This window comes from Lotus japonicus, chromosome 5 (assembly GCF_012489685.1).
Source record: "Lotus japonicus ecotype B-129 chromosome 5, LjGifu_v1.2".
Taxonomy (NCBI): Eukaryota; Viridiplantae; Streptophyta; class Magnoliopsida; order Fabales; family Fabaceae; genus Lotus; species Lotus japonicus.
This window is the reverse complement of record NC_080045.1, coordinates 6,667,998-6,805,370: the sequence shown is the minus strand read 5'-3', so window position 1 is coordinate 6,805,370 and position 137,373 is coordinate 6,667,998. Positions and strand designations below refer to the sequence as shown.

The following is a 137,373-nucleotide window of genomic DNA, read 5'->3' as shown; positions in this document are numbered from 1 at the left end:
ACAAAATTAATTTTCGAAGTTACTTTCAAAATAACATTCCTAATCACAGATTCATTCTCAACTTGAATTTTACCAAACTTAATTATAATAAGCTTCAACTTAGTTTTTCAAAAAAAAAAAACCTTAAACTACTTATACTGAACTTGAAAACAAATTTACCCTAATTAGTAATTACCTTCCAGATATAAAGGCCATGAACAATGTTGAATTGTCAAACCACCTAAATGATGTTAATTGAATTAGCAGGTAACAAATGTAGGGTCAAGCAATGGAAATTGAGTAAACCCACGAAAGACATTGCATTGCGTAAATAGTTAATTTACCCTAAAATATAAAATGATTACATAGAGAACTACAAGATAGAACTACTTTGAGGGCAGATACAAAGACTTGTCATCAATGTTTCAATTTTTTTTTATATTTTAAAGATTAAATAAATTTACTTTTTCGTTTAATGATTCAAATAGTAATACAAAGATTTCTCTGAGAATTTGTAAAAGGATAGTAGAATACCGCTCTAAAATATTTCATATCATCCTACAAGTATATCACATTCACAATTCAGAAAGCCAGATAACTATACTACAATAAACATCCTCTCTTCTCAACGCAAATGACAAAATCCAAATGGAAATACTGCTCCATCTGGTAACATGTATTCAAAGACGCAAAAGAAAAGGGCGAAATAGAAAGGAGAAAAGAAAGAAGATTGATTGTAGAACCTTGAACTCAAAGGAAAACATAAGAAAGAGCCGCATCAGTATGTACTTCACCTCTTGTAACACTATCACATGTTCTTGTGTGGTTATTTACTCCTATTTTAAAATCTTTTCTGAGATGAAAATAGATAAAAACAGCCTATCTATGAGAGCGAACATAGAGTCTTCACTAGTATTGAAGATTGCTACTGTGATCTAAAAAACTCACTTCATTCTGGGTTAGGTTGCGACATTACCGGCAGTTACTCCAAGCAGGTCATCGTCGTAGGAAACAGGTAGCCTTAATCTATCAAGAACAGAGATATGTTTCTCTTCAGTACCTGATGGTACAGGTTGATCTTGCGTTTGTGATGCACCAAAAGGATTGTCAGAAACATTTCCCTCATTCCCACCAACAAATGTAAAGGGCACCCCTTCAGAAGAATCCTCTTTTTTCTGAATGGGGTTCTGCTTAATGCCTGGCTGCCTGAATTGCTTCTGCAATATTATACGAGCAATGACAAAAGAACTAATTATTACAAAGCCAATAATATTGGTTCCTCATTAATTGATGACTGTTCATACTACTTGAGAGCAAGAGAACAAACTAACGCATCAAAAGCTGCACATACTATATTTGATGGCAAAAACTGCCCAGTATAGCCAGTAATCTTGGTTTTAGGGTGTGTTTAGCTGTCATTTTGAATAGGTGTAAATGAACGTTCAAACACTTCAAGATAAAAAGTGAACGTATCTCTGCTTATAGATCATTGAAAGTCCGTTCATTTTGTACGTAACTGCTATTCAAACAATCACTTATGCTCACCTCAAAACCATATTAGTAAAAAGTGAATTATCTTCACAATGTAGAGGCTTGTTTGTTCTACTAAGTTAATATGCCTATACAAGATTTACAAAAGGTTTCGCCATCATATGCAGTACATGAAGAACATCACGGGGTAGGTTATGTTTGGATACCCTTTGGCACCAGTCCAAACGGATGTCCCTCGAGGACGTTAGCAGTCACTCTGAGCCAAAAAGTGCACGACCTCTCTCTATGGATTAAGTACCTTGAGTTTAACTTGTATCCATACATACACTTCGATAACTTTTTTTTTTCTGTCCTTATATTTCACACGCATCTATTGAACAAATCTTCAGTTCCCCTGTAGACTGTAGTGTACTGAAGACATATTGCTTCCTTTCTCATAAAGGTTCAATTTTTTCATGGAACCAAGCATCATTGTTTCAATAAAAGGAGACACGAGCAACTAAAGATTTTTCCCTATTGGGGAGTGAGTGCAGTGAGTGAAAATGTGCTCTCAACCTTTGAAAGTACCGTTAATAGTAGTGATATGAGGGTTCTAGAACATTGAATTGCCTATACTTCAACCCCCCCCACCCCCCCCCCCACCCCCGTGCTTGCTTGTCACCTCTCACCTCATGCCACATAAGGATTCTGTTCTGTTAAGTTGCGACAAATATTCCCACTCTCCCTTTCCTTGTACAAATGACCAGATTCACAACCCACCCTCTTACCCAAAATCATTATAGAGGCTACAAATAACAATTTATTGTCCCTTTTTCAAGTCCTGGACATTATATGTATCCAGAAACAAGCTTCGTGTTATCATTGCATACACGGAACATAAATATAAAAACGAGTGTTTATTTAAGCAATAAAACTAAGGGTTGACCACACACCTCAAATTCTTTTGTTTTTTCCATAATCTCTTTGAAGGCATTTGGTTCTCGAGCTTTAATGATGCTCCACAATACGCCACCCCCTGTCCGGAATAGCTTACTGTCAAAAGTCTTCTGACCTCCACAAGCCTGTATTGCATCCACCTGTGACTTTCAAGCTTAATTATACAAGTTTATGATGTATCAAAATGGACAGACTAAAAAAGAACACCAAAAACAATTAAAAACAAAAACAAACGTCCATTCCTTATGAGATTCAAGTCACCAACAATGCATTTACACATAAAATAGAAACACCCACATCATCCACTGTGATTCATAAGAGTATTACATCATGCAAAATTCATTATAATATTCAAAATATGTCCATAGACTAAAATATTTAAAAACTTTAGCTCACAAGTCCTCACTGTTTGATCGTGAAAATGGAAAAATATCCTAGAGGGCTGCATAAACCAGGTAGGAAATGTCCAAAAACTAATGGCTTCATCAACTAAAAATCTAGATGCACAAACACAGATAAATACAACCTTTAGAGTGATTCTCCTACATTTATTAGGTTAATCCTGCTAAGCTAAATACTGGCTGTTCCAGTCATAGAGATTTGGCCCGATGATGGCTAACATGTTTAAACTAAAATCTTATCTTTGAGCCGTTAGTTGTTGCCTTAACTTCAAGCTACTCCGCTATATTTTAATTAGAAACTAGAACTTTTTAAAAAAAATATTACAATGTTATGGAACAATGGGCAAAGTGAAATACAGATAATCCTCAATAGTCAATATAATAATATGATGTATATTTAGAGTTACACAATTTGATTTGGACTTCGTTGGCCACTCAATTTAGGAGAGCAGAATGTAGAGAATTAGGCATCAATCTTCACAATTAAAGTGGTTCTTCAGCCAGGAACATCAAGGCTCAAGCAGAGGATTGAAAGGTGCAAACTAGCTTTTAATAAAAACCTGCACGGTTGGGTACATAATTGTACACAACAGAAATTATGAATGGTTGTATGATGCTCTAAGAAATGGATGAGCATAATATACTCTATGCTGGTCCAAATCAGGTAGAATCTGAGTTCTCATCTATCTTTACAAAAGGTGACTAAATTATAACTTCTCCCAATCAAAGCCACATACCGATTGAGAGATAGATAATATTAAAAGGACAGAAAAATACAAAAAGAACAATTTATCTCAAAAACATGCAATGCACATTACAAATATCCATAAAGTATCCATTGCAATAATAGGGATTTAGGTAGAGAAAAAGAAAAGGAGGAAACAAACACTAAATGCTTACATTGATATTGACATCAAGGATGGGATCTGTTACAATTACAATGAAATGTGATATGATGTGCTACAAAAGACAAAAACACCAACCTTTATTCATACTAACACTAGACTCACAATCCTAGTTAATAATGAGAATTTTTTTTTTATGAAAAATAAGGTGTACAGAAACCAATCCAGAGTATAACCTAAGATGTTTTAAATTACTCAAAATTACAATCAAGATTTTATAAGATATTTTCTCATAATCTTCCTCAAGCTAAAGCTTATTGAAAAAAATGTCTGGAAGGTTTGAACGAGGGTTGAGGAAACCATCCCAAGAGGTGTTGAAGTGTGAATCTAAGACAAACTAAAAAATGAACATAATTCTACCAACTGAGCTCGGTTTAGAGAACCATACCACAGGGTAATCATACCATACTCACACCATCAAATTCAACCATTCTGAGCAATAAAAACCTCCATTCGATCAAAAGAGCACAAAAGGCTTAGAATTATAAATAAGTCCAAGACAACAGACAACTATTTGGAAGTAAGACCAGATGCATAGGTAAAGGAAATAGCACATCAGACTATCATTGTCGCATCTGCAATTTAAAACGATGCTTTCAACATTAAAATCATCATTGCAGGGCATGATAGGGCTCAAATACCTCTTTGACGAGATCACTTAATGCAGAAACCCCAAGGCAACCTATAGCTGTGTATACCATGTATGTCTTTTTCTCTTTTAGACGCCGGCATGTATCTATCACAAACCTGAAAAGGGAACCTGAGTCACTACAAATTCATTCATGTATGTATTTATGTGGATTAGGAAAAACAAGTGAGCAGTGCTTCAATAGATGGTTACATGACAGGGAAGAAAGAAATGCAAAACCCTTAAATAATTAGCAACTCAATACCAGAATTACACTTTTTATTTTCAATTTTGCAATAGCATTTTCATACAAAGTAACATCCCTGGCAAATTTAACACATCACACTCAGCATTTGATGAATAATAACTAAACACAAATAAAAAATCTGTTAACAAGCAAAATGGTTAACCTTATTAGAGTATATAGGTGATATGAAAATATTGGTTATGCTTAGTGTGTGTGTGCCAGCTGGAATGCCAGCTGGACACAGTTGTTAATTCTGTTTTGAACAGCTGTCAATTCTGTTAGAGGAACAGCTGTCAATTCTGTTAGAGGTTGTTACCATTCAGTTAGAGTTAGCTTAGCTGTTAGTTTAGCTTGTAGAGCAAGCTTCTTCAATCCTATATAAGGATTCAATCCTCATTGTATCGGTTAACAATTCATAGTGAATATTTCATATGCAAATCTTTTTCTCTTTCTCTGGTTTTCCTATTATGGTATCAAGAGCCTAAGATCCATGGCTATGGATGCTTCATCTCCTTCCTTACCTTCTTCTTCTTCTTCTACAAACACTCTCTCTCAAGCGTTTTCTCACAAATGCCTTATCCACAAGCTGCTGGAATGCAATTTGCTCGTCCTTGGACTCCTCAGGGTAAGTTCTCAGCACCTTCTGCTCCATCACCTCAATTTCCTAGGCCACCACAGCAACAAGTCTCTACTGGAATGCTTCCTCAGGCCATGTTAGCTACTGTTCCTACACAGAATTCATCACAGATAGCTTGGTGCCCTGACTCTGGAGCCACTCACCATGTGACTAACAATCCAGGCATTTTTGTGGATCATATTCCATCACCAACACAGGATCAGCTTCTGGTGGGAAATGGTCAAGGACTGCCAATCCAGTCTATAGGTTCAGCCACTCTTCCTTCTTCTTTTAATCCTACAGCTAGTTTAATTCTTAAAAAGCTTCTTCTTGTGCCTTCTATAACTAAAAATCTTGTTAGTGTTAGTCGTTTTGCTCGTGATAATAATGTTTTCTTCACTTTTCATGCCAATCATTGTTGTGTTCGTCATCAGGACACTTATGAGCTTCTTCTCACTGGTGCTGTTGGAGATGATGGTCTATACTACTTTGATGGACCACTCACCAAAGCTAGCTCACAACCTGCTGTCAATGTTTCTTCTCTGTCCTCTTTACATTCTCAGTCTTTGTCAAGGTCTTCACAGGCTTGCTTAGCTTCCAAGTCTGCAGCAAATAAAGCAACTTCTGCTATTAGTTTGCATTCTGCTTCTGTTTCTCCTGTTGTTTCTAGTATAACTCAGTGCAATAATGATGTGCATTCTGTTCCTGTTTCATCTACTGTTTCTGGTTCAGCACATTGTAATAGTGGTAGTAGCATTTCTCTTTATGATTTGTGGCATTCAAGATTAGGTCATCCTCATCATGATGTACTTAAACATACTCTTTCTTTGTGTAATGTTTCTGTTCCAAATAATAAAAGTGTGTTTTCCTTTTGCAAGGCTTGTTGTCTGAGTAAACTTCATAGACTACCTTCTTCTCCTTCTACTGCAGTTTACAATACTCCTTTTGAACTTGTCTTTGCTGATTTGTGGGGACCAGCCTCTCTGGAATCCTCTTGTGGGTTTTTATATTTTCTAACATGTGTTGATGCATGTACTAGATATACTTGGATATTTCCCTTGAAGAGAAAATCAGACACTTGTGCTACTTTTATCAATTTTCAAGCTATGGTTGAGTTGCAGTTTGGTCACAAACTTAAGAGTGTCCAAACTGATGGGGGAGGGGAATTTAAACCCTTATCCTCTCATTTTCAGAAGTTGGGAATTATTCATAGACTTACCTGCCCACATACTCACCATCAAAATGGGAGTGTAGAGAGAAAACATAGGCATATAGTTGAAACTGGTTTAGCTTTGTTGTCTCATGCCTCAATGCCTTTGCATTTCTGGGATCATGCTTTTCTTGCTGCCACTTATCTCATAAATAGAATGTCTACAACAACTTTACAAGGTGCAAGTCCTTACTTCAAATTGTATGGTCAACATCCTGATTTTAAGAGTCTAAAGGTCTTTGGGTCAGCTTGCTTTCCTTTTCTTAGACCTTATAATTCTACTAAATTGTCTTTGCATTCCAAAGAGTGTGTGTTTATAGGGTACTCAATTAATCACAAAGGATACAAGTGTTTGGATCAATCTGGTAGAATTTATATCTCTAAAGATGTTCTTTTTCATGAACATCGCTTTCCCTATCCTAGTCTTTTTCCTGATGAGACTACTTCTTCTACCTCAGCTGAGTTTTTCCCTTTATCTACTATCCCTATAGTTTCACACACTACACCACCTGCATTGGCTAGTTCTGGCTTTTCCTCACCAGGTTCAGCTGATTCACCACAACTGCAGCAGCCTCCAAGTGTTACTGTTTCAGCAGATGTTCCTTCTTCATCAGTTTCTGCAGATACTTCCCCAGCATTATCTTCTGCTCATGATCAGCCAGCTGATACTCCTGTTTCAGTGGCTGTTGCAGCTCCTCCAGTGGCTGTTAACAGTCATCCTATGCAAACTAGAGCCAAATCAGGAATTGTCAAGCCAAGGTTACAACCCACTCTGTTACTTACTCACATGGAACCAACTTCTGTCAAGCAAGCTATGAAGGATGCTAAGTGGTATAAGGCAATGCAAGAAGAGTACACAGCTCTTATGAACAATGGTACATGGACTCTTGTTCCTCTACCAACTAACAGAACAGCGGTGGGGTGTAAGTGGATTTTCAGAATCAAAGAGAATCCTGATGGCTCTATCAACAAGTACAAAGCACGGCTGGTGGCTAAAGGCTATAGTCAAGTCCAAGGGTTTGATTATTCTGAGACCTTTTCCCCAGTAGTGAAGCCTATTACAGTGAGACTTATCCTTTCACTTGCTATTTCAAGAGGCTGGCCACTACAACAGCTGGATGTCAACAATGCTTTTCTTAATGGTGTGTTGGAAGAAGAGGTGTACATGGTACAACCTCCTGGTTTTGAGCACAAGGACAAGAATCTGGTCTGCAAGTTGCAAAAGGCCCTTTATGGCCTCAAACAAGCTCCAAGAGCTTGGTTTCATAGGCTGAAAGAGGTTCTCATCAAGTTTGGTTTCCAAGCCAGCAAGTGTGATCCCTCCTTATTCACCTACTATTCCTCACAAGGCTGCATTTACATGCTTGTTTATGTGGATGATATCATCATCACTGGGGCTTCTATGACTCTCATTCAACAACTTACAACTCAACTTCATTCTATTTTTGCTCTAAAACAGCTTGGTCAACTTGACTATTTTTTGGGTGTTCAAGTCACTCATTTGACTAGTGGAAGCTTGCTGCTGAATCAAACTAAGTATATTTCAGACCTTCTCACCAAAGTCAACATGCTTGATGCTGCAGCTATTTCCACTCCTATGCAATGTGGCGTCAAACTCTCCAAACATGAAGGTTCTGTTCTAAAGGATCCTACTGAGTATAGAAGTGTAGTTGGTGCACTTCAATATGCAACCATTACTCGCCCAGAAATCTCATTTGCAGTCAACAAGGTGTGCCAATTTCTGGCACAACCTCATGAGGAGCATTGGAAAGTTGTCAAAAGGATTCTAAGATACCTAAAGGGCACTCTTACTCATGGTGTACTTCTTCAACCATGTTCCATGACCAGGCCTCTCCCTTTGATTGCCTATTGTGATGCTGATTGGGGATCTGACCCTGATGATCGCAGGTCCACATCAGGCTCATGTGTTTTTCTTGGTTCCAATCTTATTTCTTGGACAGCTAAGAAGCAGACTCTGGTTGCAAGGTCAAGCACTGAGGCAGAGTATAGGAGTCTAGCAAATACTACTGCAGAACTGTTATGGGTGCAATCTTTACTCACAGAACTGAAAATTCCCTTTACTACTCCTACAGTTTATTGTGACAACATGAGCACAGTGTTGCTGACTCACAATCCTATTTTGCACACCAGAACTAAGCATATGGAAATGGATATATTTTTTGTAAGAGAGAAGGTTCAGGACAAGAGTCTCCTTGTTCAGCATGTGCCCTCTGAACATCAAAAAGCTGACATCTTCACCAAAGCTCTCTCCCCAACAAGGTTTCTACAGCTCAAGGACAAACTGAATGTAGTTGACAAGCTTCAGCTTTTGTCACCTCCTTCAGTTTGAGGGGGTGTATTAGAGTATATAGGTGATATGAAAATATTGGTTATGCTTAGTGTGTGTGTGCCAGCTGGAATGCCAGCTGGACACAGTTGTTAATTCTGTTTTGAACAGCTGTCAATTCTGTTAGAGGAACAGCTGTCAATTCTGTTAGAGGTTGTTACCATTCAGTTAGAGTTAGCTTAGCTGTTAGTTTAGCTTGTAGAGCAAGCTTCTTCAATCCTATATAAGGATTCAATCCTCATTGTATCGGTTAACAATTCATAGTGAATATTTCATATGCAAATCTTTTTCTCTTTCTCTGGTTTTCCTATTAAACCTGTTTATGTCAATGACATCAGACCCTGAACCTGAACCCTTCTTCTTCTTCTTCTTCTTCTTCTTCTTCTTCTTCTTCTTCTTCTTCTTCTTCCTGTTCTTCTTCTTGTTAGGTTTACGACCGAGTTTCGCATCGCGGGGTGTTGTTTTATCAGCTTCATGGTCCTGGAGCAATTCCCCTTGTTCAATGTCAATCATCTCAACATCATCATCTAAGTAATCCTCTTCGTAGATAGCATCTAGAATGTTATCTCCACTACTAGTCTCCATTTACCAATGTGCTGCTGCAGCAACTGGAAATTGATTCGGAAGTGAAACAAACAAAGCGTATACAAATAAGAGTGAAATCGAAAGGGGTTCGGAATCGTATGTTACCTGTGTTGTTAAAGAATCTGTCTAGGGGTGTGTTTGGCTCAGTTGTTTTAAATTACTTTGAAGTTAAAATTGACCTAAGCACACTTTTAAAAAGATCTAGGGTTAAAAACTATAACCGTCCCTGAACTTTGAGCGAGTTTTGAAAACCGTCCCTCGCCGGAAAATTATCTGAAAACCATCCTCATACTTTTAAAAACAAATTTGACCCGTCCCTCCGACAGCCTTAGGTCCGGCAATCGCTGACTTGACCGTCCACGTCAATTAATGAGACCCGACGTGGAATTTTTTTTATATAATCGTCCCTGTACTTTGAGTGAGTTTTGAAAACTGTCCCTCGCCGAAAAATTATCTGAAAACCATCCTCGGACGAAGAACACCGAGGCTGCGACGAAGAACTGGGAAGGAAGCTTGTGAGGTTTTTTCTCAATCCTTCTCGTTTAACCGTTGAAAGTTAGGGTTTTTGTTGTTGAGAGGGTGTTGAATACGAATTGCGAGCAGCATGTGTTGTTGTTGGTTTTGCGAGTTGTGTGTTGTTGTTGTTGGTTTCTATTTTGGAATTGAATCGGATTATTTCTACCTTGTATCTATTTTAGGGCTTCGTTTGTTCGAATTGACAGTGTGCGATTTGGGTTTAGTGATGCTTGAAACTTGAATTTTGCTTGAAATTATGCATGCTTGTTCATCACCATGTGTTGCTTGTTCATGACCTGTGTTGCTATGCATTTTGTAGGATGAGTTGAAATTATTTTCAATAGTCTGAGGATGGTTTGCAGATAATTTTTCGGCGAGGGACGGTTTTTAAAACTCGCTCAAAGTGCAGGGACGATTATATGTTTTAACCCAATTGACGTGGACATCCACGTAAGGAGCTGGCCGGACCTGAGGCGACCGGAGGGATGGGTTGAAATTATTTTCAATAGTCTGAGGATGGTTTTCAGATAATTTTCCGGCGAGGGACGATTTTCAAAACTCGCTCAAAGTACAGGGACGATTATAGATTTTAACCCAAAGATCTATAAAATTAATGACAACTAAAATTTACTAATAAAAAATTAATTTTTATAGAAAATGGAAATAAGTAGCTTTTTAGAAAGAGATTAACTTTTAATTTTAAAGAAACTTATCTTTTATATGCCTTACTAGTACTTTTTACCCGTGCGATGCACGGGGATATTCATTTTTGTTTATCGTGTAATATTTAAAAAAAAAGTGTTAATTTTACTATGTTTATTCAAATAATTATAAAAGACATTATCAAGTGTGAGTAAGTCTCATATAAAAAAATGATAATTTTGAGCTGTTTATAAGTAAGAAGATTCATACATTTTAAGATTTTGGGTGAAAGGTTTGGTGTTCTACACACTTGTATTTGCTCTTTAACCCCAATGTAATGATGTTGATTTGTAAAGATTAATATTAATAATGATTAATATATTCTATAAATTCAAACAAATAAATCATGTCATATGAAATTCCATAACTCATTATCTTAATTATAATAGTATTGTAATTAATAGGCTTAATAGTTTTTTTTGGTCCCTAACGTTTCACGATGGTCCCTCCAGGAATTTATTAGATAAATTCCATTTATTAGATAAATTCCTCAATCCCTCACTTATGACCATTGTTGCAGAATCGGTCTTCCGTCCAACTTTCCTTAATTTTTTAACGTTAGAAGCTTACGTGGACTACTTAAGTGATGTGGGAAGCTGGTTGGAGAGAGAAAGGTACCCAAAGGAAGCACATTAAGTCTAATTAATAATTTATTTTTAATTAATAATTGTTTAATTCAAAATTTAGTCTTAAATGCAAATTACCTCAGTAAACCTCCAAAATTCGGATTTTCCTGTGTGTCCATATTGAAACAGTAAGAGTTTGCATTTACAGATAGACACTTTCTATGCGTGGAATGCTAGAACCAAGATGAGAACTTCAAAAATCAAAGTGCAATACCGAAATATAGTATCCACACTCCAATGTGGATATTCTGAAGAACAAAGGCTCTATAGATTTAATTTAGGTGAGCTAATGACCTCCTAGTGACGTGTCTCAAGATGTTGAAGGAAGGCAGAACAAAGATACACTCCATTTTCTACTAAACCAATAGAGGGGAAAATGAAAAGTATTATACCATAAGCATCTAATTTTACATTATTACATAGCTACACGAAAATTATCATATTTTTTCGTACCCAATTTTATCATTTAATAATTTTTTAAAACATAAAAAATTGTGAAAAAAAGTTTTAATTTTTATTTTATTTTGACATTAACTGTTAGAAATTTTGTTATTAGTTAATCAATATAAAATTCTGTCAACCTTCTTTAATTACACTTTCCGTTTTTAAAATTTTAAATGGAGATAATGAACAATCAATCAGTTTCATGAATTTTAATTTTCCTAAAATAGCTAAAGGTTCATTAACTGTAAGTCTGCAATATACATCTAAGATACGTTAAGAGTTAAAAAAGGAAGTATTCTCAAAGAATTGAATTATAAGAGATTCAATGCTGAAGAAGTAGCATTTCAGAAATGTCTTTCTGTAAATTAAGACCTTATATCAAAGCTTAATGAGGACCCGTGATAGAACATAGGGATATAAACTCCAGGTATATCCTACATCATGATAGAGACTTGCAAGGTAAATTGAAATTCAATAATAATACCCCTTTAAGATATTTGATCAAAGCCTAAGATTGTTGCAAAATACAACCGAGTAACATTCAATGCTTATCCCCAACCAAACACAGTGCTTCTAACAATCATAATTTATCACATTTTCATATAAGAATATCTTTCTCAAATGATACCTCCACTATATATATACTGTTACACACACCTCAAGGAAATTTTGTTGAAGGTAAATATTTCAACTCCATATCAATAAGTATAACCATATAACTATCGTGTTACCCTCATGCCATCTTTTGAAACATAAATTTCCAATATTCAGGTGGTTATAGTTACTTTTTGCACAACTTAGTTCTCTAATAGGAAGATTTTTCATTCAACAATGCACATGAACTTGAAATATTTTAAATACCAATGTTCTTGAGAGCTGTTTGACCTTTTTTCTAAATTTTTGGAACAGTTCAGAATAAAATAAATATATAAAAAGAGAAATAATAATAGTGACAATAACAATGATGAAATCAGAAGGACGTATAGAGAATTTAGAAATGTGGGCAGTAAATCAACTATCAAATTGAGCTTAAAATACAATATAGCACTACAATCTACAAATGTGTTGAAAAGCAAGTAATTAATCAAACATACGTCCAAACTCCAAAGTTTCCAAATTCTGCGGGTGTTGTTTTGGGGAGGTGTTCCTTGTCTTTGGGTGTACTGTGGGTCTATCAAACTGAAGTAAAGGCCATTCATTATGCGCTGTCTTTTTCCAAAGAGTTAGATTTCTCACAGGTTCTTGTGGAAAGTGATTCTTCAATTGCTGTCGGTTGGGTAAACTGCAAAGTCAATAGACCTCTAGGCCTCCTTAATGATCTGAATGCTATTGATTGGTTATCAAAGGAAGTGGGGTGCATAGGTGTGTTTCATATTTTCAGAGAAGCTAATGGGGAGGCTGACGAACTTGCAAAATCGGGGTGTGATAGATCTGTTCCCCTTTGGGAAAATCTATCTTGAATTCTGGGTGTGTGCTGTCAAAACTGCTGTTATTTTCTCCTGCATACGAAGCTCCTGAGTGATTTGGTCCCTGGTCTTGCGGTTGCTTGTTGCCTGTCTTCTTGAGGTCCCTCGCATAAGGTTCTGTTGATCGACCTTGCTTGTGTGTTGTTTCTGGTTGAGGATTGGCTTTGCTTTACACTCCCCTGCTATGTCTTCCCCTGCTGTTTCTGTTATTATTTTGCTATCTAGTTGCTGTCTGTTTTATTCTTTCCTCTTCTTTTGGCCTTGGTAATTCTGCCCTTGGTGTGAATACCTTGTGTTGTTCTCCTGTATCTGGTTCATGAGCCATTTTCCCTCATGATTTCCTTTTAATATCAATAAAGTTGTTTTGCTTCCAAAAAAAAAAGTTTCCAAAATCTAACACATCACTCTTTTGTTCCTACTAACCAAGCTTGGGACCTCATTCTTCGGCAATAACCTCAGAACATGCTCACATCATTTCCTGCATCAGAATCTTCGGGCAACTACCCATCATCCACCTCTATTTAAAATCATAGATTCAGCTAAAAACGTGCTCCAATTTTCTTCCCCTTCAAGTTATCTTTTCACCAACCAAACACCTATAGAAGAATATATTTATGAAGTTGAGTGGGAAATATACAACTACTACATTTTGAAGAACATTTCCTGTGACGGTAAAAAATTTCAATAAGGGTTAATTAGTTGAAAAATTAAAATCATATTAAAATAAACACTTTCACATAAAAGGGCAAATTAATAAATCGAAAAATTTACCTTGATATGTCTTAAAAAAATAGCAAAAAACTGAACATCTAATGGCTAAACACACCGTAGACCTGTTGTGGCCTAAAACCATACCCATTAGGCCATTACCATCATTTTTTCCATTGACTACCTCATCTTGAAGACTATGGTCCATGTACATATAAGCCTTGAAAAGGATAGCACTGTCAACCAAAGCTGCAATAATGCCAATGAAAGCAGGAAGAAATTGATCTCACTTGTAGAGATGCGTTTCGCTTAGCTCTTGTGCAGGTTACCCATAAATTATGAAGAGCTGCATCTAAGGAGCTTCATCGTACTTGGTCAAAATGAAAAAGAACAACTACTGCTTAGCTCCTCACACAATTCAAAAATTAGACTCAAATCATATTTGAAGATTGAAGCAAGGAAGATATTAAACAAAATTCGTAACAGAAATATTGAGTCAATAATACCAATAAGAGCACCTGTATAAATCATTAATATCCCTAGATGAGGAGGAAAATTACAATACAAACTCCACATAAACAAAATCAATTTGACCACAAAAAAATCAACTCTGCATCCAAAAACTGAAAATTGGGAACAAAGGGGTAAGAAAGAGTCTGATAAGAATAAAACAGATGACAAATCCAACAACCAATTTTCTAATGAGGATATCCTTCTAAGGCCCAATCAATTGAAACATGGAAGCAAATGATACCCAATCTGTTCAAAAGTTGAAACTTGAAGGATTCATAACAAATTATTAAAGAACAAACAGAAGAGGGAAATCCAAATAAAGAATTTAAGATAATGAGTTCATATAAATTACTTGTAAGGAGTGAAATTGTAGGTAAAAAATCAACAGTGGTCTGTGAGCAACATAGATAGAAGAAACTGCACAAAAGAACCTCCTCCTGATCTTTCTTTTGTTGGTTCAGATCCTTTAAAAAATACATGAGAAGAGTAGATATGATGAATAGATTGAATAATGAGGAATAAGAGGGGGAAGATAGATGTTAAACCATAATTAAATTTCTAAAAAGATGTAGCAGCAAAGGATGAGTAAGAAATTATGGACAATGGAATTTTTTAAAAAAACTCACCGAAAACTGAACCACCACCCCTCGGAATCGAAGTCGTTAACCCACCACCGCTTAAAATTGAAGGCCTCAAAATTACAGATGTAATTGAGAACCATGGTGCCTGCTGGTGATGCTCCTCTCCTTCGTGTATGAATCCAAAATTGTCGCCTTTGCAAAGAAATTGGGCCTGCAGAGCAGCTTACAAATCCAGGGGAAATGCTTCTGGAACATCGATAGGGAGAGAGATGCCTGAATGCAAATTGTGAGGGGTTAAATCAATTAAATCTAACATAACGTCTCCAACCTCTAATTTTCTCTCAACAAAGTGTCACCTGAAACGGCTGGAACGCAAGATAGGAGAGAAAGCGTTACCACAAACGACTGAAACCCAAGAGTTGAAGAAATAGGAAATGATCGGACGGTTGTAATTTCATCTTTAAGAAATAATGTATCCTTTTACTAAAATGTCCATACTAAAAATTAGATTGTTGTGCATTAAGGTCTTGAATGACTGGTTTACCCTCCTAGCTGCAGAAACTTTGCTTTTATATATAGTATAGATAGATAGATAGATAGATAGATAGATAGATAGATAGATAGTTAGATAGATAGATTCCCAATCTATTCATGATTTTAGAATCTCCTCAATACTTTTTCTTTCAATATATAGTACTCCCTCCGTCCCTAATTATAAGCTAAAGTTGTAAAAATCACACTTATTAAGAAAGCCTTAATTGATGCATTGGTTTTCAAAAAAAATGTACAACTTTCTATGTTTACCCCTATTTATGATAACACTTTTTCATCATTGTACTACTAATGGTGGTGCTCCACTACCAATAAATGCAAGGGTGAATATGGAAAGAAATATTAACTTTTGCAAGGTTAGCTTATATTTAGTGACACAAAAAAAGTCTCAATGTTAGCTTATAATTAGGGACGGAGGGAGTATAATTTTATAATTCTTTTCGGTACAAAATTAATGAATAAGATAATTGCTAAATTATTTTAATTTCTATATTTTTGATATAATTTTTAATACATATAATACTAAATTTAAATTAAAAAAAACTCGTGCATTGCACAGACTACTTACTAGTGCTCCAATGCATTTTTTTCAAACATTTCAATGCACTAACTATTATTAGGACCCGAAATTTTCAAATCATCATTTTTAGAGGACCCTGAAAATGTTCTGAGTGATTGGTCTACTTGGAGAGGGGTGTCATGTGGAGTGAACGAAGCGGTGATCATACTCAATTTTTCGAATTCATCACTCGTTAGGCCAGTAGCACCTCATTCAGTTATTTATAAAACCTGCTCTACCTTAAATTCTCTTCAAAGAGCCTCGTGGGCCCCATAACCCCCATTCCTCATCCCCTCTCAAACATCTCTTCATTGGAATCTTTGATTCTCTTCTCCAGCCAACTCAAGGGTCACATTCCCTTTGGGTTAGGCTCATTGTTGAGTCTCTGAGTTTTTCTAATCGATGACAATGACCTCATCGGTGTAATTTATGTGTCACTTGAGAATATAGTTAACCTCACATGCCTTGGTTTAGCTTCATCCAGACTCACCGGTTCGATTCTTCCCCAACTTTGGCAATTCATTGAGTCAGTACAAGTTGGTAAGTCTGCTTCGGTATGAGATGGGGAGCTGCTCAAGCATGGTCACCTTCATTGTTGCAAACAACAAATTCAATGACTCAATCCATAGTGAATTGGGTCAGCTCAAGGAACTCCAAACTCTCAACCTTTCCAACAACAACCTAGAAGGGGAAATTCCAAGTCAACTCAATCAAATGAGTGAACTTATGAATTTATAGGGAACCAACTTGAGGGTCGGGTTCCATCATCACTAGCTCACATGGGTAAGCTTCAAACTCTTGACTTGTTTCTAAACGCGCTCAATGGAAGAATTACATAGGATTGAGCAACATGTTATTTGGGGAGATACCTTTAGAGGTTGATAATTGTTTAAGTTTGCAAGCGATTGATTTTTGTCGGAAATATTTCATTGGGGAGATTCCCATCACTATTGGGACACTGAAAGAGTTGAATTTCCGTCAAATTAGGCAGAATGACCTCGTAGATGAGATTTCATCCTCCCTTGGCAACTGTCATATTGTTAAAGACGTTTTAAAAAAAACTGAATATCAGATACCCAATTGAATTGAAGGGGGTCGTTAGCATAGAGGAAAATTATGCAGGGGTTGAATCATTATTGGAAATTGACTCAACAGAAGTTGTTCGAGTGATTGGAATATGGAGCATGGGTGGCATAGGGAAGACCACCCTGGCGTGTGCTTTGTATGCCAAGTTTTTTTTATCAATTTGGAGGTCATTGATTACATCCTCCCTTGGCAACTGTCATAAACTGACTATAGTGGACTTGACAAACAATTATCTCTTAGGGGAATTCCTTCAACATTTGAATCCTTCGAGTCTTGTTGTTCATTTGTGCTCTTTATTTGTAATTTTGTATCCTATCTATGTTTATGATATCACATTAAAAGTTGGGTAAAATGTCTTTCAACACAAACGAAAAGCATATATCCCTCCTTCTATTATCTATTTAATCAAATAAATGATAAAGAACTCACAAAATTCTTTTTCATACCAAATAATTTATAAATTATACTTTTTTCCTATCTTCTTTCACTGTTATCATCTTCTTTTTACCAACTTCTCTCTTTTAATTTTCTCTAATTAACTAAACAAAGTCTAAATCACCACCACCACACCTCACACACCCCTCGTTGAATTTCAATTGCTTCAAAAATTAACCAAGTTTCTTCAAATGACAAATATACTTGTTTTTAAGCATAAAAACCAAAAAATAAATGCTTACAATTTTGTTGCAACTAACTTAAATAAAATAAGATAGGAAACCAACAAAACTTAAATAGGATTCAAATATCTCCGGGAGAGCGTGAATTAAAAAAGGACTCACTATCAGTTTACATCAGAAGGAGGGACCCATGGAGAAATTTCGCCCAATGTATGTAACCCAAATAACAAGATATATTATCAATTATTCAATTTCCAACTCCATACGCCATCTATATACCACTCATACCATTATTTTTTTATTTTAAGATATTCTCATTACGATAACCATAAGACTAATCATTCGAGACTCTAATTTTAAAAAAAAGAAAAAATTCTCCGAGACTTTGTACGTCTATTAACAAATGTTTCACCATATGCACCGCCTATAAATTGCACCGTGAACTAGATATGTAAGAAGCTCAACTATCTATGAATTGTGGTGGGAGCTCACCTTCATTATTGATTGAGTGAGTCACTCACTATATCCATCTATTTAATCCTCTCCAACTTCCCTTCACCTGATTCACAGAATCACAATGGAATCTTCTCAATTTCCCTCCCTTCTCTTTTTCCTCCTCACCGCAGCCTTCCTCGCCGTCGCCGCCGCTGGCCGTGACCTCACCGGCGATCATCTCCGCCTTCCCTCCCAAGCAGAAAGATTCTTCCGTGAACCCGAGAACGATGACAACGTTCAAGGGACTAGGTGGGCCATCTTACTTGCCGGTTCCAGTGGCTACTGGAACTACAGGCATCAGGTACGTGTAATCTTTCATGGTTTCAAACTAGATTCTTACATGGAATTGAAAACATGCGTATGTTGCTGTTTGAGTGATTAAGCTTAATTGAATGAAAACTTTATTATTTGGTCATGTTAATAATAAAACTAACAAGTGTTTTTGTATAATAATTGTAACATGCTGTTTATTTAGTTACAAATTGTAACTAAATAAATGACATGTTTGAATCAACTCTGTTTTATCAGAATTAATTGCCACACTCCCCGTAGGATAACTCAAGTGGTAGGAGCTAGGGACATATGAGTTGGACAGGTACAATTTATTTTTCCGATGTACAAAAAAAAAAGAGAATTAATTGCCACACTCAAAAGCTATTCACATAAACTTCTCTAGAGAATTGAAGTATCACTATTCTATTCTATGCAATCTTAACATCCCTCACCCTAAATAAATCATATTTTGATCAGCACAGAAAAAAAATAATTCAATTTTAGTTTCTGTTGGTAAAACCATTTTCAGTGTCATCCTTGCCTAACATGGTTGTTAATTTTTATGATACTGAAATTTCCATGGAGTTACTGTAAAGTATAGAGACTAAATTGAAAACAATTGTCAATTATTGGAACCCAAAAGTTCAAGCAAGTCTGGTACCTAGCTTCCTATACATGAAAGAAACTCATGTTTAATATGGTCTGTCTATATACGCTGTACTTGTTTTCAATTTGGTTCCTACACCTCACATGCTACAGCTCTAACAGACATAACTAAATAACTTCAACCTGAGAGTACTATAACTGTCATAGACTGCAAGGACCAAACTGAAAAGAGTTGAATGTTTAGGGACGATTTTTTTGTTTAATGTATATATAGGAATGAATCGATGTTTATGTTATAGGGTGTCATTGATTGGGATCAATAACATATTTTAACCTTAATTTATTTACAATTTTCTATATGTATTTAGTTGTTTAGTTTTAATATGTTGTTTCCTCAGGCTGATGTTTGCCATGCCTATCAAATCCTGAGGCAAGGTGGCCTGAAAGAAGAAAATATTATTGTTTTCATGTATGATGACATTGCTTACAATGAAGAGAACCCTAGGCAGGGAGTCATCATTAACAAACCAGATGGGGGTGATGTTTATGAAGGAGTTCCAAAGGCAAGTTGTGTTAGTTTTCCGGCATCCCATATCCTATTGCTATTTCAAGTTTGATCGTCTCCTAATTATGAACTTTTTATTTTTTTATGGCAGGATTACACTGGAGCAGATGTTACTGCTAGCAACTTTTATGCTGCTTTACTTGGAAATAAGTCCGCTCTTACTGGCGGCAGTGGGAAGGTTGTGGATAGTGGCCCCAATGATCATATATTTGTATACTATACTGACCATGGAGGTCCAGGGGTGCTTGGTGAGTAGCCCTGAATTCTTCCAAAGAAACTTTATAATGAAAGACATGGACTGTGTAGGTTGTTTATGTGTTTCAGTTATGGTATAGACCTTGTTTGAGGTTACTACTGACAAATAAGCGTGTTTATTTTTGTTGTTTGGTTGATTGTGAGTTTATTTGGTAGATCATGTCTTAGAAGAATGAAACCTCTAAATATTTTAGCATTGCCTATGATCTCCTCAAAATGTAAACTGGGTTCTGCGGTGCTTGGTACTTTCAAGTTTCAACACAATAAACTGAAAATTTTGAACAGATAAACGATGTGTCTGAATGGAATGAAATATTTCAAAATTATTATTCGCTTGTTGGAACTTGGAGCACAGGAGTGGGTTCAAGAGAGTCCTGTTGGTCCTTTCTGTTTCTTATTTAGTCTTTTTGTAACACTAATATCTGCTCCTTTCTATTTCTTTTCTGGTCTTTTTTTGGGACTTGGGAGTGGATTTCAGGGATGCCTGCTGGTCCTTACTTATATGCAGAGGATCTGATTGAAGTCTTGAAGAAAAAGCATGCTTCCGGAACATATAAAAGCCTAGTAAGTTACTAGTTATTATGATTTTCTTGTTTATATGTTTCAATCCTTGTTTGGGATGTTTAACATGTTTGGATTTCATCATTTCTGGGCAAATAATTTTTTTTTTATAATTTTTTCAAATGCTCTCTCAACTTTTAGCTGTAAGTTGTTTTGAAAACAAGATAAGCTTATCCAAACAAACACTAAATCTTTGGGTGTATGTAACGGCGGTGCAGGTATTTTATCTGGAGGCATGTGAATCTGGGAGTATCTTTGAAGGTCTTCTTCCTGAAGATATCAATATCTATGCAACAACAGCTTCAAACGCAGAAGAAAGCAGTTGGGGAACCTATTGCCCTGGCGAGTACCCTAGTCCTCCCCCAGAATATACAACCTGCTTGGGTGATCTGTACAGTGTTGCTTGGATGGAAGATAGGTATGTGCATAATAAAGGAACATAATTATATCATAAATGAGTTTATTTAACGTGATGAAATACTTCTTATACCCATGCAATTACCATGAAGTAGTTAGTTCAATGCCTGTTTCTACTGCGTCTTGTGTGTATCTTCATGAGAGTTTTATATGCCTGTCTTTGTACTCTGAAACAATTTCTTATAATAAATTATTCTCAATTATTTTAATTTCCACTTGCAGCTTTTCTTAATTAGACCTGAAGGTTTTTTGAATAATTAGTTTTGTAAGATTTGTTTGTACTAATTTAAATCTTTCTTTACTTGTGAGCAGTGATATACACAACCTGCGAACAGAATCCTTGCACCAACAATATAAATTGGTAATAACTTGTTGCTAACTTGATTTTCTCTAAATCCACTGAGATTTTTTAGTCTGCTTTTGTTGAATTCTTGGTCTAACACCACGGGTAGAAAATGTGGTAAGAATTATGTGATTGATGCCTTCTTTACTCCTGTGCTTATAGGTTAAAGACAGGACTATCAGTGGAAGTGAATACTATGGCTCTCACGTGATGCAGTATGGTGATATAGGTCTTAGCAGCAATCATCTCTTCCTATATTTGGGAACAAATCCTTCTAATGATAATATTACTTTTGTCGACGAAAACTCCTTGAGGACACCTTCAAAAGCAGTCAACCAACGGGATGCTGATCTTGTCCATTTCTGGGATAAGGTATCCTATATGTGCGCAGTATTTTTCCTCTTAACTTATGAATTAGTTGCTTAATCATTTTTTCATCAATGATTTGACTTTCAAATTTTATACTTCTGGTATATACATTATTGGGATATATTTGTCATTGAGAGGCAAAATCTCATGACTGGATAGAAATTCAGTGGCAACCAGTGTGGATATGTTTAATGAGTATTTCTCTGCGGTAGGACTTTCACGCTGTTGTCGCTATCCTTGTTTTCTTCCCTTGAATTTTGGTGCTTAATGCTAAAACAACAAGAGAATAAGGGTGTTCTTATCGGATTACTTGTACTTCATGCTGTAGCTCTTCAAAATTTTCCTATATGTTTCATCTCTTGACTTCGTTGTCACTATTTATGCCAGTTCCGCAAATCTCCTGAGGGTTCTCGAAGGAAAAATGCAGCTCAGAAACAAGTTCTGGAAGCAATGTCTCACAGAATGCATGTAGACAACAGTGTGGAGCTTATTGGAAAGCTCTTGTTTGGCATTGAAAAGGGTCCAGAAGTGTTCAAATCTGTTAGACCTGCAGGATTGCCACTTGTTGATGACTGGGTCTGCCTGAAAAACATGGTACCGTTTCCCCTGTTTCAACTTCATCTCTTCTAATGCTGATATAGTGATTTTTCTTTTTTGATCATAATGTAGAATTTGATTCATTGTTTTTCTGCTTGAGCCTAGGGGCAACGATAGAGTTGTGCCTTTTGATTGCGTAAATATTCACAGTATGAGACAATAACAACGGAATTGGCATTTTCTTTTCTTATTACTGTAAAGCATTTTGCTTTTCACTTTGGTTCATGAGAAAATTTAGCACCTTGATCTATTTTGAATGCAGGTAAGGACTTTTGAGACACATTGTGGATCGCTGTCTCAATATGGGATGAAACACATGCGGTCTTTTGCGAACATCTGCAATGCAGGAATACAGAATGAGCAAATGACTGAGGCCTCCTCACAAGCTTGTGTCAGTGTTCCTGCTAATCCCTGGAGTTCTCTGCAAAGGGGTTTCAGTGCATAGTTCCTAAAATGCACACTTGTAAAGACCAAAGCACAATGCTGCTACATTATGTTTCATGGCTGTATATACATGTTTATCCTGTTCATCATTTCTCGTCCTGCCTCTGTAAATACAAATAGGACGCGCTGCATCTACGTTTGTGATCCAGTTATTTGGTTGTATCATAGCAAGAAAAGCAATTTCAAGGCATGGTGGCTTTGGCATACAGAAGGATAAAGGACCAATAGCTTTGGAATCTCCTGTGATTTTATTGAGGAGGCAATTGGCAGATATGGTCTTTACCTTGGCGCTTTGCAGCAGAATTGACAACCCTTTGTATAATTAATTTAGAAGAATTGTAATATGTGGTAGACTTATTGTTTAATATTTTAATATTGATGTTGAACTAGAACATCGTATTTGTTGCTGTATAATATTGGAACTGCATTACACTTTGGTGCATTTGCAACCGAATGATTATGATGGAGTATATCTATTTTATTTTATTACAAGTTGTGATTGAGGTCAAGATAAATTAAGATCAAGATTGCAGTTCAAGAAAGATGAATTTGTACAGAAAGCACCAATCTCCTCTGGTTTATGGCTCTAAATTTTTTATTTTTTTTTAAAGTGAACTCAGGATTACCAATCACAACGGAAGAAAATCAAAACTGAGGGTAAACTAAGGCTATTTACCTTGTACATCACTGGTAAGTGGCCTTGCAGATAATCAAAACTGAGATTTGTTGGATTGAAAAAAAAGATGACAAGATAAGGGAACATTTAATTTATTACACACAATATTTTATACTTTATTATTAGCCATTTACATAAACAGTAATAACAAAAGTCAAGCTTCCTTAATTTTCTCTGGTGCTTTACCTTATACATGGATCTGACACACACACAAACTCTACATTTTCTCCCTCTCCTTTTGTTCTTCAAAAAATCTTACTTGAGGCAAAGAAACTTAGACTCCTAAAATAGAAATGCAGAAATAAAGAAAATTCACCAAGAAATCACTAAATCACCAACCAAATTAGCTATCTGGTTGAACAAATAAGAAACAGTTTAATTTTGATTCACTCACACTGTAAAGTTTTTTTATACATTCAACCGATTAGATTGTTAGAGTTAGGAGGTCTAACTCAAGTAAAAAACTAACTCAAGAGTTGAGGTTTGCACTACTATTTATAAACACTTGATTGACACATCTCTAGCCAATGTGAGACTCTGACATAGATTTCTGTGTAAAACGAAATTACACTATTGGTACATGAAATTTTTTCTCAAATACTAATTCTAACACAGAATGAGATTAAGCGATAAAAATCGTAGTAAAAGCTCTAAATTTGAATATGAATTGAGAAGATGAATTAACAAGAGTGGATAACGAGATGAATTAACAGCTACAATTCAATGCACATGGAGAGATCCACATCTAGCAACACAAAAACCCTAGCGCCGAGAGGAAGACCCAATCGAAAGTGGGAGAGAAATGGAAAACAACCTTGAATCTCATATAGTTTGATTTGATAGTAATTATATTGAAAAATATATAATATAAGTTAAATGAATAAAAAGTACTACAGTTCAATATAATTTACGAACCCAATACTGATTAGTGATCGGTGAACGTTGGAGATATGTTAATTCTTAAATACAGAATATCTAGGTTTCAATGGCTTCAGTTTCTAATTCTGTTTCCTTTTCTTTTCTATCAAAGAATCAAATAAAAAGGAAAAAATGATCACTTTTGGAAAAATATCCTATTAAATTTATATAACATAAACAAACAAAAAAAAAACACCAAGACTACCAATCTTGCTTTCAAAAAACAAGAATGCCAACCTTCTTCCCATAAAAAAAATGGCTAATCTTCTTTTCCATTATTCCTCTTCTTCTTCCATGTGAAAGCTTTTTTTATCAACCCCATCAAGATTGTAGTCTTTTTGGGCAAGACCAAGCTGCGCTCGAAAGTATCCAAAGAAGCACCACACAGTTCAAACTCATTGAGCATTAAAGGGTAGAACTTCTCCGCCCACTTCCTATACGAGTCCGAAACAAAAATCCAATGGACCATAGGAAGAAGAGGAACATAGCCATAGGACCCGACGATCATGCGCCCGGTCGCGTACTCTATGAACGCACTGAGAATCACTTTCGCACGATCGCGGAAGTGGCCCTTGACCAAGGCTTCAAAGTTCTTTGGGGGTCTCTGAAGGTGGTACAAGGTGAGCTCACATATGCGAATGAATACACTCTCACCGTAGCCATGCCCGCCCGCGGGCAACTTAGTGAAAACGAGTGTTTGGATGGAGATCAAGAGCTGAAAACACGTGGACGTGGATGGGTTCCACTTCTCGCTATTCGTATTGAAAAAGGTAAAGCATAAGGGTATCGGGTAGGTGTTGAGGAGGGTCAGATGCACTGTGCCGTCCTTGTTTAGGTACTGGTTGAGTGGGAGCACTTTCGAGATGAAGTGGACCTTTGGTGGGCTATGAGGATAATCGGAGGGGAACGCGATGTCAAAGAAGAAGATGTTGTCTTGGTATGGCGTGTCAGCCGGGCCAATAATTGCCGCTCTCATAAGATCAATGCGCTGCTCGTAGACTCGAACATAGATAGATTCGGATAGATTTTGCTCCAAGATTTTCCACTCTTTCATGATACTCTTCTTCGTGTTGCCTGTGATGTTGCTTCCGGTGCTAAGATCGCGAAAGTGGTGATCTGAGTGGTCGGAAACCACATCGAATTGCCTGAACTCGTTCATATCTTCGATGGTGAACCTTTTGCTTTTATGTTTTACCTCTCGTGTCCAAAACTATTTCACCCTTACGTAGTATTTATAACTATCACTTTACTTTCATACACAAGCACGTTTATGCACACGACTTATCTAATTAATTTTCTACTTTTATCTTAATCTTTTCAATTTTAATCTTTACCAAATCAGATCACGTTAAAGTTTAAGTTTAGTTTGGATCCCTCACTATTAGCTTCTTAGATTTATCTTAATATTTTCAATTCGAATATTAACGAAATCTTATCACGTTTCAGTTTTTTCTTTTTCTTTTTAACGAAAGGAAATCTATTAGTGCTATGACGTTCTAGTTTTAATTTGTTCTTTCTTATTTATAGCTTCTTAGATTTAAATTCAAAATAAATATTTCTTAAACAATCACATCTTTTTCATATCTTTAAAAAAACGATTACATCACATGGCTTATCTTAATTTTCCACTTTTATCTTAATCTTTTCATATGGGTGAGTGGGGTAGCACACTTGGTTGAGCTAAGGGTAGAAATAGGTGTTGGAGATTGAGGTCCAGATTTCGAACCCTAAGGAGGAGCATATGTAATTTCTAACAACTAACCACTAACATTTGCTTATAAAAAAAAATCTTTTCATTTATCAATACGAATCTTAACCAAATCATGTTTATAGAAATCCATTTCAAAAAAAAAATGTTTTATAGAAATCTTATCACGTTTAAGATTAAGATTAGAGTTTAATTACTAATCTTATCACGTTTAAGATTAAGATTAGAGTTTAATTACTATACATTGACCGTGTAAAGTTTTTTTACACAGCTAACCAATTAGATTTTAAGGATATGAGAAAATCTGTTTTTTTATTTAATTTCATTAATTAACTTGACACATCCTTAAAATCAGATTGGTTGCCGGTGTAATTTTTTTTACACTGTGCATTATCCTTTTCTCTTAAGATTAAACGCTTGTTTAATTGTAGTTGTCATTTTTTATTTTCAAATTTGTTTTGTAAATTAATTTTTGAAAACTGTTTTTGGGAAGAGAATAAAGAGAAAAAAAAAACTTGTTTGATAATTCAATTTTGAAAATTGTATTTGAAATGAGAAAATAGAATATATTTTGGTAAAATCATTTTAAAGTTAATAAGATCCCGGAGACGAAAAAAGAAATTGACATTTTGAGGAAATTTAAATTGACCTGCTGTCCAAAAGTAAAAAAATTGTTCGTCTTGGAAAAATTAGGAGTAACAGTGTTTGAAGGTCATTGTTTCATTCAAAATATTAAATATCATTCTGAGTGATAAATTTAGATTACTGTTTTTTTTAAAAAATGAACCAAAAAATTATTGACATAGATTTTTATATTTTTATATTTGAACTATTTGAGATTATTAGTTTATTGGAAATTCAGATTGGAAATAGCTTTTGCTCTCAAATTCTTCTCGTTATGTAACCAAAAAAAAATTTCTTGTCGTTAAAGTAATGATGGGTTTTTTCTTGAATCTCATGTCCATCGGGCCTATTTCGGTAAGGATTCGGTTGGTTGAATAATTCGTAATAGCAACTGTATTTTTATAAATTAAGAATCAGATTATCAATAAATATTTTTGCAACTGAAAGTTTTAATACTTATAGTTTCGTATTATTAATTATAGTTAGAATTTTAATAACATCAATGTTTTTTCTAATTTATCAAACAAACACATCAAAAGAAACAAGCACTACTTTTTTTGGGGTCAATAACAAACACTGGTTTGAGTTAACTAAAATGCTTCTAATGGACCAGAATCGTGATAATTGGTTACATGATATGATGTAGTATCATAGTCTTAATGATTGATTGGTTTAGAGTTTGATTATTGCTGCCTCAATTTTTAATAAAAAAAAAAAAGCATATGGTAAGTGAGTCTGCATTATCCACGCTTCGAGCCCAAACAGATAAGTTCAAATGGGCTTTTGCGCGAGCGGATGTGCTAGGAATAGTAATATTAACCATTTATTTTGTCCATAAAAAACCATTTATGTGACACTTACCCAAAAGTTTAAACTTTTGAAATAATTGATGGTTTGATAATATAAAGTATACTACGCGTAAGGGTACAAGTACTAACATTACTACCAAGTGAGGGGATGTGTACAATGGTTTGGGAGAAATCAGGGCCAATTTTAAAAAGTTGACCTTGAAAATTAGGGGGGGGGGGGGGGGGGTGGTCAATTGGTCACTTTGAAGGGGGAACTGAATTGACTAGGGGAAGTCTTCTTTAAATTCCATGTTTAAGACTTTGTAGCAAGAGGCGGAAGGTTTGTTGTTGGATTCTAGGTTGATTCAACAAACTGAGAAGGTTGCAGGGGAGTTACCTGCTGAGTTGGCTTTCGTTTTGCAACAGTTTACAACACTCTTTGAACCGCCAGAAGCTTTACCTCTGTCTCGGAAGCAAGGTCATACCATTCCTCTTCAAAAGGGGCAGCATTACCAACATCTGACCTTATAGGTATGGTTAATGAAATTCTTGTAGCTGGAATTATTAAGCCCAATTTGAGCCCCTTTGCTAGCCCAATTATTTTAGTGAAAAAGAAGGATAGGAGCTGGAGGTATTGTGTGGACTATAGAGGTCTAAATATGGTCACCATACCTAATAAATTCCTAATTCCAGTGATAGATGAATTGGGGATGCTGAAATATTTTCTAAGTTGGAATTGCGGTCAATTTACCATCAAATTAGGATGAAGGATACTTACATTAAGAATACGACATTTAGAACTCGCGAGGGGTATTATTAGTTTATCGTAATGTCCTTTGGACTTACTAGTTACTAATGCGCCTTCTACTTTTCAATCCCTGATGAATTAGGTGTTGAAGCCCTTGTTGAGGGAGTACGTGTTAGTGTTTTTTTATGATATTTTAATCTACAGCAGAACCATGTGGAGGAACATGCCAAGTTTTAGACCTTTAGCAACAACATGATTTAAGAGTTAATGGGAAAAATTGTAAATATGGACATACCAAGTTAGAATACTTGGGCCACATTATTTCTGGAGGAACTGTGGCGGCTGATCCAAAGAAGTTGGAGGCCATGTGGCTATGGCCCAAACCTAAGGATGTGAAGGGTTGAGGGGATTTTTGGGATTGACCAGTTATTATCAACAGTTTGTTCATAATTGCAAAGTATATTAAAATAGTAATGAGTTTAATCAGAAGGAGGAGAAACACATACAATGAGTTAAAATTTAGCCTACCTTAACAAACTTGTTTTCTTCCAACTTGAAAATTAAACAAACTCCCCCACTGACACACTCTCCACTCTTCTGTTTTTTTCCCTGAAGAAACCAATTTCAACTTTATGAAATGCGTTCTGAACTACAACGGAAGATAATCAAAACTGAGAGTAAACTAAGGCTTACCTTGTTCATCACTGGTAAGTGGCCTTGCAGATAATCAAAACTGAGATTTGTTGGATTGAAAAAAAAGATGACAAGATAAGGGAACATTTAATTTATTACACACAATATTTTATACTTTATTATTAGCCATTTACATAAACAGTAATAACAAAAGTCAAGCTTCCTTAATTTTCTCTGGTGCTTTACCTTATACATGGATCTGACACACACACAAACTCTACATTTTCTCCCTCTCCTTTTGTTCTTCAAAAAATCTTACTTGAGGCAAAGAAACTTAGACTCCTAAAATAGAAATGCAGAAATAAAGAAAATTCACCAAGAAATCACTAAATCACCAACCAAATTAGCTATCTGGTTGAACAAATAAGAAAGAGTTTAATTTTGATTCACTCACACTGTAAAGTTTTTTTATACATTCAACCAATTAAATTGTTAGAGTTAGGAGGTCTAACTCAACTAAAAAACTAACTCAAGAGTTGAGGTTTGCATTACTATTTATAAACACTTGATTGACACATTTCTAGCCAATGTGAGACTCTGACATAGATTTCTGTGTAAAACGAAATTACACTATCGGTACATGAAATTTTTTCTCAAATACTAATTCTAACACAGAATGAGATTAAGCGATAAAAATCGTAATAAAAGCTTCAAATTGGAATATGAATCGAGAAGATGAATTAACAAGAGTGGATAACGAGATGAATTAACAGCTAAAATCCAATGCACATGGAGAGATCCACATCTAGAAACACAAAAACCCTAGCGCCGAGAGGAAGACCCAATCGAAAGTGGGAGAGAAATCGAAAACAACCTTGAATACAAATTGATAGTAATTACATTGAAAAATATATAATATAAGTTAAATGAATAAAAAGTACTGCAATTCAATACTCCCTCCGTTCCTGATCTTTTGTTGTTTAAGGTTATGCACATTGTAAGAATGCAATCATTGATATATTTGTTGACATAAACACCCCTATTTAATGTTGAGTTAAAGTGAAGAAAGTGAATTATAGTTATTGGTTAAGAAACTTGATATGATTTTGATTGGTGAAAATAAGAGGTGGTAGGTAAGAGATATATTATTAAATGAGTGTATACATGAAATAAATTAAAATAAAATGCATTGAGTTTGTAAAACAACAAAAGTTTTGAAATTTAGACCAAAAGTTAAAACAACAAAAGATCAGGAACGGAGGGAGTATAACTTACGAACCCAATACTGATTAGTGATCGGTGAACGTTAGAGATATGTTAATTCTTAAATACATAATATCTAGGTTTCAATGGCTTCAGTTTCTAATTATGTTTCCTTTTCTTTTCTATCAAAGAATCAAATTAAAAGGAAAAAAGGATCACTTTTGGAAAAATATTCTATTAAATTTATATAACATAAACAAACAAAAAAAAAAAACACCAAGACTACCAATCTTGCTTTCAAAAAACAAGAATACCAACCTTCTTCCCATAAAAAAAAAACGCTAATCTTCTTTATCATTATTCCTCTTCTTCTTCCATGTGAAAGCTTTTTTTATCAACCCCATCAAGATTGTAGTCCTTTTGGACAAGACCAAGCTGCGATCGAAAGTATCCAAAGAAGCACCACACAGTTCAAACTCATTGAGCATTAAAGGGTAGAACTTCTCTGCCCACTTCCTATACGAGTCCGAAACAAAAATCCAATGGACCATAGGAAGAAGAGGAACATAGCCATAGGACCCGACGATCATGCGCCCGGTCGCGTACTCTATGAACGCACTGAGAATCACTTTCGCACGATCGCGGAAGTGGCCCTTGACCAAGGCTTCAAAGTTCTTTGGGGGTCTCTGAAGGTGGGACAAGGTGAGCTCACATATGCGAATGAATACACTCTCACCGTAGCCATGCCCGCCCGCGGGCAACTTAGTGAAAACGAGTGTTTGGATGGAGATCAGGAGCTGAAAACACGTGGACGCGGATGGGTTCCACTTCTCGCTATTCGTATTGAAAAAGGTAAAGCATAAGGGTATCGGGTAGGTGTTGAGGAGGGTCAGATGCACTGTGCCGTCCTTGTTTAGGTACTGGTTGAGTGGGAGCACTTTCGAGATGAAGTGGACCATTGGTGGGCTATGAGGATAATCGGAGGGGAACGCGATGTCAAAGAAGAAGATGTTGTCTTGGTATGGCGTGTCAGCCGGGCCAATAATTGCCGCTCTCATAAGATCAATGCATTGCTCGTAGACTCGAACGTAGATAGATTCGGATAGATTTTGCTCCAAGATTTTCCACTCTTTCAATATACTCTTCTTCGTGTGGCCTGTGATGTTGCTTGCGGTGCTAAGATCGCGAAAGTGGTGATCTGAGTGGTCGGAAACCACATCGAATTGCCTGAACTCGTTCATATCTTCGATGGTGAACCTTTTGTTTTTATGTTTTACCTCTCGTATCCAAAGCTATTTCACCCTTACGTAGTATTTATAACTATCACTTTACTTTCATACACAAGCACGTTTATGCACACGACTTATTTAATTAATTTTCTACTTTTATCTTAATCTTTTCAATTTTAATCTTTACCAAGTCAGATCACGTTAAAGTTTAAGTTTAGTTTGGATCCCTCACTATTAGCTTCTTAGATTTATCTTAATATTTTCAATTCGAATATTAACGAAATCTTATCACGTTTCAGTTTTTTCTTTTTCTTTTTAACGAAAGGAAATCTATTAGTGCTATGACGTTCTAGTTTTAATTTGTTCTTTCTTATTTATAGCTTCTTAGATTTAAATTCAAAATAAATATTTCTTAAACAATCACATCTTTTTCATATCTTTAAAAAAACGATTACATCACATGGCTTATCTTAATTTTCCACTTTTAACTTAATCTTTTCATTTGGGTGGGTGGGGTAGCACACTTGGTTGAGCTAAGGGTAGAAATAGGTGTTGGAGATTGAGGTCCAGATTTCGAACCCTTAGGAGGAGCATATGTAATTTCTAACAACTAACCACTAACATTTGCTTATAAAAAAAAGGCTTAAATGCATTTGGTGCCCCTGATGTTCCAGGTTCGTGCAAATTGGTTGGAGAGGTTCGAGCCCGGACCTTATAGTGACAAAACACACATATTACCAATTGAGCTACATGCACAATTGTTATAATTGACAACATAATTTTATTTATTTCATATATCTTCCCTATATATCTTCCTCATCATTCATCTTCTTCCCTAACCCCAACGACCCAACCCAGATTGAACCTCCTTCCTCCGCAGCCTTACCAGCCACCGTCGCCGCACTGCAACCATGGTACGAGATCAATCCCTTATAGGCTCATCCATTTTTAGGGTTTTAGTATCGTGTTTGATATTGCAAGATCGATTTGATTGTAATGAAATGGTGTTGATTTTGTTTTCTGTAGTAGAAGAGAAAGGTTAGGGAGCCTAAGGAAGACAACGTGACTCTGGGTCCAGCTGTTAGGGATGGTGAACATGTCTTTGGCATTGCTCGCATCTTTGCTTCCTTCAATGACACTTTCATTGTTAGTTCATAAAGCTCTTGTTTTAGCTCTTTATCATAATTATCGTTTTCTGAAATATTGTTGTAATTTTGGGGTTTTGTATTTTTTGTGATTGCAGCATGTCACTGATTTGTCTGGCAGGGAAACCCTTGTCCGCATCACTGGTATGACTGTTTCCTTTCTTAATTATTGGTTGTGATTTAGTTTCCATCATTTTTCCCTTCTGCAATTTCAGTTGATTTCATATTTTGAATGTAAATTATGTTTTTTTTTGTTGCCCTGTAGCGTTTTTTCATAGCTATTATATCTTCATTGTTCAATGTTTGGCCATAAGAAATATCTAGCATACCTAAATGATTTTGTTTTGCATTATGTTTATAGTTATGACCATGAGTTTCTCAGCGGATGATAATTTTACTTGGCCACCATTTGTGCATCACTAAATGATTTTGTTTTGATTATGTTTATAGATATGGGTTTCTCTACTTGTGAAAATGTTACATAGTGTCTATTTGTTCTGTAAGATCAAGATTTGGTCATGTGGTACAACTCTATGTTTTGATGATAACAAGTATTTATTTGTGGATGAACAACTATGATACTCTAATGTTTGTCTTGAGTGTTTTGACAAACAGGTTCTGATTCTGACACCAGAAGATATATTCGTCAGAAGTTCTGAAGATCAGAGGATCTGAGGATCAGAGGATCTGAGGATCAGAGGATCTGAAGATCAGAGGATCTGAGGATCTGAGGATCAGAGGATCTGAGGATCAGAGGATCAGAAGATCAGAGGATCAGAAGATCTGAGGATCAGAAGATCTGAAGACCAGAAGCTCTGAGGAACCAGAGGCTCTGAAGGTCCAGAAGCTCTGAAGGTCCAGAAGCAGAAGTTACGAAGGTTAGAGGATCCAAGCATCCCTCTGACTCTGATCACCAAGCTTCACAAGTTCCAACACGAAGCATAACTCTGATCAGATGTCATTGGTTAAAGGCAAATGTCTCTATCAAGAAGTACAAGAGCAGTGTACTATTCTGACAAGCCTACCTACCAAGGTTCAGCCACAGCAGGTTCTGGAAGTTCCAGAAATGCCCTCCAACGGTCATATTCTCTCAACAGAAATATCCTTTGCACCTTGGACTATAAAAGGCTGAAGAAAAGAAGAAAGCTAAGAGAGAGAAACCCAGAGCTGCAATACAAGAAAAGATTCAAGCCTCTACTTTCTTCATCTGTTCTTATTTAGTTTACACTCAGCTTATTTAGAAGCAAACCTTTGTAAACACCAACCTCAAACAGTTGTTTGATTTTCCTTAAGGGACCGGGTAGGTCAGTATCCTTAAGAAGACTAAGAGAGTGAATCTTAGTGGTGATTCCTTTAGGAGATCAAGGTTGATCGGATCCTAGAGAAGACTAAGAGAGTGAATCTTAGTGTGAGCTAAGTCAGTGTATTGTTAGTCACTTGTATGTTTCAAGTGCAGTTGTAACAATTATCTGATTAGTGGATTGCCTTCATTCTAAGAAGGAAGAAATCACCTTAACGGGTGGACTGGATTAGCTTGAGGGATTTATCAAGTGAACCAGGATAAAATACTTGTGTGCTTCTCTCTTCTCTCTATATTTATCCGCTGCACCATCTATCTTAGAGAAACCGAAAAGATTTACTTTAAATCTTAAGGGGAAAGTTTTTATATTGAAAACGCTATTCAACCTCCCCCTTCTAGTCGTTTTTCACACCTTCAATTGGTATCAGAGCGCAAGTTCTGATTACCACACTTAACAGTGTTCAGTAGATCCGGGCCAGTGTGAAAAACTCATGGATTCCACCACTACTACAAGCAAATATCAATACAGTGCAAGACCACCTATCTTTGATGGTCAGAGATTTGATTTCTGGAAAGACAGAATCAAAAGCTTCTTTCTTGGCTTTGATCCTGATCTCTGGGACTTTGTTGTTGATGGCTACACCCCTCCTGTCGATGAACATGGTGTAAAGATCCCAAGGAAGAAGATGAGTGAAGATCAAAAGAAGGAGTTCAGAGATCATCACAGATCAAGAGCTATTCTGCAAAGTGCCATTTCATATGAAGAATATGAGAAAATTACTGATCGTGATTCCGCTAAGTGTATCATTGATTCCTTAAAGACGACACATGAAGGAAACAAAAAGGTGAAAGAGACAAAGGCGTTGTCTTTGATCAAGCAGTATGAATCCTTCCAAATGGAACCTGACGAATCCATTGAGGATATGTTTTCCAGATTCCAGTTGATTATTGCTTGAATAAGACCCCTCAACAAAAGCTACACCGCTGCTGATCATGTCATGAGGATCCTTAGAGGTCTTCCTGAAAGCTGGATGCCTTTGATAACTTCCTTGGAGCTAACTAGAAATGTTGAGCAGATGAGTTTGGAAGAACTCATAAGCATACTAAAGTGTCATGAACTAAAGCGTGCTGAACATCAGGATCAGAAGAAGAAGTCTATAGCCTGGAAATCCAAATCTGAAAAGGCTAAGGCTCTCCAAGCAGAAGCAGAAGAATCTGAAGAAGCATCAGAATATTCTGATGAAAATGAGCTGACTCTGATATCCAGAAAGCTCAACTGCATCTGGAAGCACATGCAGAGCAAATACAAAGGCTCATCAAAGGACAAAAAGTCAAAGAAGCATTTCAAACCAAAGAAAAGTCTGATGGTGACTTTTGATGAATCAGAGTCAGAGGATGTTGACTCTGATGGTGAAGTTCAAGGACTCATGGCTATTGTCAAAGACAAAGGAGCAGAGTCAAAGGATGTTGTTGACTCTGACTCAGCATCAGAAGGAGATCCTAACTCATACGATGAAAATGAGGTATTCGCTTCTTTCTCAACCTCTGAACTGAAACATGCTTTGTCTGATATCATGGATAAGTATAACTCTTTATTGTCTAAACATAAAAAGTTGAAAAAGGACTTATCTGCTGCTACTAAGACTCCTTCTGAACATGAGAAAATTATTTCTGATTTGAAAAATGATAATCATGCTTTGGTAAATTCTAACTCTGTGCTTAAGAACCAGATTGCTAAGTTAGAAGAAATAGTTGCTTGTGATGCCTCTGATTGTAGAAATGAATCTAAGTATGAAAAGTCTTTTCAAAGATTCCTGGCTAAAAGCGTAGACAGAAGCTTAATGGCTTCAATGATCTATGGCATAAGCAGAAATGAAATATATGACATTGGTCATTCTAAACCTTCTGAAGTTGCTCCATCATCTCTTAAGAAAGGAACTTTCTCAATGTCAAAATATCATGCTCAAATTCCTTTATATTATCCTGTTGAATGACCCAAAGTTGTCAGAACTTCTGGGCTAACTAACAAGAAAGGACCCAGAAAGTGGGTACCTAGGGATAAGATTATATATGTTGCAGATATCTTCAATAGGTCCATCGAAACTCCAACCATGGAACCTGGACAGTGGATGCAGGCAACACATGACGGGAGAAAGGCATATGTCCCAAGATCCAAAACTTGAACCTGAAGGTGAAGTTAATCTTGGAGGCATAAGTAGAGTAAGATTTGGTCAAGTCAAAGCTAGCTGAAAAAGCTTGTAGAGATGAGCATGACTGTTTCAGATAGAAACAAAGACTCAGAACTTGTCAAACCAGAAGCAACAACATCAGAAGATGCTACTACAACTTCTGACTTGCGTCATCAGAAGAAGAGTAGGTTCATAGCTTCTCATTCTGAAGCATCTGAAGATGGAATTTTTTCCAGAATGGAGATGTCACCAGAACCTCTGGACTTTGACACTTCTGCTCTCATAAGAAGATATACTAATCAGCAGCCAAGTATCCCTTGGTATTCCTTCTGAGGGGGAGTATTTCGTCTTATGCTCTTACTATTTTTTTTCCACCTTCATTCTTTTTGCTTATGACAAAAAGGGGGAGAACTTATAGTATCTTGACAACTCCTATATTATTTAGCTCAGAATCTAGATATTACTAACGTTGATATTAAGTATTAGATTCAGGGGGAGCTTAGCTCAGAATCAAGCACGAGTCTTGGATTCAGAAGGAGCAAGATAAACTATACACATCAGGATAAGTTTTAACTCTGATACCTTATACTCTGAGTGTATTCAGTTTATTTGTTTAGAGTTGTTCATCAAAATACATGGTTTTGTCATCATCAAAAAGGGGGAGATTGTAAGATCAAGATTTGGTCATGTGGTACAACTCTATGTTTTGATGATAACAAGTATTTATTTGTGGATGAACAACTATGATACTCTAATGTTTGTCTTGAGTGTTTTGACAAACAGGTTCTGATTCTGACACCAGAAGATATATTCGTCAGAAGTTCTGAAGATCAGAGGATCTGAGGATCAGAGGATCTGAGGATCAGAGGATCTGAGGATCAGAGGATCAGAAGATCAGAGGATCAGAAGATCTGAAGACCAGAAGCTCTGAGGGACCAGAGGCTCTGAAGGTCCAGAAGCTCTGAAGGTCCAGAAGCAGAAGTTACGAAGGTTAGAGGATCCAAGCATCCCTCTGACTCTGATCACCAAGCTTCACAAGTTCCAACACGAAGCATAACTCTGATCAGATGTCATTGGTTAAAGGCAAATGTCTCTATCAAGAAGTACAAGAGCAGTGTACTATTCTGACAAGCCTACCTACCAAGGTTCAGCCACAACAGGTTCTGGAAGTTCCAGAAATGCCCTCCAACAGTCATATTCTCTCAACAGAAATATCCTTTGCACCTTGGACTATAAAAGGCTGAAGAAAAAGAAGAAAGCTAAGAGAGAGAAACCCAGAGCTGCAATACAAGAAAAGATTCAAGCCTCTACTTTCTTCATCTGTTCTTATTTAGTTTACACTCAGCTTATTTAGAAGCAAACCTTTGTAAACACCAACCTCAAACAGTTGTTTGATTTTCCTTAAGGGACCGGGTAGGTCAGTATCCTTAAGAAGACTAAGAGAGTGAATCTTAGTGGTGATTCCTTTAGGAGATCAAGGTTGATCGGATCCTAGAGAAGACTAAGAGAGTGAATCTTAGTGTGAGCTAAGTCAGTGTATTGTTAGTCACTTGTATGTTTCAAGTGCAGTTGTAACAATTATCTGATTAGTGGATTGCCTTCATTCTAAGAAGGAAGAAATCACCTTAACGGGTGGACTGGATTAGCTTGAGGGATTTATCAAGTGAACCAGGATAAAATACTTGTGTGCTTCTCTCTTCTCTCTATCTTTATCCGCTGCACCATCTATCTTAGAGAAACCGAAAAGATTTACTTTAAATCTTAAGGGGAAAGTTTTTATATTGAAAACGCTATTCAACCCCCCCCCCCTTCTAGTCGTTTTTCACACCTTCATGTTCCTCACCTAGATTACTCTCTTGCTGTTAAAAGATTTAGTTGTGTCTTTTATTGGGTGGATGCAGCGGTGGCGTTCTCATGTCTCTGCTTTTGTAATTTCAGGTGGAATGAAGGTGAAAGCTGACAGAGATGAGTCATCTCCTTATGCAGCTATGCTTGCAGCCTAGGATGTTGCTACCCTGATTAGATTTCATGAACAGAACCTTAAGAATTTGATTATCTTCTGATGGCCATTTCTTCTTAGTTTTTTATAATGACATTGTTCTGGTTATGTCCTATGTTGTAACTGTAGTCAATAGGATTGGATGTTCCTTGATATGAAGCCATCAAGGACTCATGATTAATGTACTGATTCAAATTTTTTTTTGGAGCAGGAGTTGGGCATTACTGCCCTTCATATCAAGGACTCATGATTAATGTATTGGTTCAATCTGGGTTGGGTCGTAGGGGTTAGGGATTGGTAAGGGAAGAAGATGAATGATGAGGAAGATATATGGGGAAGATATATGAAATAAATAAAATTATGTTGTCAGCTATAACAATTGTCCATGTAGCTCACCTGGTAATATGTGTGTTTTGCCACTACAATAGATGGAGGGTATCATTTGCACGAACCTGAAACATCAGGGGCACCAAATGCATTTAAGCCTAAAAAGAAATCTTTTCATTTATCAATACGAATCTTAACCAAATCATGTTTATAGAAATCCATTTCAAAAAAAAAATGTTTTATAGAAATGTTATCACGTTTAAGATTAAGATTAGAGTTTAATTACTAATCTTATCACGTTTAAGATTAAGATTAGAGTTTAATTACTATACATTGACCGTGTAAAGTTTTTTTACACAGCTAACCAATCAGATTTTAAGGATATGAGAAAATCTATTTTTTTTATTTAATTTCATTAATTAACTTGACACATCCTTAAAATCTGATTGGTTGTCGGTGTAAATTTTTTTTACACTGTGCATCATCCTTTTCTCTTAAGATTAAACGCTTGTTTAATTCTCTTAAGGGTGACGTTATGCGGTTCTTTGAGAAGTTTCATAATAATGGAAGGATAGTGAAAGGGCTGAATTCTGCATTTATTGCGTTGATCCCGAAAGGTAATCATCAGGAGTCTATGCTTGACTATAGACCTATTAGCTTGATAGGGGGGCGTATAAACTTCTAGCAAAAGTGTTGGCAAACCGACTGAGGGTGGTCATGCCCGTAGTACTAACTCAAAATCAGTTTGCTTTTACAATGGGCAGACAAATTGTGGATTGCAGTTATATAGCAAATGAGGTTGTTGATAGTCTAAAGAGAAAGGAAGGAGGGGGTGTGTTGTTAAAGCTTGACTTTGCAAAAGCATATGATAATGTAGAATGGGACTTTCTGCTTGATATGATGAAAGATTTGGGTTTCGGTGACAAATGGAGGGCATGGATGCATAGTTGTGTTTCAACAGCAACTCTGGCTGTTTCAGTGAACGGGTCCCCAACAGATTTTTTTCAGATTCAAAAAGGATTGAGACAAGGGGATCCGCTATCTCGTATGCTGTTTAATCTGTGCGTAAATGGTATGTCTTGTATGCTAAATCAAGCTTTGGAAGGGAGTTTGCCTGCAGGTGTGGAGTTGGGTGATGGTTTGAGGTTAAATCACTTGCAGTTTGCTGATGATGCTTTACTGTTTTGTGAGGGGGATTTGAGACAGGTTAAGTGTCTAGCTTTGGTTCTGGAGGCTTTCTTATATGTGTTTGGTTTGAAGCTAAATTTTCGAAAGTCGGCTCTGATTAGTGTTAATGTGGACCATGAAATCGAGGAACAAGCAGCTAACTTACTTGGATTTAATAGAGAACTATTGCCTATTGTTTATTTGGGTTTACCTCTTGGTGGGAGTCCTTCAAAGATGGCTTTCTGGAGGCCAGTGTTAGAAAGGATGTCTTTGAAGTTAGGGAGTTGGAGCTCAAAATTTGTGTCGTTGAGTGGTAGAATAGTGTTGATCAAATATGTACTGAGTGTTATCCTCTTGTATTATATGTCTGTCTATAGGGCTCCAAAGGGTGTCATTAAAGAAATGGAAGTTTTGTTGAGGAGGTTCCTTTGGGGAGGGTCAGGGGGAGGAAGGAAAATTGCATGGATAGCGTGGGAGGATATGTGTAAAGTTGTTCAGTATGGGGGTATGGGTTTGGGCTTTCTGGAGTGGAAAAATAAAGCTCTGCTTTTAAAGTGGTTTTGGAGGTTTGGTAGAGAAAAAGAAGCCTTACGGAGAAAGGTCGTGTGTGTCAAGTTCTGTTTGCAAGAGAGATATGTGATGCCAAGGTTGGAAGGTGCAAGAGGCTCTTCGGGATCGTGTATTTCAAAGGGCTTATTGCTGCTATGGAGGGAACAAAGTGCGGTGGTTAGTTAGTTCTTTAATGGACTAGCTTGCAAGGTGGGCTGTGGGGAGAGCGTTCGTTTTTGGGACGACGTTTGGATTGGAGATATAACATTATAGGTTTTGTTTCCTCGGGTCTATGCGGTGGCTCAAAAGAAAGAGGATGCAGTGGCTGAATTGGGGAAGCGTATTGCAGGGGGTTGAGAATGGAATATCGAGTTCATGAGAAGTTTTTTTGACTGGGAAGTTGAGCAGCATAATGATTTCCAGCATTTCATTCAATTTGTGGTGTCGAATGATGAGCCCGATGTTTTGTTCTGGAAGGGAGGGTGATGCTATGGGAATGTTCTCGGTTAAGGGTCTATGTTATGTCCTGGAGAATAAGGGGTTCGATGAGGCAGGTTGGATGGTTCCACAACATATCAGAAAGATGGTGCCTGCGAAGGTAACAACTTTTATGTGGCAATTGCAGAAGAATAGAGTGGCAACGAAAGAAAATTTAATGGCACGAGGGATTAGTCTTCCAGATGCAGGTTCTTGCGGACTATGTGGACAGGAACTGGAGTCTGCTGCGCACTTGTTTATGCATTGTAAAATGGTCTGGCCAAGTTGGTGTGCAATTATGCAGCATGAGGGTGTGTGTTGGGTTGTGCCCCGAACGGTAAATGATATGTTGCTGCAATGGAAGGTGCTGTGAAACGTATCTGATTATGTTGTATGGGAAATGTTTCCTTATGCGCTGGTTTGGACGATTTAGCTGGAACGAAATGCAGTGGCTTTCAATAAAAAAGAGTTTTGTGTGCAGTATATGTGGGACTTACATATTGCAAGGGCCTCGTCTTGGGTGAAGGCATCTTGGAAGAGATGTCCTTATAGTGCAGTTCACTTTGCACAAGGACCACAGTTTGTTTATCTGCCTAAGCCGGTAAAAGCTCGAATTCAGCAGCAGTTGCTGCCACCGGCGGAGCCAATCCTAAAATTTAACGTCGATGGCTCTTCGCTAGGAACTCCAGGACGCAGTGGTGTCGGTGGGGTGTTGAGGAATCATCGTGGTATGGTGGTGGGTTATTTTGCTCTACATGTGGGGGATATGTGGGCTTATGAGGCGGAGGTACATGCTATTCATCAGGCTCTTTTGTTTCGCGAACAATTCAATTTTAGGACGCTGGTTATTGAAAGTGATTCCACCTTGCGGTGGGGTGGGTGACGAGTACAGGTCGAAGACCATAGAAATTGTTTCAAGTTTTGAGCAAAATAGATCACCTCATACTGCTGGTGAATTGCTTAACTGTGTCTCATGTGTTGAGGGAATGTAATGGGGTTGCTGATACACTAGCAAAGAGTGGTAGGGATGGAAGTATAGTGGCATGGCAAGTGTGTGATGAAGGGGCACCTTTTACTGTCACAGGAGGGCTATAGCTTTCTTTTTTAATAATCACGTGGCAGGTTGTTCATGATTCTTTTGTTCCTTTCTTTATAAGGCTGATGATGACAGTACCCAAATGGTTTGCAGGAGTAGCATTATGTTCTTGTTTTTGTTTTGACTGGTGTATTGATTTTGGGACATTACGCAGGAGAGGAAAGCTTGCTTCTTTTCATTTCAATTGTGCAAGTGGGAAACCATGGACTAGTGGCATTCGTTTGGTTTTTGCAAATGTTTATTTTGGAGGTGTAGTGGAAGAAAATACTCCAGATGCTTTTTGAAGGCTCTACAGGAAGGCTCAACTTGCAGTGATTGCAGAATTTGTTTTTTCATTTCCTAATCTACTGGTTTGGTTTTTTAGTCATAGATACTTCAATCTATTTATTTGATGTAATTCTGGGAAGGGGAAAGTTTTTGTAATGGGGAGAATTTGCCTCTTTGAGATTTGGGTACTCTTTTTCCTTCACTAGGGTTTTTCCCAATGGATTTTCCCTAGTAAGGTTTTGATGAGGCTCAATCAAAAAGTTCTTTTTGTGGCCAGGGTGTGGTGGTGCGGTATGTTTTGGATGCGGGTTTAAGACTTGTACTATTCTCTTTGGTGTGCTGTTTTGCAAGCACTTTTCTTAATATATCAGTTTCAGTTTTCAAAAAAAAAAATTTGTAGTTGTCATTTTTTATTTTCAAAATTGTTTTGTAAATTAATTTTTGAAAACTGTTTTTGGGAAGAGAATAAAGAGAGAAAAAAAACTTGTTTGATAATTCAATTTTGAAATTTGTATTTGAAATGAGAAAATAGAATATTTTTTGGTAAAATAATTTTAAAGTTAATAAGATCCCGGAGACGAAAAAAGAAATTGTGAGGAAATTTAAATTGAGTCCAGAAGTAAAAAAATTGTTCGTCTTGGAAAAATTAGGAGTAACAGTGTTTAAAGGTCATTGTTTCATTCAAAATATCATTAGGTTATCAAAAAAAAATTTAAAATATCATTCTGAGTGATACATTTAAATTACTGTTTTTTTTAACAAAATGAACCAAAAAATGATTGACATATAGATTTTTATATTTTTATATTTGAAGTATTTGAGATTAGTAGGATTATACCCGTGCGATGCACGGGCTCTAATTTTTTTTCTTAATAAAATAAATTTATGTGAAGGATGCACATTATATAATAAACATAATTAATGTGGTTGAAATTATATTTTGGTTACATCGAAAACATAAATCGCACCATTCCGGAATTGATCCATGAACCTCTTCACTCAACTCATATGTCCTCTAACTCTTACAACTTGAGCTATCAATTTGGGAAAATGCGGTTGGAATTGATAATTGAGAAACTTAACCATGTTAAATATTTCTATATTTCTATTCTAATATTTGTTAAAAGTAATTTTTTAGATTATTAATTGTTATATACAAATTTGGAAATTTGGAAATATAGTAATATTTAAAGTATATACAAACTCTATAATTTGTTGATTTCAATGAGTTTTTCTAATAATTATCATTACTTTTATATTATAACAAAATTACTTTTATTATAAGATACATCACAATTTCTGAAATTTTACAGGTTTTATAAGTATCCAAATCAAACAATATTATTAATGAACTTAAAATAATAAAATCTCATTTACATTTAATAATAGTTCCATTATTATTGGCAATGAGACTTCAAATGAGCTTGCATATATGCAAAGCAAATATTTGTAAGGCATATATTAGAAAAGCTTCTAAAACTCATGAAATATGCAGCTGCTACTAATTCTTATCTAAAGCTACTAATTCTTATCTAAAGCAATGTATAAAGATTATCTTTTTATAAAACTATTTGAGATTATTAGTTTATTGGAAATTCAGATTGGAAATAGCTTTTGCTCTCAAATTCTTCTCGTTATGTAACCAAAAAAAAAGTTTTTCTTCAAGCAAAAAAAAAATTCTTCTCGTTGAAGTAATGAAGGGTTTTTTTTTTTTTAAACAAAAAAAAATGATGGGTTTTTTCTTGAATCTCATGTCCATTGGGCTTATTTCGGAAGAAGCATATACGGAAATATCATGTCCATCCGGTGTTTGCATTTGTGTTCCGTTCGGATACAAACATGAAAACGAGTAAAAATAATATAAGAGAAAAAATACATGAGAAAAAAATATAAGCGGAAAATGATAGAATTTTAAAGTTGTATGATTAAAATCAATTAAATGTGCAAAAGAACAGAACTTAGCCCTGAAGAACAGAACCTCAGTAAGAGAGCATTTCTTTGTTATACTACCGTGTGCAAACCAAGTTCATCTAAGTTAACCAATAAATACCTACAGACATTGAAAAACTAGACTAGAGTTAGACAAATACTATGTTGAGAGTTCCTTCCGAAATACAGCAGTAGCAGTTTGAGTACTTCATTTCGTTTCCTCTTTCGATCCATCTAGCTTAAGCATATCTCTCATTCATTCACAACCCCTACATTAAAAAGAAATATTGAATGAGTGATTAACCCATTAGTTAATTCTTCAGCAACTGATATGTGAAAACTAGTTGTAAAATTCATACCTGAAAAACCGGTGACGTCACCGGTGTTTGCGGCATATCCCACTGAGATCGTTGGTCTGTTGTATCAAGGAAAGTAATAGGTCATTGAGCTTCTCGGCTAACATCTCAGTCTTTCATCTCCATCTCCTTAACCTTCATGAGCCCCTCATCCAATTCCATCCAAGATGAATTAGGTAAAGAGAGAGAGAGAGAGAGAGAGAGAGAGAGAGAGAGAGAGAGAGAGAGAGAGAGAGAGAGAGAGAGAGAGAGAGAGAGAGAGAGAGAGAGAGAGAGAGAGAGAGAGAGAGAGGGCCCCTCATCAATAAATATATTTGCAACTGAAAATTTTAATACTTATAGGTTCTTATTATTAATTATAGTTAGAATTTTAATAACATCAATGTTTTTCTAATTTACCAAACAAACACATCAAAAGAAACAAGTACGACTTGTTTTAGGTCAATAAACAAACACTAGTTTAAGTTAATTGTAGTATAGTAAATGTTTTTGTCGTATCCACATGGAATTGCTAATACAAGTGTTGTTTTCTAGTAAAATTACTCAAGCAATGGATTTTCAAAACATTTATGATTGTTTCGGTAGCCAAAACACATGCAAATTAAACAAAGCGAGAATAAAAATGATTGGATATCAAGATGAGAAAACTGTTGAACTTGGAGTTCACCATCTAACTACATAGTATCCAACGATCCTATATGAAAATTTATTCCTATCAAGGATTCATCTACACCATTTTTACCCTACTTCATTGATTCCTCACATGAGTGGATATCTATAACTTACTTTCCTAAACATTCATTCATCACATGTATAGAAAAGTTAAGTTATCTTTAAGCTTAGGTGTTTAAATGACTAACAAGCCAAATTCCATTCCTAGACAGTAGTAGGTTTATTTAGACGGTTAATCTTATGTCGGGCTCTAGATGTCGTAGTTTTTGCTCTTACGCCGAATCAAGCGATATATTCTAGGTGGGAAAACTAAAACATAACATTAAGAACAAGAGAGAACCACTGAATCATGTAATAGAAACAATATTCTCATATAGAAATTAAGAAGAATACATCATAGGTAAAGGCTACATCCAAATCCAACAAGAGAAACATAGAAATCCATGTTCATGGATTCCTTCAAGCTTACAAGAGAACAACTAAGATGACGGTGATGATCCGTGATGTCCGTGAACCGTGTCTAGCTCGTCGGAGGGTCAAGAATTCTTGTGCACAGCTTCCCTTTTCGTTCTCTTTGAAAAGCTCCAATTTGTCCAGAAAGTGGTGAGGTTATACTATATAAGCAGAAAATGTATTCTCAACTGTGTCCGAACAATAATGTTTATATCAATAGTGTCTAGGTTGTTTAAAAGTAAGGGTAATGTAGGAATACGAAAGTGTTAACTCTTCTAATTTCGTAAATTATCCAAACAATGGAGTGGTAAATTTGTTCCATTCCATTATATGATGTCCAAACAGTGGAAAAATATTTTTATTACATTCTGTTCCATTCCATTCCCTTCTGTTCCATTATATTCTATTCCATTTCGTTCAGCTAAGTTCCGTTAATCTAAACATACCATTAGTTCCTCCCACGTTTTTCTTTTTCCGATATTAGACATGAAGAGTACACATTAATTATATAACATAGCTCCAAACTATTTCCACAAAATTCCTTGACCCTAAGATATCCCTTACCTTGAAAAGAACTTGTTAAATTGAACACTCCTTTCTCTCAATTAGCTAAGATCCCTCTCGCCGAATTAGATGTTGGTTTCACTACTCTCGCACATCAACTTACAAAGCCTAATGTCTAAGTGATCCTTTTTTGACCCCATATCTAGTTTTTTCTTCACCACAAAATCCCTAATTGCCCGCCACTTTACCTTCCCCCCAGACCCCTAATGTTATTGAAGGAATTCAATCTATGAATATTATTAATAAATGTCAGAGTATAAATACAATAGTCCTAGGGTTACAAGTCAACTATGTCATAAATACATTAGCATAATTACAGGGAAATTATTGAACGAATATTCTATATTCTATCAGTTATAACTTAGCATCTCCATAGCTCATCCCTAAAATTGCCCCAATATCCTTATCAAGAAATTTCAAACGGTTTTAAAAACAATAAACCTAAAACAGATAAAGAACACCAGATACGAGGTTTGACCATTAAAGCTACGTCCATGAGCAAATTTAACCATGTTACACTATGATTGAAGTACAACCAAGATATCACAAAACAAATAATCACAAATTCATTGACAATGCAAAGTAATATACTCAACAACTTTAAAAGTAATCAAATTTAAGTACTAGATCACACTTTGAAGTTTAAAAGTAATATACACAACAACTTTGACTAGTGATTTTAGCATAGCTGAATATGTAATAAAATGCATCACTAAGTAACCACAATCAGAATTTGGCAGCAGATTATTGCTCACATCTTTCTCAATTCGGCTAGTTTGTCTTTGCCTCCACCTTTTTTCGATAAAGGCAATAAGCAATGATTTGGTGTGTGGAGTATTTGTTGAACAAGAGGAAATTGTCAATAATGCATAACAAGTGCTAAATCATATCAATGCAGGACAAGTTAACAAACACTTTGGGACGCAAATATGAATTTAAGGAGTAGCAAAGCACATACAATATTTAGAACGAGGAAGCTTCGTGAGAACTCAAGGTTTGAGGTTGCAAGCAGCTGCACATTGATTTCTAGAGCCTTGAGGATGAGGCTCACCCTGAAGAACTCAGATGGTATCCGTTTCGAAGTGGAAGACGCTGTCCTCCTAGAAATGAACTTGCTATGTAACCTTTTTTCATTCAATTTTCGTGTGAGTTCACATGTTCTTCTTGTTGTTGAGTTGCTTTCCCTTTTAAGGGAAAAGTAACGTTGACGTCTCCGCCTGGGTTTGGTACGTTGCCAATATTAGGTAACACACTAGCCCAGGTGATTTCGTATTGCGAGATGCATGCTCAGACACCACACATGGACCTCCGCGTTTCAGATGTTGATTTCGTTCAACACTTGGGGATGCCTTCTTTAATTAACCTGACTAAGGCAGCAGATTTCTTAGAGATACAGTCACTTATTGATGTTTGTTGTGATACCATCGCACATAGGATTCAACACTTGGACCCTTCGCAAGTTTTTGCTGCATTTAACGAGTTTTTTGAACGATCTATCCCATGGTGAACCTTGAGTTTTTTTCGAGATTGTTTTATTGGTGTTCATCGTTTAAGCGAGAAATTTCAATTCACTTAAGGCTTGAAGGTTGATTGAAATTACCGGAAGAACATCCATGACCCTCGTGAATTTGATTTTCAACAAAATCTGGTCTCTGAAGACAATTACAGGAGGTTTTTGAATGCTGTCATTTTCGGGAATATTTACTATGGAGTGATCAACAAAATTCGCAATCTTTGAGCATGACCTCCACATACTTCATTGGGAAGAGAAACTTAGGGTCTAGAAGGACAAAAAGAAACTTATGAAAATTCTCTTTTTCATGTCATGTGGTTGCTGCATCCATTCTCAATCAATCATGTATTATTTGCTTTTTGATGCATACTCATTCAAACAAATATCCCTTCTTCATGTACTTCATTAAATTTTGCTTCATGTACAATTGTGAGTTGAAACCATAATCTCTCATTTCATGCACATGCTTTTTGCAAATACGACATGGAGAATTATTGTTGCAATTTTTCAACTAGAGTAGTTTCTTCTACCTTCCTCTTGGTTGAAAGTTAAAATCTTTCTACCTTTTTCTGCTTGAAAAGCTTTGGAATGTTTTATGTATGACCTCTATGTTGTTGCTTTGTGTTGCTCGATTGTGCAAGATTTATCTTGGATTAAAAACCTAGCTTCATAGGCTGAGATGAAAATATGTTCACCCTTTTTTATGAGCTTCTAGTGAGTCCCTTGGTAAATCCAAAGTTCACTTAGTCAATTCCTTTGTTTCCTCTATTATTGCAACAACATGCTCAATTTTTTTGGCATGTTTCTCAATATTTTCTACTCATTATCTTTCATGTTTAGATTATCGAACTCTTCTAAATTCTTCTCAATATTTTCTACTCGTTACCTTCTCTTGTCCTCAAACTTTTTTAACGAACCCCTTGTTGAATACGCAGATAACCTTTTTCAATCTCTTTGCTTGTTTTGCGTATATTATTTATTTTGTGAAGCATTCCATGATGCAAGTTCTTCTTCACTTGTTGTATAGATAATTGTTATATTGTGGTCAGATTACTTCCAAAAGGTTTTATTAACTAGAAAAAAACTACATATTTATTATAGGAAAAAATACTCAATTTTCATCTACCAAGCATAATCCACATACCAAAGTCGATATGAAATTTCTTCATCACTAAAATTGTGAACCCTAATTTTGGTGGTTCTGCCCCAATTCACACCCTACGTACCCTAGTTATGCTTTTAGATATAAGCCTTTTAATGGACCCTAATTATGTCTTCCATGACTAGAGAATTAATAGACTCTTTGTCGTCTAGCTTGCGCTTTCTCCTGCTAGATCGTCGTGGAGTTTTCCTAGCACCATCCATGGACTCTCTTACACTATTCTCATATGGAAATTAAAGGATTTCCAGCGTTGGATTTGTTTAGACTAGTGCATTGTCATTTAAAGAAGCCATTACGAAGCATGATGATTGAAATTCCATCTCGAAACACATAAAATCCATCAATAGCCATCGCTACAATCTCACCAATGACGGAATTTTCATTCTCAATCATCTCATCAAGGAAAGAAGCTAGTGGGGAATTCAAAGAGTTGAGCGATGTGTGGGTCTCCAACCCTAATTCCCAAATTTTGTGAAGCCACTAACACTACTCTATTAATAGCCACCGCTCGTGTTATTTATTTGAAGTTATGCACAGCGTGAGGGTATGAACATAATTTCAATTGTAAATTTTAACAAAACTAAATAAGTAAGAATTTGTATATTACGTTTGGAAAATTGCTTAACAATATACGATTTGGTTCTTTTGCAATTCTATTTGCTTGAAAGTCATTTTGGGTTCTAGGTCTAGAGTTCGTTCAAACTGAAACCTAGCTTAGAACCATCAGCTTCAATGCAGATTGGTGAACAAGGAGAGCACAAAAAAGGTAACTGACAAAGAAATCGGTTCCACGCAACAAGCAGTATATCTTTTTTCTTTCTAGAATGATGTTAGAGTTAAGCCTCAGTTTACCAAGGAAGTAACAAATTACTAAATAAAATTGCTAAGTACATTAACGCACATGTGCACCAGTTTCGGAGTAGATGTAATATATAACTACATACGTAACCATGAAAACTACCCCAATAGAATTGAAGATCAGCACTAGCTTACTATCAGGGGGCGTATCCAGGATTTTCTTGTTAGGAGAGCGAAATATAAGACTAAAAAAATATTCATTGAATATTATATAAACTTTAGATGATAAAAGATGATTTAAATACAACTCTTCGTTGTTTTATACTACTAAATTTACCTATTATTGTATCAATATAAATTTTTTCAGCAATTTCTCTCTCGATCTATACAACTAATAAATTTCAGAGAAGATCATCTTCAATTTTGTTGCAAAGTCGAAGTCTTATCAACTTTCATTGCATAAAAAGATTGCTCTGTAGAGGGTGTTGAAAGAGAGAATGTCGATCTATTGTTGTTTTTCCAGTTTCAACTAACTTCTGGTAAAACTCGGATAAAATAGAAATATTTCCTAAATTAGGATCTCGGTAAATATCTGAATGATAATGTCTTAGTTTGAACGACAAATTTCTCTTTTCTAGCTCGGAAAAATCATCTGCATAAAACTTCTCAACAAGCTTACAAATTTTCTCATTGCCAAATGATTTAAAATTTTCCTTAGGATCTAAATCTGAACTAAGTATGAGAAGTTCTACAACCTCTACATTAAATCTTTTTTTTAATTCATATAGTTGCAAATCAATTGCAGAATAAAATACATATATCATGATGTTCCATATATCTCCATTTTATTTCTTATGAAGATCATTACCCATAAAATAATGGGTTTTCATATTAGGAACTTCAACTTGATGAGTATCACAAAATGTTATAACATCTTCTATATAAAAATACCTATAGTCGATGAACATTTCAAAATTCTTGGGGGGCGATGGCTCCTGCCTGCCCCCACCTAGATGCCCCTGCTATCAGGTCTAAAGACGCTCAATAAAACGTCTAATCCACAGTTGACTAGGGTATCCATGTAACTGTATGCTCCAACATTATCCTCGGTTAATTTCTTTTTTATGATTCGATACATAATAGGCATGCAACAACGAAAAAAGGTTTGAAGTAAACAATATCACTTACAATTATTAAAAAAAAATGAAAACATGACAGGGAGTATACAGTGACGAGATGAAGAGGCAAGCGGTCAAAACAAAACCTATGGATCCAACTATCATCTTTAACTTTTTTCTGCAGAATAAAACTAAGGAATTAAAAAGTGATATTCATCTTTCATACCCAAAATCACCATTTCCTCTCTATTGGTAGACAACATGATTGTCCTCTCTATTGCCACATGTTGTTGATTCCCTAACATGATCAGGAAGTGATATAGAACATCTCCATCAGTTAACCTGGAATTGTTGTACTTATAATTGTTATGTTGTGTTCAGATTTCTTCCATCAGGTTTTATTAACCAGAAAACACTACAGATTTATTATAGGAAAAAAGTACTCATATTTCAACTACCAAGCATAATCCACATACCAAATAATGGTTAGATTCCGATGCTAATGCTCACATAAATATGTCTAGACAGGATTGTTTGAGTTGCCAACTGCCAACTAATGTTGAAAGACAAATTTATGTGATAAGTTAGTAGAAATTAAAACAATTGATCTAGTTATTATTTGTTAGATATATTTTTATTGCACCATCTTTAGACCAAATTTAGTTTATGTTCAGAGAGAGACAAATTAAGTTACTCTTGTTCATTTAGTTTAGAAACAATAAAATTGTGGTCCACTTGTCATTTATGCAAGCATCCTTGCAAATAATTTTAACCTTCACTCATCAATTTACTTTGTCTTTCTTATAAATTTTGGAGAGTTTTCAATGCATTCATAAAAAATAAATGACAAGTGTTGCCTCAAATAATATCATCCACATGATAGATGTTCCATACTAGTATACTACTACTAGTTTCAATCTTGGTCAGCAGAGCCATTGAGACGTTGTGGTCAAGAACTAATTAACGAAGGAACATTGTGTTAGAATATAATAGAATATTAGAATAAAATAGATTTATTTACTAGTCCTAAAAATTTAGCATAGGACCTTTGTATATAAATACCCTGTTGTTTATCAATGAAAGGCACGGAATACAATTCATTAATGGTATCAGAAGCTAGTTCTGATCCTATAACCTAGCCTTTTTTTATGTTATTTTAATTATTGTTTTTTCCTTTCACCGCCGCCGCAACTTCTCTTGAACATGCTACCGTCGGGCCACACCTTCTCATGCACGTGTCGCCGTCGCCGCCCTCTACTTTAAGAGCGTCGTCGCCGCTGCTCTCACGTGCGCGACCCTCGACGTGATTGAGACTCCCGCCGCCGCACTCTACTCTTAGAGCGTCGCCGCTCGCTCTCACATGCGATCCTCGCCGTGATTGAGCTCCCTGCCGCCGCACTCTACTCTTAGAGCGTCGCCGCTTGAGCCGTCGTCGCCCTCTACTCTTATAGCGCCGCCGCTCGCTCTCACTTGCGATTCTCACCGTGATTGAGCCGCTCTCACGTGCGATCCTTGTCGTGATTGAGTCGCCGCCCTCTACTCTTAGAGTAGAGCGCCACCGCCGCCACCTTTTTTATTTATTTATTTTTAGTTTGTCCAAACCAAAATAAAAAACTCCTTCCCACCCTCAGGTCGCGCACCGCCATCACTTGCACAGCCGCCGCCGCCAGACCAAGCGCCCTCCCCCGCGCCGCGCACGCATCTCCGTTGCGTGCTTTCTCTCCCTCGACAGGTTCCGACCCGTTCTACACCAGCACTAGGGTCTGTCACGGTGTTTGGCCCGCGCCCAGCCCTGTGGTGAAATCGTGCTCCAAGCTTCACGATCCCTCTGTTTTCATTCCTCAGGCCGCGCCGCCGCACCACACCAGTGAAGGCAGGTCCAGATCGTAGCCTCCAGGTGCAGGCCCGCGTTAAGATCCGGGTCGTGGCCTAACACGGTTTGACCCGCGTTCCAACCCAGGCTTGGCCCATTTTTCGTTCAGTTCCAACGGCCCAGTTTTCCTCTGGTTCGTCCAGACCGTGAACCGGACCGAATAGGCCCGGTTCACCCAGGTAGCAATAAAAAAAACAGTTTTTTTTATTTACTTCTTTTTTCTTTCTAACTCATCCTATGGCCGATCACACTCCAATCCGGCTCTTCGACGCCAACGGTTGTTCCTTACGCCAACAATGGTTCCTCCTCCTCCTCAAGTCACCAAGAGTTTTCTTCGGCCGCTCTCGCGTTTGACGGGTATTCTATTTTCACGAACGATCTACCTCGAGTTCTTTTTGCTGATTTCCGCTCCAGTCTCAACACCGGTGAACCGCCAGCTTTGGCTGCAGGGGTGTGTTAGAATAGAATAGAATATTAGAATATATATTCTTGATTTATTATGATGCAATTACTCATGTAATCTAGTTTAGATTTATTTCCAATTAAACTTAGAACCTTTATATATAAATACTCAGTTGTTTATCAATGAAAGACACGGAATACAATTCCTTCACATTGAATGTATCCAAGAAAGGAATATTGAATTGAGGTTGTTTTTATAAATTGAAATTACTCAATGCATATATATGATATCTACAAAGGCAACTCCGAGAGCACACCACATGTTCTGTTGTGCAGCAATTGTCGAAGACAAATGGGGTCAATGAGTTTGGTGGAGCACGAGAGAGATTAGGTCATTGGGAATTGCCTCAAACTTCGTTGCTAGATTTATTGAGTTAAGGAATGAAATGGTCTTAATTATTGGTCCACATATTTGAGTGGCTGAAGTGAACAAGTGGAGGTGGTGCCAAAGATTGCGCACTGATTCTCTCCTCAAAGGTTCAAAGAGAAGTTATGGAGTCATTTTTAATAAAGAACCTGCTTTTACAAAAGTGACTGAGAGAAAGAATCACATGAAATGCTTGAACTATTAAAAATAATCACCACTTTCTCTCTTTTTTTTGTTGTACATGACAACAAAGTGATCGGCTTTTGAAATGGTGGTAAGCCAGGAGGGAGATTCGGTGAACTATTATTCTTTTGGTTAATATTAAGACAACGAAGCGTGCAATACAATTTTAGGAATAGATTCTAGGGTTAACTATTATATTAGTCCCTGTCTTTGTCTCGCCGTCTGAGGTAGGTCCCTCCCCGGAAAAAAATTTGTCTGAAGTCCTCTTGTTTGAAAAGTGGTTGGAGCAGGCCCTCGCCGGAGGGCGGAGCTCCGGCGAGTGCATGTGTGGCTTGGTGACTAGGATTAATGAACCCACGTGGCATTAAAAAATAAATAAAAAATAAAAATCAAATTACAACTCAGAATTTTAAACCTAATTAACCTATTTCTAATTAACCCTAACTTAATTAACCAAAAACTAATTTCCCCCCCAAACTTAACCCAATTCACACCAAATCAACCCTACCCCCAAATCAACCCAATCCCAATCTGAAGTAGCAGGGTTCTCCTTCATCGTAAGCCTTATCGTGTTCTTCCTCTGCCGTCTCCTGTTCTTCTTCATCGTCTTCCTCTTATCGTGTTCTCCTTCCTCTCTATCTTGTTCTTCTGGGTCGGCTTTGGTGCGGCTTCTTCTGGGTCTTGTCGTTTTCTCCTTTTCCTCTCCTATTTGGTGCGACTTCTTCTGGATCTTACATGGATAGTTCTTCTGGTTTCAAGGGTTCCACTGCTTCCTCCTCTCGTTCCAGGCAGAGGCCACGATCTGCAGGTGCAAGGGCTAACTGTCCTTGTGGTCTTCCTCTCATTATTTACACTGCTGGTACTCGAGTGAACTCAGAAAGGAGGTTTTTGAGATGCAGAAATTGGCATGTAAGTGTTGTATACTTTGATTTCAATCTTGGGTAACCGTTCTATTTGGATTTCAATTTTGGATAACCCTTCAATTTTTCTACACTTTCAGTTACCAGGCACATGTAATTTCTTTTTTTGGATTGATGATCCTGTTGATGAAAGACAACCCAGGCATGTAGAGGCTGATACTGACATTTCTGAGATTGACAATTCATCTAACTCTGTGCTTCCTGGACCTGATTTGAAGAAGAAGATGAAGAAGTTAAAGAAGAAGGTTGAAATTGAGACATTTCACAAGAATGTTGCACGGTTGATTGCTCTGATTTCTTGGATAGTCACAGTTCTGGTGTTTTTGTATGGCAAGAGTTTGAAGGGTTGAAGGGTTTCAAGGGTTTCAAGTTAATTCTGTTTTAGGGTGGTTGGTTTGTGTTAGGGAATGAATTTGGTTGTTTGTTCTAGGGGATGTATGTGGTTGTTTGTGGGATGAAATACTTGTTGTGTAGCATGAATTCAACTTAATGAAATGAAAGAAAAGTTGTTGTCTCTCATTTATGTCTCATTCCTACTTCCTTTACCATACACAGTTAACATTGAAAGAAAAATGATAGTATAAGGACTTAAACATGAAGTCAAACATGTAAGTAAAGATGCAAAACTTTAAACAGAAACAAGAGAAGGACTTTAACCTTGAATTTGAAGTGCAACATCAATACATAAGGAGGACTTAAACATGAACTTGTTGTTTGGACCATATAGTCACAGCAAACAAAACAACATAAACAACATAAAAGCCTGTTTTAATAACTAACAAAAGCAAGTGGCTATAGTTTTGTGGTCCACAAATCCCCACTCCCTAAATATTACAAAAAAATTGACCCTAGTGGCCATGTGGTGCATCTGCTGCTTTTGACAAAAAAAGATTCCCACTCCATTAAAGTTGTCCCTCATCCAAATCACAGTCAAGTTGAACCTCCAAGGGTGTTGTCCATCACAACACTGCACTGTGTTGGAACATTTCCTCCACCTTCTTCTTCTATTATTTCCATTTGATGTCCTGCATCTGCTACAGAACCTGCTGGATCTGAGCTGCCAGGTTCAGGATTTTCAACCATAGAACATGAAGTAGTCGCCCCTCCATTGTCATGAATTAGTGCAGCTATATATTTGCTTTTAATGCAGCCATCATCAAAAGATCTAGGAATTTCAGGTACCTTTTCTTTCTGAAAAAATCATAAGGAAAAGTTTGCTATAATTTGTGTTCACAAAGTGAAATTAAAGCTTATTGGTTGATTATGGGTTTAGGAAATACCTGTTTTCCATTATTGTGAGGGACTTGGACAGTAGCAGAAGTTGGTTCCCTTATCACAATCCCAGGTAGAGAAATTGGTTCATTGGGGGTTTTCTTTGGGTATTTCTTACAACTTGTCTTATAGTGACCATATTGCTTGCACACACTGCACCTCTTATTACCTTTTTTCTGTTTCAATACACAAGTTGCATTACATTCAAGAAATACAAAATTATGAACAAACAAAATTTAGTAGAGTTTAGTGTTAATACCTCTTTCTTATTCTGACCAGTTGTTGGTTGGTGTGTTTCATCACCTGGAGCTGGAGCTGCAGTGGCCTGTTGTGATTCAGTCTCCAACAATTTCTCCAGTACTGCATCCATCTGGGCATCAAGCTCTGCTGCATCTATCTCTATCTCTTCTTCAATTGGGTTTTTGCAGCCTTTCTTATTGTGTCCATACTGGTTGCACCTGCTACACCTCACAAAAGCACCTCCTCTCTTCAACTTGTTTGGATTAGGGTCATCATATGGGTCCCTCCTTCTCAATTTTTTGGGCCTCCCTGCACCTCTCTTAAACAGTGGTGGCAGAATGCACTCAGGGTCATTTGGTGTCACAATCCACTGGTCAGGGCCAGGAAGTGGAGTGATTTCATGTTCATAAGTAGCCCTGAAAGCACCTCTTTTGTAACAATCATCAACATAGCTCTTTGGATCATAACCCTTGAAGTTAATTCCACACACTGCATGCCTGCAAGGAAAGCCATTGATCTCCCAGAATTTGCAGCTGCATTTCCTATCCCTCAAGCTTACAACATGCCTCTGCAAAGTGTGAGCATGACGAACTTCAAACTTCTCATTTCCCACTTGCCTAGGAATCCAGTTCTTGCTCTTTCCCACCTCAAATCCTATTCTTTTAAGTGGCTTTGGCATAATCTGACCTGTCCAGTTGTTAAGCTTCTCCATCATCTTTGGAAACCTCCCCATGACATAGGTCCTAATCCACTCCATCATAGTGAGAATAGGTTTGTCTCTGGCCAAAATAATTGCAGCATTGAAGGACTCCGAGAGGTTGTTCATGATGACATCACACTTGGGCCAAATGCTAAATGCATGCCTGCACCAAGAAGATGTTGGTTTCTCCATCAACCATTCAAAGGCAAGCAGATTCTTTTCCTTAATGAGCTGCATTTTCTCCCTCCATTCTTCTTCATATGTAGCTTTTGCGGCTGCCATCATCAGGTTCCTTAAAAGAACTCCACCACCAAACTTTGTCTTCAAATTTGCATACAGGTGTCTCACACACAGCCTATGATCACAACCTTGGAGCAACTCTTCTTTGAAGACTTCCATCAAACCCTGTGATGATAACATAACACAAGCCAGACAATTAGATTATCACCATGACATTGTAATATTTGTAAGTGAAAGAATATATATATATATTTACCTTTTGTTGGTCTGAGATAAAGCACCATCTACTTGACCTTGTAGGGTCAATGTCATCCATCAACAGCTCCATAAACCACCTCCAACTGTCCTTGTTCTCTGATTCAACCACAGCAAAGGCAAGGGGGAAGTATTCCTCATTTGGATCACGAGCTACAGCTGACAAAAGGATCCCTCCATGTTTTGTTTTCAGATGACATCCATCCAAGCCAATAAATGGCCTACATCCCCCCAGAAACCCTCTCTTACACCCTTCTAAGCACATATAAAATCTGAGGAACCTAGGATGCAAGCTAGCTCTTGGTGTCACAAAGTTGATTTTGCATGTGTTACCTGCATCCCTCCTTCTCAACTCATTGCTGAATCTCCAAAGCAAAGTATATTGCATTTCAGCAGCTCCATCAACCTCCTCAGTTGCCAACTTCTTACCTTTCCAAGCTCTGTATCTGGTAATTCCAATTCCCAGATTTACCCTGAAATCATCAACAATCTCATTGGTGCTAATTTTGTTTACAGTCCTGATTTTGTTCAACAAATTTTTCTTCACCCATCTAACATTGGCAGACTTATTATCAAAAACCCTTGCACATGTGTGCTCTCCCTTAAGAGTTTTGATTCTATAAGTCTGTTTGTTTCCAACTTTGCTACATAAGATCACAAATGGACAGCCATCACTCAAGCATACAACCCTGCATCTCTTACTGTCATTCTTCTTGAATTTATATTCCCTGTTATTTTTCATACAGTAGTCAGTGAGGGCTTCCTTGAACTGTGTAAGTGATATAAACTCCATACCCAATGTGAATTTGAAATCTGGGCCCATGTCATCCTCATTGAATCTTTCAAACCTTCTCCTAGGAATCCCTTCCTGCTCACTATCAGTGGGGACACTTTCAAGGTCCTCACTCTCATAGCCTCCACATAAATCTGTCTCATCTCTCTTTTCCCCATCATCATTATCTGCTGCAGTTTGTTGAAGCATTTGAGTAATGTGCTCATTCAATAGGGACTCAGCCTGAGCAAATCCTGGGTTTGTAACTTCCTCCCCTTTTGCTAAATCCCTTTCTTCTTCACTATCATCGACCTTATCAACTTCAGAAACATCAGAATCATCATTTTCTTCTTCCTGGTTATCCTCACCAGCTTTATCACCATCTACCCCATCTACTACTTCAGGAACTGCAACTTCAGGGTCCACAACATTAGGGATAACGGGTTCAGGAATCACAGCTTCAAGGAGAACAGGTTCAGGGAGAACAGTTTCATTTTATAGCATTGCAACTTCATTAGGAAATTGCTCATCATCAGATAACTCTACAACTTCAGGAGGTCCCTTATTTGTTCCTTGTCTCACCATTGCTTGCAACCTACCTGACTTTCTCACCCTTAGTTTTTGTACCTTAACATTCTTGTTGGCATCTTTCTTCTTTTCCTTTAATGCAGTAGGTAGAGTGGGAGGGTCTTTGGATAGATTGTCCACAAATATAACACCTTCATGGTCATTTCCAACTGCATATTTAGCAAATTCCTTGGCATCCATATCTGTTGTGTAATTCCTGAAAACATGCCAGTCAACATCCTCATCAGGAAGCCACAGTAAATCAAACTCTTTGTAGCCAAGACCTTTGACAATTTCCACATTCTTAGAGTAGGACCATTTAGACTCATCAAGATCATGGAACTCACTTTTGGCACCACCGAAGTAATGCCAGTAAGGACTACTTCCAAACCAACCACCATGTCGCACAACCAGTGTAAAAACCATCCTGAGAAATCACAAATTTATCAACCACATAAAACAACAGTGAAGCATGCTAATATAGCAACCCTCATACCCATCCCTGCACCCTAAGTCATTGTAGACGAAAACCCTAAGCATGCTAATATAGGACCATATGCCATTATCGAAGAACCCAGGAAAACCATAAACCCAAAACAACGAACCAAAAACCCCAAACCCAAAACCACATGTCATTATTGAAGAGGAGAGGAAGAACGAAACTTACTTTGAAGAAGCACAATGAGCGGCGAGCCTGAGCAAGAGAACCGGCGAGAACACGAACGATGACGGAGAATTCGATGGTAGACGATGGTAGGGGAAGAACCCTGCTACTTCAGATTGGGATTGGGTTGATTTGGGGGTAGGGTTGATTTGGTGTGAATTGGGTTAAGTTTGGGGGGGGGAAATTAGTTTTTGGTTAATTAAGTTAGGGTTAATTAGAAATAGGTTAATTAGGTTTAAAATTCTGAGTTGTAATTTGATTTTTATTTTTTATTTATTTTTTAATGCCACGTGGGTTCATTAATCCTAGTCACCAAGCCACACATGCACTCGCCGGAGCTCCGCCCTCCGGCGAGGGCCTGCTCCAACCACTTTTCAAACAAGAGGACTTCAGACAAATTTTTTTCCGGGGAGGGACCTACCTCAGACGGCGAGACAAAGACAAGGACTAATATAACAGTTAACCCTAGATTCTATGCTGGAAAGGTGAGAAAACAGAGAATAGAAAGAAAAAACTTATAATTTGATATTATTAATGTGATAGAAACATAGAAGTGAATAGAAAATTCAGGTGTATGTGGATTGCCATTACTATTTTAAGTGTTTAAAATTGAAATAAAAATGGTTTGTGTACCACACTTTACTTTTGTGATAAACATCAGACACTTGTATGTATGACAGTAAAAAATCTTCACAAATTGTAGGATTTATGTCTCCCACAAAAGTGTGGTACACAAATCAGATAAAAATGAAATTGTTCAATACAACTTCTTATAGCATGTTTGATGAGGCACAATTTAAAGTACACTAACTTAGGAAGGCACAATTTAAAAATCTCTCTATAGTTGATTTATAGTCATAGTTAATTGTAAAAAAAAATCCTTTTATGAATAGCTTATAAGCATTAAAATTTGATCAAACCAAGTCTGACTAATGCCCTCATAGATAGCGATGCAGGGAATGACAAGGCTGAAGATGGTGGACTAAGATGTTTTTTTATAAGCAAATTGAATATAAGGGAGCGCAAGGGGTACCCCAAACTCATCATACAAGTATGTTATCTAACAAACGCTTGCAAATAAAGCAAGCAATATAACACTAGACAAAGAAACAATAAACAAAACGTGAGGGGGACCCAGACGTTGAAACGTTGTAGACTGGAGGTCTGCTGAAGAGAGCACCTGCTAGTAGTTTTTGCAAAGACACTCTAATGTCTTAATTAGTAAGAGAAGTTGTGGTGAACTAGAACGAATTGGAACTAGAGAACATACTTTTAGGGAAGGAATGACTTAGTATTTATAGGGCAAAGCTATGGGGATTAGGGTTTGGCTTTGATCTCTTCACCTCTCACTTATGCCTCTTAATCGTGCGATCTATGTACCACTCCAGTGATCGTAAGGTGTGAGAGGTTTCACGTTGGAATGTGGCAGACTTTTCAGAAGTCGGGTCAACCACTTTGTTAGATTTACCTATGTGAGGTCGCTTACATCCCGTGCTAGTGATTGCGTGCCACACAGGCCATCGTTCAATCATGTGCTTGTTTCTCATGTTGTAGTGATGAAAGGTGGAGATTACTCCTAACGTCAGATAGATCTTTTGCTTGTCATTATGTTAGTTTTTTCTTCATCACTTTAGGTCTAGTAGATATTTCTAAAGGGGGTTTGTCCAAGATAGCCAAAGTCAGACTTGGCTAAGTTATCTGCATCGGGTGTTGATGTCGGAAAACACGTCTCTAACCTATCTCGCCAGCGTTGTCTGTGGACCATCAAGTTAGTGCCAGTAGTCTCACCTTGTCTCATCCCTCGTCTGCCCATGGCTCCAACAAGTGTCTCAACCTTAGCAAACAAGGGTCCTCTTTCTCTCATCATGGGCTGCAGATGAGACGCTAATCCTTTGAGTTAGCCGTGCCCGGTTTAAGAGGTCGCTCCGCAACAATAGCCTTCTAGCTTCTGCTATTTCCTAGAGGGGGCAGCTAAGCTAAATGGTGATGCAAGAGTTCATTGAAATTATTTACCCATTTACAAGGTCAGAGAGGTTGACGAATACTCTCTCCGTTCCTAAATAACTGACACTATTTCTAACTAAATTTTGTTCCTAATTATCTGCCACTTTACAAAGTTCAAGAGAACATTAATTATACTTTACCAATAGTAACCTTCATTTATTGGTGGTAGAAAAGTTGAAAAGTTAGAATTAAAATGAGAGATAAAGGGTATAGTAGGAAGTTAGATTGTAATTTTAATAAAACAAGAACATTAATTGTTATTTCTTAATACTTGTGCAACAACCTTAAAGTGTCAGTTATTTAGGAACGGAGGGAGTATGTATGTTATTATAAATGTCATTATTGAGACGAAGTAGTAATTACGGAGTTCCCAAATGAAACAAGCTATTACTTTCATCTTTTGTTTTCATCCATTGGGCGGTGAAGCTTCGGTTCACCTCGAGCACACAAGAAGTTATTGGACAAAACAAAAGCCAATCTGTCGTAGATATTTTTTCTCTTGTTGCTTCACACACAAGGCCTACAAGGACAATGACACCACGTCCATCCATATTGCTAATGTAATGTGCTAATATATTTACTAGTTCTAAAAAAAATTGTATGGGTCTTTTGGTCATGTATTGTTTTTTGTGAGTAGGAAAAAAATGCATAGTTTACTAACGTGTCTCACCACCCATTAAGGAATTTAACAAAAGTGAAACAGCGTCATTGCTTAATTGGTAAGCTTCCATTAAGGAGCACGCATTTACCGCAAGAAAAAGATTGCAAAGCATAATTTCAAAGCACTTTGAACAACACATTAGAAAAAGTGGCCATTAATTCAATTCTTCTGCTCCAGAAGACACGTAATCTGAAGATTTTTAATCCTTCCAAAATCACCTACCGAAATTCCAAACACTTCATCAAGCTTCATTAATATCATTAAACACTCAAGTAAACACACATGAACTTCAAACGTGGAGTGTGTATTCATTAAAAATGTTGAGTAGAATATACAAAACATGCTTAACTAATTATTTTAACAGAAAATAATTTAATTATACTCCTAAGTTCACATCAAAAGTTCCCTTTCTTAATAAAAAATATTGCGAATCAAAGCGAAACGTTTCCATTGTTTCAATTATCTTAACCTTCGTAATCAATAAATGAACCGAAAATTGAAGTCCCTAAAGTATTCAGTTGATGAAGCTTCGTTAACATCAAGGCTAACCTAACAGAGCGAGCTCAATGCACAGATCTAATAGCTCAATTTCTCAATTTCGTTTCGCTGTAAAGTCCAAATCGAATTGAATGATGAATCGAATTCAACAACTTCTTCCACGAAATTAGATCCAGTACTGAGAACTTTCAATTTCTAAATTAGGTCGTATGAAAACCACTGCTTCAAACAATTAAGCAGCATTCGCAGAAATCTCGAAGACGAAAACAGGAAGAAGAAGCATAAATTCAAATATAGAAGAAATCGATTATGTACCAGAAACAATGATCGATCACAATCATAGTAATAATGCTCTCAAATCACAAGATAACAAGATCCAGAAATCAACATATATAGTCTCTACAGCAACCAGCACTATATAGAAACAGAGAAAAAGAGAAAGAGAGAGAGAGAGAGATTTATATACTACTACTAATCAGGTCTCATGAGCCTCTACTAAAAACCACGCAACTAACAGAGATAATCCATCCTGCAAGCTCAGATCCGGAGAGAAGATCCAAAGGCGAGAGCAGCGACGGCGGCAAGGAGACCGGCGGCGAAGGACGGCGAGACAGCGGACGCCGGAGAGGCGGGGCTAGGAGCCGGAGCCTCAGCGGCAGCAGCGACGGAGATGACGGCGGCGAGCACCGACATTGTGGCGAGAAGCATCACTCTAGTGGAAGCCATGAGAGAGAGAGAGATTCGATTTAGGGTTTGGATTCGATTTAGTTTTGCTGAGAATGGTGGTGGTGAACAATGAATTGAGGGAGGGAGGGGGTTTATATAGAAGGGAGAGAAGGAGCGGTTACGGGCAGGTTGGGCAGGTGCCCGAAGTACAGACTGGCGATAGGTTAGTTGCCAGCTGGATATGCGTTCTTCTTCTTCTTCTTTTGTGGTGTCTCCTCAACATATTCAGATTTCACATGGCTCCTTTTGCAACAAAAAAAATGAAGCAAACCACGCCTTTTGCACCTAAACCACTCGCGTGCCCTCCATTTGTCACACGCGCTACTTTTGGTTTGTGTTGGAATGGTGTTCAATAAAAATCTCAGTCATTTACTTAAATATTTTTTATAAAAATGGTAAAATGGAAAGAAAACATCTTCATACTACTAAGAAGGGCGTCACTAGCATGCTGGTGAAGTTAGTAGAAGCTCATTCTCAATTTGTTAATTAACGTTGCTCATTTTCTCTCCATTGGAGCATGCTTTAGCAAGCAATGCTTGTGTAGTCGATTTTTATATGCTTTTTGATTAAAAGTTATATTTTTTATCATAATTTTTTTGGTTACATATGAAAATAAAATGAAAAACTACGCTATAGCATCTTGCACAGTAAGGCATTAACACCAGCAGGTGGATGTCACCAGTAGCATCTAGGAGAAGCTTTCCGAGAGGCATGTCGTGCTAGCGAGTCAGCTGCAAAATTCTTCTCGTGAGGAGTGAGCTGCATAACCACCCGTCAATCTCAACAGAGCATTCCTTGAACACGGCGAATAACATCGCGAGCCCAATACTGACCAACGCGAGCATCAACCTGCATAAGTGCATAACCTCTACCACCGTAGAGCAATCTGTGCAACAAATGACCTGTCGTCGTCCCATGTCACAACAAACCTGCAAACCAAGTTCCACTGCTAACAGCTCTGCAAGGAAAGCATTACCCACACCATGGCTCTTTGATTAACAATTCATTCTAGCTCCCATATATTAAGTCAAAATAGAAAATATAATTATATGGTTTGCTAATGGGAAAAATTAAGAACAACCGTTAATTCTACACAAACTTTTTATGCATTGCTTAAATCATATGTAATGTTTAAGACTCAAGGGAAATAGTGTTAAGCAACTAAGCAAATGTTGGTCTTGAAACTTCAACATATGGCATGTCAGGGAGTAATAGGAACACCATCACATAATTAACAAAATGTCATTATCAATGTGAACGTAAAATGGCGCGTGAATTACATGGCGCGTATTGACGAAATGGGAAATTCATAGTTAACTATTACTTTTAGGAAAGGATTCTTTTGTTCTTGATTTATTTAATGCATCATGGTCTTAATATAAACATAATTATACACAAAAATACTAACGTGGTAATTTTTTACTATTAAGAGAAAGCAACATGCAATGATAGCCGTTGAAAGTAGGAGTTGTAGTGGGGACCACGGAATGGAACGGCCTGGAGGAACGAATAACTTTGCAACGCGTGGAACTTTGTTTTTCCGGTTTCCAGAACCTTCTTCGCTGTTGGTGGTATTATAGAGATTATATAGATTTGAATAGAATACCAATTAATATAATATGATGCGATAAAAAGAAGTGTAAAAATGAGATTGGAAGAAAAAATTACCAATGTGTCAAAGTTGTTATAATATATAATGGGGATGTTAATACCTTTTCATTTTGGTTTGGTTAACTCAAGTTGACTCGTATATATGTAAAGAAATAAAACTGAGATGGAATTGTATGACTATTATATGCCGAAACCGTGGTTAGTTATCTAAGTAGGGAAGTTAATCAAACGGTATTCCATCCACGCCAAAGGTTGCGTCAAAATAGATAACAATGACTATTTGTTCAAAAAAAAAAACAATGACTATGGATTTTATTTTCCATTCTGAAATTTCATGGGCACCTCGATGATATCATTCAAGAAAGATTTGGATTATTTCAAGTGAGTGGTCTTAATAATGAGTTTAAAAATATTTAAAAAATTATGCAAGGAATAGCTATGAGACTTATTTAATCTTTTAAAATGATTTTACTTACTTTAGAACAATCGGACCTCATCCAAAAGCTTGTACTGCACCCTTGTTGTTACTAGGAGGTGGCGATGAATGCCAGATGAATTTTTATTTATCATGAAGTTTCTTAAGAGTGTATTAAACAAGTGTGATCAAATATGTATTAATATTTTCCATAAAAAAATATGTATTAATATTGAACAAGTGTATAATCAAGTACGTCTCTTTTTTTTTCTAAAGTTTTTTTTATAAGCAATATGAATTATATTAAAGCGAAGCACAAGAAGTATTTCAACTCAATACAAAGAGGGAGAGAGGAAAGAAAAAATAAAGTGAGTAACATTATAAAACAACAACAATGATCCCTCTACTAGTATAAGTCCACCACCAACCACCTCTTTAGAGACAGATTAGAGAACCATGCATCATTAAAATTTTACCAGGAAAAACCTCATTGAGAACGACTCTTTGATACATTAAAAAATTACCCGGCGGTGTATGGAAAAGTAGGGTCATTTCTACCACCTAGCACTTACCATTACCAATGAGGCAATTGACATGTCATTGCAATAATTGCTAAGGAATTCATATTTCTAGGGCTACGTTTCATATGTATCTCTAGCTTTTTTTTTTGGTCAATATATATATCTCTAGCTTTGTCGTGTTTTTGGTCGACATATAGCTTTGGGTATTTTTGTTTACATGGGCTACTTCGTTTTTTGTTGGGCTAGCCTGTTCAAGCTTTTTTGTGATTAAGGAAAGCTTAATTATGTTGAGCATTGACCAAAAAAAAATTATGTTGAGCAAATTTAATGTTGTCATTTCTAAGAGCATCTCCAATGGTGAGATCTGATTTTGGGACTTAACTCACTTTTTGTGGGCCCAGATTGCCACATAGGATTTAAGACACTCATAAGTAGGGGTGTACAAGACCCGGCCCTACCCGCCAACCCGTCCCGGCCCAAGCCTTTAGGGCCAGGTTGAACCCGGCCCGATCATTAAAAGAGATCGGGTTCGGGTTGATCTTCGAGTTACCCGACTTCGGGTAGGGTCGGGTTCGGGTTGATGCTCGGGTCACCCGGCCCGTCCCACATATATATTTTATAAAATTTTAATTTGTTATAATGATTAAAATGTGATACATGGTGCTCAAATTTATCTTACCATCTAGATGAGATTAAAATGTTTAACATATACCTTATGAATTAAATTAACGTTGGTCAAACTATGAACACTTTCATGCTGTAACAAGAGAAAATCATGTGTGTGTATTATGCATATGTGAGACAAGTGAATAAATGATCAAACAAAATGTAAACATCTCAAGTGCAATAGATTATGAAAGAATTGAATCCTTTCAAGTTATTTCTTCTAAAAAGTAGTTCCAACTTATAACTCTTTTAGTATGTTATTATCTTTAAATTTTAAAATTAGTATCAAATAGTCTTAAACTTATTGTCCCTCGGGTCAACCCGGTCTCGTCCTACATAGACCCGTCCTTAATTGAACCCGCATAATGTCGGGTTGTTTCGGGTCTAGGAACGGGTTAGGGTCTATGAATTGACCCGATCAACATTTAGGGCCGGGTTAGGGTTAACCAAAACCCGTCCCAACCCGTCCCTTGTACACCCCTACTCATAAGGTCCCTATGCACATTTCACTCTAGTGGTTGAGATCTTATTTTACTTCTGACTGGACCCACAGTACCAAATATATTTATATTATTTATTTCTCTCCCTATTTTGCACTTTGGTTTTTTATTGAAGGAGAGAAAAAAAAATATTATTTTATTTAAGATCCCACATTTGAGAGTACATGAGCTAAGGCACGGATCTTAGCAAAAACTAAGATCTCATGCCACCTAGGATAGCTCCAATGGTGGGATTTAATAAGATCCGGATCTTATTTTAAGATCCCAAAATAAGGACTCCATTGGAGATGCTCTAATTAATCTATGTAATGGGTTGAAACGTACATCTCTTTAATGCACTTTTTTGTAAAAAAACAAAAATATTGCTTGGGTACATGTCTATAAAAGGAAAATGTTTGGTACCTTTCGGTCTATTATTCAAAATATTTAGAAATAAATTGCAAATTATGAAAATGATTTTAAAATATAAAATAGTCATTCAAGGGAAAAAATACGGAACTACTCAATTTTTAAATGAGCACTGCATAAATTATATTATTATATTACCTCTTAAGAAACTATATATTTTCTTGAAGTAGCCATGGAAAGTCAAAATATTTGTTAAAACTCCAAAACATTTGCATCCACCACATGTAACAAGATTCCAATGGGTAGAAAATTTCAAGCACAATAGGAACAAATTGAAGAGTATCTATTATTGAATACGCAATAGGAACCACCATTAACTCCATTAATAAACTTCCTCCGTAATAATATCTGTTTTTCTAAAGATAGTTGTGTAAGCTTCACTCCTCAATCAATACAGTACAATAGTATACACTCAAGTTATGCTTATGTGGAAAATGGAAAGATTTGATTGAGTGCATGTTTAGAACTCTTTACACAGTGAGTGCATATAAATTAAATAGAGTATTAAATATGATTTTATTTGAAATGATTATGTATACCAAAATATTTTGCCAGGTAGAATGTAAGCAAGAAAAACCAAAGGGAGTAAGTTGGTAGGTTGTTATAATCGCATTGAATAAGCATCAATAAGTAGGTTTGTATCCTTAACAAAGAGGGCAATGGTGAATTGACCTATGCACTTATTCAATGCAACGCAATTGCTATTTTTATATAAAAAACAATATTATGTTCTCCTTTCACATATAATAACTAGCGGAATCACCCGTGCATCGCACAGGTTACTTTACTATATAATATCTACAATTTGTGTAATATTATATTTATGCAATTTTGTACTATTTTTAATCGCATAAATATATAAATGTTTGGTATATATATATATATATATATATATATATATATATAATATAGATTATTTAATGAATTTTATACATTGATTTAAAAAAAAGAGATGTTAATGTCAATTAAAAAAATCTTTTGGATAGTACTTTTATAAAAGATTTTTTAGTTTAAAACTATAATAACAAAAAATGTGACATCAAGCCAACATGGGTCGACACAACTGTCTTCGGGTTTAACTTTCACCTCTTCATAGGTCGAGGATTAAGATCCCTTACGCAATTGGCAGCAACCCTCCTAAGGGAGATCCCTCAGCGCTCTTTCTAGGAGTGGGTCTTTGCTGGCCTCCTCAGCATGCAATTGGCGCCCTATCCGGTAGTCTGGATGTACTTTCTCTTCCTTCTACCAATTGCATTTAGAAAATTTGTGACATCAATGGTTTAGAATGATCAATTTGTTGGTATTGTTTTCACAATTACCAAGTTATAAAATATTTAATATTATTTTTAGAAAGTACTCTTATATAATAGGCAAACAAATTATATAAAATGCTTGTAAAAAAAATATAAAATGCATTTAATAATTATATTAAGATCACTAATATCTTTAAAATTCATTTTTCATTACGTAGGGACAAAAATTATACATTAATTTTTTTTAAAAAAAAAATATATATATATATATATACCCATAAAATTATTGAAATTGTAATCTAAAAATTAAATAATTTTTTTTCCTAAATGTAATGGTCACTGCATATTTTACTTTTATTAAGTTATTCTTTCACGCATTCCACATACAAAAGAGAAAAATCAAACTGTGCATCAAAGCATATTACTTAGAAAACATTTGTAAATCTAGCAAGTTAATGCTTTGAGCAAACTAAGAAGATGAGCGTCTCACTTACTACATCTTCTTTCTTGTAAAAAAGAAATTATTAAAATTACAAAATGAAGGACCTTTAAACGTGTAAGAGTATGGATCAAAGTTAAACATTTATGTGAAAAATATAAAATATAAAATGAAAAATTATTTTTTCACACAAATTTGGATCACATTTCAGATTCATTTTGTGTATGTCTTTCTATCTTGGAGCTCTCGAATATTATCCCTTGATAGGTTTGACATTGACCTAATTCATCACTCCTTTGTTGAAATAAAACATCCTCATGTCTTCCTTTGAACTTGTCTCATTACATGCTCATCCTCAATATCTCCCAACATTTGACTAAGCGCTCCCTTATATCGATCCCCTTACCTCTAAAATGACTGAGGAAAATACAAAAGTAAAGTGAAAGTAGGGGAAAATAGAGAAGATAGAAGAAAAGAACTCCACATAAAGTAGAACAAATACCAAATCATGCACAATTTTATGGAAATTATCGTTCACAATATTATGCATGGCGTATTAAAAAATAAGAAAATGGGAAAAGGAATCATGAAGAAAAAGATAGCACACGGTATATCACAAGAAACTGTAGAGAAGAAATGCACACATGCCTGCGCAAATGATGAGTACTTTCTCCAGAGAAGTAGAAGACCTAGAAGAAAAATAAATATGAACAGGGGAAGATCAGATGAAATCATGGAGAAAAGATAACACTATTAATTATATTAGGGAAAAGAGAAGAGAAGAAGAACACAAATGCACTTGCACAAAATTTTGCTTTCTCTAGAGAAGTAGCGGACCTGGGAAAATATAAATTTAGAAGATAGAACACATTATTTCATGGGTAAGAGTACGAAGTGTACAGTGCAATTGAAAAAAAACGATAAAGACTGGGTGTTATTTTAACATGGAAAAGGAGAAAATGAAGAAAACAAATGTGTATAAGATTGAGAAAATGACGTTAAAGTCTCTATCTATATAATGAATATGTGTTGAAAAGGAATGAATTTCTATTTCAAAAGGCATGTAGGATTGAAGATTCATAATTGCTGATATTTCTCTAGAAATTACAATTTATATAAAGTTTTGAATTCGAATTCGAATTTTGAATTTTTTGTTAAATTTGAGAGACAACCAATTTCAGTCATTATGTTTTTTTTGGAAGAGTTAAAAGTAATTATATATGAAAAAAATTAGTACATTTAAATACTTTTAATGCCTATTATATATCATTCAAAATCCAACTGAAAATTGAAATTGATCAACTAAATCTTCAATGAAATTCAACTTAAAATAAGCCAATAAAAGAAATAATCAACCTGAAATTTTAAATTCGGTTTCAATCAACCTATAAAAGTATCACATTTATTACACTTTATATACCATGTTTTCGTTATATATATATATATATATATATATATATATATATATATATATATATATATATATATATATATATATATATGTATATTAAGAGGATGTATCATGTGAGAAAGGTGTTCTTATGTGAGAACATGAGAATAAATCATGACCGTTAGATCTAATCATGAACGGTCCAGATTAAAACATGAAGTCATGTGAGTTTTTAAGAAAGTCACATGACTTTTTTAAGTGATAATGTGAGCATTAAATTGTTTTAATTTGTACCGTTCATGACATGATCTAACGGTCATGATTTATTCTCATTTTCTCACATAAAAACATCTTTCTCATATGATACATCCCCTGTATATTAATACTCAAAAATCATTCCAAGTTAAATTAATATTTAAATATATATATATATATATATATATATATATATTTCATACTATAGCGTTGGACTTTATAATTTTGCATTTAATTAGTATGCTGAAATTCTGAGTCTGCATTGAATAATTTTTTTTTTAAAAGTAATTCGTGGAATTAACTGCATTGGCGTTAGGTAGTGATTGACTGATTGGAGACATTTAACTCAATGTCTACTTTTAAGTAAATTCAAAATTCAAATGCAAATTTAATATTTTTTTTGCCTCCAAATTGTTATGAAAAGAATTAATCAAATTTAATATTACAAAAAACTATTATTAGTTTATTCGAAAAACAATTAATACAAAAATATGTATTTTAGTAGTTTTGTTCAATTATTATTTAAAAAACACATCTCTAAAAACGTCAATATACTCATATCTTGGAAAACCCTCTTTTAAGACTGCCTCAAAATTTTCAACATGGCTACTCCAAATTGTAGCCTGAATCTTGTCACCCTGAAAAAAAAATTATTTTCGCTAAAAAAAATGGATGGAAGATTGTTTTTTTTTTTTGAAAAAAAGATGAACATGCTAAGATCTAAAAACGCAAAGTCATGAATTTGGTCGTTAACAAACCTTAGAATCCATAAGGATCATGTCAATGAAGTCAGGTTGGCTAGGTTCCTTATTGTTTGGGACTCTCCAAAGTCGTAGCACTCTGGCAACAATCTTCCAAGCCTTATTGGTCGCAACCCGAATTTTGGAGATAGGATCGATGTTTGAATTCATTGTGTGTTGTCTGTGAAGGCACTTATGTGGTGAAAGGAAAAATTGTTGTTTTGCAATGAAATAACACTTTACCGGAAGTTATACTTATAATAAACTGTGTAATGAAAAAAAAAACGTATAATAAATGTGATAGAATAGTATTTGGTATAATCAAGGGAGGAGTAGAATTAGGATTTTAAATATAGCATAATGCAATCAAGAAAATTCCTCGTCCAAATTCGATCAGCATTAAAATGTTTGACTAAAATAGGAAAAAAATGAAATTTAGGTAGTGATCGGAGAAGAACAATAATGATTATGGAGAAACTTAAAAATAATTGTTTTTTTTGAATAAAAATCATAGTTGTTTAAAATAGGAAAAAATTTGAAATTTGAAAGACTTTTTCAATATAGTTATATTTTAAAATTAAGGAAAAAAACGAAGCTGGAATATCTAAGTTGTATTTTTTTAATATATTTTTTCCGGTAATATTTGTTTAGTCTATTTTTGCCGGAAATATTTTTAAAACATTATTTTAAAACATATTCAATCAATTTTAGAATTGATGGTTATTAAAAATAGGAAAACATTTCTAAGTTAGGTAGAAACTTAATAGTTTGGCGGAATTAAAAGCTGTGTTGTATTTATTTTTTTTGTAAAAAACAAATATGGGGTTTTAACTTATAATTTTGTATTATTTATTTATTATGTTAAAACATTATGAAATTTTTATTTTAAAATCTGTGTTGTAGTAATTTTGTATAAAAAAAAAGCTGGGTTTCAATATATTTTGCTGTAAAAAAAATCTGGGTTTAAATCCTTTTTTTGTTAATATCTATTTTTACATAATAAAAAATTCTATTTATTATGTAAAAAAAAAATCCGTATTGTTTAATATTTTGAATGTTAGGAATGTGTTTTGCAATTGTTTCAAATTTATGATTATAAAAGAAAACTGAAAATTAAAATTGTAATTAAATTAGCCCACAATAATTATGGTGAGTCATGGTTTTATGTTGGGACAAAAAAGTAGGATGGTTTTTTTTTCTTGGAGGGAAAATGGAAGATTTTGGGGGTGCCATGTGTCATAGGTTTCTAGAAGAAAACCTTCTTTTTATATATACTAGCGGAATCACCCGTGCATCGCACAGGTTACTTTACTATACAATATCTACAATTTGTGTGATATTATATTTATGCAATTTTGTAATATTTTTAATCGCATAAATATATAAATGTTTGGTATATATATATATAATATAGATTATTTAATGAATTTTATACATTGATTTAAAAAAAAAAAAAGATGTTAATGTCAATTGAGAAAAATCTTGTGGATAGTACTTTTATAAAAGATTTTTTAGTTTAAAACTATAATAACAAAAAATGTGACATCAAGCTAATATGGGTCGACACAACTGTCTTCGGGTTTAACTTTCACCTCCTCATAGGTCGAGGATTAAGATCCCCTACGCAATTGGCAACAACCCTCCTAAGGGAGATCCCTCAGCGCTCTTTCTAGGAGTGGGTCTCTGTTGGCCTCCTCAGCATGCAACGGACGCCCTATCCGGTAGTTTGGATGTACTTTCTCTTCCTTCTACCAATTGCATTTAGAAAAATTGTGACATCAATAGTTTAGAATGATCAATTTGTTGGTATTGTTTTCACAATTACCAAGTTATAAAATATTTAATATTATTTTTAGAAAGTACTCTTATATAATAGACAAACAAATTATATAAAATGCTTGTAAAAAAAATATAAAATGCATTTAATAATTATATTAAGATCACTAATATCTTTAAAATTCATTTTTCATTACGTAGGGACAAAAATTATTATTTTAAAAAATATATATATATACCCATAAAATTATTGAAATTGTAATCTAAAAATTAAATATTTTTTTTCCTAAATGCAATGGTCACTGCATATTTTACTTTTATTAAGTTATTCTTTCACGCATTCCATATACAAAAGAGAAAACTCAAACTGTGCATCAAAGCATATTACTTAGAAAACATTTGTAAATCTAGCAGGTTAATGCTTTGAGCAAACTAAGAAGATGAGTGTCTGACTTACTACATCTTCTTTCTTGTAAAAAAAAAATTATTAAAATTACAAAATGAAGGATCTTTAAACGTGTAAGAGTATGGATCAAAGTTAAACCTTTATGTGAAAAATATAAAATATAAAATGAAAAATTATTTTTTCACACAAATTTGGATCACATTTCAGATTCATTTTGTGTATGTCTTTCTATCTTGGAGCTCTCGAATATTATCCCTTGATAGGTTTGACATTGACCTAATTCATCACTCCTTTGTTGAAATAAAACATCCTCATGTCTTCCTTTGAACTTGTCTCATCACATGCTCATCCTCAATATCTCGCAACATTTGACTAAGCGCTCCCTTATATCGATCCCCTTACCTCTAAAATGACCGAGGAAAATACCAAAGTAAAGTGAAAGTAGGGGAAAATAGAGAAGATAGAAGAAAAGAACTCCACATAAAGTAGAACAAATACCAAATCATGCACAATTTTATGGAAATTATCGTTCACAATATTATGCATGGCGTGTTAAAAAATAAGAAAATGGGTAAAGGAATCATGAAGAAAATGATAGCACACGGTATATCACAAGAAACTGTAGAGAAGAAATGCACACATGCCTGCGCAAATGATGAGTACTTTCTCTAGAGAAGTAGAAGACCTAGAAGAAAAATAAATATGAACAGGGGAAGATCAGATGAAATCATGGAGAAAAGATAACACTATTAATTATATTAGGGAAAAGAGAAGAGAAGAAGAACACAAATGCACTTGCACAAAATTTTGCTTTCTCTAGAGAAGTAGCGGACCTGGGAAAATATAAATTTAGAAGATAGAACACATTATTTCATGGGTATGACTGGGTGTTATTTTAACATGGAAAAGGAGAACATGAAGAAAAAACTGTGTATAAGATTGAGAAAATGACGTTAAAGTCTCTATCTATATAATGAATATGTGTTGAAAAGGAATGTATTTCTATTTCAAAAGGCATGTAGAATTGAAGATTCATAATTGCTGATATTTCTCTAGAAATTACAATTTATATAAAGTTTTGAATTCGAATTCGAATTTTGAATTTTTTGTTAAATTTGAGAGCCAACCAATTTCAGTCATTATGTTTTTTTTGGAAGAGTTAAAAGTAATTATATATGAAAAAAATTAGTGCATTTAAATACTTTTAATGTCTATTATATGTCATTCAAAATCCAATTGAAAATTGAAATTGATCAACTAAATCTTCAATGAAATTTTAAATTCGGATTCAATCAACCTATAAAAGTATCACATTTATTACACTTTATATATCATGTTTTCGTGTTATATATATATATATATATATATATATATATATATAAATTAATACTCAAAAATCATTCCAAGTTAAATTAATATTTAAAAAAATATATATATATATATATATTTCATACTATAGCGTTGGACTTTATAATTTTGCATTTAATTAGTATGCTGAAATTCTGAGTCTGCATTGAATAATTTTTTTTTAAAAGTAATTCGTGGAATTAACTGCATTAGCTTTAGGTAGTGATTGACTGATTGAAGACATTTAACTCAATGTCTACTTTCAAGTAAATTCAAAATTGAAATGCAAATTTAATATTGTTTTTGCCTCCAAATTGTTATGAAAAGAATTAATCAAATTTAATATTACAAAAAACTATTATTAGTTTATTCGAAAAACAATTAATACAAAAATTTGTATTTTAGTAATTTTGTTCAATTATTATTTAAAATTAAACACATCTCTAAAAACGTCAATATACTCAAATCTTGGAAAACCCTCTTTTAAGACTGCCTCAAATTATTCAACATGGCTACTCCAAACTGTAGCCTGAATCTTGTCACCCTGAAAAAAAAAATTATTTTCGTTAAAAAAATGGATGGAAGATTGTTTTTTTTTTGAAAAAAAGATGAACATGCTGAGATCTTAAAACGCAAAGTCATGAATTTGGTCGTTAACAAACCTTAGAATCCATAAGGATCATGTCAATGAAGTCAGGTTGGCTAGGTTCCTTATTGTTTGGGACTCTCCAAAGTCGTAGCACTCTGGCAACAATCTTCCAAGTCTTATTGGTCGCAACCCGAATTTTGGAGATAGGATCGATGTTTGAATTCATCGTGTGTTGTCTGTGAAGGCACAGATGTGGTAAAATAAAAAAATTGTTGTTTTGCAATGAAATAACACTTTACCGGGAGTTATACTAATAATAAACTGTGTAATGAAAAAAAAAACGTATAATAAATGTGATAGAATAGTATTTGGTATAATCAAGGGAGGAATAGAATTAAGATTTTAAATATAGCATAATGCAATCAAGAAAATTCCTCGTCCAAATTCGATCAGCATTAAAATAGCATTAAAATGTTTGACTAAAATAGGAAAAAAAATGAAATTTAGGTAGTGATTGGAGAAGAAAAATAATGATTATGGAGAAACTTAAAAATGATTTTTTTAATAAAAAATCATAGTTGTTTAAAATAGGAAAAAATTTGAAATTTGAAAGGCTTTTTCAATATAGTTATATTTTAAAATTAAGGAAAAAACGAAGCTGGAATATCTAAGTTGTATTTTTTTAATATATTTTTTTCGGTAATATTTGTTTAGTCTATTTTTGCCGGAAATATTTTTAAAACATTATTTTAAAACCTATTCAATCAATTTTAGCATTGATGGTTATTAAAAATGGGAAAATATTTCTAAGTTAGGTAGAAACTTAATGAGTTTGGCGGAATTAAAAGTTGTGTTGTATTTTTTTTTTTTTTGTAAAAAAACAAATATGGGGGTTTAACTTATAATTTTGTATTATTTATTTATAATGTTAAAACATTATAAAATTTTTATTTTAAAATCTGTGTTGTAGTAATTTTGTATAAAAAAAAAGCTGGGTTTCAATATATTTTTCTGTCAAAAAAAAATTAATAAAAAAATCTGGGTTTAAATCCTTTTTTTTGTTAATATCTATTTTTACATAATAAAAAATTCTATTTATTATGTAACAAAAAAAATCCGTATTGTTTAATTTTTTGAATGTTAGGAATGTGTTTTGCAATTGTTTCAAATTTATGATTATAAAAGAAAACTGAAAATTAAAATTGTAATTAAATTAGCCCACAATAATTATGGTGAGTCATGGTTTTATGTTGGGACAAAAAAGTAGGATGAATTTTTTTTTCTTGGAGGGAAAATGGAAGATTTTGGGGGTGCCATGTGTCATAGGTTTCTAGAAGAAAACCTTATTTTCATATATATATAGACTAGTGCAGTAGCCCGTGCAATGCACGGGCGCAATTTTTAATAAGATAAAATTATAATACCTATTTATTTTTAATAATTACATTTTTAACAACAAACTTGATTTAATGAAAAAAAGCTATGATAAAAAATTCTCTCTAATGATTAAAATTTGAATAAAAAATTATATTTGAATAATATTTTTAACTATTAACATATTTTTACACTAATACTATTAAGAAATAATTGTAGTATTTTTGCAAAATTATTGAATAATTAGAAAAAATGATGAAATTATTTAGAAGGTTTTTTCTTCTAACAATTTTAATGTTTTTTTTTTGAAATGTCTAATAATTTTAATGTTAACTTATAGTTATGTAGAATGTTCATTTAAGTGTTAATTTTTTTTATTTTTAACTTTTATATTAGTAAGACAATATCTAGATATATTAATGAATTTTTTAGTTCTGACACTCCAAGCGACACATTTACTATTTTTTAGTTCTGATGGTTCAAGGGATTTATCATTCCCAATTTTTAAATTTTTCATACCATTACTTTATTATAATATTTTTTATGGTCCCCACCTCCTTCGGTTACTACCATTGCCACCTCCCTCTTTTTATCTTTTATTTTCATTTTTTTTCCAATTGAAAATCCACGCCCTCACTCCACCATCCAAACTCGTTGTCGAAACTCGGAAGAGTCCATCGAGATGACAATGTTCATGGAAACCGACGTCCGAGAGGCGAACGCTGAAGATCAGATTTAAGGACTCTTCTAATCCTGGACGTCGCTTCTAGTGATCGAGAAAAGGGCTAATGACTGCGACCTACGACATGGTTTTACCTTCACGACAATTATCTAGCGTGGATTTAAACATGTACATAGTCTTTTAGATTCTGTTCCCCTTCTTTAAATTTTGTCTTTGATCTAGTCATAACCATTTTTAGTTGAGAAAGCAAGGTGAACATTAGGATTATTCCATTATACAGACAACCATGGATAAACCACGGATTTGGATCCTCTCATGTGTTGATCTCACATGGCTGTGTCATGTGAATATCTCAACCTTTAAGTTTATTTTAAGGAAATATGGGCCTTTAATGGATATATGGAGAGAGAAAATTAAAATTGTGTGAAAAATAATACTCCCTCTGTCCCTAATTATAAGCTAAAGTTGTGACTTATGTTTTGTCACTAAATATAAGCTAAAGTTGTAAAAGCTAATATTTTTTTACATATTTATCCTTGCAATTATTGGTAGTGGAGCACTATTAGTAGTATAGTGATTAAAAAATGCTATCTTAAATAGGGGTAGTCATGGAAAGTTGTACTTTTTTTTGAAAATCAATGCATCAATTAAGACTTTCTTAATAAGCGTGATTTTTACAACTTTAGCTTATAATTAGAGACAGAGGGAGTACTAACCATTAGATTTCATTAAAGAAAGAAATTAAAGGTCCATATCTTTCACATGACATGATCATGTGAAATTAACACATGAGGGGATCCAAATCCATAAACCACCTCATGATTTGCCGCACTCCATCACCTAGAAAAAAGAAATATAAGAAGAGGGTAAGGAGTAAAAATCTCTATAAAAAAAATAAAAAATTCACAAAAAATAAAATAAAAGAAGAGAGGGATTGAATGAAGGAGTCATCGACATTAAGTTACCAAGAGCGACTTTCAAAAAAAAAAAAAGTTACCAAGAGCGACTTAACCTGAAAAGAATGAGGACATTTGCAATTGAAGTCCATCAAAATGTATTTATATAGCAATATAAAGTTTAGACATAAACAAAGCGAGAGAAATAACTTGATAACTGGAGGAAAAAACATTGTTATCCCGAACCTTTAAGATGATACACATGGTAAAAATTAAATAGTCTGAGACCAACAATGCACTTTTTTTTTGGGGAAATCAAACAATTGAGACACGCAAAGAGACACACCAGCTCCAGGAGAGAAAACGAAGAGGCTAAACAGTCAAAGTTAATAAATACTGGCATTTTTAAAAAGGGTCAAATTTGTGAGAATATTTTTTTAAAATATATGTTTATGAATTTTTTCGAAAAAGTCAAAATAAAAAATAATGATGCTGTAAATTAGAAAATTCAATTTTTTTAGTCGAAATAATTATGATGATTAATAAGTAAAAAAACTAATGTTGGAGAATTTCTTTTTAATTCATAGCTTAATTAAGGAATTTTCAATGATTGGAATAATCTGAAATAAAATAATTATTCAAATTGATTACAAATTACAATGTTTGAAATTTTTTTAAAATAACGTAATTAATCAAATTGATTTCGAATGTGAAATGCAAAGCTAAAATATTAAAAGCGCACAAAACCGGTTTCCAGCAAGCAAACTCGTCTCTTTATCCATCTTGCAAATGCATTCTTGTCAACCCTGTCAATGTATCCAATATTTTCATGAAAAGTGCCAACGAAAGAACCATCATCCAATCTCTCCTGCCATCAATTTGCAAAATCAATTTAGAAAACATTAGTCCTAAATAAACAAAGAGGATTAAGAAGGGATTGGAACAGAAGATGACAAAATGGAGTTGGATGAGCCTTTGAAACTGGTGGCTAAAATATAAAAAACACGAGAGATAAACATATTTGTGAAGATAAAGGGAGAGAGATTATTTTGAATGTGAAATGTAAAGCTAAAATATAAAAAACACAAATAACTGATTTCCTGCAAACAAACTCACCTCTCCATCCATCTTGAAAATGCATTCTTATCAACCCTCTCAATGTATCCAACCTTTTCAGTGAAAGTGTCAACGACCAAAACATAATTCAAGCTTTTCTGCCATCTATTTGCACGAATTTAGAAAACCTTAGTCTGAAAGAAAGAGTGTCAAGAAGGGATTAGAACAATTGATCATCTTATTCTTTCATTATATAACACCAGAAGAGGACAAAGATGGAGTTGGGAAAGCCTTTGAAATGATGGCATAACAAAGGTGGAAGAAACAAACCATAAAAGATAAATGTATTTGTAAAGCTAAAAGGAGAGGGATCATTTCATTTATTTTTCACCGTTGAGAAAGAAACATGTTGGTTTTGTGATACGTGATTATACATATATACATGATTATTTGTAGAAAACATATAATTAAAGAATAATTCTAAAAATTCCACACTGTGGTTATTTAATGGAGATTTAAAATTTCATAACTAAGCATGTCTTATTCACGTTTTTTTTTTTGAACTCTTATTCACGTTTATTGTATTTGAATTTTGAATTACCCTTTTGTTTATTGGTTTGAAATTTAAAGTTTAAAATATCTTGGTATTTGAAATGAACCATCTATTTATTTAATGGAAATTTAACGTTTCCTAACATTCCGAACTGATTTTAAAATGCTTTCAAAACCTTGATCATCATACTATCTTTAAGAATTAGAAATCTGAAGAAAGAAGTTTTTTTTTTGGTGCTTATCTGAAGAAAGAAGTTGAATATATTTGTCAAAAACATGTTAAGTATTAAATTACATCGAAAGTTTTTCCTCTTTGTAACAAAAAAAAAAATAGAAAGAAAAAACATTTTTTATTAAAAATAAGAATTACGAAATACTGATTCTGTAAATTTAAAAAATAATATTTATTTGGTATACAAATATTTATTTAAATGCTTAGCAATCTCTGATAAGAAAACGATGAATATATCAAGGATAAGTGAAAGTCAAATTTGAAACTGAATTTTGAAACATCACAAAAAATTTAGGGTAAAGTAACATAAAACATGTGTAAGATTTCATTAAAAAACAAATATGATTATATTATTAACAAAAAATATTATTTTATTGATAGATTTCAAATTGTATAGGGTAAAAATAAAATAAAATATATTCATGATTTCAAAAAAAAAATTTGTTGAGTTAATATTATTTTACATTTTTTTTCAAAAATGCTGGAGTGGTTGAGAATACTATTTTATTGTTAGGTTTTAAATTGGGTAGGGTAAGAATAAAATAGAAGATATTAAGAATTTCGTAAAAAAAATATTTTTTTGAGTCAATGGGATTGTAAAAAAACCGATCAGAAAAGCGGCAAGAATAAGTATTAAAAATAAAAAATAGACGTGATGTGAAAAAAATTAAAAGTGACGTTTGTGCTGGAAAAAGTTCTAATTATTTGATTTAAAAAATCATTGAAAAAATCATTATATATCAAATTTTGAATGTTGAATCATGTTTTCATTCTAATTAAAAAAAACTATTCATTTTGTTTTATTCTGAATGAATTAAAAGCAATATAAAGTGTTTGATTCTCGTCATTACTATAATTTAACGACGAATTATTTAGCTGGTGGAAAAAATATCATGCAATAATGTGTTTGTTTTGGAGGGAAAAAAATTGACCATAGAGTGTCATGTGGCATAGAAGAAAACCTTATTTTCATATATATATATAGATATATATGGGACTAATTAAGATCTTACCCGCAAGCACCTCATATCGGTTAACAAAAATTCAAACCTCTTTTCAACTTATTCTTTCTGAGAAAGCTATACTAACAAGACAATGATATCAATAGATGAGAGGGATTTAATTGGCTCGGAAAAAAAAATTAAGATCAAACTCACACATTGTCCAAGAGAGACTAAAAGAAAAATTAAGCCTATTTTATGTAAGATTCATAGATATGAAAATCACATCAAAGAGGCAAAACTCTGCAAATGTTTACTTTAGCCATTAGTGTTCAGCATTTTCTCTTGTGATAATATTTCTAGTGCCTCCATAATTTATTGCATTCATAATAATCAAAATTGGGTTTACTATTTGTTATTATATCTCCTCTCCCTTTAAGATGAAAACTCGAGTGTGTTTGGTGTCACATTCAACTGACATATTTGGTTTTCCGACACAATTTTCCCAACAGACACTACTACAAAAACACTAATTTGGGACGGACAAATCCGTCGCACAACAGTTAAAAATTCCGTCCCAAAAATATTTTGGGACGGAATTGTGACGCGAAAGATTGCGTCGCTATATCGCTCGTCGCAAAAACTTTGGGACTAAATCCGATGTTCTGTCGCACATGGGCGACGGACTACAATGAAGTATCGTGACGGTATTTGCAACGAAATGAATAATTATTTTGTGACAAAATAAATTTTTCCGTCACAATTTTTTGGGACGTCATTTGGGACGGAATATTATGCGTTATATTTTTCAAAATTAGCGACGGTTTGAATAAATTTCTTTGTGACGGATGATATTATTCCGTCATACGGTAGGTACGGAATGTAATAATTTATTTTTTCATAAAGGCGACGAAATTTAATTATTCCGTCATAAGGTTGGGACGTAATTAGTGACGAAAATAACAATTTTAAAATTACGGAACATAGTCTGTCCCCAATCAAAAGTTCTTGGATTGAGAAAAAATCATTCACCTCCAATCCAATGGATAAAAAAACCCACACTAAAAAGATCCAACAATTAATATTAAACAAAAGTATGATTAAATACCTCTCCTTTGTACATTCAATTAATATAAAAATATGATGCCATAAAAATAAGTGTACGTGGAACTGATGGAAGAAAAAATTACCAATGTATTAAGTTCAAAAAAAAAAAGTTGTTATAATATAGGGATGTTAATAGTAATACCCTTCATTTTGGTTTCGTTAACTCAAATTGACTCGTATAAAATAATAAAACTGAGATGGACTGTATGACTATTATATATATGCTGAAACCTTGGTTAGCCATCTAAATAGGGAAATTAATCAAACGGTTTTCCATTCACGCTAAAGGTTTCGTCAAAATAGACAACAATGACTATGAATTTCATTTTCCATTCTGAAATCTCATGGGCACCTCGATGATATCATTCAAAAGGATTTGGATTATTTCAAGTGATCATTGGTCTCACACTCTCACTTAACAAGGTGAAATAAGCATTATAATTATTAAGAGTTATTATATATACACATCTCTACTTTTTTTCCACTTTCATTTCCTATTATTTATCTTTTCTCTATCAATCAAATCATATATCACATCTTTATTTTCTCTCTCTTTTTTCTTATCTCTTCCTTCCTCCACCTCTCCACACCTCAAAAATGAGGGGCGAAGATAATTATTCAATTATTAATAATGAGTTTAAAAATGTTAAATAAATTACACTAACTACGAGACTTATTTAATATTTTAAAGTGATCATCGACCTCATCCAAAAGCTTGTAGTCTTGTACCGTATCTTTTGTTGTTACTAGGAGGTGGCGATGCATGCGAGGTCATCTCTACCACCTAGGCCCTAGCAGTTACCATTACCAATGAGATGAGGAAATTGACATGTCATTGCGATAATTGCTAAGGAATTCATATTTTCTAGTGCTACGTTTCATATATGTCTCTAGCTTTGTCGTGTTTTTGGTCGACATATATCTCTAGCTTTGGGTCTTTTTGTTAACATGGGCTACTTCGTTTTTTGTTAGGCTAGCCTGAACAGGCTTTTTTGTGAATTGTGATTAAGGAAAGCTTAATTACGTTGAGCAAATTTATTGTTGTCATTCCTAATCTATGTAATGGGTTGAAACGAAGTTCTTCTCTTTAATGCACCTTTTTGTAAAAAAAAAATTGCTTGGGTACATATCTATAAAAGGAAAATGTTCGGTCTATTATTTAAAATATTTAGAAATAAATTGCAAATTATGAAAATGATTTTAAAAGATAAAATAGTCATTCAAGGGACAAAAAATACGGAACCCCTCAATTTTTAAATGAGTATTGCATAAATTATACCTCTTAAGAAACTATATATTTTCTTGAAGTAGCAATGGAAAGTCAAAATATTTGTTAAAACTCCAAATCATTTGCATCCACCACATGTAACAAGATTCCAATGCAGTAGAAAATTTCAAGCACAAAAAGAACAAATTGAAGAGTCTCCATTGTTGATTAGGCAATAGGAACCACCATAAACTCTATTAAGAAACTTCCTCCCTAATATCTGTTTTTCTAGAGATAGTTGTGTGAGCTCCATTCCTAAATCAATATAATACAGTATACATCCAAATTATGCTTCTGTGGAAATTTGAGAAATATGATTGGATGAGTATTTAAAACTCTTCACACGGTGAGTACATATAAATTAAATCTGATTTTATTTGAAATGATTATGTTTTCCCATTTACAATTTAAGCAAGAAAAACCAAAGGGAGTAAGTTGGTAGGTTGTTATAATCGCATTGAATAAGCATCAAATAAGTAGGTTTATATCCTGAACAAAGAGGGTAATGGTGAATAGACCTATGCACTTATTTAATGCAACAAAATTGATATTTTTATATAAAAAACAATATTATATTCTCCTTTCACATATAATAATGGGACTAATTAAGATCTTACCCGCAAGTACCTCATATCGGTTAAAAAAAATTCAAACCTCTTTTCAACTTATTCTTTCTGAGAAAGCTATACTAACAAGACAATGATATCAATAGATGAGAGGGATTTAATTGGCTCAGAAAAAAAGAAAACTAAGATCAAACTCACATATTGTCTAAGAGATACTAAAAGAAAAATTAAGCTTATTTTATGTAAGATTCATAGATATGAAAATCACATTAAAGGGGCAACTCCGCAAATGTTTATTTTAGACATTAGTGTTCAGCATTTTCTCTTGTGATAATATTTCTTGTGCCTCGATAATTTCTTGCATTCTTGCCTTATGAAGGACAATAATAATAAATTAATAATAATTAAAATTGGTTTACTATTTGTTGCAATATCTCCTCTCTCCTTTAAGATGAAAACTCGAGTGTGTTTGGTGTCACATTCAACTGACATATTTGGTTTTCCGACACAATTTTCCCAACAGATCAAAAGTTCTTGGATTAAGAAAAAATCATTCACTTCCAATCCAATGGATAAAAAAACCCACACTAAAAAGATCCAACAATTAATATTAAACAAAAGTATGATCAAATATGTCTCCTTTGTACATTCAAAAATGACTCATAACATGTTTGAATCATCTAACTTTTCCTTAGAAACAATTCTGGTGCCCACAAAATACTCAAAGAAGCTTCTTCCTGAAATTGATTTTGACTTTAGAATCAAATGTAGAAGGATTTCCAAACATGCTATCAGCGGTGTAAGAAAAAGTGAGGTCATTCATCTCTACCACCTAGCACTCATCAATGAGGCAATCACATGGTCATGCCATGTAATAAACTTGCTAGTTTCTAAAGTCTTTCTTCTACATCTATATTTCCTGCAGTAGCAATGAAAAGTGAAAAGTATTTCTCAGAAGTCCAAGACCTTTGCATCCACCATATGTAACAAAGGCTCCAAAGTACTAGGAGAAAATTTTCTGGCAAAAAGAAAACAAGCAGAAGAGTTTCCATTGTTGTATTGGCAATGGTGACCGGCACGAACTCGATTCAGAAACTCCTCTGAAATATCTGTTTTTCCAAAGGTAGCAGGGTGAGCTCCACCTCTGGACCAGTCCACCCAAGTAATGCTCCTATTTGCCAAGGCATTCCCTGCTTGAATGGTCAACATGGTAGGGAAATAGTGCTCATCCACATAACAAGCTGGTCTACAATATGTTTCAAACTTTGGATAAAATGTAGTGTCTTCAACAATGGTGATGGCAAGCTTTCTGTTTATTTCAAACCATTGTGAGCCTTTACGCCACTTTGTGATGTTCACCAGAGGGGCCATCTTCTCGTTATAGCGTCCTCTTCCGTATGGACCGGGATCATCAAATGCACCCATGAAACTGTATTTGGATTTCATTATGTATTGGTAAATGAAACTGAATTTATAAAGAGGGATGCATGACTCAGACAGCAGAATAAACCACTCATTGGAAATGTCAAGCAATGCATTAGCAAGTAGTCTTCGTTCAGCATCACACATGCTCATCCTTCCCCACTCAGAAACCTGCACAAGAAAACTATTGTTATAAATTGAAAGCCAGCATAGCCTTTCATGTATTTTCAACGTTTGGATGAAAGTAAGGCCCTCCAAAGCCCTTATGTTCGAGGTACACACCAAAACTAATCTCCAATAAATAGACTACCCCTAATCTTCTCTCCCTACCTGTTCATAGGGTGCGTTTGAGTACACAGATAAATTAAAGCGCTTGCTTATCATATAACCTTATTCTTAAGTGTTGAGAAAGTTATCATAAGCTAATTATAGAAGCTTATCAAAATAAGCTTTAAAAAACTTATAGATTAGTCATAAGTGATAGGGACTTAGGAAAAAAGGTTGGACATTTATGGAAGATATATACTACAAGGAACAAAAAAGCAACGATTAGTTAATACAATAGTTAGGAGTAGAGTTAGGCAGTCAGAAGGTTTGCTAAGGGGGAGAGGTAAAATACCAGACTTGTACAGGGAATAGGCATTTCGTTGGTTAATTCTTTGTACCTATCTCAAGTTTAGGTGTTAACGAGAAAACCCTTTGGGGGGGGGGGATTTTCTCTTTGATTAATTCCAGTAATACAGAAGCTATTTTTGGAAACAATTCTCTCTCTCTCTCTTCCTTTACTTTTCTCTTCTTAATTTCTGTGTTCTATCAATAAGCTATTAAGAGAAAAAATTAATACTAGTAACAAGTTGTTCCTCTCAAGATTTCAATAGCCAGAGATCTATCCCTCCAAAACCAATCTCCAACTAAATAGAATACGCCCTAATCTTCTCCCCCAACCTCTCCATAGCCTATCTCAGTCAAATTCTGTTACAATTCTAACTAACTACCACAAACTAACCCTAACTCCCTTAACTAACAGAAAACAGCCCACTGGGGGCTTATAGCTTACCTAACATTCACCAGCTAGTTAAAATAATTTGATCTTCCCGTTTGCTGCAGGTTTCTGTGCAATTGAATTTTGTGATCATTCTCAGCTCTAAGCTTCTAACCAAATCAGTGGGGACCCCAAGTTTTATGTCATCCTGCCAATGTGGAATGTTTGGTTAAATGAGTCACTTTAACAAGATGTCAGGTATATTAGCCTTTGAATCGTAATATGAAAAGCAGTGAAGTCACCCCTGAACCTTATTTGATATCTAAAACTAGTCTTATGTCTTCATCTAAGAATAAGTTTTTCGGAGAGTTATTCATTGACATAATATTGGAACCTCTGACCAGGTGATATGCACTTATGGAGTTATAACCTTTCCACTCCTATTCTGCATAATTAAGTTGAATATAAGCCTAGGATGGAGTGAGCCAGTGTATCGCCCACATTATAAGGTCAACTAGCTCTAGAAACTAATATTTTGCCATCACTTAATAGCTTAAACTTTAAGAAAAACTGGCCCATAACAAATCCCTGATTAAAAATATAAAATATGATGACCTCCTAAACATACTTTCCCATCTTCCTGTCAAATCCTAAATATGAGCATACCATCCATCAAGACTACATCTGAACGAGAACTACAAAAGACAACAGAATAAATAGTTAACAATTACCACCATACCTTTCCGAGGAGGAAGCTCAACCTTAACTAATGATTAATCTTATTTGATTCTTATCACATACTTCTGTCATGTCCTTATATAGAACTAGGTACACATAACTTTGGTCAGATCCCTGCTGGTTTCTATGCTCACATACATCCTACCAGCATCTTTATATTCTCAGTATAATTTAAAATTCTTCTAATCGCATTGCCATGACAAGATTACTAAAATTTTCTAACTCAAGCTTGTTAGAAACCAAAACTCACAGCATAGTAAACCAGCATATTTTGCATACCCTCCTCAGCCTCTTCCTTAGGTCCTTACCTAGGTCTAACAACCTGATGCACTGACCAAGTAGTAGCATCACCACTGGACAGAATTCAGAAAGTAAGATATAACCATATTAAGTGCAGAGATGCCATGATCAATGATACCAAAATTCTCATCAGAGCCTTAAAACAGGCATTAACATGGCCAAAGAAAAAAACATGAAAATATGAGGATAGTAGATGAACCATGTAAAACTACTAAACTAGCACCAATTAAGTATCCACAACTTCAGATCAAGGCAGTAAACTACAAGTGAAAAAATGAGCTTGTAGGCAGCATAAGATCTAAATCACCATACCTGACTAGGGATCTGCCTCTTATAAAAGACAGAAGAAGGAGGAAACTGAGCTTGATATGATGGCAGTGAATGAATATATACAGAATAATGCCTTTCATGCCCCTTCAGAAACCTCTCCCAAAGTGGTGCTAAGGGCAATGGTCCTTTTGTCAAGAACATGAAAGCAATCTTGGGAACTCTTTCAAAAGGGTAATCCTTGATCCGAGGAACAAAGGAAGCTCTCCAAAGCAATTCTTGGTCACTCATATTGTGGATCCATGTAGAAGGAGGGCTAATCCATTTTTCCAAACCACCCTGTCCCTCATTACATGGTTGAAACTGAAAACTTGAGCTGACTGTGGTGACAACACTCTCTATCCCAAAATGCTTAATAGTGTATATGCTGATCACAGAGAACACAACACACAGAGCAATAAACAGAACAAGTAGCCGCAATGGTCTTAAAGGCAAGCCTTTGGACTGGTTGGTTCTTTCCTTTCCTTCTTCAAGGGTCACAACCCTGGATTGCATCTTGCTCAAAACCCAAAACCAAAAGCAATCAAAGCAGAAAAGTGAAAAAAAAAATGAAAAAAAAAAAGAAATTCTTCTATGTCAAGTTGTCAACCACCCTCTACTCTGTGTCTAGGTAATGCAACTAAGATCTCTGATCATCAATGAATATAAGGGCATGAAATATATCACATGTGATTCAAAATTGAGCCATAATCACTAAAAAACTATAACAACCGCCATGGATCTAAAAATGGTGCTAAGGTGAGAAAAGTCAAATTTTGAACATGTGATGTAATGAAGAACGAGATTACAACACATGGGTATTAACAAAACTGAGTTTGGATTTTTTGTTTGTGGGATCTTACCAAATTGCTAGTTGATACAGGAGATGAGAAACAGTGAAATGGGAAGGGTCAGAGAGGAAGAAAAAGTGAAAATGTTAGTAGGCGTTGATTTTGGAGATAGATTGAGGGTGAATGAATTTGAGGAATCTGAATGGAAACACACGACAGCGGCTAAGGTTGTTTTTGTTGTTGTTGTTGTTGTTGAGCGTTGCCACCTTTTAGTCATGTTTGTGAGGACTTGGAATCTTCAAGGCGCTGCCTCTCAGTTTTTACCGGTTTACTGTGCTGTAAAATTGCAGTTATAGTATTATTTTAAGAAGGTAAAAAATAAGAGAAAATGATAGATTCACCATCTCTCATCCAATTGTTTTTTTTTTTTAGAAAATTACGTTTTGTAGTCGGGAACATTCACATTAAAGTGACTAATTCTTTTACTAGGAGTTAAAAAACTTGAACTTAGATTTTTTTTTAGCATCTCAAACTTAAGACCTTATATTAAATGGAATCAAGTATATACCATTTACACTAACTATCAATTGGTTTAAGCATCAATTTATTTTTGTTTTAATGAAAATTAAAAAATGTAACTATTTGGTCGACATAATGTATCAATTTTAAAAAAAGACATAATGTAATTGAATATTAAAGGTAAAACTTCATTACACTAACAATAATAAGTTTTTTTTTGAAACATACACTAACAATAAGTAATTACTTTATAAAATGTACCGTACAATATTACATTAATCAATTGTGTTGCTGTTACGGTATTACGTACTGTAAAATATTAATGAGTATTAACAATTATGTTATAACCGTATAAAACGTAAAAAGGTATAAATATTTAAAATTTTAATTCAATAATAATTTGTCAATATCCATTATGAGTAGGGAAAAAATATAAACATTGATAAAAAAAAAAACTGACAATTTTATTTGATTTCGTAATAAATTTAAGGAATAATTGATATTGATTTGATTTAATATGAAATTATGAATATATGTTTGAATCCTATTGTAATAGGAAATTAGGAATGAGCCTCTTTCTCTTTGGATCCTATGTGATCATTTCTAAGTTGGTTGTTGCTTTCCTACTTGAGAAATGAGAAGGATGTTCTCAAGATGCTATTTCAATAATAATTCTATTTTTCCTATCGAAAAATAAAAATATAATTTTATTAAAAGATAGCATGATTTAATAATAATAAAAAAGAATGTCTACCAAGGAGATCGTTAAGTCTCTTCACAACTCATTTGATGAAGGTAAAGATTTTAAGGTGTTTTTAAACATATAGAAATATGTTGAAATTTGAGGTTATGACTTATGACTAAGAGCTAGGTTTAAAAAGGTTGATTCTTTATTTGGCAAGCTTCCCATGAAGTCCTTCCCTCAGAGTGTTCTTCTGCTCACTCGGAGGGTGCTTCCCAACTTTGCTTGTGGTTTCTGAGGCAGTGCACTGCCTCCGTGATTGTGGTGTTGCCTAGCAAGTGTGGCTTGGCTGTGAAGTGCAACTATACTTGGCTAAGTTGTGGCTACGTCTAAGCTATGCGAGTGATTTTCTGCTATTTCCCAGGGCAGAGATAGGTGTATGCTACCTTTTCTACAACTACTTGGAAGAATTGGTGCTCTCACATTCTTGATGGGGAGCAGATGGTGGTGTCTCGTATTGTGTTGCATGCTTGGAGCTTTGGTTCAGGAGTTTCACCGGGCAGGGCTTAAGGCTTTTGGCGCCGCTCAGGCATGCATTCCTCCACTACATGGGTTGCCTGGCAGCAACCACCACCAAGAGGAGTGGGTGGTTATGAATTAAAATTCTTCCCCTTCCATCCCTTCCCCTCCTTTGAACCAAACACACCCTACCTAAATGTTAGATGTTTACCCTCAGTTTTATAGAAACCGGACTCAAGGGGAGTAGTAGTGGGGAAGGACAATATAGACGACCAGTTATTCTTGGCATGAATCATATATCACCTGCAGGCAAGGTATAGGACACGCAGGTAATCTAGATTGAAAAAAGACATTGAAACAACAAACATTTCAAAACATGGAAGTGCAAAGAAATTTCCATCGATAACTTACAACTGGAAGTTGTTATCCACTCAGAAATATACCAAGATTAACATGTAATGTTAAGGGGAATCCCACAAATTTTTTGCTTAATTTTGATGTACCCCAGAGCTCAAAACGCCTATCGAAAAGAGAACAGTCAATTTTATATACCGCGAAAATGCTCAATCAGAAAATAGTTCTCTCTACTTCACCACATCAAAAGTAGCTCGAACATTGGATATCATGACAGGGCACTCTCCCTTCTCATCATATTCGGCAAATTCTCCACTTGACAGGTCAACATCCTCAAACTTGGTTCCCTCCAGCTACAAAAAGTAAAACTTCCATTAAATAGAAAACAGGAAAAACATGCAGCAAATCTATCATGGCACAAATAGTTATTAGGAAAACCTGGTGCGCACCGGTCGCGGCACATATATGTCAAAAGCTACTATATAAAAGCTTCTTGGCTAATGTGGTTTCAAGGCTATACATGGTAGAAGAACGCACAACCAAACACACAGAAAACGTCAAGCAAGTGCATCAGAAGTGAACAGTGAAAATGTGAAGAAGCATCTACTCCTTAGACTTTGGCAAAGTTTTGATGATAACCACATCACCAACAAAAGAAGAAAAATAATGGAGATATCAAGCTTAAAGATGAAGACTTGTAATAGTTTAGAATTTCTTGATAATTTGGTACTAAAGATTCATCGTATATTAATTGTATCATCATATTTTGGATCATGTACATGGCTTGGTTGATCTGTAAATTCGTTTCCATTGCTGATTTTTTTAGTTTTCTTGACGTTTTTCTGATTTAGTAGTAGATTAACAGGAATGATATGTTGACACTGTTCTTGGTTACAAATTAGTGTGGAACGGTAACATGTTACCGAAAGAAGCTGTTTGAATTTACAGTTGTGATTTTAATTGTTGATTTTGTGTACCTAATTCACCCCCCCCCCCCCCCCCCCCTTCCTCTTAGGTTGCTAGTCTTAGGGTTTACAAAAATCAAGTGAGTAATCCTAGAACTAGAATGATCTCAATTCTCAACTCAAACCCATTAAATAGCAAATACAGTAGACAAAATAATGAGGAAGAAATATAGGAAGAAGGTAAAATATATATTACATATAAAGAAGAAAGCTGATACCTAATTCTAGAATATAGGTTTTCCACACCAGGAAAATCATCTAGTATAACTTTCACATTAAATTTGATCTAAAACGGAAGAGAGTAGCTATATATCTGGCAAGTCTCACCAAAATTTGGACTTACAAATGGTGAATTTTCCGGACATGATTTTCAGAACTGATACTGGGGAGAATATATATCTAGTTATCAACAATAAGCATCAAACCAGATCAAATGTGACATCCAACTGGAACAAGTAGTTAATACAAGTAAAAGACACATCCAATAGAGAAAAGAGAGTAATGAGCTATTTACATATTCAGGTTATATACAGCAACATTGAACATTCAGAGGAGATCAGAGTCATCAAAGATATGATACCAAAATGAATGAAACAAGGAAACTCACCGACTCAACTTTCCATCCACCAGTGAATACAAAATCTACTGGCTCATAGCCCCTGCAGTCGAATAACATCAGTGGGCTGTACTTCCCTGATTCACTAGTTTCGTGGGTCAGTGGTTTACCTCTGCCTACAACCATAGTGACAGTACCCTCCCTGCCACAAAATTTGCACTGCATACCAAAAGAGAGGGTATCAAGAAACCATCTGCCGCAGAAACATAGTTAGGAATGTCACACGAATGAAAATGTGGCTTATTGTTTAAACTAAAGCAGTAGAACCACATAACACTTCCTGAATCATTCATCCTATGACATAGATGGAAACACAAGCAGCATTAGACCAAACACAATTGAACTCTGATCAGTCTTCACTCTTTAAGTGTAAGTACGGATACAAAGTCCCAACTTAGATTAGTAAAAACCTAAACTCAGATAATTGCATGCAAATCATGAGCTGCATTTCATTTGTGTTTCTGCAATGAACTTATTCTACCTAGTTGAAAAAGAACTCAATGGAGCCATATAATAGGTCAAGTTTGCATATGATAAAATACATTGGGCAATATCGCCTTCGCTTTTCTCAACAATAAATACCCACAATCCAATCAAATAGATGAATATTATGAAAACTCAGAGAACTATGTACTTCCACTAGACTTATATTTAGGTGAATATTATTAATGGATAGCTAGAATTGCTGGTGAAAGGGTTACTTCTGAAAGCACATGATGCTAAACAATCCATGTAAGAAAAGTTTTTAAAATATAAATACAGGTGAGGAATCTCTAATCTATAAGAGTATACAATCAATTTAGTATCTAAAAGATAAGAGTGCCCACGGTAATAATATGTGTGCAACATCATAAACTCAGGGACTAGATTGTGTTTGGAAAACCGCAGGGTTTGGAGTAATTAAAAGGGCTTTCAACCCCAATCCAAAAATTATTTTCCTAGAGCTTTGGAATTCACGAATCGGAAAATGAAAGCACCTTCAGTTTTAATCCAAACATGCACTAATTTTTCTAACAAATTGCATATTTCAGAGACTTACAAAATAATTTTCATATTCTGAAAAATCAATGCTATCCACTAACTTGACTACTTACTCAAAGACCCCGTTCGAATACGAACTAAAGAACACTTATTGGAGCTTATCTACTAAAAAAAGCACTGAATAAGCTCTGATAAGTGCTCTTTGGCCCGCATCTAAATGTGCTAAAATTATAATAGAATTTACAAAGTTTATCCAGTTACTCAACAGGTAAACACTGGTTTCATTCCCCAAGCTTATCAAAATCTTTCATATTAGCCCCAATACTAAAAAAACACAAATAAAGGTCATCGGTCTATCTTTGGTGTGATCACAAAACTAAAAAGTAAAGACTTGTATGAAATTTTTTAGTGAATAAAAGCACTTTATTCATATTTTATCTTTTACTAGTAAATTTCTTTAATATAGAGACTTGTATGAAAAATTTTAGCAAGATTGGAGGTAAAAATAAAGGGTTTACTCTCTATTCAAGTGAATAATCTGTGAGTTTGATTAGGGAGGAAGAGATTGATTGATTACCTTTTGAATGAGATGGGTAGAACCCTTGCCAACTGGGAGTGGAACGGTGTCGTTCAAGACCACACAAGTTTCTCTCTGGCTCAGTTCCCCACATCTTCCACATTTCACCTAACGAATTCACAACAGAAAAAACCATAAACACCATCATCAACAGATGCAAAAATGAATGAAAGATTGGAAGGTTGAAGAGAAGAGAAAGAGAACCTTGAAAAGGTATGAGAAGTTGGGGTCATCGCAGCCACCTTGGGGTTGAAGATTCGTAAGGTTTTCAAGCTCAGCACTGATCATCAACATGTAATTCACCATTTTTGTTTGTTGTTGGTGTTGATCACAATCCACAACACAAACGTTGTCTCTTAGCTCACACTTTTGCTTTCGGTTTCGGGAACTTTAAGATTCGATTGGAATTTCGATGGATGGTTGAAACTTGAAATAGAGAAAATATAGAGAGACTTTACTCATAGATTTTCCTCTTTTTCTACAAAATAATATAGAAAAAAAAATATAGATTCTGTTTGAAAAAACAGCTTAATTAAGCTTATGATTATAAGCGCTTATTCATAAGCTATTTTAAAATTTGTATTAAAATAATAAATTAAAAATAAGTTATATATAAGCATAAATTCTTTTTCATTATAACTTATGAAAATAAGCTCAAAACAACTTATGATAGGTCATAAGTTGTTTTCATAAGCTCTCCAAACACTGATATAAGAGTATAAGAGTTTATGCTATCAAATGAGCTCAAATAAGTATTTTATTTTTGCTTCTTCCGAAATGAGAAAAAAAAATATTAAAAAACATTCAAACTGCATTTTTTTCTTATGCAAAGTACCCTCAAAGTTGATAACCGTGAGATTAATTTGTAATTTCAAGTTTAGTACGCTAAGCTGTAGGGATAGAAGTAGAACAGATTATGGAGGTGAATCTATTCCCTAATCTACATCATGTCCAGACCTGGCCGACTTAAGAAATAGGTAAGGCCAAAAACTTTTTTTAAAAACTTATTTAGTTAAAAATGTCTAACTTAGATCATTCATAAAACCGTATGAGTCTAATCAAACCGGTATATTTAAATAAATTATTTAAATATAATTAATTTAAATGTACTTATTATTTTTTACATTTTTTTTGAAACTGAATTATTTTTACATTGAACTTTTATTATAATATGTTAAAATTATATACTTGTTGACTTATATTTTAGGTATGTTAAAAAAAACTTATATTTTAAGTCTAAACATGATCTTTTTTGAAATTATGGTCTGACCTGATAATCTTTTTAAAGACATGTTTTTGTATTAAAACACTCAAGTAGACCGACAAAACTATATATAAACATGAAACAAATTTATATGCTAAAATTTGATGAAGACATCATTAAATGCAAACAAAAGATGGCATATGATTTGATTCATCGAAAATATCACCAAGTCCTAATGCACTATCTAATTTTAAAAAAAAATCAATTGGATATATGAGAATTTCTAATTTCTAAAAAAAATCTTGACCTTTCTCTTCTTGATTTATCAAAGAGCTCTATTTGTTACCTTTTATTATTGAGTGGAGAGGTGCATGGATGATTTTTATTGTTGGATGGAGAGGTGGTTGATACAAGAAGCATGCATTTGCAATTTTGCATGTTAAAGATGGGAGAAGTCATGATGTAAACAGAAGATGAATGACATTAGATGGTAACTCATGCAGAAATCGCTAGCCAACTCATAGTTATAATAAAGCAATGTCTATATAGTTCATGTTACCAATAATATCTTTGTCTTTCTCATATCAGTTCTGTAAGAAATCCTCAATTAGATTTTTGTTAAATTTTAATGGGAAGGACGTCACACTTTCAAGCCATGGGATTCAAAGTAATAATCTTCTTTCTCTTGGGGATGGCAGTTACAGTTTGCTGTAACAATGGTGGCTCCTTCTCAACACAGAAGGTTTTGGAAGTTGAGAGAAAAATAAAACATCTTAGAAGGCACTCCTTAAAAACAATCCAGGTAACCTTAATCACTTCTTGGGTTCCTGTAATTAACTCCATATACAGTGGACCATTACTCTACTCTCTCTGTTATTACCTAATTAGTCCATTAATCAATGAAAAACAAGTGGAAGTTATAATGTTGGTATTGTTTTTTAAACTATCACACTAGGTGCTTGGTGGTCCCTATAGAAACTTGACTAATTTTTATGTTAACAATATTTTTTTTCCTTTTCATCTGTAGAGTGAAGATGGGGATGTTATTGATTGCATAGAGATTAAAAAGCAACCGGGATTTGATCATCCTGCATTGAAAGATCACAAAATTCAGGTGATTAATCTTCTTTTGTTTAGATTCTATTGTGTACCATGCTTGATGCTTCAAACAATTGATTTTACTGCCAAAATCACTTTTAGGAAGAAACTTATGTAAATAACTTTTGATCTTACTCTAATTTGTGGCCCCCGGCATTTAGTGAAATCCTAAATTCTTGCGGTTAAGGAATCTAGGTTGTCCGATCAAGATCGGAAGGTCGTGATAGGCTCAACATTTGAACTGTCCGATTTTGATCGAATATCCCACTAAGTGAGTTTCAGACTTCTCCAATCCGGGAAATCCAAATTCAATTGATACTAGAAAGAAATGAAATCGCTCCAAACATGCTATTTTTTTGTTATAGCTACTGTAATCTGTTCTGAATTCAACTAACTCATGAATCTATATATATGTGTGTGTGTGTAATCAGATGGCTCCAACTTATAATTTAGCTAAGGAGGACATGGAAGAGGATAGTGCTAGTAGTAATACCAAGAATGGGAATATGATGAATTCACAAGCATGGCAGAAAAGTGGAACATGTCCAGAGGGAACAATACCTGTTCGGAGAATACGAAAGAGGGAGCTGCTCAAGGCTCATTCCATTGAAGAATTTGGAAGGAAGAAGCCAAACTTCTCTCGTAGACAAGTTGGTCAGCTGAACCGGAATCTTGATTCCTATGTTGCGCGACAAAACCATTCTGTAAGTCTCACCAATGGTATTGTACAGAATAATGTTATAGCATGTTTGGATCAGCTTTTATTTCCTCAGAATCAATAATGTATCCCACAAAAGAACCTTCTTCCCACACAATTGATTATAGTTTTAGAATCAATTTTTTACTCGATCTCTGTCCACAAATTTTCATAATACCCTGCCTATTTTTGTATCATAATATATGTGTAACTCACTTTTCCAAGTTTTTAAGCATTAATATCAACATGAGCATATTTTCTTGTGATTGGAACTACAAGCTCTTTTGCTTTGTTGATTTGATATTTGCCTCTGTGAATCAGAAGGCAATATTGTTCACTGAAGGGTACCGGTTCCTGGGAGGTAAAGGAGACATTAAAGTATGCTGGCCTACTGTTGAAAAGGACGACGAGTACAGCACTTCCCAGGTCTCTCTCTTAAATGGGGAAGCTTACAATGACTATGAGTTGGTTGAAGCCGGATGGATGGTGAGAACTAACTTCTCCTTCACTTCTTGACATCATGTTTCGATTGACTTCTCTTTCATTAGAATCAATTTTGACACAAAGAAATTACTCACAAAAACTTTTTCTCATAATTAGTTTTTTCCTTAAGACTTAATTGCAGAAATCTTATTTTTATGCATCACAGTGACCTTTTCTTATTACTTGAACATAAATTATTTGATGAGGATGACACTCTTGTGTGAAAAATGCATTCCAACTTAAAGCTCCATTTCCCGAATGCTTTAACTGCTTCATCCTTGAATCACAAGTTATATATTGTCCCTCGTGTTCAATGTTTGAACCTTTTTCAGCTTTAAACATGTCATGATCATGTCTGTGCTAAATAAACTTGATTCAGGTCAATCCAGGTGTGTATGGAGATAGGTCGACTCGGTTATTTGTATATTGGACGGTAAGTTTGCAATTACATCAAGATATCTTATAACACAAGCCTTCAATTTTTTTTGGGAAAACTTAGTAGGAAATAGTTTATGACTTAACCATAAGTTGTTTTGAACATTAGCTTACGAACAAATGCTTATTGTCCTAAACACTTAATTAAGTTTTTAATCAAATACATCCTAACATCTTGTTTGGGAATAAAGAGGTGGTAAGCAAATTTTGTGGCTAACTTGTATGTATATGCTAACATGCTGTTTAGATTTATTATCATTTTTTATTAACTTGTTCTGCTTTTTGGAGCCAAATGATTTTGTGGAACACCAATTTCTTTCTTTCTGCAGGCTGATGGTTCAAGGAAAACAGGTTGCTTTGATCTGACTTGTCCTGGGTTTATTCAGACTAGTAATGAAATTGCCTTGGGGGCAGCAATTTCTCCAATATCATTGCCGGGTGATCTTGGATACACAATAACTATTTCTATCTATAAGGTGAGATATTTATATTGAACTGGCTTACCCCATTGAGGCTATATTTAGTCTCATACTCCCATGCTAGGTGGATTGATAGTATTATTATAAAAATTCAAATAAAGAATGTGTTTAATATCAATAAGTGTCAGTCTATAGTGGTTGGCAAGTTAGATGTGAGGGATCATCTGTTGAAAGAGACGATCATGTTTTCTCAAACGAGTTTACATTTGTTAAAGAAAAAAATTGAAATTCTCAACCCATTTTTGTAAAGACTATTGGTACATTTAAAACGCTGTTATAAGTTAGACAATATAGCACCAACAAAGTATTGGTATAGTGATAGGTCCCAGCTAAATCCCCATAAGGATGAAGTCACAAGATTGAACTCTGCAAAAGTCATTTGTTGAGAGAGACATTTGTCAAATAACAAAAAAGGTTTGATAATACATAAATGTAATCATTATCGATTTTTCTTCTTTAATTTTTTCGTAGCTTGTAATTCCATTATACAGTGTATGCTTGAAAATTATTCTACAATTGATTCTCTTCTTTTATTTTTTCCCTAGCTTGAAATCCCTTTATTTAGTGTATGTTTGTTATTCTACGATTGATTCTAAAGCTATAATTTGAGGAGAAACTTATGTAAATAGTTTTTAGACTTTTTCTACCACAAACCAACAGAAACATAGTTTATAAGTCAAAAAAATGTTTGTCTGCAAACTAGTTTTAGCACTTAAAAAGAATATTGTATTTATAAAAACATGGTTACTTGTTGCTTCCAAGACTTCTGTGGACTTGATCTTTCTAGGTGGTGGCCTCGTGGATTTGGGTCTATACAAAGGGGTGTGCAGTGATTTTTCCTCTTGGGGCTTGTGACTTTTTTCTATGTTTGCTCTCTGTCTTTGTTTTATTTCAGTATGTCTCCCGAATTATGTTTTTGATCACACAGCTTCTCCACCTTATATTTCTTTTTCTCTTATTTTTTTTGTATGAATGGTTGAAACAACCATTGTGCTTCATTTTAATACAATTCTTTGGTTTATAAAAAAAAATGAATGACTAATTTTTAACATAACCTACTGCAAAACTTCCCTAGTTTCCAAGATTTAAATTTGATTATGAAAATAGATCAAACATCCAATTAATAGTTATTTTCATATGCTTTGTACACAGGACCCAGATACTAATAATTGGTGGATGCAATTTGGTGAGAAGAACATTGGTTATTGGCCAGCAGAGCTATTTGAATCAATACGTTACAATGCAGCATCAGTGGAGTGGGGTGGTGAAGTTTACAGCACAAGCATTGGGAAAACTCCTCACACTGGAACAGACATGGGTTGTGGAAGATTTGCTACTGATAAGTTAGAAGCGGCTTCAGTGACGAGGATTAGAATTCATGACAATTCTGCCATGTGGAAGTTCCCTGAATGGGTTTATGAATACTCAGATGAATATCGTTGTTATGATGTTTGGTACGTTGGAGATTACGTTGAAGATCCTCTGTTATATTTTGGAGGGCCTGGTAGAAACCCAATGTGCCCATAGAAGAGGGTTTTCTTGAATGATGATACCATTTCTTGGCTGTTTTATTTGAGAAATTTTGTGGGTTTTTGTTTAATTTCCAAAGTTATTTAGATGAAAATTTGGAAGTGCCTAAGTTTAGAAAATTACAGGTTTAATGGTTTGGTTGGTGGACAAGATAATGAGACATGATATGATATACTTTAATCATATCCTAAGGTGTGATTTGTTGTTTGATTTGTTTACAAATCTTTATTCTCTTAGACCATATACAATGGTTAAACAAAAAAATGTTTTGTTTACCCCTTTCCTACCTCACTTTTTCTCTTCCCAACACTCCACATCATCTTCTCTCTCTCCAATTCAACACTCTCTCAACAATTACCCACTCCAATGGTTTTACTTAACTCTCAACACCCTACCCCACCACTCACCACTCTCCCTACCCCACCACTTTTTTATTTCACAATTTTATTTAATTTTATATTTTTGTTTTTATAATTACATAAAATTACAATTATCGATTTAAATTAAATTAAAACAATAAACACTTAACAATTTAAATTTTTTTTAAATATAGATTATAATTTTTTTTTCTTAACTTAAAATGCAAGACAACAAACTAAGCATACAAGAATTTATAGAGGGTGAAAAACTTAGTTTTTTTCTGTGTCCAAATCAAACGAACCAAGTCTCTATTTATAGAGAAAAAAAATCATGAATTTTGGTATAATTTTTTTTTTCAGAAAATATTTTTTTTATGAAATAATTGAGTTCAAAAGATAAGGGTAAAAGAAATCCGGAGCCACGAATCAGAAGCTGACACGTGGCAAAGAAAAAAAAGGGTTTCTCTTTCCTGCAGACAAGGCACGTCACGCGCAGACACGCGCCTTGTCTGCGCGTGTCGTGCACGCGCCAGCGGTGGCCACTGGCCTCGCGCCACGTGGCGCACCGCAGGCTGTCCAACTTTGTTGAAAATGTTCAACATTTTTCCTCTCTCTCATCACTCTCAACAAACTTCAACAACCACTACAACCTATCAACAAAATTCAACAATTTTCAACACCCAATTCATCTATCCATTGTAAATGGTCTTGATTGTGAAGGACATCTTTCATGTGTTAAGCCCATAATAATATTTTGTAAAAATTATTAATACATTCAAACTTCTGATAAATTCAAACATAGTACAAATATATTAGTCAATTACGGTTTGACTGAAAAGAAAACAAAGTAATTTTTTTAGGGGAAAACAAAGTAGGAAAAATGTATAATAATATAAACTATTAATAATTTTATTTTTTAATGCATTCTTTAATGTGTTTGCTTTATTTACCGAAAAAAAATTTAATGTGTTTCCTTTATTTACCAAAAAGAAAATTAATGTGTTTCTTTTTAAAAGTTTTGACTTTATGACTTATTGTTAAATGAATAGTATAAAATGAAACAATGCGAGACACTCAGTCACATAAATAATTAGAGTTTAGAAGTGAAAATCTTGTAAAATGGCATTTTGCGTTTGTCAACATTTTCTCATCGGAATACTTGTTGTTTTAATTATGTCTTCAGGTAAGAAGAATGTAGTGTTTTTAATCTCTTGCGTTCTATTTTCAATATATAATTAACAAGCAAATTGGTGATTGAAACTTTTGGTTGTTCTGGGTGTTTCTTTAATTGGTGGTGGTGTTGTGTCATATTTGGTTTCTGTTCTTTGTTTGGCTTTTGGCTAAGGTTTTGGTGGGTGATTTTAGGGTTTTTTTTTTCTCTAGTGTTGTTGGCATGTTTCTGGGGCTTTTTATTGGCATTCCTCTGTGGGGTTTTGGTAGGTTGATTCTCATTTCCCTATGCGTTGTGTTCTCTTTAATTTAAAAATAGGCTTAGATAACATTTTGTCCTTGAAATTGTAAAGGGAATTAAATCTGGTCCCTGTAAAATTTTTGCATTAAATTGGGTCTCTAAAATTGTTTTTTTTAATCTAATTAAGTTCTTTTGCTCAATTTTGACCTGTCAACGGTCCAGTGGCAAGCCTAGTCAGCCAAGGACAGCCACGTGAACTTTTTCACATCAATTTTAGTCCATTGAAATATGTTTGAATCAATTTTAGTCTTTGTTCTTCCACCTTCATCTTCTTCCTCTTCCACCTTCTTCCTCTTCCTCCATAACTCAAATCGCATAAATTAAAAAGGAAGAACAAGGTGAATATGATGAACATATAGTTTTTTTAGGGTTTTGAATTTATGGGTTTAAGGATTTGAGTTATGGAGAAGAGGAAGAAGGTGGAAGAGGAAGGTGAAAAAACAGGGTCTAAAATTGATTAAAATATTTTTTAAGGGACTAAAATTGATGTGAAAAAGTTCACATGACCATCCTTAACTGACTAGACTTGCTACTGGACCGTCGACTGGTCAAAATTGAGCAAAATGACTTAATTAGATTAAAAAACTATTTTAGGGACCCAATTTAATGCAAAAATTTTACAAATACCAGATTTGGTTCCCTTTACAATTTCAAGGACAAAAGAGTATTTAAGCCTTAAAAATATACTATAATGAACTTAAAATTTCAAAATGAAGAAAATATATGCATAAAACTGTGAACTTTATTTTTGCTGCAGGTCTTGTAACAGGATCAGATCAATTTCACGGCTGCGTAGGCACATGCATTAATAAGGAAAGATGCGAAGAGATTTGTATTATTCAGGGACATATTACGGGTGATTGTGTCACATTTGGAGGACCTCCTTTATTGTGTTGTTGCAAATAGTAAATTATATATTTGTACCTCATAGTCGATGGAATTGATGATTAAAAATATATTTGAATAAAGCTTTGATTATGATTGAAATTCTGAAGAGTTTTTATAATAGACATTAATTTAATTTTACATACATGCAAATTTGAAATCAAACCGTTTACATTTTACATTATTTTGAAATATAAAAGTTTGAACACAAAATAATTAACTTAATGTCATCACAAAACATTATTATGTGAGATAAATTAAATATTCACAATAGACGAGATGTAATACTCATGTTGCACAGATTTATTAATATTTGAATGCACCTCTGTATCGCTCTTAGAGACGAAACAACAATATTGTCTCTTCGTGGATCCTGAATTCCATTTCGAAAGACCTCACGGCCAACATCATTTACTATTGCTTCAGAAATTTGGGGATACTTGAAGGAGAGGTATGAATAGAAGAATGGCCCAAGGGCTTTTGAGCTAAAAAGGAATCTGATGACTATGAGGCAAGGGAAATTGTATGTAAGTCAGTATTTTACTCAATTGAAAGGATTCTTGGAAGAATTGGCTGAATATAAGCTCTTACATACCTGTAATTGGCCTAAACCAACGACCCCAAACCATAAATTCGACCTGTCCATTTTGCCTACAAGAATTAGCGCAAACCTGACTGCCTAGGTGTCTACCCACCATACTTGACGTTGATTCGCCATAACAAAAGTTGATCGACCCTACCTGACACCCACCCGCTCAACTCGAAGAAGACTCGCTATAACATCTGTTTTCAAAAATACAATTCTGATTTTATTAGAAGTCCAAATATATTAATTATAATAAAGAAGGAATAGACTAAGCTCGAGAAAAGGACCATGAGGATAACAAAAATGAAAATCTCCAACCATCCACAGAAATACACAATCACTTAACCACCCTAAAAAATATAAACAAAAGAACCTCCCTGAACAAAATAGAAAAACCAACGGAAGCAAAACCAAAGACCTAAACTAGAACCAAAGACAACACCAAGAGCAATATCGTCACTATGGGCGGCCACCACTCCTTCATTTCTTATGCCAAGCTGCGGATAGCCACCTCGTCCCCACCAAGTACAACCCACAAGCTTGCCAATCATCCACGTCTTCTTGGCTCGCGTCCAGTAACGACCACCTGGAGCGCTCCCTGAATCCAGCAAAGCAGGGCGAACTGAGGGCATGATCGCACTCGAGGAGATACCTCCACCATCATCCGCAACCGAATCCACACAAGTCACCGATGACACATGACGGGGCTTACGATTTCTCTTGACCTTTTTTGGACGCCCTCTACTGCGAGGAAGTGAAGCAAAAGGAACATCAGGAACAATGGCATCTAAAGATGGCGCAACCAAACCAACCGCCACATCAAAGAGCTGATGTTGAGTGACCCCACCAATCCACCATCTTCAAATGAGACCTGACACTCAGGCCTAGAGGGAGAAAAACCAAGCACATCATCAGCAACACTTGTTAGAGTCCCACATTGGCTAGAGATGTGGCCAAGCAATTGCTTATATATGGTTGTGCAAATCTTAACTCTTGAGCTAGCTTTTGTGGTTGAGTTTAGGCCTCCTAATTTCTAATATGGTATCAGAGCCAATGGTTGTTTGACCATGGGCCTGAGCCCCTATCCTAGATCCATTTGTTGTGGAGACCTCCCATATTTGGGCCACCCGTTTCATTCCACGCTCTAGATGTTCTACACTGTGCGTGAGGGGGTGTGTTAGAGTCCCACATTGGCTAGAGATATGGCCAAGCAATTGCTTATATATGGTTGTGCAAACCTTAACTCTTGAGCTAGCTTTTGGGTTGAGTTAGACCTCCTTCAACACTAGGATGAACCGAGTAACATCCTTAGGCTCCCACATCAACTAACTCAGCTAGATGAAGAAGAAAACGAAGAGGTAGTTATATGTAGTGTGGATATATCAAAATTTAAACTCACTATGTCTTTTTTATAATTCGGAAAATATAACATTAAAATTTTAAATCAACATTTGTTATCTCTTAAATATATTTTCTTATGTCCTTGAATGATAGCTCAAGTGGTAAGAATTATGACACATATAGATTGAGTGAGAAAGGTCTTTTTTTTTTTTGAAACTGGAAAATTTATTAAAACGAGCTTAAGTAGCCATAGAGGCAGTTACATCAGAAACAACCAAACGAGCACAATCCGGCGGAACCTCCTCAATCCAAACACAATTGGGGTACTTTGAGGAGTTCTTAGCTAAGTGATCAGCTACAGAGTTACCGGATCGGCGGACAAAAGAAAAGCTAAAACTATGAAAGCGAGAAACCAAATCCTTACAATCTCTAAGAATTGAAACAAAATAAGAAGCACCATGTAATGGCTTATTCCAAGCGTCAAAAAGTTTGAGGCAATCCGTTTCCAAGACGATCTCCATGAAGAACAAATCAGCGGCAAGTGAAAGAGACCAACGGAAAGCCAAGGCTTCAACGATCAAAGGCGAGGGCGCATCAATGGGGAATGTCGTCGCCGCTGCCATAACCAGACCGTGTGCATTGCGACCCACACAACCGAATCCAGCAGCTTGATCTTCCTTCCATGATCCGTCGAAGTTCAGCTTGATGATGTCGTGCTGTGGTCGGATCCAAGCTGCCGGAAGAAACCGTTCACGAACAGGAGCTGCTGCACGCGGGGGCGCCACCATCATCTGCAATCGGGCCATCAGATCATCAACCTGCGGCTGTACCCCTTGGAACACACAACGGTTTCGAGCTTCCCAAATCACCCACAAAACCGAAACACACAAAGCTTCCAAGTTGCTGTCATGAAGCTCAAAAATCTGTTGCAAGAAATTCAAGACCATGCTAGTAGGTTGCACCCGCAAGCCACCCACCATCGCGAACCACCAACGACCTGAAACTGGGCACTGGAGAAGCACATGATCAATCGTTTCAGGAGTATCATGGCAAAAAGGACAGCTTGCGTCCACATCAACACCACGGATTTGCAACAATTTCCTCACTGGTAAAATGCCTCTCACAGCCCTCCAAGCAACCTCCTTGCACCGAGGCAAAGCTTGGACATGCCACAGAGATTTCCAGAACTTAACAGGAGCAATATGTGCACTAAAAGAAGACGCTGCGCGATAAATCTTCCGCTTCCTAATAAAACCATAACCTGACTTCGTCGTATACAAACCATCAACCGTATGGGGCCAATACAGCTCATCATTCTTAGCTGTCAACGCAAGGGGAATTTGGAGAATCAATTTTGCTATTGGAGGCCAAAAAATCATCTCCACCAAATCCCTATTCCACACCTGTGTGCCAGGTAAAAGCAACTGCGAAACCATAGTCAAGTTTGCACTCTGGGCAAGGTCTTCCCTACAGATAAGCGGAGAATCATCCGGAAGCCATTTGTCATGCCATATATCAATGTTTTTCCCATCGCCAACCTTCCAACGAGCCCCTTCCTCAAACACCCATTTAGTGCGAAAGATACTAGTCCAAGCATAGCTAGGACGACTACCTTTCTTTGCAGCACAAATAGATGATTGAGGGAAGTACACAGACTTAAACAATATGCCAAGCAAAGTATCTGGTTGCCTTTGGAGGCGCCACCAATTTTTTCCAACAAGAGCAATATTAAAAGCTTTGAAATCCCTAAAACCCACACCACCATCAAACTTTGAGCGACACAAACCCACTTAAGCCAGTGAATACTCCGTTTGGAAGCATTTCCACTCCAATAAAACTTGCTAATCATCCGCTCTATGTCTGCACATAAACCATCAGGAAGCATAAAACAAGACATCACATAAGAAGGAATGGCTTGGGCCACAGCCTTCACCATAACCTCCCTACCCATTCTGGAGAGAGAGCTCTCCTTCCAACCCTTTAGTTTTTTCCAAACCCGTTCCTTAACAAAATTAAATATTTGAGTCTTAGACTTACCAATAATAGTAGGAAGCCCCAAATACTTATCATAGCTTTCCACCGCCTTTACATTCAAAAGCCTTTTGAGCTGATCGAAGCGGGAACTAGGCACATTTCGGCTACAAGAAAGCATTGATTTGTCAAGGTTAATGACCTGCCCTGAAACCTTTTCATAAGAAGCAAGCACTTGTTGAACAGAATTCGCTTCCTCCAAGGTTGCTTTCGCAAATATAACACTGTCATCTGCAAAAAGAAGATGTGAGATCACAGGAGCATTACGGGCAATTTTAATGCCAGAAAGGGTAGAGCGTGCTATTTCCCTCTGAATCAAGGCAGAGAACACCACACAAAATGAATAAATATGGGGAAAGAGGATCCCCCTGGCAGAGTCCTCTCCCCGGATCAAAAGGCATTTGTGGATTGCCATACAACATAACCTGAAAGCGAATAGTGGTGACACAACTCATAATAAGTCTCACCCAAGAAAGAGGGAAGCCCATATGGGTCATCACACTCTGTAAAAATGGCCATTCGACCCTATCATAGGCTTTTGACATATCAAGCTTTAGAGCCATATGGCCATTCCGGCCCGAGCATTTTTTCTTCATAAAGTGAAAGCATTCATAGGCAATCAAAGCATTATCTGTTATAAGACGCCCAGGCACAAAGGCACTTTGAGGTCCATTAATAACATCAGGCAAAATAAGCTTCAAACGATTTGCAATTGTCTTTGTAATTAATTTAAATAAGACATTGCACAAACTAATAGGCCTGAATTGATTCGCATGCATAGGCTTTTTAATCTTAGGAATTAAAACAATCAGGGTCTGGTTAATGTTACCTGGAGAGACATGTCCGCTTAGGACCTGAAGGCAGAAGTGTGCCACATCATCACCCACAATGTGCCAGAACTTCTGAAAGAAGAGAGCAGGGAGACCATCAACTCCAGGAGCTTTGTTTGGATACATTTGAAATAAGGCTTCCTCCACATCTTCCCTTGTGAAAGGGGCAAGCAAATAGTTAGCCATTGCCGGTGACACGCGCCCCGCCACCAGACCCGTAGCCTCTTCAATCTCAGAGGGGCTAGAGGTAGTAAACAACTCCACAAAATATTCAGTGAGTACCCTGGATATGTTAGGATCATCAATCCACCTGGTACCCCTATCATCTGCAATCTCATCAATAGTATTCCGCTTCCTACGCTGAGAGGCCTTCTGGTGAAAGAATCTTGTATTTTGATCACCATGCTTCAGCCAAAGTGCCCTAGAGCGTTGGGCCCATAAAATCTCTTCTTGCTCAAGAAGCAAATCAAGGTCTTTTTCCACCTCACGCATTTCATTGACCACTTGTTCATTCTGAACCTTACTCTGTAAATCCTGTAATTTTTTCTTTTTATCAGCTACTTTCTTAGGAATATCGCCAAACCGCTCCCGGCCCCAACTGTCAAGAACTGACCCCACCTCAGCAAGCTTCTGACCCATACCAGCCTGAGAGGTTGACCAGGACTATACAATAACCGCTGCACACTCATCACTGTGATCCAGCCAAACTTCTTCAAAACGGAACATGTGTGTCCTCTTCTGCTTCTCCCCTCGTGGCCGAGGATAACATGCAACTAAGATTGGGTTATGATCATACTTGTGCCTAGCCAAGTGAGACACATCAACCACGGGCCACATAGCTCTCCAACTGTCATTAATAAGTGTATAGTCCAAGCGCTCCTGAATAGTATGGGGCTCTTGGCGCTTATTTGACCAAGTAAACCGAAAACCGCGAAAACCTGCATCAGAAACACCACACATAGAAAGAATATGGTTAGTAGCTTGGAGGCGGCGAACATTTACCGGTCCACCCCCTTGTTTCTCCTCCGGGTTCAAAATGTCATTAAAATCACCCAAGGAACCGAAGGATCCTGGGGCTTAAGTCTAGAAATCAGCTCCCATGTCCGGTGTTTGTTTGGCTCATCCGGGAACCCATACACCGCTAAAACCTACACTGGAGTTTGAGAAAGTGGATGTGTCACCATGCAGAGGACATGGTTAAGGGAGGCATGAACAATCTGGACCTCCACCTCATCCGACCACAAGAGACATAAGCCACCAGCCCGCGCTCACCCTGTACCTGCACAACCAATTGGAAACAAATTAGAAAGCCCAAGAGATCGGTGCATCGCACAAATCTCTTGGGTTGATTTACGGGTCTCTGAAACAAAGACCACATCGGGAGCTTCCGAGGCAATGAGCCTCTTAAGAACATGAACTGTCCCTGGGTTCCCAAGCCCACGACAGTTCCAAGCTAAAAGCCTCATTGAGGTGGGCGGGACTGCTCAGCAGTCTCCGCCAATCCCAATCCATCATTAGTATTAGGTCTCTTCAAAGGAGGGGAGGCTCTTGTCCCTGACAGATCAGGAGCTGAAGAGGAAGCTCCTAACCGCTTTCTGTGATCCCTATGGCCACCATCATATGCATTACCATTTCCCTGCTGAGTGTGGGTACCTATTGGTTCCCTATCTGACTGTGCTCCTTGCTTAGGCAAAGGTACATGCGGATCAGTCCCAGTTGCAAAGGTGAAATCATTCCCGCCCTCCTTCTCCAACTGTGCCAATTCAAAATCAACATCCACATCAACACCTGAGTCCGAGTCATGATGTTGTCCATCCCCTGTATGGTCACGGGACGAGGGAGCAGTGGGCTTCCCTTCATTCCTCAGCACAGGATCATTGTCCCATGCACTATCTTCGGCCCTTAAGCTACCATAGGGAGGGTCGACACCCTCAAAAGTTTCCTCTAGCTCGCAATCCTTTGCCAGATGATCCAGAAAACCACACTTGTAACAATGATTATGCAATTTTTCATACTTAAAATATACCTCAATATGATTCCCCCCTTCATCCGCCATAGCTTGGCCACGCCTCAGAGGAATGGTGATGTCCACCCACACCTTCAACCTGAAATAGACTCTTAGCTTCCTGTTACCTTTCCTATCCCAAGTAATATATCCTGCAAAAGTCTTCCCCAGAGCCCTAGCCACAGATTCGGACCAGCATGCATATGGAAGATTAAAGACATGAATCCAGAATGGAAGTCGCGCCAACGGTACCCTGGATGGATGGATGCTAACGTCAAGTACCTCCAGCACCACAGAGTAACGATTGAAACACCATGGACCTGAGAAAAGCACCGAGTCCCTATCTTGCTTCGTCTTAAATTTGAAAGTGAAGAGATTATGATCAATCTGCCTCACCTCCACCCCATTCCTGGACTTCCACAAGTTGTGAAAGATGTTGCGGAAAGTCCGCTCATTGAATTCCCCTTTGCAGAGAAGTTTCCCGACCAGCCAGAGATCCCTTCCAAGCCGTGGATCGACCTTGAGGACCCTCAGATTGAGCACCTCTGCTTCTGTTCCAGATAGCACCACTTTCTTCCCACGATCCATAAAGAACAGTCGTGGAAGATGCAAAAACTGACGATGGAAACATCCAAGCAGCACGACTATAAAGCCAAATAAAGAAACGGTGAAGTGTGAAGGTTGCTAAAAAAGCCAAATAAAGAAAACGTCAAACGGTGCAAGAGTGCAGGCGTTGACAAAACACGGCTATAAAGCCCAAAGCCGCCGACAACAGAGGTTATTGGCTGTCAGCGCCGCCACATCTCCCAAACCCTAGGAGAGTTCTTTTTCAGAACCTGTGGAAAAAAAGGTTGCTGAGGTATAAAGATCAATTCGTGAAGGTTTTCGGACTAAAAAAAATAAATATATTTTCTTTTATTTACTGTCTGTATAAGACAAATTTACACTCAAGATAAAATTTCCCAAATGTTGAATAGTCGAGGGAAAATGAGTAAAAAATTCCCCCATTTAAAAATATAAAAAGTGCTCTGATTGCAGAGTTGCAAGTAGCCAAGTAGAGAAAACTGTGATGTGGTTGGTTCTTGAGTTTCGATCACATGGCTTCTTCTCCTCCCGCTCCCTCTCCCTCTCCTTCCTACTTCACACACATTCCTCACCCTGGTTCGTTTTCGCGATTCCTCTTTTTCTCTAATTCCTCTTCCTATTTCATATACTTTCGTCTTTCTTCATCGATTTAGGGCTTAAACAAACCAAAACAACTGTTCACTGTTTTTCGATCGTTTTGTTTTCTTCCTGATTGAGTTTTTTGTGCTTTGTGAGTGTTTGTTGAATTTTGACGAGTGCGATTTGGAATCAGGTGAGAAGGTTCTGGATGACGACGAATCGCGCGTTCCGATTCATATTGTGACCGCTGCGTCTCAACTTCCTGTTGAGTTTCTGGAACCCTCGCCGGAAAAGAAGCTAGTCATTGGCTTTGACTGCGAGGGTGTTGACTTGTGTCGCAATGGAGAACTCTGCATTATGCAGGTCAACTTCTTCTTCTTGTAATTATTTATATTTGTGTGTTGCATGACTCATATGTGAATGATATAGTGGTTTTGAATTGCGGTTATCTATGATTGAAATCGAAATCGAAATCGAATTGCAGTAATTTAGAATTGGCATATATGTTGTGAAGCTGGATTCTAATCTCAGCTGCTGTTAGGTATAGGAGGATTCTGTGTGTATTACTCTTTTATGGATTATGGTTTTAGGCTAGTGGTTCTGTTGTGTGTTTTAGTGTTTTAGCGAGATAAGCATGTAATGTCAGTGGCTGTTAGGCATACGAGGGTAATGATTTATTTTATGGATTATGATTTTAGGCTAGTGATTCTGTGTGTGGTTTAGTGTTTTAGCGAGATAAGCTTGTAATGTTTTGTACAAGTCAATTTTTTGTTCTGAGTCGTGTATGAACGATATAGCGTGGTTTTAGATTGCAGTTTTTCTTTAATCAAGATGCAACAATCTGAAAATTATGATGAGAATTTGTACTTTATTGGCATATATGTAATGGAATTGGATGTTAATGTCTGTCAGCACTATTTTATATAAGCAACGTATATCTTGATAAGAGCAACTTGTTACTACTCTACTGTCAGTGTTGTGTTGCTCTTTTATGGATAGTGATTTTAGGCTTGTGGTTCTGTGTGTGGTTTAGACTTAGCGATTTTAGGCATGCCTGAGGATTTTGTGTTTGTTCTTAGTACATGATTAAGTTGTTTTTGTTTATTTCTGCAGCTTGCATTTCCTGATGCTATATATCTGGTTGATGCAATCCAAGGGGGAGATGTGCTTATGCAAGCGTGTAAGCCCGCACTTGAGTCTGATCACATCACAAAAGTGATTCATGATTGCAAACGGGATAGTGAGGTCTGTGTATTATTTTATTGCTTTCTTCGCCTTGTCTTTCCGCCTTTTTTTGTATCTGTTGGTTATCAGCAAAAGTAAAAAAAACGTTTGAGACACTTGACTTGTCATTCCAGTGTTTCCCAATTCCACCTTGATGATTCAAAGTGCTTATAGATATATCCTTTGTTTCTAGGCATTGTACTTTCAGTTCGGGATCAAGTTAAACAACGTGGTGGATACTCAGGTGAGCTTTCTTATTACTAGACAGCCTTTCTGTTGCTCTTATATCCCATTCTTATAGGCCTTGTTTGGTTGGCAGAATTAACTAGTACTACTTCCACTTCCATGATAGCACATATTTCATATCATGTGGACCTAACTTGGTCAATGGTTGTTGGCATGGAATGAGATATTGTATCTCAGCTGATGGCTTGTAAACATAAAGACATAATGTTCTCTGGTTTTATGAATATGCTACCAAGATATGTTTTTCATATCATCTGTGATTCACATGAACATGCTCATAACTCTAAATTCAACTACTTGGCCCCTCATTGTACTTGATGCTTTTAACAATGATATGATTATTGTTTTGGAAACTTAGACAAGGTTTTTTTGGTCTTCCCTCAAGTTTATTGTCTTCTGTTAGAAACAAATTTTGTTGCAAATTATTCATTTAGCTCATGATTAAATCACTCTCTTTTCTGTTACACATGTTTACTTCTGCTAGAATATTGGCACTTGTGCTTTTCTAGCTTGTGTATCCAACCATCTTGCTTTATTATTGTTCCAGCAGTGCTCATTTTACATATGGCGTCTCAAGCATCGCATAATCAGTGCTTGGATGCCTCATTTTATGCCTCATCATAAAAGAGTCATTCTTGAAATTGGACTCCTTTGCTTATCCTAAATAAATTTCCTTAGCAAGATTTGTGCTTCATTTTACTTGTAGTATTACTAATGATTCCGTAGGGTTCTTACGCTAGTTTGACAATTTTTTATATATCTTGATTCTTTTGTTCTGTTGAGTGATTTATCATATTCCTTGTCTTGGTTCAGATTGCTTATTCACTTATAGAGGAGCAAGAAGGACGGAAGACAGATGAATACATTTCATTTGTTGGCCTCCTTGCAGATCCACGTTATTGTGGTATTATATATGTCGTGGTATCCGTTAAAATGTTTATGTTGGTCATGGTTTCTTTGTACAATTGACCAAATTATTCTAGATGTAGATGATTAATAATTAATAATTCATATTAAGTTCCTTTGATCATTTGGTTCATCCATCCATATTTTTCACTATGAGGGTTTGTGTGCAGGCACATCATATCTTGAGAAGGAAGAAGTTCGTGTCCTCCTTCGACAGGTTGGTTTTAGAATGATCTTACATGGTTCAGAAGAATAATCTATTTTTTCACTTTCCTGCTCAAAAGTTAAAATTGCTGGTTCAGCATGTATATTTGAATTCATCATGTGATGTGTTCAAGGTTTGATTAACAATCACTACCAAGCATGTACGTTTAAACCTATAGAAAGTTTTTGAAGAAAGAAACTGCAAAACATTATTAATCATAAATATTAATCTTTATGTCAAAAACCCCTAATTAGAATCCATTAACCATGAAAAAGAAAGAGAAAGAGGAGGAGGGTGAGGGAGATCACAGCCCCTCACCGCCGCTGCAAATCTCGTGGCCACCCCAGCAAGCCTCAGCCACCAAACCCAGTCCTGCATCCGTACCGACCCAAGCCTCCGTCAAAGCCCCTGCAATAGAACCCCTGCAAACAAACTTCCAAAATCGCAAACTGCGAAAGCCCAACGGAGGGGAAAGCCGTCGTACTCTGCTGTTCGTGGTCAGGGATCTTCAATCTCGCCGTCGTTCTCTTCGATCTGGACGAACAAAATGAAGAAGAAAGCAGATTTGGGTTTGGGGGAGTGAAATGGAGGAAGGTTTCAAGTATTGGGTTATGAAATTGAGTTCTCTTGTCTGTTGGCTTTTCCTTCTTCACTCTCCCCCTCATCCAAGCGAAGAAGGACCTATTTCTACCTTCCAAATCCCTAACCCCAAGTCCAGGCTCAGCAGCTTCTTGTTTTCCCCCCTTTGCTCCCACAGCAGCTTCGTGTATGACTTCTCTTCCTCTCTCTTATTTAGCGTGATTCAATGATGGCCTGAGGGTCTGTTTGGAATACTTACTCAGGATCCACGTTTGGCCAGATCCACGTTTTCAGAAGCAAGAAATAGTTGCTTTTGGATTCAAGGATCCGCATTTGGCCTCTCCAGACTTGAAACCAAACACACGGATTAAGGTGCGTTTTGATGACTTGAGGTTGGGGATTTGGTTTTCTGGTGAGGGAAGCTGGTTCTGGGTTTCTGGAAAATGAAGTTCAAGTGTTTTTTTTTTTAATTTCTGGAAGATGTTGGGGACTTGATTTAGTCTGAGTTAATTAAGTTAGTGGTTTAGGGTTAATTTGGGGTTAGTTTAGGGGTGAAGTTGGCTAACTGACATGGAAAATCTGGAAACTGAAAAAAAATGTTGAATATCTCTTATTAAGGTTTAGTTTGTTATTGGAAAATGTTGGGTACACACCCCTCCACCTCTTGAAATTTAAGAAGGAAAGAAAGTGAAATGAGTGATATGATAAGTGATGTGATAGAATGCAGGAGAGAGATAGAAAGAAAAACAGGGTGGAAATGAATTGTAAGAGAAGCAAGGTGTGGAAATATCATCACTGGTTTGTTATTAGACTTATCTCATAGAAATAAAGATAAGGTTTTTAAGTTCCTCTATTTTAGATTAGTATCAGTTTCTGTATTTTAGATTAGTATCTATGAAGATAGAGATAGATTTAGTTTTTATCTCTTTGGTATGTCTATAAACTGTACAAGTATATTGATGAAATACAGAGAGAAATATTTTCATCAGATTCGTAAAAAAAAATCAACGTGGTGAAGAGATGTGATAAGGTCACCAGACCACCACCTCCGGTGAGGACGAAAACTTGGGTATTTTCCAAACATTAGGGGTTATATTCAAACTTTTCTCCGGCGAGGGACGATATATAAACTTTGTCTATTATACAAGGATCAAAAGCTTAGTTAACCCTTTATGAATTTTATTTTTTCACTTGTTGATATTGATTTGTATGTTCAGGTCTATAAAAGAGTTTCATGGGCTATCAAAGACAAAATATGAAATACTTATGTAAAGTACATTATCCATCTAATCTCTATTTTCGAGTGATATTATTTCTAAATGTTGTCAGGATCCCAAGTTCTGGAAATACAGACCTTTATCTGAACTAATGGTCCGTACTGCTGCTGATGATGTTCGTTTTCTTCTCTACATTTATCACCAAATGATGGAGAAACTAAATGAGCGGTCTTTATGGTATCTTGCTGTTCGTGGTGCCTTGTATTGCCGATGTTTCTGTGTGAACAGTAATGACTATGCTGATTGGCCATCTCTGCCTCCAATTCCAGGTCTGTAAAATCTTAACCAGAATCTATAATTTAAAATGCATTTTCTTACTTTTATATTATGAAACTTTATGGATATAACATATTATATTGCCGCATATAATTTCTACCAGTGGAGCATAATTTGAAATCCATATATCATGCCCCTCCTAATATTTGACTTAAAGGAGTCAACATAATATGACAGTTGATAATTGTTGAAATATCTTGTTGCAAACCCAAGCACCAGGCCCAGATTTGGCAACGTCTATGTTAGGAGGCCCAAGCAGGTGCAAGCTGTACCTGATGACCAACCCTCTAGAAGCTAGTATTCCCAAATAACCACCTGATGAGGTGGCAGCACCTAGGTGGTGAGGAGGGGACCATTGCTACCAGCTCTAGGGAATATATGTTAGTTATGGAGAGAGAATCTGCTTAGGCTGATTTTGGCTAGGACTTAGGAGAGATAGAGCACTCTCGAATTTGCTCATCCTTATCTTTAATTTCCTACTATTGCTTGTAATTCTCTGCAAACACTGCTTCTGGGTACTTTCCAGAGGATTCAGTGCACATCTATCCTATTTTCATTCTCATTCATTGTGCTAATTTCTGGTACCTAACATATCTATTAGGATATATTTTGTTGAGATAGATTTGTTAGGATTAGATTTTATATTGTTATGATAGATTAGGGATAAGATTTTATCATTTAGATTTTATTATTTTAGAGTTAGTAGTTGACTTCTGAATCAAGTATTATCAATCAAGTATCAACAGATTTTTAGAATAGTTCCAATTTCTCTCTTCATGAACTTAAAGAGCAAGTCCAATAATTTCAACAATAGTTACCTAAAAAATGTGAATATGTGCAGCTCCTAGTTAAACCTGTAAAGGCAGAAATATGACGTGAACTGTGAACTGCAACTTCCAGGTTCATGCAAAATGAATTGTAGTTTAGTGAAGCTTTGGTCCACTTCGTTCATTATATTACATTGCTAGTTTAAAACTGAAAGAAGCATTTCATTTTTAGCTTTCTTTTTTAATCTACTATGATGATATGTATGTAAGAGGAATGCCTGTTTGATTGATTCATTCTATTGACTGTTTAAAGAATGTGATTCTTTCTTGTAGATAAGCTGAAAGCTGACGGAAATGGTCCTGAGGAAGAAATTCTTTCAGTTCTTGATATTCCCCATGGAAAAATGGGATGTGTTATTGGGAAAAAAGGGGCTACGATTCTGTATATTAAAGAGTCCTGCAAGTAATAATTTGCTCCTCTCCTTTCCATTCCCGTGGTTTCTCTTATACTATACATGTTTTTTTTCCTCTGTAAATTATTAAATACTTTTACCCGTTGTTCCTATGTTTTTCTAATCTTTAAATGCATTGTTGGTTCAGTGCGGAAATCCAGATTGGAGGTGCCAAGGGCCCACCTGACAAGGTTTGTATATCAGCAACCCATGCCACTGTGATTCATATAGCTCCAGTTTCTTAGTTGCTTTCATTTTTATAATCTGAGTTTGATGCTTTGATACTGATATTCCTTTTCTTCTTGGATACATACTTACCAGAACTTCGAAGGTCTAGATGATGTTCAAATTTGTGTTAACGTATATCTGTTGTATCTTAGACTAGCAACTGATCTTATGATGGATTTGATATCTGAAGAAGTTCATTTATAGTCTGCCATTCTGATCTCTTTTAATGTGCCAACATATTTTGCACATGAAAAACTGTTATTTAACCTCAGATGTTCATGTTCTTCCCTAGGTCTTCATCATGGGACCAGTGAAGCAGGTGAGAAAAGCTGAGGCCATGATAAGGGGTAGATTCTTGGACATTAAGTAAGGAGAATGTTTTACTTGTCTTTCAATCAAAACTTCTGCCATAGTTACTTGCTTACTGCCTGATAGTTGGAATGAGTTAGGGGGGGGGGGGGGGGGGAGTTGTTATACTTCAGAGTTCTGACTCCTTTTTCCCCCGCTTACATCTGCCGGAAAAAAAGATAAAAGGAAAAAAATTATATCAACTTTCCTATGAACATAGCTGAATAAACCGTTCCAATTTATCTTGTTTGATGGCTCCAATATTTGAACTAGTAGATGGTGCTAGTTCCGTTGTTAACTTATGCTACTTGACGCAGATTGTAGTAGACTTGCCTAATGGATTGTCGTGAAATCGAATCTGTTTATAGTTTATACCACTGATGTTATAAAACGATAAATCAGATTATATACGTCAACTTAATGATGGGTTGTTGGTTAATGGTTTAAAAGTGGTGAATAGTTATCAGAGAGGAAGTGCAAAAAAGTAGTGTATGTTTAATTGGGACTCCAGCAAAATTGATTCTGGATGTTTTTGTTGAAATAATTGATTTTGGAATTATGATAATGTTCCTATAACTATCAAATTTTACCTGTTAGAAGTAATTTTGTCGAAGCACTTGTTTGTTTAATATACCCATTTTAAAAATACCCAATCACTGAAAATAGAAGATCCCTATAAGTACAACTGTACTAGGAAGGAGTAGTGATAAAGTGGAAGGTAGTTAAGAATTAGAAGTAAGGAAGGAAAGGGAGATGCTTATCAAAAAAAAAGGAAGGAAGGGGAGATCAAGAAAAGTTTTACGGTAAGCTTTATAAGAGCATTAAAAGACATTCGTGTTAATATAGATTTAGAGATAAATGATTTGTATGAACTGTGTATAATAACGTATTATGACGATGGTTAATTTGTGTAGCCAATCTCAGCCTGTTAAGATTTGGTGGTTGAACAAATTATTTTATTGTGATCTTGTGAAGGTCTTTCTGAAAAAAAGCTCATCTTTTCTCGAAATGAATTCCAATCAGTGAACGTATCCGTGTTGGAATTAACTCTAGCTAGGTTCGCTGTGTAAGCCAAATGTTTGGTTGGCAATCTAAAGCACTGATTTATAACTCATAATCCCATTTGACAAAAAAAGAAAAAGCTCATAATCCCAAACATTTTTTTTCATATATAACCTGATTACTTTGTCCTTTTACATACAAACATAACAAAGGTGTTACCGGTTATTAACAGCACCACATTCCATTGTACTTCCAAAAGCAAAAAATGCATAAGCAAAAAGCATATTCTAAGAGTGAACTTCTTAATAACCGTATCAATATGGAACAAAAAGAAACAGGCTTAATAAATTTGAAATGATCCAGAACTTCTGTCACTTTGATTCAGCGTTTTCCGAGATGAAATTAATTTTAGTAAATTTTCTTTTGAATGAATTTTAGTAAAATTAATTACAGTTAAAATGAGTTGAATGTGAAATTGTTTCTATTTGAATACATTGGTGAGACAAGTTTTTTTTTTTTGATAAGCCATTGGTGAGACAAGTGATTTTTGTAGGGTAAAATTATGACTTATATAAAAAATGTTTTTTCGGGGTCTAATTAGCAACATGAATTTTAGCATTCATACATACTTCTTTACCTAACTATGACATTTATTAGCATTGAAACTAGTGGGTTTTCCCTAATTTGTTTTTTAAATGTATGTTAATTTATTAAATAAAAAGCATACTTAAATGGGCGATGAACACCCGCATTAGAAAGCAAGACGAAGTTTGACACGTAACAATAGTTACAACTTACAAGATAATACTCAACTTTTTGACAGATTGTGATCTATGTAATGACTAACGTCAACAACAACCAAATAGAAAGGGATATTTTACAAACTCCAGATATTTGAGAACTGCATGATGTTGCAATAATGTTTAGATTCCCATTGGAACCAGTGCAAACAGATATTAGTACTCACTTTGAGACAAAAAGTGAATGAAACTCAACTAGTGGATTGAGATGAATGTATTAGCTCAAATGATATATAAACATTGAAACACATGATACACTAGCGCTTATCCGCAATAATAGTAACTTATATTTAAAATAATATAATCACAATAGTGAGAAATATATATTAACAAAATCAAATCCATCATGCCAAATAGCTCAACAACAGTCTGGAGAATGCCGACACACAATGAATGAGTGAAAATGTGATAGGACGAGTATAGAATCTAGATTTTTATTTTTGGAACCCACCAAATTGATGGCCACCCCAATTTGAGAATATGTCATCTCCAGTTCCAGGCTGTGAAGAAGGGACTCCAGACATACCAAGACCAGATCCTGAACCCATAGCTCTCCCCATGTAAAATGAAGGTGGGGGAGTGCCTTTCTCCTTTTCATCAAATCCATCACTCAATCCCCCCACAATTCCAACATCCGCAAGGGATACTTTTTTGGCTGCAAAACAATGTAAGAACATTACACAAGCTACTCAAGTAAAATAACTGGCATATTAGGGGAAAAACTAAAACATATTAAAGATAACGGCCAGTTGACATTGGCTGTCACAAGCCAAACACGATAAGGGTTGATAACATGGTTCTTAGTATTGAAGAAAGGGGTAGGATGATGCTGAAAAAGACGTTGGAAGATATTATTAAAAGCAACCTCATGGTCAATAATATCCCATAAATTTTGGTTTTTGATCAAACGCAGCGATGTCGGGTGATCCATATAGGGTCTCGGATTCCCTGCAGTCAGATGACTCTTGTTCAAATAGGTTGATTTTAAGTGCACAGTAACCTCTTAAAATCGGAGCTGCACGATTAATATCGGGCGGTTGCAGGGCCCTGACTTTAGTGAATGTAGGATCCCTTGACTGCAGCAAATCCGAATCATCTATATAGCCGACCTCACTTAGTGGGATAAATTTTTTGTTGGTGTTTGTTTGTACTTTTCTGAAAAACAAAATGTGCTTGAAATGTAAAGTAAGCTAATCTTTACATAAATGGGTAAATAAAGAAAAACAAATTGCTCTTTTAGAGTACATTTTATTCATGAGCTCATCCCTTAAATCACAGATTCAACCGTGCCCGCTCACGTAGAGGAGAGCAAGAGGGAAGTAGACGAACACGCGAAGTAGATTCTGAAAATCCTCCAACCCAATTGATTTACTTACTCTTAAGCAAGGGTGTGCATCTTTAAGATATCATATACCAGAATATAATGCATTATAAGCTGCTGTCCTAAGTCCTAACAGGCTACAAAACAGGGGAATAAAAAATGTTTTTGGATGTATTCTGGAAGGAAAAGGATCATACAACCACAGATTAATTTAATAAATGCAGAAAAAGGGAATAAAACAGTAGTTTATTGCAGAATGTATGATGCTGATGGAAAGCTGTTAAAGTAGTCTGTCGAGATAAGAAACTTACGCGCAGATATATTGAGATCAATCAATCCACGGCTTAGTGATTCAGCCCAAATGCCAGACTTCACCTGGAAGGCATCCTTTTTAGGTGAAACTTTGGAGTCTGCTAAAGACTTCCCATTCATATTATCATGGCTGCCATCGCTGACAACATTATTTGAGGGCTGTGAAGATACAGAATCAGACTGTGAAGAAAATTCACCAAAAACATCTGATCCATCAAATGTGTTAAGAGGAACAGCAGCGAAGGGATCGAAAGTGCTATTATTCACAGGAACATAGTTTTCTGACTTGTTGTCAGGCTGCACAACTGGTTCAGGAATGGAAAACAAGTCAACTGTGGGTGTAACTGTAGGAATGGCAGGCTGTGAAGAAAATAGATCCACTTTATCCTGTATATGCAATCAACAAGATACAAAGAAATGGGATTTTAGCTTTGTGATTGAGAATGTGGATAAAGAAGGTAAGCAGATAAACCCATTACTTTCTTCAGTATTTCACAACCATAGTTAAAAAAACTCAAGTTGAATAATTCTCACAATTCGTACATTCAATTACCAAACTCATGTGAAAAATTGTACATCACTGTAATTGTCAATGGCGTGCCTGGCACTACCTCTTGGTTCTGTCCTCCTGACAATTTCAGTATGCTAACTTTATACACTTAACTATCAGAATTATAGTCTCAAAAACAACCCGTAAATGTAACTGATATTAAAAAAGATTTGACCAATAATATTTATTAAATGGAGCATAATGCAGTCGAGCAATCTGATTCAAGCAATATTGGGAGCATTCTCAATTTTGAGGTAGATGGAGGTTCCTACTTAATGATAGAGATTCATGCTATCAAACCAGTAGGTAGGTTAGGTAATTAGCAGCTGTCATAAAAAAAAGAACTGCAACACTTTAGTGGTGATGAAATTTAACCTGTGGTTGAGAACTAGCTCCTTTGTCCGCATGAGGCTCCGCTGATACAAATGATGCATCTGCAAAGAGATCGACCTCTGACACATCACTAGTTGCTGGATTTTCTACAGAAACAGATGCTGGGGCATCCATGAGGTCACCAATTAAATCTTGCCCAAAGAGATCAACCTGATTTGAGCTTCCAGATGAAGCCTCTGTTGACAAGAAAAAATGATACAATTAGGCATTTAAAAGGTTAAAAGTCCTGCCACCTAATATATGGTCAGTTTCTCAATTTGACATTTTTCTGGGAAGATGTTGGTGAACACCCGAGAAGAACCATACCACAAAAGCTAGCTATTGTAGTTAGAGAGCAAAAAAGCCTTATAAACCTCACATTAGAACCTCATACTTCCAATGTGGGACTCAAGTCCCATACCTTGCAACTGGGTCCTAACATCCCAGCACACTCCGTAGCCCTGGCACCCCGCGCGGGTTAGCTGTGCACTAGCCCCTTGACTAGTCCTGAGCGAACACTGCGGTGTCGGTGTTGCCACCCGTGCCGCTAGCATGCAGCTGAGAGACATGGTGGAAGACTCTGATACCAATTGATAAGAACCTTGAGAGAACCATACCACAACAGCTAGTCGTTGTAGTTGGAGAGCACAAAGCCTTATAAATCCCACATTAGAATCCCATACTTCAATCTGGGACTCAAGTCCCATACCTTACAGGGGTTCCTAACAACACCCATGTGGAGTGTCTACACCCAAATTATGTGAAAAAGGAAAGAAAGAGAAGAAAGAGAAAAAAGATAGATGTGATATTTGGTTGATGCGATGTGATAGGAAGAGAGACTGAGAGAGATAGAGACAAAAACGGTATAGATGTGGGGTGTTGTTACTGTTTATGTGTGCAAAAATCGGGTATGATATTTTTTTTACAGCTGTCAGGGGGGTAAATGTAAAACTTAAAGCACCCTCGTTTATTTTTTGTTTCACAAGCATTTTGCCTAAGTTTGTCAGTCAAGAATAAATAAAGCAGGTCACAATCAAAGAAGAGCTAGAAAGCGGATTAACTATTGCTTGTGGTCAAATTAATGGTTATAAATCAGGGAAAACTAAGTCTAAAGAGGTAACTGACTCTAACAGACTACACATTGAACTCGGACAGCTTGCAAGTTGTACCGGCTCCACAATAACTTACATGCAACTTGAAAGAATAGTTTCATATTTCTCTTAAATGAATGAAATCAGCAACCGCAATGTTCGAGACTGTCTGTTCGGAATACTTACTAGTTGATGTTCCTCTCGGATCAAAATCGTCAAAATCATCCTCAGTACTGTTTACAGGTACACCTGAACTTTGAGAAGGAACTGAACTGTTTGCATTAGTAGATGACTTTGATACTCTAGATGGCATTTTGTCCTGACTTTTGCTGCAAGGGAGACATTCAGGAATGGGGTCATATAATAAAATATTGGCTGCGTGGAGAGACAAAAGCATGTGTCTATCTGTGCATAAAAACCAAAGCCAGTGCAAGTAAAAGGTTGAAATTGAGAAAAACATTTCAAGTTTCCCACTTAACCAAAATGTTCTTGAAAGTCAAAACAGCTGGTTGAATCAGGAAAGCAAGAGGATGAATCAAAGGATTGAATTGGAAGAAGAGTATTATTAAGTAAAAAAATTCTACCAAACCAACTTTACATACCAAAACTAGCAATTTATTTAAACAAGTTTATCAAATACAAAACAGATCCCTTAGTAAAAGGCTTTTACTAATTTTAGAAATTTGAGGCACAACTTGACATACAATAAGAATCACACCAACAATACAGATGATAATATTTGCAGTAACAACTAAATTTACATATTAAGTTCTAATCTAAAGTAGTTATTAGCTACTACTCCAAATTCAAACTTACCAAGGCTTATGCCATTGTACTCCAAATATAGCATGGAACAAGCATAAATACATTTACCATTATTGAAGACCAGAACAGCGGTTAGATATGCTCTACCTGAGAGACCGTGCAGAACCCTTCTTATAAGAGTTCTCTTGATTATCATTTGCAGTGCCATGGCGTGACTTTCCAGAGTAATCTTTCTCCACTTTTTCTTCTTCATTGTAACCCTTGTCTTTATAGCTATCACTAAACCTGTCACTATCCTTTGAACCAAAGCCTCCATATTTACTACTGCTCTGGTAGCTGCCACTACTGTAAGAGGCTGACGTAGCCTTGTGCGTGATTCCACTAGAAGAAACTCCAACGTACCTAAATTAAGCACCCAAAAGAAAAACAAGAATTATTTTCTGACAAAACAAAAGTAACTTATTTTACATATAATTACAAATTTGACCTACTTATCACGATTTGCAGCAGCTTTATTTCTGACGTCGTGTATCTTATCTCTATCATTCAAAAGGGCCACGATGTTTTCTGCCTTCTTCCTGACATTGAGTCCCACATCCTTCCCACTAGGCTCAACATATTCAAAACTAGAAAGTGCCTTAACCAATCAAAGTAAATGATACTTACGTAAGAATATGCGCTTTTATTCTATTTGTCAGTTGAGAAGAAAAAATAGGAAAAAACAAGAGAATATAGCTCTTACTGAGATCTGAAAAGTATGTTCTATAATGTCATCAACTGCACGTTCAGCTCCATGTCCTACCAAATACTCTATAACAGCTAATGCCTGACACAAAACTACTACAGGTTACAGAAGGGTAAGTTGTATGTGTCAACACAGAAAATGCAAAAAGCCTCATCCTTGTCACCTTGTATACATATCGCCAATCCTTTCCAGTTTCACTCAGTCTCGTCCAAAGAACGTTCATGACCAGTTGGCATTCAGTACTGGAAAGTACATTAAAAGCAATCAAATAACTAAATATCTGAAATTTTCTCTCAACATGAAAACCAAAAGGAAGTAATATAACCAGAAAAGAAGTAGGTAGTAGTAGTTTACAATTTTTTGGTCGCCTGCGCAATCTCTGCCAGAGCAGAACCATGAGGACCCCAAGGTTCATTATCAGTTGCATCCAACACCTAAATTATAAATAATGGTGTACAAAATCAACAGATTAATCCCAGAGAATTGCAGATTGATACCATTCAAACCAAATTTTATGTTCTGTTCATACAATGACATTAACAAATCAATCATGTAATGGGGTGGTTATTTAATAGATAAATGCAAATATAAACAAATCACAATAACAAAATACTGATGCCAAACTCAGCATACATGCATTCCATAATACTGATGCCGCAATCAATTGTTTCACATTCCGTTGAAATCAATTATTGAGAAAAATATAATTTTTATAAATCTAATTCTCGTAATCTAAAATGGGTATTCAAATCTAATCAAATCAAAGCAAAATGGCAACGAATAGAGGTTTGTTTACCTTTTGTTCGATTTCTGGAACCTTGAGCACCTTCAGATTCACCTCTCTCTTTCTACATTCGCAGAATCAATCAACAATCATAAGAACGAGGTTAATTACTTAATTTCCGCACAGAAAATATTGATTTTGATTAATTAATTTTATACCAAAAACAAAGGGGGAAAAGAAAGAAGAGAGGATTGCAACGATGCAAAAACTCACATTTCTCGAACGGTTTGATCGAAGACCTTCATGAAATCCATGGCGGGTGAGAGAGCGTTGAAGATCTGATCTGAAGAGAAAGGTGAAGAAGAACCAAATTCTATAGAGGATTTGGTTTGTTTTTCCAGTAGTGACCAACGTTTTGTGATTGAGATCTAATACTCTCGTCAATTATTTATTTTTTTATTTATTTTCTCTTTTTGGTGTCTGGCTATTTTTTTTTAAACAATTTATATTTTCTTTTCTTATCGTCCCGCGCATGATGAGTAATTTTTGTGGGTACCCGATGGATGGATCTATCGAAAATGACTCTATTTGTTAGGGTTGATGTATTTCGTTGGTGGGAGAAACTATAATTTTTAATTTTTTACGTCTTTTAGGACAATATTGCGATCCTCATTAGCCTGAGTGTCATATTATGTTCTTCATTCACAAACAATCATAAAATTGTTATTTGATTAATGAGACATTTTTCATCATTAATCAAATGATGATTTTTTTTTTCGAAAACAAAAGACTTATTGAATTATAAATGTAACGAAAAAACAAGTTCTCTCATCAAAGAACACAACCACAATAGGCAGTCTCCATCCAAATCAAAAGCTCCAAATGAACCTAAAATTTCCCCATTAAAAGGGCAAAAGCTGCAAATCAAGGAGACTGGATAACGACCAATGCATCAACGACCTAGCTGCCACCACCAAACAAAAACATAGCAAAAGAAAAAAAAAAACCCAAGCCTAAAACTGCAAATTGTTGAGGATGCATAACGTTTGTCGCCTGAAAGGCTGAAACGACCCAACTTCCACCGCCAAACAAAATCATATCAACACAAAATATGATGCAAGTAGATTCTTGAAAGACCTTGATATGAATGATAATTTTGTAGGTCTTCAAAATTCAATTTGTAATATATTAAGTAATTTTGACCATTTTATAACTATCTTGTTAACAAACACTAGTTGTTTTGTGGTGCAATGAGAACATAGATATGAAAACCGAACTTACGCAATTGGAGATTGTGATATTGTCACGAATGGTAGAAAGAATTAAGGGTTGAAGTTCTTTGCATCGACGAAGCACATTCATCCCTAGAAAAGACAGTTTTTTTTGTTCAATCTTATGAAGTTACCGATGACATTGACTTTGGTAACTTACCGACGGAAAAAGCCGTTGGTAACTTACCAATTGTCTTCGGCGTCGAAAAATTATTGGTAGTATCCTCCATTGGTAATTTTCTGACGCATATGCCAACATATTTTTGGCCCTCAGTAAAATTATGTTACCAACGACTTTTAGTGATTCTCAACAGAAAAAAGTTGTATGTCATAAGCGCTTTTCTTATAGTGTAAATGATAAGTTCTATAATGTACGTTTTGTGGATTTAGACAGAAGGAATGAATGATTAGAAGATTGAACCACAAAATGTCAGTATTTTGGAAAACTGGATTCTGACCCAAAAACACATTAGAATTTTTATATTGGTTTAGCCAACCACTAGGGATACCTCTAGTCCCCAAAAAATATTTGGGTATTTTCCAACATCTTTCACAAAGAAGCAACAAGTATTCTACTTGCATTTTCAGGCTACACAAGTAGTGATTTCGCTTCTTCAAACTAAAACACTAAGTTTTTTCAAAAAATAATGAAGAATAAATTCTTCAAATTTAAACACGTATATGGATTTAGGGTTGTCTCCCTTTGGGTGTTTATTGAGAATTTGTGATGTACTTAATTACAAGCCTACTTGAGAAAGATATTCTCAACATTCTTCCTTTTGAATGAAGATTTATCTTTCGAAAAAAAAAATAACTCAACAAATGATAATAGCATTAAAATCTCAGCTAAGAGAATATTTAACAAGTTTTCTAGTACAAGATGTACAACAAACAATTCATACTTACCCAAAATTCTCTAACTAAAAGTATGAGTTGATGGCCCATGACGGAGTGGACCAGCTCGCTGGCCCAAAAATTAAGTAAAATGGCCCATGAGTCAACTTATTTAGGCCAAAACTCATGGAGGGGCTGCGAAATCCATAGCATATATCAATTTTGGTCCAACTTAATCAGGCCCAAAATGTGTTGCCTTGGTGCAACCCGACCCATTTGATACCTCTAGCATCCACCTTATAAGGTTATTTTGTGCTTTATGACTCGAGAAGTTGGCTTAAAATATTAACTTATTCCTACAAAATGTTGACCTTGTCTTTGAGTATCATTTCCCTAGAAGATTCAATCTACACATATAACAAACAACATGCATAATACAAAAGAAAAAAACAAAACCTAGGCAATTGGAGATTGAGATGTTGTCACGAATGGTGTAAGGACTTAAGAGTTGATGTTCTTTCCATCGACGAAGAACTTTCATCCCTACCATATTTTTTTATCCGTTCAATCTAGTTAAGCTACCGATGACATTGATTGTAGGTAACTTATTGACAAAACAACTATCGGTAACCTACCAATTGTCTCAGACGTCGAAAAAATATCGACAGTCTCCTTTGTCTGTAATTTTCTGCCTATAAAACATTGAACTTGCCTTTGAGTATCATTTCTCTAGAAGATTCAATCTACACATATAACAAACAATACTCATAATATAGAAAAACATTTCATATAATAGTGTCGCCTAGTCCTCCTTCTCCATCAGGCCCTTATTTCACGCGAGCAAAGAAGGCTTGGTGTCTTGCTCAGTTTGCAGGCATGTCCTTCCCTAGTAGCGATGAAGATGACATTCGAGGGTTGGCTGAAGTTATTAAAGAAAAAATTCCTTTTAGGTGTTAGTTTGGCTGCGCTTTTTTCTTTTGGGTGGTTGTTTTTGGTCCTTGGTTGGGTTGGTGGTTGTTCCCCTCTTTATGAGTTGTTTACTCTTTTGATTGTTAATGAATAATATCTCTTTTTCTCTAAAAAAAAACAGTGTATAATATAGAAAAATATTTCATATAAGATTGTCTTTATCAAAATTTGAGTACAAAGTTATAAAGCATTAAATGCTACATTGTTTCTTTGAGCCACAATCTAATTTCATTTATGATATATGTACTATATATAAGAGCTCCATGAAAGAAGAACGACAAAGAGATGAACAAACGTTTTGAACACAAAATAATATTTATTCTTTATTCATTATGTCAAAATTTTAATATTAGATCGAGTTTGATTGTTTTATTTCAAGCATTCGTGTAAAAAGAGTGATCCTGAGCTGTCTGCAAATAAACTCTTGTACGAGTAGTCACAGATAAAATCATTTCTTATAAAAGTGTGATTTCCTAGAAAGGTAAATTGAAAAATAATACTTGTAAGTGAGCCTGAAGAGACTTGTAGTAAAAGAATACCTGTAAAAATTGAAGTCTCAAAGAATATTTTTTGGTGAGTGAAAAATTTGGTTGTTATCAAAGACCGAAGGTAGCCCTAGATAAGAGTGAACTAGGATAATTCTTTCTGCATTTTTACCGCCCCTTTTTTTATTTCTACCAGAAAAGGTATGTTGAAAGTTTTCAAAAAGGATTTTTTTAACTTTAATTTTTCGATTGCTAATTAACTTGATTATAAAGTCACGATTAATCAACACTATTTTTATAAAATGATACTTTATATATAGACCGTCGTGTTGTGCAACGTACTTTTGACATACACGTTAAGCGGCGTGACAATCGAAAACCGCCAATAAAATTATGTGGTGGTTACTGTAGCTTTCAAGAGTGGCCACGGTTTTTTAAAATACTTTGTAGCCGCTACAATCCTAGTATGTCGAGTGAATGTCGTGACTTTCTAATGTCTTTTAAACATTACCATTTTTAAAGGCATGTTTTATCTAGAAAAGACAGTCATGTTTGAGTCAGAAACATTCATGTTGATTTGGTTACTTCTTTCGTCTCATTAGGCAATTATAAGGAAAGAAAAATATATATATTGGTAACTTAGAACTTCCAAATGCAGAGAATGCGGAAGAGAAAAGAAACATCCAAAAACCCCAATGTGTTTTCTTTGAAGTTAAGTAAATAGCTTGTTACTTCTATTCATCATGGGAAAAAACGTGTCTTATTATAGCTAGAAAGTGTGGTAAACTAAAGCAGAATATAGGTTTATTTTAATAAATTATGTTCTCGTCAACTGAAATCTTAAATCCCTTACAAGTATAGAAATGATAAATTATTATTTTTGTTTCTGTTAAATTTTTTAAACAGCTTTTTTAATTGATGATTGTTAACTTCATTTAATGTGATACATTTTCGTCTTACTTTCCAAGAAAATTCTACTTTCATCCTTGTAATAAAATGTAATGAAAAATAACTATAAACCTAAATTTTGTATTTTAGTGATTAATGAGCAAACAACAGCGCAAATTTTTAAATCAGAGAGAGCATGAAAGAGTGAAAACAAAGACAAAGGGCACATTGCCATAATCTTTATTTTTTTTATAATTCAAGCTTCGACCTAAACTATGTAGCTCTTATCTATGAACATGACACACAAGCACTAAATTACACTAAACAAACTAGAAATATATAAGCTATTGCTCTCCCCTTCACATGTCCCTTTTCCTTAATTCCCATATGCAGTTTTACTTTTACAGAATTTGATGGTTCATGTCTTACTAGAACTAGACAACATTTTGATTCAGTCAATGTGGCTTAATGTCATCATTGCTCAAATCAGCCCACTCAGAATAGTAGTAATTACTTGGTGTGAATTCACCAACTCTACCATGGTAGTTTGTAGGATCATAAGGAAATTCAAAGCCAAAATCCATCATTCCCACATCACCGTCATGTTCTGGTGGCAGAGACAGACACTTGTTGGTAGAAGAATCTGAAATGTTGCTTGGACCTTCTTGAGATAAAAAAGACACCATGGGATTGTAGTTCCCTGAACTTGAACCAATGTTTGAGACAACATCCATGAGATCAGAACCCATGTTTTGTTCATGAATCATGTTGAATCCAGAACTAGCATAACCATTGTTGTTATCTATTTGAAGCACTGAAGGCAGTGGAGGATTTTGAATTTGTGAAGCAGGGTAATCTAAATTTTGAGGCATGACATCTTGAATCAGTGATGGAGTTGTTGATGGAAGAAAGGTGTCATTTTCTTTCAGTGCTTTGAGGTTAATTTCTCCTGCAAGGATCTTCTTCTTTAGTTTTGTGTTCCAATGGTTTTTCACATCATTGTCTGTTCTCCCAGAAAGATTAGAAGCTATTACAGACCATCTAGACAAGAACACAAAATTATTTCATAAGAATACAATTATTAGTCCAAACTTCTGATACAAGAATTGTGCATAAACTTATAACACTATGTACATGTTATAAAATTCTTCTACAATTGATTCTAAAATTAAATTCAATCATTGGTATAATTTTATGTGATTTGTAGCTTATGGGGTGTCATAATTGATGCTAAGTAAAGAAAATATGATCCAAACGCAACGATTTGGAGATACTTGCCTGCTTCCTATTTGAGCATAGAGGGTACAAATGATGTTGTCCTCTTCTTCAGTGAAGCCTCCATGTTTGATGTCTGGCCTGAGATAATTGAGCCACCTTAGACGACAACTCTTCCCACACCGCCTAAGGCCTTCATATAATGTATATCATTTATAACGTGAAACTTCAATTAAAAAAGAGAAAGAAAAATTAAGAGCAAAAGCAAATAGTTCATGATTTCATGTTAGCTAAACACACAATTTTCTTTGAATAAATTAAAATGGTAAAATGTGAGATTAGCTAACAAACAAGCACAAATGAGCTTCCTTCATGTATAGTTGAGTGAATTTTAATTTCCGGAAGTAAAATGTTTATGTATAATGGGTAATCAGGAAAAAAAGTACGGATAAAATAGAAAGATTGTGTTAGGCCTTCCGACTGAGAAAAATCGTGATCTATAGTCGACCTCAACTAGTGAGATCAGATAAGACTTTCAATGCAGAAAAAATTATGTATAAACAACACCAAAGCCCAAATTTAAGTGAAACAAAATAAATAATAAAATGTTTAGAGGAGATGACGTTGTACGAGGAAAATCAAAAAAAAAAAAGAGGAAAAGATTCATCATTTTCCCTTCTCAAGAAATTTTTTCATCTCATCATTTTCATGCCCTTCAACTAGAAGAAAAATCAGGAGTGAGGATCAACAAATTGGTTAATGAAAATGGGTATAGAAATTCAAATTTATATATGCAATTACATATATACAATGGGAAGAGAGAAACGGACCAGCTTTTCTTGGCAATGCAATCCAATTTCCAACAGTGCCATGAGTCTCAACATAACTCTTGAGAATTGCATCTTCTTCTGGAGACCATGGCCCTCTCTTAACATTATCTTTATCACAACAAGGAGATCTTCCCATGGCCACTCTCGAGTACTCGAACTGAATAGAGAAAACAATGAATGACCTTGAATTGAAGCACCGTTCGTGATTGTGAACCTGTTATATAAAGTTGGTGCCACTGCTACAGTACCGTGTCATCTAAAGCTGGGGGACTCAGCAAGTCAACTACAAGACAAAACAATGTATTTCCTTTTAAAAATAATAAAGACAAGTTGAAACTAGAAAAAAGTTAGTAATATCTACATCGGTTTAAGAGTGTTTTAGATTTATAGTTAAAAAATATGAAAAGTGGAAAATATTATTTTAGTAAAAAAGTATTTTGAATTGTATTAATTTCTTGTTTTTTTTAATTTCTAACGGTGAATTAAACGAGATCATAGTCTATTGTTCATTGTTTAAATAATTACTTTTTGAATAAAAAATTTAGAGTGAGAAAATGGTGTCGAATTAAAGCACCATGGTCCACTAAACCAACTCCTTGAGGTTTAGAATCACCCTTTTATGGTTTCTTCTTATATTATTACTAGTATTAAACTCGTTCCATGCATGGGCTGGAATATGAAGTGTGTAAATCTTTTTTTTTCAAAAATGAAAGATATATATTAATATATAAAGTTGAGAAAGAACCCCTCTCAACATGAGTACAGTAACCTAGCCAACGAAAAACTGGCAAAAGCTCAGCCACTACAGCAAAATCCTCCCAAAGACCTCTAAAAAACCCCATAAGAAAACTTTAAAGTCAAACCAAAACCCCTACGTTTAGACAACCAGGAAAAGCCCCATTTAAAGTCGAAAAAACAACAACAAGAACTAAAAAGTGGCAACTTCTCTAGGTGGTATCCTCCATAATATTAGGTTTTCAAAAAATAAAGAAATAAAGGACAATACAGAATATAATCAGGTGCAAAACAATTGTTGGATGTATAACCTAATTACTTGGTTATTTATAATCTCAAATCGTGGACTTTAGTTTTGAATCTTCAAAATAGTCTAATTATAAGGAATTGAAAGTATAATTATAAGGAATAATGAATTACGTTATTGTTAAAGACATTACACTAGTGTTGAAGAGAAATTTGAATTTTATTTCCTCTATTATTTGGCATCATTATTGGGTTTATAAATATACAATAATTGTTACCAAATTTAAATTTGACTTGGTCTTTATTCATAAATGAGATTGAATGTTGTTAGGAAAGTTTATAATTATAATGACAAAAAATTGGGACACAATTTATTACATTTCTTTAATAAAAAGACTGAGATAAATTATTTTTTACCTATATCAATTTTTTACCATAATGTTAGGATTAATCATGTTTGCATTTTAAAATATTGATGAGGAAAAATAATAATTTGAAATTCAAAATATTTATGAGACACATTATTATTTAAAAATTCATAAATATATGCATAATATAATATATGGCATCATCAGCTTATGAATAATATGAAAAAGTAGTAAAGTGAAACCAGACAACTACCACCTAGAGGAGTTGCCACTTTTTGGTTACAAATATAGTTTATAGTATAATATTTGGAGTAAAAATTATTTAAAAAATTAATTAAGAGTGTATTTTGCTCTATTAGATTATTTCTTTTCACATCATAATGTGACTAAAATATTGAGTCTCCCTAAATATTTACAAGATTTCATCTACTTAATAGATATTAAGAGAAATATGGTAAATTCATGTTTGCATTACATTAGAATTCGTAATCACACATTTCAAGGCTTCAAACATGAAAGGAGATCTCTGCATTCGCTTTAGCTACGTTCCTTGTAATATGTTCCCAAACATATGCATAATCACTTTTTGGTCGTATCTATGTATTTTGGAAATAATATGATTCTAGCCCTCGAGGTTCACTCTATTAGCTAAAACATTAAGGTGAGTGAAAGTGTTACATGTCACTGTATTCCACGTATAATTAACTAATGACAATGTGTCGTATATGTCAATTTTAATTCTATGTAGTGTTTTGGAAAGTTGGGGGTTAAGTTACACTCTCCATATCAAGTTAACATTTGCATTTATAACAAGGGTTTAATTAGTTATTTATTTGCACTCATTTAAGGTAGGTACAAATTAATATTAAATTTTGTGAAACTTGTAATGAAGATAGGGTATGGGCACCATTTTATTTTTAATGATTTGAGTGGTTTTCGAAAAGTCTTTTTGTTGATAGGATCCAACATTTGTGTTGTGGTTGAATGACACTTAATGTTCAAATTGTATTGGTATTATTATAAGTTGGAATACTCAATTATCATCAAATTCGTGTGAAGGACGATGATATACACAAGACAACTTTCAGAACTCACGAAGGCATTATGAATTCTTAGTGATGCCCAGACATTAATAGATGGTTTTTTTTGATGTTATGGATTATGCTAAGAGCCAAAGCTAGAAGGAGAAGCTGATAATATGCTAAGAGTCAAAGTTGAGAATTGTCTAAAACATTTAATCTTAAACCGTTATATAATGGAAATGGAAAATTGTGCACTACCTAGTAGCTGTGAGGTTCAAGTATGTGGAACGTTGAGTGTGGGGGTGTAAAGGAAGGGTAATGATTTGAGGAAGGTGTCATATTGAATGAACCATATGAGGAAGAGGATAGGGTGAATGACAATATAGAATGTGCTAATCTTTGTGATATTGGTAGTGATGAATATGAAGATGGAAAAAATCTTATAAGTCGGTGCGTGGTGTGCACTTTAATTGAAGTAAATGGGAGAGATAAATGCGCGTGTATGTTGGGTTTGATAGTAAGAGGAAGTGGAGACTTCAAAATAGCGTGCACCCAAACCCTATATCTCAACATATGAGCATCATCAGAGAGGAGAGGTGAAGGGAAGGGGCGATTTTAAATGTTGTTGGTTTGGTTAAGAGGAAAAAAATATAGGTTGGTGATTTTTTTCAATCTACACCGGCCTTTGTACTTTCTAATCTTTTTCAAGATTGTACCTATATCTATATATCATTTTTCTTTAAAAAGTATTTAACATCGAAAGATATTACTTTTACATAATCTAATATATCTCTTAATACAAATGACATTCATACTCGAATTAAAATTTGAATAATGATATTTGATATGAAATTGTACCCACGATGTGCCAAAATGAATTTTTTAGAGAAGTAAATGGCAAGAAAAGTATGAGAGGGTAAAATTAAACGGAACATGTGTTTCGAAGACTTTCGTCTCTCAAATTTTAGTTTACGTTGACATTGGTATTTAAAATATATTATCATATTTGTATTACAAATAACTTCAAATTTAATTTGTGTGCACTCTCATTGTAAGTTACTTTTACAAAAACATCAAATAGTTTTTCATCACGTCATAATATAAAATTACATAGTAAATAATTAATGTTTTGAGTATTTTTTATGTTCAGTCTTTCTAGGAATTAATTTACCATGATTTTAACAAAACATGATCTCAATAGTTGCAATTATTGTTAGCTCATAAATAGGAACAATGTAACTTAGAAGGAAAATTTTAAAGATTGATCATTTTTTTCTTATTAAAATTAACTCGATCTTAGGTTCTTCTTTGAACTTCTTAAATCAATGGTGCTCATATTGTGATGTTCTCTGGCTTATCGATCTCTGGTCGTGGTGTATTCCTCTTTCCTTAACCAGTCACATATTCATTATATATATATATATATATATATATTATAATATGTATTTTGTTTTGTACTTGGCCTTTTTCGATGATCCCTAAGAAGAGCTTGTGTTTCAGGACGCCTTCTTTATTTGGAATCACTCAATTTTCAGGTGTGTAGAGCGAGATATGGTTTTGGCTAAGAAAACATGAATTTTACATATTTTTATTGAAAATTGTTGCTCAGTCTTGTTTACGATAGGAAGCTAAATACATTGTACGATCTCAATCTTAATTGATAAAATAATCAAATTACCAAAGGGTACCTTACTAGGACTTAGACGTAACTCTCCTTAAATAACTCAAATTTGGGTGATTCCAAAACAAGGTTAAACTTGACCACTACTAAAAAAATGCTCATTAGCATCGTCCAAAAACCAACGCTAATCACCTAAAAAGTGACATTGTAAACGTGTTAGCGTCTACATCGGAGTGGACGGTAAAATGGTTGAAGTTAACTTGTTAGGTTGGTTACTTAGTCGATGATATGCGTTAATATTGGCGTAGTCGACTCAAAGTTGACACAACTTGTCGTAGCTAGAGTCCGATACAAGTTCATAAAAAGTTATAGTCGGTCGTATAAATCGACCCAAATTAGCGTAGCGTCAACATCTTTGTTTGTCAATGAAAAAATGATGATGATACATACACCATTTGATCACAGTTTAGCGAATCATAAATTAGTCACTCTCGACCAGGAAAAACACATAGAAATATCTCCAAATATAAGTTAGAATTTTGCGTGCTTAAGAGAACCAATTTACGTTCCTATAAACCGTTAACATATAATTTACATCATCACCAACTTTGTATTGAAAACTACAACCACGTTAAAGCTAATCTATATAACATAAAACATGATATAAGAATTTTTTTAGAGATGAATGATTTTGTTGGATCTGTAAGCATCTCTTAAGTATGTATGAATCGCACCTCATGTAAACCAAATCTAAATATGGAAAGTCGGATGAGGCTTGTACAATAATATATGATAGGAGAAGTCCTGTGAATACTTGTATAGTGTCTGAAGAGGCATGAGAAAATAATACTTTTGTAGTGCCGGAAGAGGCATGAGAAAACAATACGTGTGTAGTGCTTAAAGAGGAATGAAAAAACAATACTTTTGTAGTGCTTGGAGAGGCATGTGAAAAGAATATTTGTTTGTGCTTGAAGAGACATGGAAAATAATACGTGTATCTTGTGCCTGAAGAGACATGGTAAAAGAATACTTGTAAGAATAAGTCTTTCATACATGATAGTGGAAAACTTGGTAGTTGTGACACCCGGGGCTGACGAGGGCGGAGAGTGATCGCCGAGGCAGTGAGGCACGGACAAGGAGCGGCTCCTGACAGACTTCTAGGTGGAGGGGCACATAAATGAACCGATCTTGCACCCGAACAAGAGGTATTCTGAGGCTGTATAGGTATGGGACTATACAGTCAAGGAGGGCATAAATGATTTGATTGGTACTACTCATAACAACAAGATGCGTCTTCTTTTCGGGAGCCCAACTCATAAAAACTCCATAGTTAAGTGTGCTTGACTTTGAGCAATATTGAGATGGGTGACCTCCTGGGAAGTTTTCCCAAGAAGTGCGCGAGTGAGGACAAAGCGCACTGAAAAGACTCGTGTTGTTACCGTGAGACCAGTCGTCAGATCGAGATGTTACAAATGGTATCAGAGCCGACCTCTCCCAGTACGGTGTGGTTCGGGGACGAACCAAGCGGAAGCTGGTGGGCCTGTGACACCCGGGGCTGACGAGGACGGGGAGTGATCGCCAGTGCAGTGAGGCACGGACAAGGAGCGGCTCCTGGCAGGCTTCTAGGTGGAGGGGCACATGAATGAACCGATCTCGCACCCGAACAAGAGGTATTCCGAGGTTGTATAGGTATGAGACTATACAGTCAAGGAGGGCATAAAGGATTTGATTGGTACTACTCATAACAACAAGGTGCATCTTCTTTTCGGGAGCCCAACTCATAAAAACTCCATAGTTAAGTGTGCTTGACTTGGAGCAACATTGAGATGGGTGACCTCCTGGGAAGTTTTCCCAAGAAGTGCGCGAGTGAGGACAAAGCGCACTGAAAAGACTTGTGTTGTTACCGTGAGACCAGTCGTCAGATCGGGATGTTACAGTAGTTACCAAGGACTGGACGTAGCCCTCTGATTTTGGGTGAATTAAGATAAAAGTTGTGTGTGCATTGTCCACTGCTCTCTAAACTACTTCTACGGTTTGCACATCACTTCCCTAGACGATACACTCATCTAAAGCTATCAATAGAAACCATGAGTGATCTAGTCAATCACGATCGAATTTCATAGACACAATCCACCCCCTTGTTGTATTCCTGTGGTTTTCCTCAATAACTTGAGATATATTTGTGTATACGGGATGTATTTTATGAGAATAATTTTTTAAATGAGAGTATAGGATTAAATCATGATTTTTAGATCTAATCATTAATGGTAAAGACGCTTTAAATATTAAATCTTTATGTAATAAAAAATTGCATTAATACTTTCAATTTTTTTTTAAATGAAATAAAAAATAGTTACTTTTCCTTATTTTTACCGAACATAAGAAGAATTAAATTATTTATCTCATATTAAATGTCTTTAATTCTCTATGTAAATCAAACAGTTGTATTAACCAAAATATAATATAATGAAAAGAGTGGTGTTTAAAAAAAAAATTAAATGACAGAAAGGAAAAAATGAAGAATTCAAATGTCTTAAAAAGAAAAATGCAAAGTTAAGGAAAAAACAAATTCATTTAATATTATGCTAGCGTATGCCAAAGTAAATAATATATTATATAATATCATATAATATAATAAAAATATAATGCTTTAATATATTATAAAATAGCAATATATTATCATAGTAATATAATATTTCAATATTATA

The 137,373-nt window shown here is 35.3% G+C and overlaps 14 protein-coding genes and 2 long non-coding RNA genes across 19 annotated transcripts; 6 read left to right on the top strand and 10 right to left on the bottom strand.

Moving 5' to 3' along the window:
- Positions 1-18,264: 18,264 nt before the first annotated feature.
- Positions 18,265-23,126, top strand: LOC130717357 (vacuolar-processing enzyme-like). The gene is made up of 9 exons (XM_057567559.1): positions 18,265-18,511; positions 19,488-19,652; positions 19,746-19,902; positions 20,388-20,473; positions 20,689-20,888; positions 21,200-21,248; positions 21,393-21,602; positions 21,987-22,193; positions 22,459-23,126. The coding sequence occupies exons 1-9, from the start codon at positions 18,293-18,295 to the stop codon at positions 22,639-22,641; spliced, it is 1,476 nt and encodes a 491-aa protein (XP_057423542.1). The 5' UTR covers positions 18,265-18,292; the 3' UTR covers positions 22,642-23,126.
- Positions 23,127-24,493: 1,367 nt separating this feature from the next.
- On the bottom strand, positions 24,494-25,393 carry LOC130718993 (probable ubiquitin-conjugating enzyme E2 24). Its single transcript, XM_057569646.1, has one exon. The coding sequence runs from the start codon at positions 25,391-25,393 to the stop codon at positions 24,494-24,496; it is 900 nt and encodes a 299-aa protein (XP_057425629.1).
- A 4,886-nt stretch (positions 25,394-30,279) lies between these two features.
- Positions 30,280-31,179, bottom strand: LOC130718992 (probable ubiquitin-conjugating enzyme E2 24). Its single transcript, XM_057569645.1, has one exon. The coding sequence runs from the start codon at positions 31,177-31,179 to the stop codon at positions 30,280-30,282; it is 900 nt and encodes a 299-aa protein (XP_057425628.1).
- A 509-nt stretch (positions 31,180-31,688) lies between these two features.
- Positions 31,689-37,872, top strand: LOC130716671 (uncharacterized). Its single transcript, XR_009012118.1, has 4 exons — positions 31,689-32,081; positions 32,194-32,313; positions 32,411-32,456; positions 37,740-37,872. It is a non-coding gene; the product is annotated as an uncharacterized LOC130716671 (long non-coding RNA).
- Positions 37,873-53,868: 15,996 nt separating this feature from the next.
- Positions 53,869-54,403, top strand: LOC130718412 (uncharacterized protein At4g04775-like). Its single transcript, XM_057568996.1, has 2 exons — positions 53,869-54,042; positions 54,134-54,403. Exons 1-2 carry the CDS (start codon positions 53,869-53,871, stop codon positions 54,401-54,403), a joined length of 444 nt encoding a protein of 147 aa, XP_057424979.1.
- Positions 54,404-54,983: 580 nt separating this feature from the next.
- LOC130718410 (uncharacterized) lies at positions 54,984-57,789 on the bottom strand. Its single transcript, XM_057568993.1, has 4 exons — positions 56,762-57,789; positions 55,585-56,670; positions 55,334-55,501; positions 54,984-55,244 (listed from the first exon to the last, which is right to left on the bottom strand). Exons 1-4 carry the CDS (start codon positions 57,740-57,742, stop codon positions 54,984-54,986), a joined length of 2,496 nt encoding a protein of 831 aa, XP_057424976.1. The 5' UTR covers positions 57,743-57,789.
- Positions 57,790-57,880: 91 nt separating this feature from the next.
- LOC130718411 (uncharacterized) lies at positions 57,881-59,304 on the bottom strand. Its single transcript, XM_057568994.1, has 2 exons — positions 58,767-59,304; positions 57,881-58,526 (listed from the first exon to the last, which is right to left on the bottom strand). The coding sequence occupies exon 2, from the start codon at positions 58,523-58,525 to the stop codon at positions 58,028-58,030; it is 498 nt and encodes a 165-aa protein (XP_057424977.1). The 5' UTR covers position 58,526; positions 58,767-59,304; the 3' UTR covers positions 57,881-58,027.
- A 15,194-nt stretch (positions 59,305-74,498) lies between these two features.
- LOC130718757 (uncharacterized) lies at positions 74,499-79,297 on the bottom strand. Of its 4 annotated transcripts, none has more exons than XR_009012786.1 (5): positions 79,037-79,297; positions 78,663-78,788; positions 77,741-77,864; positions 75,042-75,204; positions 74,499-74,923 (listed from the first exon to the last, which is right to left on the bottom strand). It is a non-coding gene; the product is annotated as an uncharacterized LOC130718757 (long non-coding RNA). The 4 variants fall into 4 exon arrangements; XR_009012787.1 differs by having other exon boundaries at positions 78,668-78,788; XR_009012788.1 differs by lacking the exon at positions 77,741-77,864 and having other exon boundaries at positions 78,668-78,788; positions 79,037-79,292.
- Positions 79,298-84,229: 4,932 nt separating this feature from the next.
- On the bottom strand, positions 84,230-88,446 carry LOC130718467 (glycosyltransferase BC10). The gene is made up of 2 exons (XM_057569062.1): positions 87,396-88,446; positions 84,230-85,234 (listed from the first exon to the last, which is right to left on the bottom strand). Exons 1-2 carry the CDS (start codon positions 87,903-87,905, stop codon positions 84,593-84,595), a joined length of 1,152 nt encoding a protein of 383 aa, XP_057425045.1. The 5' UTR covers positions 87,906-88,446; the 3' UTR covers positions 84,230-84,592.
- A 1,837-nt stretch (positions 88,447-90,283) lies between these two features.
- LOC130720528 (uncharacterized) lies at positions 90,284-93,821 on the bottom strand. The gene is made up of 4 exons (XM_057571176.1): positions 93,598-93,821; positions 93,394-93,501; positions 91,827-91,994; positions 90,284-90,607 (listed from the first exon to the last, which is right to left on the bottom strand). Exons 1-4 carry the CDS (start codon positions 93,697-93,699, stop codon positions 90,485-90,487), a joined length of 501 nt encoding a protein of 166 aa, XP_057427159.1. The 5' UTR covers positions 93,700-93,821; the 3' UTR covers positions 90,284-90,484.
- A 1,467-nt stretch (positions 93,822-95,288) lies between these two features.
- LOC130718991 (uncharacterized) lies at positions 95,289-97,804 on the top strand. The gene is made up of 6 exons (XM_057569643.1): positions 95,289-95,399; positions 95,625-95,711; positions 96,127-96,399; positions 96,714-96,878; positions 97,255-97,308; positions 97,640-97,804. Exons 1-6 carry the CDS (start codon positions 95,289-95,291, stop codon positions 97,802-97,804), a joined length of 855 nt encoding a protein of 284 aa, XP_057425626.1.
- An 848-nt stretch (positions 97,805-98,652) lies between these two features.
- On the top strand, positions 98,653-99,501 carry LOC130716690 (uncharacterized). Its single transcript, XM_057566692.1, has one exon. The coding sequence runs from the start codon at positions 98,927-98,929 to the stop codon at positions 99,314-99,316; it is 390 nt and encodes a 129-aa protein (XP_057422675.1). The 5' UTR covers positions 98,653-98,926; the 3' UTR covers positions 99,317-99,501.
- A 3,469-nt stretch (positions 99,502-102,970) lies between these two features.
- Positions 102,971-107,461, bottom strand: LOC130718990 (uncharacterized). The gene is made up of 4 exons (XM_057569642.1): positions 106,418-107,461; positions 105,800-106,302; positions 104,225-105,707; positions 102,971-103,447 (listed from the first exon to the last, which is right to left on the bottom strand). Exons 1-4 carry the CDS (start codon positions 107,459-107,461, stop codon positions 102,971-102,973), a joined length of 3,507 nt encoding a protein of 1,168 aa, XP_057425625.1.
- Positions 107,462-109,833: 2,372 nt separating this feature from the next.
- Positions 109,834-116,871, top strand: LOC130718349 (uncharacterized). Its single transcript, XM_057568936.1, has 10 exons — positions 109,834-109,988; positions 110,185-110,354; positions 111,105-111,236; positions 111,409-111,459; positions 112,275-112,365; positions 112,538-112,584; positions 114,481-114,697; positions 115,805-115,934; positions 116,072-116,114; positions 116,444-116,871. The coding sequence occupies exons 1-10, from the start codon at positions 109,925-109,927 to the stop codon at positions 116,519-116,521; spliced, it is 1,023 nt and encodes a 340-aa protein (XP_057424919.1). The 5' UTR covers positions 109,834-109,924; the 3' UTR covers positions 116,522-116,871.
- A 1,611-nt stretch (positions 116,872-118,482) lies between these two features.
- LOC130717765 (clathrin interactor EPSIN 1) lies at positions 118,483-124,612 on the bottom strand. Its single transcript, XM_057568127.1, has 11 exons — positions 124,455-124,612; positions 124,254-124,305; positions 123,812-123,891; positions 123,621-123,699; positions 123,455-123,538; positions 123,204-123,349; positions 122,860-123,114; positions 122,134-122,276; positions 120,860-121,053; positions 119,934-120,321; positions 118,483-118,956 (listed from the first exon to the last, which is right to left on the bottom strand). The coding sequence occupies exons 1-11, from the start codon at positions 124,493-124,495 to the stop codon at positions 118,736-118,738; spliced, it is 1,683 nt and encodes a 560-aa protein (XP_057424110.1). The 5' UTR covers positions 124,496-124,612; the 3' UTR covers positions 118,483-118,735.
- Positions 124,613-129,083: 4,471 nt separating this feature from the next.
- LOC130718989 (transcription factor MYB36-like) lies at positions 129,084-130,809 on the bottom strand. Its single transcript, XM_057569641.1, has 3 exons — positions 130,674-130,809; positions 129,907-130,036; positions 129,084-129,669 (listed from the first exon to the last, which is right to left on the bottom strand). Exons 1-3 carry the CDS (start codon positions 130,807-130,809, stop codon positions 129,084-129,086), a joined length of 852 nt encoding a protein of 283 aa, XP_057425624.1.
- Between the last annotated feature and the right edge of the window lie 6,564 nt (positions 130,810-137,373).

Excerpts from the sequence above, each read along its gene's own strand:
- LOC130717357 (XM_057567559.1), top strand. The coding sequence starts at position 18,293 with ATGGAATCTTCTCAATTTCCCTCCCTTCTCTTTTTCCTCCTCACCGCA. Across the intron at positions 18,512-19,487 it reads ACTGGAACTACAGGCATCAG|GCTGATGTTTGCCATGCCTA; the intron begins GTACGTGTAATC and ends TTGTTTCCTCAG. Across the intron at positions 22,194-22,458 it reads GGGTCTGCCTGAAAAACATG|GTAAGGACTTTTGAGACACA; the intron begins GTACCGTTTCCC and ends TTTTGAATGCAG.
- LOC130718993 (XM_057569646.1), bottom strand. The coding sequence starts at position 25,393 with ATGAACGAGTTCAGGCAATTCGATGTGGTTTCCGACCACTCAGATCAC.
- LOC130718992 (XM_057569645.1), bottom strand. The coding sequence starts at position 31,179 with ATGAACGAGTTCAGGCAATTCGATGTGGTTTCCGACCACTCAGATCAC.
- LOC130718412 (XM_057568996.1), top strand. The coding sequence starts at position 53,869 with ATGGATAGTTCTTCTGGTTTCAAGGGTTCCACTGCTTCCTCCTCTCGT. Across the intron at positions 54,043-54,133 it reads TGAGATGCAGAAATTGGCAT|TTACCAGGCACATGTAATTT; the intron begins GTAAGTGTTGTA and ends CTACACTTTCAG.
- LOC130718410 (XM_057568993.1), bottom strand. The coding sequence starts at position 57,742 with ATGCTTCAACAAACTGCAGCAGATAATGATGATGGGGAAAAGAGAGAT. Across the intron at positions 56,671-56,761 it reads TTATCTCAGACCAACAAAAG|GGTTTGATGGAAGTCTTCAA; the intron begins GTAAATATATAT and ends TTATCATCACAG. Across the intron at positions 55,502-55,584 it reads CTGGTCAGAATAAGAAAGAG|AAAAAAGGTAATAAGAGGTG; the intron begins GTATTAACACTA and ends GTATTGAAACAG.
- LOC130718411 (XM_057568994.1), bottom strand. The coding sequence starts at position 58,525 with ATGGTTTTTACACTGGTTGTGCGACATGGTGGTTGGTTTGGAAGTAGT.
- LOC130718467 (XM_057569062.1), bottom strand. The coding sequence starts at position 87,905 with ATGCAATCCAGGGTTGTGACCCTTGAAGAAGGAAAGGAAAGAACCAAC. Across the intron at positions 85,235-87,395 it reads AGAGGCAGATCCCTAGTCAG|GTTTCTGAGTGGGGAAGGAT; the intron begins GTATGGTGATTT and ends TTTCTTGTGCAG.
- LOC130720528 (XM_057571176.1), bottom strand. The coding sequence starts at position 93,699 with ATGGTGAATTACATGTTGATGATCAGTGCTGAGCTTGAAAACCTTACG. Across the intron at positions 93,502-93,597 it reads ACTTCTCATACCTTTTCAAG|GTGAAATGTGGAAGATGTGG; the intron begins GTTCTCTTTCTC and ends TGAATTCGTTAG. Across the intron at positions 91,995-93,393 it reads CTACCCATCTCATTCAAAAG|TGCAAATTTTGTGGCAGGGA; the intron begins GTAATCAATCAA and ends TTTGGTATGCAG.
- LOC130718991 (XM_057569643.1), top strand. The coding sequence starts at position 95,289 with ATGGCAGTTACAGTTTGCTGTAACAATGGTGGCTCCTTCTCAACACAG. Across the intron at positions 95,712-96,126 it reads TGAAAGATCACAAAATTCAG|ATGGCTCCAACTTATAATTT; the intron begins GTGATTAATCTT and ends GTGTGTAATCAG. Across the intron at positions 97,309-97,639 it reads GGTTATTTGTATATTGGACG|GCTGATGGTTCAAGGAAAAC; the intron begins GTAAGTTTGCAA and ends TTCTTTCTGCAG.
- LOC130716690 (XM_057566692.1), top strand. The coding sequence starts at position 98,927 with ATGCTTTGTACACAGGACCCAGATACTAATAATTGGTGGATGCAATTT.
- LOC130718990 (XM_057569642.1), bottom strand. The coding sequence starts at position 107,461 with ATGGGTCAGAAGCTTGCTGAGGTGGGGTCAGTTCTTGACAGTTGGGGC. Across the intron at positions 105,708-105,799 it reads ATAGAGCGGATGATTAGCAA|GGATTTCAAAGCTTTTAATA; the intron begins GTTTTATTGGAG and ends TGTGGGTTTTAG. Across the intron at positions 103,448-104,224 it reads CTCGTTTGGTTGTTTCTGAT|CTCTTTGATGTGGCGGTTGG; the intron begins GTAACTGCCTCT and ends ACTCAACATCAG.
- LOC130718349 (XM_057568936.1), top strand. The coding sequence starts at position 109,925 with ATGGCTTCTTCTCCTCCCGCTCCCTCTCCCTCTCCTTCCTACTTCACA. Across the intron at positions 109,989-110,184 it reads CACACACATTCCTCACCCTG|GTGAGAAGGTTCTGGATGAC; the intron begins GTTCGTTTTCGC and ends ATTTGGAATCAG. Across the intron at positions 111,237-111,408 it reads ATTGCAAACGGGATAGTGAG|GCATTGTACTTTCAGTTCGG; the intron begins GTCTGTGTATTA and ends CTTTGTTTCTAG.
- LOC130717765 (XM_057568127.1), bottom strand. The coding sequence starts at position 124,495 with ATGGATTTCATGAAGGTCTTCGATCAAACCGTTCGAGAAAT. Across the intron at positions 123,892-124,253 it reads TTCCAGAAATCGAACAAAAG|GTGTTGGATGCAACTGATAA; the intron begins GTAAACAAACCT and ends TTTATAATTTAG. Across the intron at positions 123,700-123,811 it reads GCGCAGGCGACCAAAAAATT|TACTGAATGCCAACTGGTCA; the intron begins GTAAACTACTAC and ends TGTACTTTCCAG.
- LOC130718989 (XM_057569641.1), bottom strand. The coding sequence starts at position 130,809 with ATGGGAAGATCTCCTTGTTGTGATAAAGATAATGTTAAGAGAGGGCCA. Across the intron at positions 130,037-130,673 it reads TGCATTGCCAAGAAAAGCTG|GCCTTAGGCGGTGTGGGAAG; the intron begins GTCCGTTTCTCT and ends CATTATATGAAG. Across the intron at positions 129,670-129,906 it reads TATGCTCAAATAGGAAGCAG|ATGGTCTGTAATAGCTTCTA; the intron begins GCAAGTATCTCC and ends GTTCTTGTCTAG.